At 43.9% G+C, this 122,899-nt stretch overlaps 4 protein-coding genes, 1 long non-coding RNA gene and 1 other non-coding gene across 6 annotated transcripts in view; 4 read left to right on the top strand and 2 right to left on the bottom strand.

Moving 5' to 3' along the window:
* Window positions 1-17,227: 17,227 nt before the first annotated feature.
* On the bottom strand, window positions 17,228-17,334 carry LOC125411604 (U6 spliceosomal RNA). The gene has a single exon (XR_007235365.3). It is a non-coding gene; the product is annotated as a U6 spliceosomal RNA (small nuclear RNA).
* Window positions 17,335-25,694: 8,360 nt separating this feature from the next.
* Stox1 (storkhead box 1) lies at window positions 25,695-55,999 on the top strand. The gene is made up of 4 exons (XM_085679703.2): window positions 25,695-26,350; window positions 46,593-46,742; window positions 48,385-50,692; window positions 55,526-55,999. The coding sequence occupies exons 2-4, from the start codon at window positions 46,613-46,615 to the stop codon at window positions 55,671-55,673; spliced, it is 2,586 nt and encodes an 861-aa protein (XP_085535829.2). The 5' UTR covers window positions 25,695-26,350; window positions 46,593-46,612; the 3' UTR covers window positions 55,674-55,999.
* Window positions 56,000-65,763: 9,764 nt separating this feature from the next.
* Window positions 65,764-92,359, top strand: Ddx50 (DExD-box helicase 50). Its single transcript, XM_048451630.3, has 15 exons — window positions 65,764-65,945; window positions 69,765-70,064; window positions 72,934-73,009; window positions 73,355-73,533; window positions 75,340-75,457; window positions 75,571-75,756; window positions 76,172-76,317; window positions 80,333-80,482; window positions 84,400-84,561; window positions 85,650-85,769; window positions 86,503-86,576; window positions 86,799-86,958; window positions 89,660-89,794; window positions 91,305-91,349; window positions 91,858-92,359. The coding sequence occupies exons 1-15, from the start codon at window positions 65,859-65,861 to the stop codon at window positions 92,134-92,136; spliced, it is 2,217 nt and encodes a 738-aa protein (XP_048307587.1). The 5' UTR covers window positions 65,764-65,858; the 3' UTR covers window positions 92,137-92,359.
* On the bottom strand, window positions 77,712-99,678 carry LOC146890828 (uncharacterized). The gene is made up of 2 exons (XR_015735474.1): window positions 99,440-99,678; window positions 77,712-82,294 (listed from the first exon to the last, which is right to left on the bottom strand). It is a non-coding gene; the product is annotated as an uncharacterized LOC146890828 (long non-coding RNA).
* A 93-nt stretch (window positions 99,679-99,771) lies between these two features.
* Ddx21 (DExD-box helicase 21) lies at window positions 99,772-117,622 on the top strand. The gene is made up of 15 exons (XM_048451629.3): window positions 99,772-99,941; window positions 102,334-102,753; window positions 103,830-103,905; window positions 104,148-104,326; window positions 105,401-105,518; window positions 106,367-106,552; window positions 107,788-107,933; window positions 108,628-108,777; window positions 109,193-109,354; window positions 110,308-110,427; window positions 111,341-111,414; window positions 112,714-112,873; window positions 113,539-113,673; window positions 114,678-114,722; window positions 115,166-117,622. The coding sequence occupies exons 1-15, from the start codon at window positions 99,855-99,857 to the stop codon at window positions 115,421-115,423; spliced, it is 2,316 nt and encodes a 771-aa protein (XP_048307586.3). The 5' UTR covers window positions 99,772-99,854; the 3' UTR covers window positions 115,424-117,622.
* A 3,426-nt stretch (window positions 117,623-121,048) lies between these two features.
* Kifbp (kinesin family binding protein) overlaps window positions 121,049-122,899 on the top strand; it is a 17,623-nt gene continuing 15,772 nt past the window's right edge. Inside the window, exon 1 of the mRNA XM_087898175.1 lies at window positions 121,049-121,523. Within this exon, the coding sequence (XP_087754301.1) occupies window positions 121,110-121,523 (414 nt within the window). The 5' untranslated portion in view covers window positions 121,049-121,109. The remainder of the gene's footprint in view (window positions 121,524-122,899) is intronic.

The following is a 122,899-nucleotide window of genomic DNA, read 5'->3' as shown; positions in this document are numbered from 1 at the left end:
GGATGTGGTGGCACATGCCTTTAGTCCCAGTACTCAGGAGGCAGAGGCAGGCAGATCTCTGAGTTTGAAGCCAGCCTGGTCTATAGAGTGAGTTCCAGGACAGCCAGGACTACACAGAGAAACCATGCCTCAAAAAACAAAACAAATACCCGAGTCTTGTAGGTTCCCCCAGGGGCCAGGAGAGGCCCAGATGGCCTGGAAGTGGAGTTAGAGCTGGTAGTGAAGCACCACGTGGGTGTGAGGACCTGAACCTGGATCCTCTGAAAGAGTGCTCTTAACCACTGGGCCTTTTTTCCTTGAGGTAAGAGTCTAATGCAGCCCAAGCTGGCCTCAAATTGTCTGTGTAGCCAGCGTTGCCTTGGACTGGTTTTCCTTCGTCTGCCTTACATGTCTTGTTTATGGGGGTTGCACCGAGGGCTTCGTGCACGCCAGTCAAGCGCTCTGCCAACCTAACTACAGCTTCAGCCTGGACAGGCACTATCTGATCTAGGGACAGATGCCCAGGGGTGGTGAGGGCTGTTTTTGTTTTGAATAGGATTGCTAATTACTATCTAACTGGAGATGCCAGAGTCACCAGTCATCAGCTTGGGCCGCCTGGGAGTCTCAGAGGCCAGTGGATAAGGGAGAAGGTGCTTTCCACCATAAGAAGTGAAGTTCCAGTCTATTCTACCCGTGGCAGCGTGGTCTTCCAGAAAGCCAGCCTGGGCCTCTGGGAACACAAAAGAGGAGCTTCTGGGGACAGAGAGCTGTAGGTCAATTTGACTCCTGCTGTCGCCTTGGGTCTTTCTGGAGGCTCATGCCCTCTTGCAGAAAGGCATGTGGGCACAAGGACTGTGGCTGATTGACAGCTCACATAGAAAATGCCGGGAGATGAGGGAAGGCCATCTTCATCAACTCAGCTGTGCTCCCAGAAGCCCTTCTAGTTTCTGGAGCTTGCGGGGAGGGGGGGGGGAGGTGCTCAAGTCCTCAAACACCTGGATGGTGGCCCATGTCTGTGATGTCGGTATTCGGGAATTGGAGGCAGGAGATCAGGAAGACCCTTCTCAGCTACATAGCAAGAGTTCATACCCAGCCTGGGCTGTGGAGAGCCTTGTCTCAAAGAACAAGCGCCACCAAGCTTGTTGGGCAGGGCATGGCTCTTGCTGTGCAAGCCTGGGGACTTGAATTTGATCCCTGACACCTGGGAGAGAACAGGTTCCACACTGTGCCTCTGACCTCCGCACCCGGCGCCACAGTGTGCCTCTGACCTCCGCACCCCGGCACCCACCCCGGCACAGTGATAATTAAATATGCAAAACCAAACAAATAAGCCAGAAGGCGAGCATCACAGGCCTGCGGTAAGGACAGACGTAAGTGCCCGGGCACAGCGGCACCGGAAGTTGCAGATTTTATGTTCCCCTCCAGTCGTGTGCAGTTTCTTTCCCACTTTGCTTAGAGACCTTATCCCCCCCCCCCCCACTAGAAAAGCCGAGGCAGGGACAGCAGAGTATTTTCCTGAAAGCAGGGACACTGACCCTTCAGCTTGACAACAGCCAACAGCTGCTTCTTTAGTGCCCTTAGGCCTCCAGTTTTTTTGTTTCGGGTTTTGTTGTTTGTTTTTCAGTAGCAGATGACATTAACTCCTGAAAGGAGACAGCTGGTTTGCTTGCCCAGCTGAGTGAGTCACCAGGTGGGTATGGGGTGGGGGCAGGCAGGGACATCACCTTTTGTTTGGGCGGCTCGGGTTGCTGCTCTGAGAAGCCACCTCCTGGGACAGACAGGGAAGGCGGGGCAAACCGTGGGATGCCACTTGTCCAAATGAGCCTCCTGGCTCTCTCCCTAAGCAAGGCTCAGCATCTCTGCTCTCTCTCTCTGTGACCTCGCACCTCTGTGACCCCCTCTGTGACCTCGCACTGAACCTGGAGCTCTCCAACTGGCTGGACTAACTGACCAGGGAAGCCCAGGATCCTTTCTCCCCACCCAGGGCTGAGATTACAGGGAACACACCCTCACACAGATACTCGACTGAACTCTGGCAGCCCCAGCATCTTCTCACATTTTTTTTTTTTAATTCTATGTGCATGAATCTCTGTGTGTATGTGTGTGTACCACTTGGTGCCTGTGGAAGTCAGAGGACAGCAACAGATCTCCTGGAACTCGGTTAGGATGGCTGTGAGCTATTACGTGGATGCTGGGAACGCAACCCCAGTCCTCGAACTACTCTAAACTGCCGAGCCATCTCTCCAGCTCTCCACCCCCACCCCACATGACTTTATTTATTTTGGTTTATTTGAGGCAGGATCTCTCTATGTAGTCCTGGCTCTCCTGGAACTGGCCTACATAAATCCTCCTGAATTCTGGGACCAAAGGCAGGTGTCACCACCCTGATGGCTTTTTTTTTTTTTTTTTTTTTTTTTTAAGACAGGATTTCTCTGTGTAACAGGAACTAGCTCTTGTAGACCAGGCTGGTCTCCAACTCACAGAGATCGGCCTGTCTCTGCCTCCCAAGTGCTGGGATTAGAGGCGTGTGCCACTACAGCCCGGTTTCTGATGGCTATTTTAAAATACAGTCTTCCTGAGGCTGAGGAGATGACTCAGTGAGTAAAGTGCTTGCCGCACAAGCTGGAGGACCCGATTTTGGATCCTCGTCGCACACATAAAAAGCCAGGTAGGCGTGTTGGTGCAGACCTGCAATCCCAACGCTGACAGGGCCTGGAGACGGGCAGGTTCCTTGAGTTTGTTCGCCAGTCAGCTTAGCAAAATCACTGAGAGACCCTGTCCTAAAAAAATAAAAGTGAAGAGTGATTGAGGAAGTCACCCAACGTTGACCTCTGACCTTGACACCCATATACACGTCCGTGCACACACACCTGACACACCTGCATATACATGTACCCATACAAACATTTCCAACGCACACACTTTAAAATAAACAGTCTTCATTAATTCATCGATAGACCTGATTATTCTGTTTTTTTTTTTTTTTTCCTTCCTTAGTGGTGAAGGTTGCCCTCAGCAAGCACTGGACCACATCCCCAGCTCGGTTTTAAAGCAATATGGGTGTGGGTTTGGGTGGGGTGTGTGTAGGCCAGAGGATAACCGGCAGGGTTCTTTCCTTCCACCATGCGGGTCCTAGGGATTGAACTCAGGCAAAGCCACAGGCACGCTTACCACTGAGCCCTCTTGGGGGTCCTCCCAGCTCTTACTTTTGAGACAGCCCTGTAGTGTGGCCTCGGCAGGTCTGCGGCAGCCTCCCGGTGAGCTGGGATTCCACGGGTGACTTCTGGGTTCTGGTGTTTTAATGCATCTTTCTCTAGGCTCGCGTGCCTCAAAAGAAGGGAAAGTGGGCCTGCTCACACAGGAGAAGGAAGCATAGCAGAGTGGGCGACCACATCCCAGGATCTCTGAGCACAGCCTTCCAGCTGAGCTGCATGGCCCTTGCCTGACAGGAGGGAGACCCTGAGCTTGATACCCGGGACTTCCAGATGAATTGAGCTAGGTGTACATGCTTATATATTCTCACTGGGGAGGCCAAGGCAGAACTGCTGTGAGTTCAAAACCAGCCTGAGACGTAGTGAATTGTAAGACCCTGTTCAGAAGCAAATTAAGGCATCCAAGTAAGATGACTCTCCTCTGTCTTCCCTGCGCTGGAGCCTGAAACCGAAGGATCAGGAATTCAAGGCCACCCTTCGGCCACTTGAGGAGTTGGAAGACAGTCTGAGCTGGTGAGACTTTGTCTCAAAATAAAAACGTGATTGGTTTAATTCCTGTCTTTTCCATTTTTATTTGGATTGACCAAATGTTTTCTTTTTGGTTTTTGGGAATTGAACTTGCTGGGCAAGAGCTAAGTCACTAAGCTACGTTCTTCCCTTTTATGATACCATTGTGCAGGGCTGCAGTTTCAAAATCTAAAACAGTTATGACAAAATGGTATTCTGGGGGCTGGATGTGCCGTTTAGCTGGGAAAGTGTGTAACATGGAGGGAGCCTTGGGTTTGGTCCTCCCTGATGTATTAACTGCATGTGGTGGAACAGGTGTGTAACCCCAGCATTTGGGAAGTCAGGAGAATCTCTGATGTCAGCTAGGGATATACAGTGAGTTCAAGGCCTGGGCTACATGAGATCTTCTCAGAAAACCGAAGAGGGAAAAAAAAATCAAATGGTTGGTGAGAAATATCCAGCTGTGGAGGAAGAACCCGACGTGACCACCCCTTTAGAGGTCTGAACCTCAGTGTTTTTTAGCTTGCCCTGCTTCCAGGTGGAGGTCTTCTTCAGCCGGGTTTTTTCTGACCTGGTGACTTGGAATGAACTGGGATGATTCTGTGGACGGAGGGTATGAGGTGACTCTTGCCTCATCTCTCTCCCTCCCAGGGAGCTTGTCATCCCTTCTCCTCCGGGGCATGCATGACAAAGACAGCTGCTCCCTGCTCTCAATGCCCTCCTTCCCACTCCGTCTACAGCCATGTTTTCCTGAGTTCATTTGCCAAGGGTTTGTTCTGCCTTGTACCTTTTTCTGCTCAGGGGCACCTGCAGGCTTCGCAGTGGGGTGTCTTGTGGGCCTGTTCTTGTCATCAGACTCCATGAACTGCATCCAGCATCTGGTAGCTAATGATCCCCAGCCGAATCCTGTGCTAATGGAGAATGTAAGTGTTGGGATGTTCACAGTTTGGTGGCATTCTCAGAGAGGAAGAAGGAAGCTGCTTGTCAAGACCGTTTGTCGTGTTCAGCTCATTTGACGTTCGTCTTTTATTTTGTGTGTCTGGGGGCTTTGCCTGCTTGCATGTCTGTGCACTGCCACCTGGGCAGCTGGGGGTGTCTGCAGAGCCCAGAAGAAGGGATCAGGTCTTCTGGGACTTTATAGACCACTGTGAGCCACCGAGTGGACACTGGGAATTAAACCAAGGTTTTCTGGACGAGCAGCCAGTGCTCTCAACTGCTGAACTATTTCTCAAACCCTGATACTATCTTTTTTGAAAATGTATTCATTTACAGGAGAAAATATGCAAATAAAGGAACTTGTGTGTTTTGAGCCAGGGTCTCATATCACCTGAAGTGGCCTGTAACTTACCATGGAGCCAGAACTGAAGCTGACCTTCGCTGATCCTCTTGCCTCTGCCTCCAAAGGGCTGGGACTACAGGCGTTTGCCACACTTGTAGAATGGATGGATCCTTTGTGTGGTCAAAGTCACCCTCTCATGACTCTACCATTTCCTTAGCAGTTTATTAAGAATCAGTGGAGGGCTGGGAGTGGGACTGCACGCCTTGATAAGTTCCAGGATAGCCAGTGTGTTGCAAGTAGATAGATATGTATAGTGGGTATAACAAAAGTTATATTTATTATACTGGGGGCCATCACACAAGGTTCACACTAAGTTCCTAACTATAGTTCTAAACAATCTCCTCAAGGCAACCCACCTGTGTGTCGTATCTTAACCAAAGGTCAAGTCCAGTCTCTAACAAGAGTCAGGATCCTGGGAGACTCTCCAGCCATAGGACAGATCAAGGAGACATCTCTCCAGATGTGCAGAGCCGAGCATTGCTTTAGTCTCTGCTTATATACTGTCCAGGGGTGTCATGGAGTTCTAGGACCGTGCCTGGTTATCTTGAGTGATGTGGCTGGGTTCTGGTTATCAGGTTTAGCCTTGAGTGTAGAGAGATGTTTGACTAAGCTATTTTTACATGTCTATAATGACATGTTTTACTATGCTCATTACATTTCATCCCCTGGGCCTCGAGGCATACACGGTGCTGATGGGAACCACATAGAAGAATCACTAATGGTTTTACAGCAATTTTCAAATTCAGGCCACAACAGGAAAAGGAGAAAGCATAGAATGAATATTTCAATCTCTAGCAAACAAATACATGCTGGAAAATAAATCTCAGACACTAAACCATACAATTATTAAAGCAAAGACACCAAAACAATGTCAAACACAGGATATTGCTGTGATCACCATTTTATATAGTATTTTCCAAAATTTATATTTTCTCTAGGTTTGGTATGCACCTAGCTGAAAACACATTCAGAAATAAAAGGTAATGCAGTCATTTTCAAACAAAAATGTTGTGAAGGGGGGCATGGCAGGGTTGGAGCGATAGGACTCTGAGCTAAGCATCGTCCTTGGTCAGGGTCAAGTAGCAGCAAGTGGGGCATGGCCATGGGTCAGGTTTCTTCGTTAAAAAACAACTAAGAGTCCAGTAAGTTTAAGCTTCCAGTGTTGCTTCTCAGTTTTGTGTATGCTAATATATGAAAAACCAGCCGGGCGGTGGTGGCGCACATCGTTAATCCCAGCACTCGAGAGGCAGGTGGATCTCTGAGTTCGAGGCCAACCTGGTCTACAGGGAGAGTTTTAGGACAGCCAGGGCTACACAGAGAAGCCTGTCATGAGAAAGCAAATGCAAAAAAGCAAACGATGGCTACAAAGCATCAGGACGTCAGGAGAGTCTCTGCAGGCGTCTGTCTTGGGTCTCAAATCGGCGTATACAGACCATCTCTTTCAGCAAAAAGGGCAATTATTTGATGGGCTAGAACCAAGAATCTGGAACACAACATTCCTGGCCTGAGGTATCATGGAGACCTTTCTCCAATCATGGTTTACACAGATGTGTCCGCAGGAACCGTGTGTAGCGGGTTTGTTCCTCTGGTGTGATAGTGGGGTCTGCTCGTTGTCACAGTTCCTCCTAAAACAAATTTACATGTCTGTAGCACAATTAATACAAACTCAGAGACAAATACTGGGGTTCAACTTGAAGGTCAGAAAAGAAAAACAGCCAGTCACTGGCTCTTACCTGTACCTCAGTATGAAGTGGTGATTCTATCTCCAGGAATCCTCAGAATGAGATGAGACTGAGAGCTGTCTCCTCCCTCTTGTATTCCTCTCTAGGGCTGGGATTAAAGGATGCATCACTACTGCATGGTTTCTATGGCAACCAGTGTGGCTACTGGAATAAAAGGTTGTGTGTCACCACTGCCTGGTCCGTAAGCTGATCAGTGCGGCTATTTTACTCTCTGATCTTCAGACAAGCTTCATTAAAATACCAATGAATATCACTACGCATGCCAAAAGGGTCAATATGATATATACGAAAAGCCAAAAGCTCTCCTTTTTCCAGTGAATAATTTCCATGTGGGGAAGCAAGTGTAGTCAAATCTAAATATTCTACCAGCCACATCGAATGAAGAACATTTTTGAAGGTTGCTGCTAACTTTATGGGTATAGGTAATAGTGTCTGCTTTGAGTGCAAATGGTAAATGTTGGACCCTGTCTATCTGTCCTCCCGGGGTCTTAATATTCCTAGTGGCCTCATAATCCATGGGCTGTTTCATGTTAAAGGAGAGAACAGTAGACATGGCATTAGTGACTTAGTTAGGATTTCTATTGCTGCGAGGAAACACCATGATCAAAAAGCAAGCTGGGACCAGGCGGCAGAGGCACATGCCTTTAATCCCAGCACTCAGGAGGCAGAGACAGATGGATCTCTGTGAGTTCGAGGCCAACATGGTCTCCAGAGTGAGATCCAGGACAAGCTCCAGAGAAACTCTGTCTCAAAAAACCAACCAACCAACCAACCAACCAACCAAACAAACAAACAAACAAAAAATCAAGTAGGCTGGGGAGGAAGGAGAGGGTTTATTTGTCTTACACTTCAGCATTGATATTTGTCAGAGCAGGATCCTGGAGGCAGGAGCTGATGCAGAGGCCACGAAGGGTTGCTGCTTACTGGTTTGCTCAGTCCACCTTCTTATAAAACCCAGGACTGCCAGCCCAGGATGGCCCCTCCCACCATGGGCTAGCCCCTCCACCACTGATCACCAATTGAGAAAATGCTTTACAGCTGGAGGCATTTCCTCAGCCGAGGCTCCTTCCTCTGCCAAAGTGACACCCAAACCCCCCAGCATACCTAGCACGTCATCTGCATGTTCACTATTGTTTAGGGTACGTGCGTTCAAATGCTAGGCCAGAGCTCGTGGACAGGTCTACCTCTCCTGAGAAGGGAGCCATAGCTCTGGTGGCAGGTGTAGAGCCAGACAACCAGGTTCTGCAGCATAAAAAGTGGGGTCCAAGGTGTCCAAGGTGATGTTTTAGATGCCAACTGGGAGGCTGAAGCCTTCAGGGAGCGTGCAGTAGACTCCATTGCCAAGGTCTGTGAGTTGGTTTGCAAAGACTGAAGGAGACAGCTCTGGTATTTGGAGCTCATTGGACAGAGGGTGGGTGGACACACAGGTGACATGTATCTTCCTGGGTCTGGGTTACTTCATCCATCTGCCTGCAAAGCACATGATTTCAGTTTTCTGGTTTGGTTTTGTTTTGTTTTTTCCAGCTGAGCAGTTGGCCTTAGTGTGAACGTACCACACTTTCATTATCCATTCCTCCGTCACGGGACACTTAGGTTGTTTCCATTTCGTAGTTATTATTGTGACTAGAGCGTCAGTGAACATGGCTGAGCAAGGATCTGTGGAGTATGCTGAGTCCTTTGGGCACATGACGAGGAGTGCTGTAGCTGGGTCGTATGGTAGATTTGTTTTTATCTTTTTGGGAAGTCTCCACTCTGATTTTCACAGAGCCCGCAGCAGTGTGCAGCCCATCAGCAGTTAAGAGGGTTCTCCTTTCCCCATGTCCTTTCCAGCACTCGTTGCCAGGTTGTCCCATCGATCTTTTCCGTTCTGACTGGGGTAAGGTGAAATCTCAGAGTTGCTCTGATTTGTGTCTGCTAATTGCTAGGGATGATAAAAAAAATTGAGACATTTCTTAGCCATTTTTTTTTTGAGAAATCTTTTCAGATCCCAGCCCCATTTTTGAAATGGGTCATTTGACTTTTCTGACTCTTGTTTTTTGAGTCTTTTATATATTCTGGATATTAATCCATTCTGGGAACTTCATCTCCACCCAGTTGATTGTTTCTTTAACTGTACAGAAGCTTTTTAGTTTTCTGAAGCCCCGTTTGTCAATTGTTGGCCCGTTAGTTCTTGGGCAAATGGAATCCTATTCAGGAGGTCCTCTCCTGTACCTACTTCGTGTGGGACACCGCCGATGGCTTCTTCCTGCAGTTTTGGTGTTTCTGGTTTAGGTCTTTGATTCGTTTGGAGGTAGTTTCTGCATGAACTGACCCTTCTGTGTGTGGACATCCAGCTTTCCCAGCACCAGTTATTGGGGGTGCTGTCTTTCCCGGGGAGTGTTTTCAGCATCTCTGTCCAGCACTAAGTGGCGGAAGTTATATGCATTACGTTCAGGTATTCAGTTGTGTTCCCTGGTCCACCTGTCTATTTTTGTGCCAATACCACATTGTTTTCATGGTTCTATAATATATCTCGGATCTGGAATTGCAGTCCCTTTAGGGTTTTGTTGTTTTTGCTTAGGTTCTTTTGGCTACCCGGGGCCTGTTGTAGTTCCTTATGAAGTTTTAGGATAGTTCTTTTTTTCTATTTCTATGGAGAATGAGGTGGGGATTGTATTGAATCTATAATAGCTGATAGTCATTTTCACATTAATTCTATTAATAATTAATGAGCATGGGATATCTTTATATTTAGTGTTTTTATCTCTTTCTTCACAGGTTTAAAGTTTTCACTGTAGAACTCCTTCACTCCCATTGTTAAATTTATTCTTAAATTTATTATTATTATTTTTTTGAGACAGGGTTTCTCTATGTGTTCTTGACTCTCCTGAAACTCCACCTGTAGATCAAGCTGGCCTTGAACTTGGAGATCTGCCTTCCCCTGCCTCCCGAGGGCTGGGATCAAAGGCATGCAACAGCCTGGCAGACATGTTTTCTTTGACATGTTTGCTATTGTGGAGCGGGGTGGCTATGAGCGCCTTCTCTGTATGTGCGTTCGTTGGTGTAAAGAACAGAAAAGGTCTTGATTTGTGCAAGTTGATTCTGTATCTTGCCACATTGATGAATTTCTCTATCATTTCTAGAGTTTTCTGGTAGAACTTTTGGGGTCTCTCTTTTTTTTTTATTTTATGTGCATTGGTGTTTTGCCTGCATAGATGTCTATGTGAGGGTGTCAAATCTTGAAATTATAGACAGTTGTGAGCTGCCATGTGGGTGCTGGGAATTGAACCCGGGTCTTCTGGAAGAACAGTCAATGCTCTTAACCACTGAGCCATCTCTCCAGCCCCCTTTTGGGGTCTCTTATGTTCAGTATCATGGCATCTGCAAATAGCGACAGTTTGACTTATTCTTTCCCTATTTGTCTCCCTTTAATCTCCATCTCTTGCCTTATTGCTCCAGTTAGTACTTCCAGCACGAGGCTGAAAAGGATGGGGCAGTTGGTATCCGTCCTGTCTTGTTCATCACTTCCGTCGTTTGGCTTCAAGCCTTTTTCCACGTAGGATGATGTTGCCTGTTGGCTTTTGTATGCAGCTTTTGTTACATCAAGGTATGTGCCCTAGCAGGTGATGAGCCTCCAAGTGGGTACTGAGAGTCGAACCTGGATCCTTCGCTCTTCACCACTGAGCTATTTTTAACTTTTTTAGTTGTATCATTTTTAAGGCATTATTCTTATTTCTATCTTTTTGCTTTCGCTTTTTTCTTTTCATGTATGAAGCTGTTTTTAGCAATTTAGAAACCAGTTTGTGAGGATACATTCCGTTTGTCAAAGAGAACTGAAATTGCAGGTAGCCCTGGAGCTGAGGTGTTGAAGCTCCCGCCTGCTGCTTGGGCTTTCTTTTTTAACTTTTAATTTTTAATTGCTTTTTGGGGAAGATAGGGTTTCTCTGTGTAACAGTCCTGGCTGTCCTGTGGAATTCATTTTGGTAGACCAGTCTGGCCTCGAACTCACAGAGACCCCTTGTGCTGTCTTTTTTTTTTTTTTTAAGATTTATTTGTTTTATGTTTGAGTACTCTTTATGCATGTACAACTTTATGTCGGAAGAGGGCATCAGATCGCACTATCCATGGTTGTGAGCGACTGTGCTGGAGCTAGGAACTGAACTCCAAACCTCTGGAAGAGCAGTCAGAACTGAGCCATCTTCCAGTTCTGCTTCTTCATGAAGCATCAGTCAGGTGTTTGGGGATTCTAGCCTTGCTGATATCAACTTTTGTAGAGGTAGATGACAAACTTCTTGTGTGTTCTACACAAGAACTCAGTTGAGGACAAGAGGTCCAGTCACAAGAAGCAAACCTCTGCCCAGCTGCTTCGGGAGAACGACCCATTCTCTTTCTTGCCCCTGTGACGCCTGGTGATGATCAGTTCAGGCCAGGAGTGAAGCTGGCACACAGCCTTCTCCCGTTCAGACTGAAGAGCTGCTAGCCATGGCATGTCATCAGTAGGATGACACCTGGGTATTTTGTGAACTGTTATCATCCAGATACCCCATTCTTTTTTTCTTTTTTTCTTCTTTTTCTTTCTTCCTTCCTTCCTTCCTTTCTTTCTTTTCTTTTCTTTCTTTTTGTTTTTTGTTTTACAAGACAGGGTTTCTTTGTAGCTTTGGAGCCTGCACTGGAACTCGCTCTGTAAATCAGCTGGCCTCGAACTCACAGAGATCCTCCTGCCACTGCCTCCTGAGTACTGGCATTAAAGGCGTGTGCCACCACCGTCCAGCCCGGATATCACCATTCTTGTCACCACCAACTGGATTTGTGACAGTAGCAAAGACCAGAGTTCCTTTTTCTTCTTCTTTTCAACTTTGGATTTTGCAGGTATTTCCTTTTGTATAAGGCCTTTCTGGAATATAGAGCAGATTAGGAGGACCTGCCAGTTTCTCTAATCAGGACAGGATTTCTCCTGCAATGGAGCATCCCCTTCTTGGGCTTTTTAACCTTAGGGTCACCTTTTTAGACTGCACTGGTGTCAGGAGCATCACTGCCAGTCTTTTTGGCTTTTTCCTCGGCTATCTTGCAAGACGGGAAAGAGTCTGATTTTTGTATATATGTTTTGGTTTTGTTTTGTTTTGTTTTGTTTTTCCGAGACAGGGTTTCTCAGTGTAGCTTTGAAGCCTGACCTGGAACTCGCCCTGTAGACCAGGCTAGTCTCCAGCTCACAGAGATTCATCTGCCATTCTGATTTTTTTAATGTAGGCACTTAGAGCTATCCATTTTCCTCACAGGATTGCTTCCGGTGTGTCCCAGAGGTTTCGTTGTGTTGTTCCAGGAAGCTGTTATTTTGCGGCAATTTCGCCTTTGACCCATTCATTGTTTACTAATGACTTGTTTAATCTCCATGAGTTTTCATATTTACTACAGTTTTTTTTTTACTGTCAATTTAAATTTTGTTGCATTATGGTCAGATAGGACACAAAAAGTGTTTTCAGGTGTTTTGAATTTGTAAGGATTTCTTTTGGAAAGGTTTCTGCATGCGCTGATGAGGGTGTGTATCCTTTAGTGTTTGCATAATCTGTTGATAGAGCTGTTAGGTCCATTCGAGCAATGATGTCCATTTAGCTCTGATGTTTTTCTGTTTAGTTTTGGCCCAAATGAACTATTGGAGAAAATGAGTTCCTGAAATCACCTGCTATTAATGGATTGATATTAATCTGGGTCTTTAATTCCAGTAATGAATTTTTATAAAAGTGGGCACCCTGGAGTTTGGCATATACATGTTTAGGAGAGTAATATCTTCTTGGTTATAACTCTTTGGTTGGAATGAAGTGCCCATCTTTATCTCCTCTGATTGGTTTTAACTGAAGTCTATTTCGTCAGACACTAGGCTAGCTTCCTGGTCCCATTCGATTGGAGTCCTTTTATTCTAAGGTGGTGTCTATCTTTAAAACTAAAATGTGTTGCCAGGTGGTGGTGGCACACACCTTTAATCCCAGCCCTTGGGAGACAGAGGCAGATGGATCTCTGTCTATGAGTTTGAGGCCAGTCTGTGCCTTTTGATTTGGTATCTGAGGCCATTGATATGGACATGTAAAGTTATTGCTGAATTGTGTGTGTTGTTGAAATGTGTGTGTTGTGGATTGTGCTATTGATTTTTGTTGTGTTGTGTTGACAGTGGTGTTTTGTGTTTTAGCAATTGTGGCTTTGTGTGTTTCTTTTCACAGTCTCTCTGCTGTGCTCAATCCTCTCTTCAACCCAGCCCAAAATAAAGCTTTCTGTATTTTTCTTAGGTTTGGTTGTTGGCTACACATTTTGTGTGTGTGTGTGTGTATGTGTGTGTGTGTGTGTGTGTGTGTGCGTGTATTTAAATGCTCTTTATGTCATAGGATCTTTTCCTTTCTCCTTCAATCATGGCGAACAGTTTTGCTGACTATATTATTTTATGTTGGTTGTCATATCTCTTAGGACTTGGAATGCTCCATGGTCCTTGTGGCTTTTATCCATGGTCTTCACTTTCAAAGTTCTGTTGAGAAATTCATGTCATTCTGATGGGTTTTCCTTTTTTCCCTTGTAGCTTTCAGTACCCTTTGTTAAGTGTTCTTAGTGTTTTACTGTGATATGCCCTGGGGATTTTCTTTTCTGGTCCCATCTATTCAATGTTCTGTGTACTTTTTGGTTTCTTTTGTTTTTTGAAACAGGGTCTCTACATTGACCTGACTGTTCTTGAACTCACTATGTAGACCAGGCTTTCCTTAAATTCACAAAGATTGGTCTGCCTCTGTCTCCTGAGGGCTGCTGGTGTTAAAGGTGTCTACCACCACACTCAGCCTTTATTTTTGTTTTTGTTTTTGGAGACGGGTTTCTCTGTGTAGCCCTGGCTGTCCTGGAACTTGCTTTGTAGACAGGCTGGCTTCAGACTCACAGAGATCCTCCTACCTCTGCCTCCCTAGTATTGGGATTAAAGTCACACACCACCGCTGCCCGGCCTCAAACTCAGCTCTTGCATGCTTCTTGTGGTTGCATGGGTGTGTCTGTCTTTAGCTTGGGTAAGTTTTCGTCTATGATCTTGTGGACAATCTGGTCTATGCTATTGACTTTGGATTCTTCTCCCTCATCTATACCTATAATTTGAAGGTTTGTTTTTCTTATGGTATTTCATATTACCTGTGTGTTCTTTTCCTGTTTTTTTGTTTTGTTTTGTTTTTAAAATTTGATATGTTCCTTGATTTTTCGGTCCAGATCTTCTGTTTTATTTTTGAGAACTAATATTCTGTCTTCTGCTTGGTCATGCTACTGGTGAGGCTTCCCTTCGTGGTTACTAGTTGGGCTTTTTCAATCCCATCCCTATTTTGGCTCAAGCCCTCATCAATGTTTCTGTTTTTTTATTGAATAACATTTTCAAGTTCTGGATTGCCTTTGTCACTTCCAACAGCCTATGTTTGTGGGCATTTTTCTGGGCATTTCGGGCATTTATTTTCTCTAGTTTTTTTTTTAAATGTGCATTGGTATATTACTTGCATGCATGTCTGTGTCAGATCCCCTAGAACTGGAGTTACAGACAGTTGACAGCAATAATGTGGAAGCTGGGAATTGAAAATTGAACCCAGGTCCTCTGGAAGAACAGTCAGTGCTCTTAACCACTTAGCCATCTCTCCAGCCCCTCATAATTGTTCTTTTCATTTCTGTATCCTGTAGTTCATCTAGGTAACTCTCACTGGCAAGCATTTGGACAGGACTGGTGAGTTTGGAGAGAAGCTGTCGACTCAGTCTTTCACATTGTTGGTGTTCCTGCAAGAAAGGCTGGGCACATGGACTGCCTTTGTTAGTTTTAAGTTTGTTATGGGTGGAGCAGGGGAGGGAAGAAGAGAAGATGTGGGGCTGGAGGTGGATCTAGAGGTGGATGGAATGCAGTCAGATGGGCAGAGGGACTGGTCTGGTGCACAGGACATGCTTCCTGGGGTGTGATAGCATGTGGGAGGGTCTTGTGATGACAGGTAGGTAGGCAGGATACAGGTCCAAGCCAGTGCTCTTAACCACGGAGGCCCCGCCCAGGACCTGCCGGATGCACCTCCAAACAGAACAGCGGTCTCTCTTAGCTTATACACAGGACAAAAACAGTTGCTTCTTCCCTTCCCCAAGGAGAGGGCTTAGAATACCAGATGGGAAGGCTCTGTATTCTTTCCCTTTGCAGTATAAATAATCTCTCTAGAGATCTCCCCTGGAGATGTCTCTGAGCCTCCTGTTCTCTGGCAGAATGAACACATGCCTTTCGGGTTCAGTGAATCACATGGGTTTCTCCCTCTCTGCCGTTGTAGCTGAGTTTTCCAAAGCTATAGGAACTCAAGTTTCCGGCTCGATGTTTTTAGAAAGGTCCAACCTTGCAGAAACACAAACTCCTCTGTCTGTAGCACACAATCGTATCCCTTGGGTTTTGCCACAGTTGACTGTACTATGTTTCCCACAATAAGCCTGCCACTCTGTTTTTTTTTGTTTTCTTTTGTTTTGAGACAGGGTCTCACTATGTAACTCTGAACTCCCTATAAAGACCAGACTGGCTTTGAAATTACAGAGATCTGCCTGCCTCTCACTATTGGCTGTTTTGTTCCAAGCTGATCAGCAGATGCTAGGACCTAATCCACTGTGGGTTTGTCTTAAATGGCACCTACCCAGTTAGTGCCTGCAAAACCCCAGGGGCAGGGTTGACATTAATGATACTCCCATGGTATCAACTTCATTCTCCAAGACTTCCAATTCTAGTTATTTGAGAAAATCTTATTACTAGATAGACCTACCTTAGAAGCCTGCTCTGGACAGTTTTATGTCAACTTGACACAACCTAAAGTCATCTGAGAGGAAGGAACCTCAACTGAGAAAATGTCTCCATAAGATCCAGCTGGAAGGCATTTTCATAATTAGTGATTGACGGGGGAGGGCCCAGCCCATTGTGGGTGGTGCCATCTCTAGACTGGTGGACCTGAGTTCTACAAGAAAGCAGGCTGAACCTGGCGGCAGTGGTGCACAGCTTTAATCCCAGCACTCAGGAGGCAGAGACAGGCAGATCTCTGTGAGTTCAAGGCCAGCCTGGTCCACTAGAGCCAGTTCCAGGACAGGCCCTAAAACTACAGAGAAACCCTGTCTTGAAAAACCAAAAACCTGAAAAACCCCCGCCCGCCTGCCTCGGGGAATTCCCACTGTAGCTATCGTCCAAACCAGGTCAAGCTGTTCCCAGGTCAGCATAATCGCCCTGAGGTCAGATGGGTCCCTGATGATGAGAAAACAGGATATCTGTAGTCAGATACCTGGAGGTCAGCCTTCGGCCGATAGGAAGACAAAAAGGGAGCAGGAAGCCCAGAGTGGACTGCCTTAACTTATTCCCATATATTCAGGAAGCCCAGAGTGGGCTGCCTTAACTTATTCCCATATATTCAGGAAGCCCAGAGTGGACTGCCTTAACTTATTCCCATGTATTCAAGATGAATAGACAACCCGTCCCTGACCTGACCCCATTGTCATCTGAAATAACCATTGAGAATGCATCTGCTTCTGTAAGCTCGCTTCTTGCTATATAACCAGCCCCGAATTTAGCCCCACAAGCTCAGCCACCTGAAAGCTACAGTGTCCACGGGCGCTCGTATAAACAAATAAAAATACCTCTTGCTTTAAATACCTCTTGCTTTTGCATCCAGTGCGGACTAGTCTTGGTTCTTGGGCGTTGTGGTCCCCGAGGGGAAAACACCCAAATCGGGTATCTTTCAAACCAAACAAAGAAACAAAAAAGCAGGCTGAGCAAGCCATAGGGAGCAAGCCAGTAAGCAGCACCCCTCCATGGCCTCTGCATCAGCTCCTGCCTCCAGGGTTCTGCCTTGTTTGAGTTCCTGTCCTGATTTCTTTGATAATGAACTGTGATATGGAAGTGTAAGCCAAACAAACCCTTCCCTCACCAAGTTGCTTTGGTCATGGTCTTTTATCACAGCAATAGAAACCCACAGTAGGACAGGAACCAAATTAGTTATTATATAAATAATGTGGTGGTGTGTGCCTTTAATCCCAGCACTTGGGAGGCAGAGGTAGGTGGATCTCTGCATTCCAGGATAACCTTGTCTACACAGTGAACTCCAAGACAGTTAGTGTAGCATATTTTCTTTAGGCCACAAACCAGTTCTCAGTTCATGACACAGAGACTTATTGTTATGAATGCTCAGACTTAGTTCATACTTAAATCCGCTAGCTCTCACAACTTATTTTAACTTGTTTCTCTTCATCTATATTTTGCCTCAAGGCTTTTTAACTTTCATTCTTTGTGTCCTACTTTGCGTCTATCTGGGTGGCCCCAGGCCTCTCCCTTTCTTTCTCCCTCTTTCTCTCCTCCCTTGTTCTCCCTTCTCTTCTCTGACTCCTAGATTCACCCTCCTATCTATTCTCTCCACCCGCCCCAACTATCGCTCTACTGCCCAGCTTTTGGCTGTTTGCCTTTTTTTTTTTTTTTAGTGGAATGCTTCTTGAATTTGTGTGTTGTCCTTACGCAGGGGCCATGCTAATCTTCTCGGTATCGTTCCAATTTTAGTTTATGTGCTGCCGAAGCGAGCACATGTTTGGCTTTTTATTAGACCAATCAGGTGCCTTAGGCAGGCAAGGTAAAACAGCTACACATCTTTACATAATTAAATGCAGCATGAACAAGTCTAACACATCTTTACATGGTACAGTAATATTCTGCAACATAAACAAATGCAACACATCTTCACATAATTAAAGTAACATTTAATTTAATATAATTAAAGTAGCTAAGGTTATATAGAAAGCTTGCCTCAAAACAAGTCTGTAGCTTCCCAAAATTACTGTGTTAACCTAGTTCAAGATATATACTCTTTATAGCTGGATGGCATGTTAATAACTCGAGCAGATTCTGCTATGACTTGCAAGGAAAAACCTAGGGCAAATTCTTCCGTGTAATGGGCTAGTGAATTGAAGCCAACCTCAGTGCCTTTTAGGCTAAGAAGTCACGAATGACAGGAACAAGGAACAGGGTTTTGTTGGTTGTATTTTTTTTCTTTCTAGTAGAATTTTTCTCACTATTGGAAGCTGCCCACAGAGCACACACCAAGCTACTTGGTCATTTGGGGTTTTCATAAGTGCTCTAGGGTTTCTGATTACTGTCTAGGTATCCAGGAGATCGCCTTTTAGTTCCCTTTGGCCAGAACATGCAATCTTATCAAGACGTTTCAGTAGGGAGATCATCTCTGGTGGGGCTGGGATTGCCACGAACATCAGCCATCACAGAAGTGGTGTAGTCACCTGGATTCTGAGGAGGACCCCACACCCCACAACCCTGCTGCTTCTGCTTGGCTCTGCTATGAGAAGAATTTTAAGCCAGGTGGTGGTGGTGGCACATGCCTTTAATCCCAGCACTTGGGAGGCAGGGGCAAGCAGATCTCTGTGAGTTCAAGACCAGCCTGGACTGCAGAGTGAGTTCCAGGGCAGCCCAGGCTACACTGAGAAACCCTGTCTCAAAACCCTTCCCCCTCCCCCCAAAAAGAATTTTAGGATTAGTCAGATATGAAGCAAAGTTGGACTTCTTAAATAAAGATACTAAGATTTAAGTGTATGCCTAGAGCTAAATACAGGATTCTGAGAACTTTGAAGTTGCCTTGCTCAGAGGATGTAATTTATAATTGGATCCAAAGATTAAGCAAAGTTTGAAAAATTAAGTTAAAAAAAATCCATGAGTTGTCTCCGGATTGGTGGTAGCTTGGTTGATAGAATGCTTGCCTAGCATGAATGAAGCCCTGAGTTCTTAATCCAGGTGAGGTGGTGCACATCTGTAATCCCAGCCCTGAGGAGGTAAAGACAGAGAGGATTAGGGGAGTTCAAGGTCATCCTTGGTTAAAGATAGAATTTGAGGGCAGCCTGGGCTATGTGAGACCCTATCTCAACAAAACAAACCTGAGAAATATTGAACAACAAATTTCTGCCATTTCTGAATGCCAGAGGCTGTTGACAGGTTCCAGAGAGAAGGCAAGCAGTAGGCAAAGAAGCGAGCCAGGCCATGGTGGCAGCCAGAGTCTTGCAGCCCGACCGACTGGCTGTCGGAGTGCATCTTGATTTATACAGAATTCAGTAAGCAGAGATAGATTTGTGTTGTTCCAAAACATAGATCGCTATCATTTTTGTTTTCAAACATGTGTTTGACTTTTTCTCCTTGCACATCTGGACTCATAAGTTTAGTCATCATTGATAAACAGAGTTATTTTTTACAGTCGTTTTTGCTCATCAACCCCATAACCTAATTTTTAAGAATCTAGAGGCATATGACAGCCTGTTCTCAGGCTGGTAGCTCTAGTGGCTTCAAGGACACTAGACAGAAAGAAAATCTCCAAGCCAGCCCAGGCAGTTTGCCATGTCCTGAGCAGTGTATTATTAACTCTTAAGGGTCAGAGCGCCCAAGAAAAGTCCTCAGGCAAAAGCTTCCACAGTTGTTATTCTGGCATAGCATACCGTGTTTATATTTTATATCTTTATAATCCTGGCATTCTGTTGTTCCTTGGTCCTATGGCAACACAGTGGCTCCACATAATGTTTTTAATAAAGGGAGGTCCTGACGCTTCAAGACACCTGCTTTTCTTTTGAGACAGGGTTCCTCTGTGTAACAGTCCTGATTGTCCTGGAACTTCCTTTGTAGACCAGATTGGCCTCAGATTGAGATCCGCCGGCCTCTGCCTCCTGAGTGCTGCGATTAAAGGCGTGCGCCACCACCACCCGGCTTCACCTCATTCTTTTCACATCTTTCCACACCATTCTTTGCCCATCAGTATAAGAACCTGAGTAGGGCAGCTACCTCTGCAGCTAATCTAACTCTGATGTTGTATGGACCACGTAATCTTGCCTGAGTGTGCAGTGGGAAAAGGCTTGTCATCTTGTTGACTTTTTGTTTTTGTTTGGGGGGGTTTCTTTTTTGTTGTTTGTTTGTGAGACAAGATATCTATGCAGCTTTGGAGTCTACTCTGGAACTCACTTTGTAGACCAGACTGGCCTTGAACTCAGACATCCACCTGCTTCTGCCTCCCAAACACTGGGATTCACACTGCCACCGCCCTGCTTCTTGTTGATTTTTTTTTTTTTACATTTACTTTGTTCTGATTATCTTGTTCCTGAGTAAGTGCAGGGGCAGAAGTTTTAAAACTATCTCATAACCTTGTAAAGAGATCTCTAGCTTCTTTATGTGTGTAAAGGAAGACCTTCAAATAGATAAGGATATCTCCCTAAAAGCGGGAGGGGTAGTGTGCTCAGGAATTTCCTGGGGAAGGTTAGAAGCAGTTCTCCTGGGAGAAGACATAAATGATTCATAAGAAATTTCCCATCAATCCTGAATCCCCAAATTGTACAAATAGAAGCCCCTCCATGCATGCCACATGTGGAGATCAGAAAGTGGTGTGGTGGCCATCCTGTGTCTTAGCTTCGCTGGATCTTTGTCACACAGGTTTGCTGACTTTATGACTTTTGCCCTTCCCGTCAGATATGGCTACACCAGTTGACAGCTTACCATAAGTAAAACTCACCCAACGCTCCTGCCCCAGACTCCTAAATGCTGGCGCCACACTGTGCCCATCTACTGCTCATCCTAAGGCATTTCCTTCTGTAAAGGGCGCTGTAGAGGATTCAGGAGTGAGGGAGGATTGCTGACACAGTCCAACTCTAAAGTCACATGGGTCTGGCTCTAAGCCAGCGAGAGCCCTCTTGGCTTGCCGTACTCTTGAGACACCTTGGGAAAGAGGAGCTCTGTCTCCATAGGCAATCTTCAAGTTTTGCTCATCAGGATGTATTTCAATAGCCAGAGAATCTGCTTTCAAAGTCTTTTTTTCTTTCTGAGACAAGGTCTGTCTTTATAACCCTGGCTGTTCTGGAGCTCACTGTGTAAACCGACCGGGCTGACTTTGAACACACAGAGATATGCCTACCTCTACCTCTCAAGTTCTGAGACTAAAGGCTTTCAAAGTCTTAAACTCAACATTGTTCTGTTTTTTGTTTTGGTATTACTTAATGTATGTCTATGTGAAGGTGTTGAGTCCCCCTGGAACTGGAGTTACAGACACTTGTGAGCTGCTATGCAGGTGCTGGGAATTGACCCTGGGTCTTCTGGAAGGGGAACCAGTGCTCTTAACTACTGAGCCTTCTCTCCAGCCCCCTGCTCTGTATTTTTAATTAGAAAAGGAATTTTTTCTGTGTATGAATATTTTGCCCGCATGTACGTCTGTGCAACACTTGTATGCCTGGTGCCCACAGAGGACAGAAGAGAATGTCAGTCAGATCTCTTGGAACTAGATTTAAATGCAGTTGTGAGCCACCATATGGGTGCCGGGCATTGAACCCCAGGTCCTCTGGAAGAACAGTCAGTGCTCTTTTGTTTTGTTTTGTTTTTCTTTTCTTTTTTTTTTCTTTTTCTTTTTTTATTTATTTATTGTGTATACAATATTCTGTCTGTGTGTATGCCTGAAGGCCAGAAGAGGGCACCAGACCCCATTACAGATGGTTGTGAGCCACCATGTGGTTGCTGGGACTTGAACTCAGGACCTTTGGAAGAGCAGGCAATGCTCTTAACCTCTGAGCCATCTCTCCAACCCCTTGTTTTGTTTTTCAAGACAGGGTTTCTCTGTGTAGCTTTGGAGCCTGTGCTAGCACTGGCTCTTGTAGACCAGGCTGGCCTTGAACTCACAGAGCCTGCCTCTGCTGGGATTAAAGTGCTGGGAATAAAGGCAATGGTGACCTCCCGCCCAGCTACAGCCAGTGCTCTCAACAGCAGATCCATCTCTTTCCATTCCACTCTCCATGTTTTTAAACTGTGCAGTAAAATATCCCTTTTTGGGGCCACTGACAACAGTCAATGACACAGATGTCTTCGAACACATCTGCCAACCCCACCACTGTTGTGCCGAAGTGACCTACGTTGCTCTGTAAAGTGGCAGCTTCCAGATACTTGGTGACTTTTTGGACACGCACAGCCCACTAGTGTAGGGTATTTCCCTAGTGCTATTAAAAGGAGTACAAGGGTTTTAGTCTCTTCATTTGCATGTTTTTTTGTGAATCAACTAATTCTCATGGGTAACATTTTCTCAGAAAGAGAGCGCCACTTCGTGTTAGGAATTGTCAGGGCAGAATAATGTTGAAAAATACTCTAAGTTAGACTTTTGCTACCCCTTCCCCACCCACGACGTCCAGTTCCCCACCCACGACCTAGTGATTGATGGAGGCACTGATGATAACAATTGCCTTCCTGCGGTGCACGAGAGAGGTGAGTGCTGGGAGCCACAGTAGCCTCAGACTACTGAGTGTCCTCTGGCAGGACCAGAAAAGGCACAGCTTGTCAAACCATACAAGCCAGAGAGACCAAACACAGAAAGGACGGCAACAGCAGTGACGCCTCCCGCGGAGGAGACCGCTTCCCGTCTTCCTCAGTCTACCCAAAGGCGGAGAGCAGCCACACTCTTGCCCATTCCCCCTTCCTTGCTTTGCAGCTTCTGTTAAAATTCCCACCAGGCTCCATCCTTCGTGGCCTTAATGGAAGACAGCCTTTCTGTGGGCGGCTGTCTCCCAGACAGGTTCCCAGCGTTCACTAGCCCCCATAATTGGCAGCTCCTCAGTGGGATGTCTTTCACCAGTCTCAGAGTCTGAGTTCTGCTCAATGAACAGGAAACCTTGCCTATGTTAGCTTTGCAGAGCTCAACCCCACACAGACAATCCATGCGCCCCGAAGAGCAGTTGAGGGAAACATTGTAAACCTAACACACACACACACACACACACACACACACACACACACACACACACACACACACTGTGGAAAAATCCTCTTGTACACTGTAAAGATTTGTAGCTCTTGCCGGGCAGTGGTGGCACATGCCTTTAATCCCAGCACTTGGGAGACAGAGGCAGGCAGATCTCTATGAGTTCGAGGCCAACCTGGTCTACAAGAGCTAGTTCCAGGACAGGCTCCAAAGCTACAGAGAAACTGTGTCTGGAAAAACAAACAAACAAACAAGATTTGTCACTCTAATTGGTTTAATAAGTATAGGCAAGGCTACTAAACTAAGGATGGCAGAAAGGAATAGGGCAGAGTCAGGAGTCACGTGTCAGATGCAGAGGGAGCAGAGGGAGCAGGAGATAAACGTGCCATGCTAATAAAGGTACCACCACATGGCCGAGAGTAAAAAAAGGAATATGGGTTAATTTAAAATTCAGAGTTAGCAAGTAACAAGCCTGGATGAGCATTTATAATTGACATAAGCCTTTGTGTGGAAGTCTCGGAAACGACTGCTGGGATTTGGGAACAGGAGGTCAAGACGAGCAGTGTCCCGTTCCACACACAGAGAAACCCTCCAGAGGTTTCTCCTTGCAGTAGAGGGGACTGCTGTCAACTTCTCATGCAAAGCTTGAGAGGAGGCTTCTAGGGCTCCTCTCACTTGTCAATCATACAACCGTTGAATTGCCCCCCCCGCCATGGACATCTAAGTTGAGCTCAGTAGCAAACCCAAGACCCTCTTTTCAGCAAAGTATACTGGGATCTGGAAGTTGCCCCCTTTTCATGCTCTCTTGCATATTGCCTTTCCTTGGCCAGAAATACCAAACTCTAAGCCAAATATATTCTGGAGTCTAAAGTCCCAGAATCCAGGCCCAACCTGCATGGGTAAGAAACCAGCAGTTTTCTCACTGCCGAAAGCTCCGGGCTCAAGAGGCGTCCTTGCCAAATCCAGGGCGGCAGCAAAAGCAAGGGCACCTCATAAAACTCTCGCAGCCACTGAAATGGTCCTCTCTGCTCTCCTGAATTAGAAACCCCTTCCTAGCCCTTGTGACAGGATGCCGAAATCGATGCTGTTGTGCCTTGTTACAATGCAGACACAGGGACACCGAGAAAAATGCAAAGCAATTGTAAAGTTCTTCCAGAGGGGTGTGTGGTACACCCTTTTGACTGTAGCACTGAAGACTGTGGATTCTAAACCCTGAAACCCTGTATGGGGGTCGGGAGGGGGGGTTGGGGAGGGGGAGAGACAGACGGATGGACAGATAGAGAGATCTGAACTTAATTCTTAGGGTGATACTATGAAGTTCTGCACAAAACCCCTAGCAGAAAAATTCAGCATTTAGAGGAATCAGGTCACAGCTGGGAGGGGTGGGGAAACTTTCCTCCTGGTTAATGAATGCGGAGGAGAGGACCGTGTCTGGGAGGAGACATAGGGCGACTCTTCACAACCCACTGCGTTCTGATGCTCGTGAGGGCTTCTCTGTATATTCTTCAGCTTCTCCGTTTGCCAGGTGATTTCTAATCTCCTTTCTGCACAGACTTGTCACTCAACAGAGCTATCAGTACAGGGGCATCCCCTACACTCCCCTGGGTCCCCTGTGGAAGGGACTGGCCGGCTTCTCTTGACATGGGGTGAGGTGTGGGGGAGGCTGTAACCAACCAGGGCAGAAGAGAAAACGAAGGAGCAGAGGGTAAAGTAGTGAGCCAGATACCTTCCCTGAGGGGCTTGGCATCTTGGCTCTGCAATCTTGTCCTTGCTCTAGCTGTGGCTACTAGTTAGCCTTGGTTCCCTCTCCACTGTGGGATAGAACAACACTCTTGTCATACAGGAAGCTGGCCTTGAAGGATTTCTGGGCCTCTTTGCCTCCCATCGAAAGAAAAACATATTGGGAGATGCAGAGGCCTGGCCAGCAGCCTTCCCAGTCCTCCTGCAGGGCCGTACTGATTCTGATGAGTACTGCTCAGGTCTCCTCAATAGCCCGCAGGCTTCGTCTCTTTTCTCATAAATCACTTGACAAAACCAGATCCCACCATTCTCCTCCCCTCTGTAACCTGGGTTTTTAACATCCTTTGTTCATTTTGATCGGAACATGCACCCAGGACGTTCTGGTTCTGAGACAAATTTCTTAGGGTTTGTGTAGTGATCATACTTGAGGAGACACTCCTGGCTCTGGGGTGACTGGGTCAAACCCAGAAAGAAAATTCTCCAGGACGGGTAGTCAGGTCCATGAGGAGGGATGGAGGAAATAGATTTTTTTTTCCTGATCACATGCAGGAGAAAGAGGTCACTGCTTTCAGTTCTAAAGGGAGGGAGGAAAAAAATCTTTGCTTTTTAGAGACAGTATGGTAAAGCCCTGCCTTCTCTCTCTAATCTTTTGGAATATAAACGTATCTCTGCAGAAGCCGCTTCTGCTTTGAAGGTGCTCAAGTCCTCGGGCTCTCTTCGCCTTCCCTTGAAATATAAATACATGTTTTGGGTTTGGAAATCTCACCAGAGACCCTCACTAGAGGTTGTAAAACAAGCTGAGCATCCACAACTCTTCAAAGACCAGTTTCTTACCCAATGTGCCGTGAACTGTCCTGTCGAAATCAGGGCGAGCCATGGCCCTGCGGTCATGCTGTTCTGGCTTGTCTCAGACAGCACTGCTGTGCCTGCCTTGGGCTGCCAGGCAAAGGCGTAGGAAGGGGTGGAAGCACCCAGACACAGGGTTGGTGGTGTAAGAGAGAGACTGTGTCTGTGAACCCTGGGGGAAGGGCTAGCTCATTACCAAGTACAGCAGGAAAGTCTTAGGTGCCACAATAGAAGAAAGAGGGGACTGAGAGGAGTAATGAGGCAGGAAGCAAGTGGACCTTTAAAAGATATTGAACCTCCCCTCTGGGGCAAAACTCAGCAAGAAAGGCAGGAAGAATGAATTTATTCTGGAGAGCAGTTACAGAGCTAGGTGTGAGCAAGGCCAGGGAAGTCTTGATGACTCCTGCCAGGAACCTCTGGATGCCCTTGGTCAGAGGTATAGTCATTTAAAGGGCTTGGTAGGCCAGCTCGTTGAGTCCTTTGTAAGGAAAAATCAAGGATAAGACTCCAAGAAGGATAAGAATAGAGTTCCCATCCTCAGAAGGGAAAGACTATAGATGAGTATAAAGTAAGACACAGAGAGAACAGGCTCCACCAGGAGCAGAAGCCAGGAGCAAACCCAGTGCCGGGACACGGGCGGATCAGGATTGAGCCAGTGACCAGGTTCAGAGTCAGCGATCTCCACCAGAACAGGTCCAACTCCAAGCCTGCAGGAGGAGATCCAGACCAAGATTTACAGAAACAGATAAAAGTAGGCCTGAGACAGCAAACTCCAAGGGAGCAGAGCAAAGCCCAGGAACACTGAGCTATCTCCAGGAACAGGAGTAGTCAACGGGGTAACTAGAACTGTGACACTGACTGTACCATGAGGAACAACCATCTCAGCTTTGGATTCGCTGGCACCTAGTAGATTATTCAGCAGGATCTCAGACAGCCCCAACCACACCTATCAGAGGAAAAGATGAGTAGAAAAGGTAAGATCACACGCTACACCACAAACAGCAACACAACACCAGTAAAACCTAAAGACCCTACAACAGCAATACCTGAACAACCAAATATGGATGAACCAGAAGAAAATGATTTAAAAAATAACCTCAAGAGAATGTTTGAAATTCTTAAAGGTGAAATGAGAAATTCCCTTAAAGAAGTGGAGTAGGCCAGCTTTCTCGTCAAGCAGTGTTTTTGAAGCGGCGACCTGGAGGGAGCAGGCTGAAGCGTGTTGAAGAAGCCGAGCAAGTGAGTGCCACTCTTCTCTGCTAAGGCGATTCCCTACATAGTCATGCAGGCCTTCGCCACTGATGGATTATTGAGAACAGCCATGCTGGGTTGGAGGGGAGGCTACTGCCTCCCAGGACTTAAGGTGTCAGCTAGGGAGGAGCACGTATCAGACTTCCCTCTCTTAAAGCACTCAGGCCATTGCTCCTGAGAATTTTCCAATTACATAAAGTAGCTAATATGAAAAAGAAGAAGATGGATAGCGCCTTTGGAAATTATAGATCTTACAAGGAATCACTGTTTACCCTCCCCAACAAGGAGACAGGGGAGACATTGCAGCGAACTGCCATTGAAGGCGGCAGCAAAATGTCAGGGCAAAATTCTGATGGAGTCAAGGAGGTATCTGGTCTAACCAACCAGGACCTTCAGGCTGTTCTAGACATGACATTCCCAGAAGAGGGTCTAACGCCTCAGACTCTCCTTGACAGGCTGAGGACACAGCATTGACTCATTTATAGAAATAAATAATTTTTAAATTAAAATTTTACTATTTGATGTGTGTGGCTATTTTGCCTGCATGCATGTCTGCCCACTGGCTGTGCACAGTGTTAACTGAGGGTCAAGAGAAGGTATCAGTGTTGTGTCCAGATTACAACCCCCAGAGAGGCCCAGACTGTAATAAACAAGGTTTATTTAGCATAATACAAACATGTTTGGAACTCATCTCAATCCCCAGTTGCAGTGAGGTGGAGAGGAGTTGAGCTCCCTCTGTGGAGTAAGCTTTTAAAGGTGTAGCTACAAAGAGGCCTTTTGAAGCTGCTTTGGCACGGGTGCAAGGTCTTTTGCTCACTCCCATCCTGTTAAGTCAGCTAATTCTTTGTTCTTAGAGCAAGGCCACCCTTTCCTGAGTCAGGCCATCTTTATCAGCCTGTACCAGGTGACTGGTTGGGCTGAGCTGAGTGTCCTCATACTTAGAATTTCCCGAGTGGGAGAGAGGAAGGACACTATCTTCCTGGGAAAACATTCTGCTAGGAATTTTTTCCCACTCCTTTGAGAATAAGGGGTGAGGGTCTTACAAACAGATCCGTTGAATTGATTTATAGAAGACTGTGAGTCAATACATGCTAGGAATCGAGCCGGGTCCTCTGTAAGAGCAGTCAGTACTTTTAACCACTGAGCCATCTCCAGGCCCAGTCTTTAAAGTTTTAATGTCTAGAAATAGTTCTCAATAGTGAGATTACATTCATGGGAATTGTTTCCGCAGAGTGACTTTAGTTAGTCAGTTGTTCTTTTTGTTTGTTTGTTTTTGTTTTTTTGTTTTGCTTTTGGATTGTTTTTGTTTTTGTTTTTGAGACAGGGTTTCTCTGTACAGCACTGGCTGTCCTGGAACTAGTTCTGTAGGTCAGGCTGACCTTGAACTCAGAGATCTGCCTGCCTCTGCCTCCCAAGTGCCACCATGTCCGGCTTGGCTTTTACTTTTAAAAGTTAGTATTTCAGAATCCAGAAGAGCAAGTAATCAGCTTGGCTGACAGTCTGGACAATGTGAGTGTGACCATTGATCCAAAACCCAGGGGTGCCTTCCACACTGAACCACCATGGTGCGGATACCAGGAAAAGTGGCCAACAGATAGAGCTGCCCCACAGAAGGGAGAGGGGACCTGGCACGGGTGGGCAGGGACAGGCCTCCTTGAATTTTTTATTGTCCCAAATGACCACATGGAGCCATCAAGGTACGCTCTGCCAGGCCTTTGGTGGACCTTGTGTGTAGAGTCTGGCGGAAGAGGCGGCATTATGTTTATCTCACGAAACCAAGTGCAGCCTCACCAGCTCCAGTCACCACAGGGCTCAGGCCAGTGCAGCAGAGGGTCTCTCCAGTGGGGACAACCTACTTCCAGGCAAACCATCCACAAAGACTTGGTGAGTCAGGGAAGATCCAAGCTCATTCAGGACCAAGGCAACTTCCTTTGACAAATGTCAAGGGTTACTCCTAAACTACAGGTGGAGTTACAGCTATTTGCCTCGATTTCCCAAGGCAGAACATTATCAGGGGCCTTGAGCATCAGTCTCAGCCCATCAGGGCTCCGAGCAGGCCGTCTGCAGCAAGGGGACATCTGACTAATAGGCTCTGACGGTAAATACATTAACTCAAGCACGTTACCTCTGCATGTTCTTTACTCTTTGGGCAAAGAAACAGTAAAGAGGTGATCTCTACCAGGTTTTTAGTTTTTACAAACAGTTTAAAAAATTCCATAGGCAAAAACAATGACAGCCACATGTGTTTATTTCAGAATCAGAAAAGAACAGGTCGAACCTGACAAAGCAGCACTCCAGGAAAAGGTGACACCACCCAGGAAGGGCCAGCATCCAGGGGGAAACACCTGACATTCCAAACCAGCTGGGTGTTGGTGGTGGTGCACATATTTGATCCCAGCACTCTGGAGGCAGAGGCAGGTGGATCTATCTCTGTGAGTTCGAGGCCAGCCTGGTCTATAAGAGCTAGTTCCAGGACAGGCTCAAAAGCTACAGAGAAACCCTGTCTCAAAAAAACAACAACAAAAAAGTCATTGAATTCTGGGCTCACTCACTTCCTTCACCCCAATCTCTGTTGTGATTATCGACTTTGGGGTGCCATACCTGTTTGTCAGGGGTGGACACGCTGTCTTTCTATCTTTTTGAAATTCTTGTGTGGTCAATTAGCAAAGGTAGTTGTGGGGGGTTGTCTTTATGAAAATTTGTTAGAGCAAAGAGTTAATGTTATTGCTTTAAGGTCCCATGGAAGGTCATTCCATTGCCGCTTACAGGAGGAAGTCACACTGCTGAGGTATTTTGGGAATGAATCCTATTTTGAAGGGAAGAAGAGTCATGGCTTCACAAGGTTTTTACAGAATTGACAGCGACTAGCCAAAGACATGTGTTCCCGAAGCTCTGCGAACAGGTCCCCACAAGTTGTACATTTGTGGGTCTGTCTAGGAATCTGTCCGCTGTGCATTTACCGTATAGTCTTGAGGACTTTCGACGATACATTGTCGTTCTAGAGACTCATTTCCCATGATTTCCACATGAGTAAGGAAAGCCCCTGCCAGGAGAGTGTCTCCTGTAAACTCTACAATTGTCATCAATACTTAAAACTTTCAATGCTAGTTGAAGGCACAACTTCTGTCTCTCATAGCATTTGTAGCTCAGCTTGGACATAGATAGCCTAGGACCTCTTCTGTGGACAGCCAACTATGTGGCATCCCTGCAAAGGAGCTAATGAAGTATCTGTAGTGATCTATCCTGTCCCTTTAAGAGACAAGCCCTGCCTACTACCTCACCTGTCTGCTGAGGCAGGCAGATCTTCCTGCTTGCAGCCTGAGTCTCTTCCTTTTCCATCTCTCCCCTGAAGAGGCAGCTTCTACTTCACTCCATTCTCCCCACTTCTCCCCTTCTCCTTCTCTGTCTCTCTGTCCCTCTGTTTCTCTCTGCTCTTCTCCCTTCTCCCCTTACCACTCTCCCCTACCCTTCCATAACCCACTAAATAAATATCCAACCTCACTCTGTATGTTATTCCTATCCATGTCTCTGTCTCTTGCCCACTGCGTGGCTCCCTGCTCGGAATCAGCCACTTTTGGAGACCTGTGACAGGGTCTCATGGCATGCCCATTTGTCTGTCTGTCCTTGTGGGACTAGCTGCCCTCTGTGGCCCACTGCAGCCACTTGGGGAACTGCACCTTCCCTGCCTGGGACTGGCAGCTCTGGGGACCCGCTGCCCACTGCCACCACTTGACCTGCAGTGTTTGTGCCGCTGCAGCCACTGGGGGATCCGCAGCACTTTTACTTAATCCATTACAGTTTTCTCTGATGTCAAGCCCTTGGCGCACACTGCTTACAGCAGAAATCACGAAGTGGCAACTCATGTTACTTGTCCTTGAGTGGGGAGATTTGAGTTAAACAAGAGTTTTGTTGGGGGATTTTAGAAATCTGGGAAAATGACTTGCACAAAGGGTAGATTTGCTTCCTATAAGAAGAGGCTTAGAGGTAGGTAAGCTGGCATAGGCACAGCTCAGCAAGGCTGTTCCAAACCTGGGCATTCCCACCTGCTCTCTGCTTTGCCTTCTTGAGTGGGTGGTTCTTTGACCTCCAATTTATTTCCTCCTGGCCATGAGAGAGCTGCATCTACCTGGACTCAGGTGGGAAGGTGTGAAAGTGCACACACCTGTAATTACAGCACTCAGGAGGCTGGGAGAGGGGACAGGAAGGTCAGGGGTTCAAGGCCATACAGGCCAAATGAGACCCTGTCTGAAAACAAAAATTCAAGCAGGAAGAAAAATATAAAGACTGTAAGAGTCTTTGAAAATCTCCTTGGCCTTCCACAGAAAATGAACGGCTATGGATTCATTCTGAGTTAAGAAAAATCAGGTTTGATCAAGGAAGACTACCTGAGAAATCTGATAGGAGTAAATGGTCCAAATGTCTGAGTTCTACATCCAGAACAGGCTCAAAACTGCTGCTTGAGATGATCAAGCCTCACAGGATACTCCTGATGATAATTCTAAATTTTCCTTAGGTCCCCATAAGATTATCAGTGCTCCCCAACCAACAGGAAGTAGCCTGGAAAACTATGCCCAAATTCCCCAAAAATGGACTGTGGATATTTTCCTTTGTTAAGAATGTTGGTTACAAGTTGTTATGGATATTGGTCAGAAGAAAGGCTAAACAAAGGATATTAGTTCAAAGTTCTTGTTCCTTAAAAAAAAGGGGGGGGGTGCTATAGGACAATGGTTTGTACACTGTCAATTATATTTTAATAAAATGCTGATTGGCCAGTAGCCAGACAGGAAGTAGAGGCAGGTCAATGAGAATGAAAGACTCCCGTGGGCGTCTTCCTTCGGGAGAGACCCCGTGCCCAAAGATCAGTCGAAAACACGCGGCCGGATGCAATCAGCAAGAGGTTTATTGAATACGCAGGTACCTGGGGCGACAGAGTCTCTCGGAAGACTTGCGCGCCGCAGGTTGGGGGTGAGGGGTTTTTATAGGAGAGCAAAAAGCGAGGTTTACAGAAGCAAGATGCAGGGTGGTAAATTCTTAACCTAAATAACAATGAGGGGACTACTCAGCGGTTTACTGTTCCTCCTATCCTGCCCCTTTTCCTGGCTGGCGACCAGATGTCTGATTGCACAGCCCCTGACTCGTGGCGAGCCCCGCTTTATACGTGACTCAGGCCTCGCAATCCTCTCTTTCTTTGTTTCTATGGCCAGTCCATAAATCTCCTGTCTCGCAGCCAGATAAGGCTGTCCTTGCTCTAACCTCAGGTATCTTTGCTCAGCATTCCGGAGGCCCTGAATTCCGGAGGCCTTTAATGAAGCTTGTTATCTGCTCAGCATTCCGGAGGTCCTGAACTCCGGAGGCCCTTAATTAAGCTTGTTATCTGCGAACCTTTGAAAAACGGTATAACTGTGGTTAAAACGAGTTGGGGTCCTTCAAGAACAGGAGAATTCTGGGAGGAAGGAAGTCCTAGTCTGCAGTTGTGACCCAGCCACAGAAGAAGTAAGATATGATTGCCTCGCTGAATAAGATACCGAGCCACGTGGCTAGCATAGACAAGAATAATGGACTAATATAAGTTATAAGAATTAATAAGCCTGAGCTAATGTACCAATCAGCTTATAACTAATGTAAAAAAAAGAAAAGAAAAGAAAATCTCCTTGGCCAAAGTCACGTCCCATGCTTGGCAGTTTTAAGTGGAGCTAGAGATGGAACATACATCTTTCCTGCCCCCAAACCACAGAACGACAGTGAATGGGGGCCTAGGAATGTATTGAATGGACCAATCAAATAAAATACTGAACTGCAGAAGTAGATCTCCTAAGGGAAGTACAGTTTGTCCAGCCTGACGTCTTTCCTTCCAGTTGGGAGGATCATTGTGCCTGGATCAGTGTTGAGTCAGAAGGCTATGGGAACCGGAAAAAGTCAGGGTGGATCAAGACTATCATTATGTGCCTAACTAATGGGCTGCAAGAAAAACAAATCTCAGGGCTCTAATGATGCTGTGGCTGATCAGGTGTGATGTCCTTAGTTTGGGAAGAAAAGGTAAAGATTCTAGTATTGATGAACTGACAATGTCAGTCTTATTCCAGCACTGTCAAATGTCTTGGGAGTGCCTCTGAGAAGCTACTGTTCCCTTGCTGAACAGTTGAGGTGAATCAGTAAAGAGGGCACCCAGTAAATTGTGCCTAAGTCCTAGGACCCTCCTGAAAACCACCAAGGAGCCACACTTTCAAATGCAAAAGCAAGGTTTCGTTTATTTAGTAGGGACTAGCACGGGTCCTCTGCCTCACAGTCTGGCCGAGCAGATGGAGGGAGAAGGACCCCATCTGTTTCTCTAAGGGAGAAAACATAAAGACAAAGCGCAAAACAGTCACAAGGTTACAGCCTCAAAATACAAAATTCCTTATCCTCTATCACAATTGGCTAAAGGTGAGGTAAAGCTTAGCTTTAGTTCCTGATAGGCTATTAGTATCTAAGGGGGATAGCAACAGCCCCCCTGGCTCTGACCTCCAGACAGCTGCTGACCCTTTGCTCGCAGAGGGTCTGTCCTGAGACTTATCTGATTGGCCCATTGTTATTCAACCGATAGGGGAAGTTAGGGCGTCAGCATCTTGTCAGCAGTTTTGTGTAGCTTGGGTTTTTCCCATAGCTAATACTTCCCCTAAAAGGAGCTAGCTACTCCCCCCCCCCCCCCCCCCCGCCCCGACTTTCCTCAGGGGTAGGGGTGAAGTTCGAAGTGCCACAAGGTCTCAGCATAAAAATGGCATCTTTTCCAGCCTTACAAAATGAAGGGAAGGATGTGAGGCCATGGCTGCTTAACACACACTGGGACTGTCTCTGCTTCCCCATGCTGCCATTAGTACCTAATTAATTAATTAATTAGTACCACAGGAATGTGGCTGACCCTTTTTTCATTCATGCCAGCCCTGCTTGGGCATCTCCAAATGTCTTGAGAAAGCATTTAGGTGGGAGGCTGTAGCTTTCACGTTGAGTTATAATTGCCTCTACCCCACTGCTCCTCACGACAACCAAAGCCCCTTGAGGGCAAGTACCATTTGACAACTGGTATATAATAGATACTCAATAAATGTCTGCTGGATAGGGAGTGGTGCAGCGCTTGGTGCTGCCCTGCAGTGGCGTTCAGATGTACACTTGTAAGTTAGCCTTAAAGGACAGCACAGAACATAGGGACCGGGCTGGGGAAAAGAGCCCGGGGTCATAAGCAGGCAGTGTGATTGAGGGAGGTAGTAGCTGTCCTTACCGTACAAAAGGAGAACGCGCTAAACCCTCCCTGCGAGGGAAAAATTGACTTGGACCACTGCTCCTTAGGAGCCAGGATCTGTTGAACCAAATCAGCCAGGCCATTCTCTAGAGAGCCCTTCAACCGTGTCGTTGAGACCCCAAGCAGCATCTTTTCTAACGTTCGGTGCTTGGGAGGGAGGGGTGCGCGCCCTGGTGCACGTGAGGAGGTCAGAGAACAACTTTGCGGGGTCAGTTCTCTGCTTTCACTTTTCCGTGAGTTTTCAGGGTGGGGAGCGACGAACTCATCAGATGCACTTGAACAGCAAGGGCCTTTCCCCACTGAGTCGTCTTTCTTGCCCAGGACTTTTTCTCTTAGCCTGGTGGGCATGGTAGTACACATCTTTATTCTCCGCACTTGGAAGGCAGAGGCAGGAGGATCTCTGCCAGTTTAGTCTACATAGTGAGTTCCAGGACATCCAGGACTACATAGAGACGCTCTCAAAAAAAATAAACACAAAAATTTAACTTTTTTCTTATTTTTTTTAGATTTATTTATTTATTATGTATACAACATTCCTTCCATGTATGCTTGCCTGCCAGAAGAGGGCCCCAGATCTCCTTATAGATGGCTGTGAGCCACCATGTGGTTGTTGGGAATTGAACTCAGGACCTCTGGAAGAGCTGTCAGTGCTCTTAACCTCTGAATCATCTCTCCAGCCCCAAAATTTAACTTTTTTAAAAACAAATTTTTGTTTAATTTTATTCTTATGTGCATTGGAACTGGCATTAGACAGTTATGAGCTGCTATGAGGGTGCTGGGAATTGAACCCGGGTCCTCTGGAAGAGTAGTCAGTGCTCTTAACCGCTGAGCTGTCTCTCTAACCCCTTAACCTTTATTTTTATTTGATGCATATGTGTATTTTGCCTGCTGCATAGCTCTGTACCATGTGTATGCAGTGCACTCAGATGCCAGAAGAGGACATCAGATCCCCTGAAACTTTAGTTACAAATGGTTGTGAGTGGCCATGTGGTCCTCTGTTCTTGATCTTTGCAAAGAATCAAAAAACAAAGGTCCTCTGGGAGAACAGCCAGTCCTGCTGAGCAGTTTGTAACTGCTGAGCCGTCTCTCCAGCCCCAAGGAACCCTTTCCCTTAGAGTGCTTCACGCAGTCAATGTTCTGGAAAGTGCTGGTCCATCTCAGTCCCACCCATACAAGCAGGGGCTAGCCCAGACAAGAGCTGTGGCCACTTAGAACCACACAGCAGACTCAGAGAGAACCCTCAAACTCTGGAGTGCTTTGACACCCCACCTTTCAGTGGGGCTCATGTTAAACGTGAGGACTAGGCAGATAGAAAAGACAGAATTTAATAAAAAGTTATATGGAAATTTTGTTTATTATTCAAGTAACTTGGCACTCAGTTGTCTTCCATAGTTACGTACAATGTTTTGTTTTGTTTTTTAGACAGGGTTTCTCTGTGAAACTCACTGTCCTGGAACTCACTCTGTAGACCAGGCTGACCTTGAACTCACAGAGATCTACCTGCCTCTGCCTCCTGAGTATTGGGGTTAAAGGCATGCACCACCACTGCCTGGTTAAGCTAACATTATTTTTTTTTTTAGTCTGTATTTTTATTTTTCAAATTACATGTATTTACTGTGTGTATATGTGTATATGTGTATATGTGGGGGTGTGCATGGACTACACATTGTGCATGTGAAGAGTCAGAGGACAGTTTGTTGCAATTGGTTCCCCCATGTGGCTCTGAGGGATCAGGCTAGGGTTGTCAGGCTTGGTGGCACACCCTTTCCCTTGCTGAGCCACCCTCCTGGCCCCAGTGTTAGTTTATGTCTATCATGATACACAGCAATGAGAACTGGGTTAAATGGGGCCTGCCCCGAGGCCTCTTGAGGGAAAAATCACCTCAAATTTGTCCCAGGTTTGCCTAGAACTTTTGGTGGGGAGGGAAATGTGGGAACCAGGGCAACTTATAATTTAAAGAGTATTATTATTCTTATTATATTATTATTATTATGTGCACCACTATCACCAATTGAGTTTTATTATTTTAATTATATACAAAATTCAGATGTGCCAGGAGGTGGTGGTGCTCACCTTTAATCCCAACATTCGGGAGGCAGACTCAGGTGGATTTCTGAGTTCAAGGCCAGCCTAGTCTATAGAGCTAGTTCCAGGACAGGCTCCAAAGCTACACAGAAAAACCCTCTCTCGAAAAACCAAATATATATATATATATATATATATATATATATATATATATATATATATATAATCAATTTAGATGTGTATGGGTGTTTTGCCTGCACATGTCTGTGTACCACTTGCACACCTGGTACCCTTAGAAGCCAGAAGGGGCATCTGACCTTCTGAAGATGGAGTGAGAGACGACTGAGCTGTCACATGGATGCCAGCAATTGAATCTGGGTCCTCTGGTGGTGTGGGACAACGGTCTGTATTCTGTCAATTATATTTTAAATAAACGCTGATTGGCCAGTAGCCAGGCAGGAAGTATAGGCAGGACAACCAGACAGGAAGTAGAGGTGGGTCAATGAGAACAGGAGAATTCTGGGAAGAGAAAAACTTTGTCCGCAGTCCTGACCCAGTCAGAGAAGAAGTAAGATGTGATTGCCTCGCTGAATAAGGTACTGAGCCACGAGGCTAGCATAGACAATAATGGGCTAATATAAGTTATAAGAGTTAATAAGAAGCCTGAGCTAATGAGCCAATCAGTTTATAACTAATGTAGACCTCTGTGTGATTTCTTTGGGACTTAACGACTATAGGAACCGGGCAGAACAGAAACCCTGACAACACTCTGGAAAAGCAGCCAACACTCTTACCTGTTCAGCCCTTTCTACAGCCCAAATTTATAGCTGTTCTCTTAGTTATTCGTTGCCCCTGTACCAGAGGTACTGGGGAGAATGATCCGCCAATGACACCCAGTCCCTGGAACCTGTGGATGCGTTGCTTTGCATGGCAGAAGGGACTTTACAGATATAATGGACTCTCCACTTGAGAGAGTCCTCTGTATTGCTGAGATGAGCCTGATCTAATAACTCCAAGTCTTAAAAACAAGAGAAATGTCAACGACTAATATTAGAAGAGACACCAGACTTTTAAAAGGAAATCAAAGAGAATGGAGGTGTTGGGAGCACTGTCATGGATGACAAATGGGGACAGCCCAGGCAGGCAAGTTGTTTTCTTTGAATTTCAGAGAAAGGCTCAGCTCAGATCGCTTCTGGTGATGTAGGGGAACTTCATCATCATTTTATAATCACAAAGCAAGGAATTCTGCCTAAAACCCAGACCTAAACTTACTCAACTGTCTAGGTAAGAGACCAGGTTGAAAGCCTGGCTGCTGTGGATAATACTTTTATATATTGCTTTTATATAATTTAAAGAGTTTCATATATTTTTATATATAAAATTTTATATTGCTTTTTTTTACACTGTAAAGATTTGTCACTCATATTAGTTCAATAAAATGCTGATTGGCCAGTTGCTTGGCAAGAAATATAGGTGGGGTGACCAGACTAAGAGAATTCTGGGAAGAAGAAAGGCAGAGATGCAGTCACCGGCCAGATGCAGAGGAAGAAAATGAGAATGCCTTACTGAGAAAAGGTACCAAGCCATGGGGCTAAACATGATAAGAATCATGGGTTAATTTAAGCTGTAAGAGCTAGTTAATAGTAAGCCTGAGCTAAGAGGCCAGAGACTTTATAATTAATATAAACCTCTGTGTGTTTCTTTGGGACTGAACAGCTGCAGGGCCAGGCAAGAGAGAAACTTCCCTCTACACATGGGCATGATAGCATACACCTATAATCCTAGGACTTGAGAGGTGACGACAGGAGGATCAGGAGTTCTAGGCCGGCCTTTGTTGTAGAATATTATTTTAAGATGTGTTACATTTGTTTCTGCTCTAGAACATTGGTTTAATGATATAAAGATGCATTGCTTTTGTTTATGCGGCATTTGTTTAACTCTGTGAAGCTGTGATTCTTTGCCTGTCTAACACACCTGATTAATAAAGGCTTGAATTGCTAATAGTGAGTCAGGAGAAAGAATAGGTGGAACTGGCAGGCAGAAAGGATAAATAGGAGAAATCTGGGAAAGAATGGGGAGCAAGAAAAGGAGGAGAGGAGAACCCTAGGGGCCAGTCACCCAGCCACCCAGCCACCCATGCAGAAAGAATGAAGGTAATGTGTACAGAAGTAAAAAAAAAAAAAAAAGGAAAATTTGCCTAGAGGCAAAAAGTAGTTTGGATAATTTAAGTTTAGAAAAGCTGGCAAGAAACAAGTCAAGCTAAGGCTGGGTATTCATAAGAAAATAAGACTCTGCGTGTGGTTTATTTGGGAGTTAGGTGGCAGATAACAAGAGAAGGAGTCAAAGAGTGAAAACAAGCCTTGGCTACAAGGCAGCCTTCATTAGACCTTGTCTCAAGTTTAAGGGGGAACCTAGAACATCAACACTGAGTATGGCTCTGAGAAATCAAAGCACTTGGACTTTCGATCTCTAGAATGTATGATGACAAATGTATTCCTTTTTGTTGTTTTGTTTTTTGTTTTGGTTTTTTGCTTTATGCTTTTTGTTTTTTGTTTTTTTGGTTTTTTTAGACAGGATTTCTCTGTGTTGCCCTGGCTCTCCTGGGACTCACTCTGTAGACCAGGCTGGCCTCAAACTCACAGATCCACCTGCCTCTGCTTCCTGGGATTAAAGGTGCACAACCACCTACAGGCTGATTATTTTTTAATTTTTTTGTTTGTTTGTTTTTCGAGACAGGGTTTCTCTGTAACTTTGAAGCCTGTCCTGGAACTAGCTCTTGTAGACCAGGCTGGCCTCGAACTCACAGTGATCCACCTGCCTCTACCTCCTGAGTGCTGGGATTAAAGGCGTGCGCCACCACCGCCTGACTATTTTTTAATTTTGTGTCTGAGTGCTCTATCTTCATGTATGCCTTTATGCCAGAAGAGGCATCAGATCCTACCATAGATGGTTGTGAGCCACCATGTGATTGCTGGGAATTGAACTCAGGACTTCTGGAAGAGCAACCAGTGCTCCGAACCACTGATCCATCTCTCCAGTACATGATAAATTTATTCTTAAAACCCCTAAATTTGTGGGGACTCTCATTCTGTCTCTGTCTCACTCTTGGGCTGCAACCCAAGGCCTTGTGAATGTTCTGCACACGGTCTGCCACTGAGTCCTTGGGCAGTGGCTTTTTTTTTTTTTTGATACAGTTCTGACTGTGTAATTCTGTCTGACCTTGAACTCTTGATTCTCCTGCCTTGCCTCCTTGAGTGCTTTAGCTCTCATACCAGGCTTTTTGGAACGTTTAAGAGCCAGCAGGTGCCAGCCTTGATAGCGCGGCTGTTAGCACGGCTGTCTGAGAGTCAGCTGGTTTGAGCCGCTAGTTCCTTCCCTCCCAGCAGAGACCTCACTGCGTCTCTCCTGAGAATGAGATGACCATAGCAGAGTGAAGCCAGAGCTCGAGACAGGTGGGGAGTCCCCCACCTGGGAAGCCCCCTGGGACTGGAATACAGCTCTCAGTTGGTAGAATGCTGGCTTAGCACGCGTGTCTGTGATCCTAACACTTGGGAGGCAGAGGCAGAAGGATCAGAAATTCCAGGTCATCCTTGGCTACATATTCAGACTGAAGCCAGCTGAGGGTATGTGGAAACCCTGCCCCACCCCCAGGTCCCCTACCTGAGACAGGACTGGCCTCAAACTCAGAGACCCACCTGCCTCTGCCTCCCGTGTGCTACCACTGCCTGACAGTCTCTTTCTTGGCTACACTACATTCCCAGTTAAGCTGTGCTTTCAGGGTGCTCTGTCAGAGCTGGCTGGCATCCCGTGGCTATGAGGGAACAGACTTAACACTTCTTTGAGTTTGATGTTGAACCAGTCCAGGTAGGACCAGTGAGGCACTTATGTATGAGTTAGAAAAATAGCCAAGGAGATGTCCACTGCGGATCCATCATGGAGCAAATCCACTGAGCGCACTCCTCCTAGGTCCCAGTGCGTTATTGAGTCTGTGTTTGAAGTACTTGGAGAGAAACTTTGCTGTGCTAGGCCCAGGCCTCCTCCAGCGTGCACCCAGAAAAGGGTGCTGGTGAATGAAGGCCGGTTCCACCTCCCTTCCCTTCTCCCACCCCTCCCCACCTCCTTCCATCCTACCCCCTATCCACTTCCTTAAATGGGGAAGGCCCTCCTTGGGGCATCAACAAAGTCCGGCATACCAAGTTGAGGCAGGACGAGGCCCCCTTCCCCTGTATCTAGGCTGAGCAAGGGGACTGCAGAAATTGCTCAGTGATTAGGAACACTGGCTGTTCTTCCAGAGGACCTGAGTTCAATTCCCAGCAAACACATGGAAGCTCACAACTGTCTGTAACTCCAGTTCCAGGAGATCTGCCATCATCACACAGACATGCATTCAGGCAAAACACCAATACATATAAAGATAGTTTTAAAAAAAAAAGGCTGAACAAGATATCCCACCGTAGGGAATAGGCTCCAAAAGGCCAGTTCATGCGCCCGGGTTAAGTCCTGGTCCCACTGCCAGGGGTCCCACAAATAGATCAAGTCACACAACTGTCCCCATATTCAGAGGGCCTAGTTCGGTCCCATGCAGGCTCCCCAGCTGTCAGTCCAGAGTCCATGAGCTCCCACAGTTTCTGTGGTTTTCCCCATCATGATCTTGACCCCCTGTACCCCCCACTCCCTGTTGCCCCATATGATCCCTCCTCCCTTCAGCTGAACTCCAGGAGCTCAGTTCAGTGCTTGTCTGTGGACACCGCATCTGCTTGCATCAGTTACTGGATGCAGCTTCTATGATGACAGGTAGTCACTAATATGACTATAGAGGCAGGCCATCTCTGTGATTGCTAGGAGTCTTAGCTGGCACCATCCTGTGGATCCCTGGGAATTTCCTTAGCACCATGTTTCTCTCTACCCTCATAATGGCTCCCTCTATCAAGATATCTCTTTCATTGCTCTCCTTCTTCATCCCTCTCCCAACTTGGCCATCTCAATCCCTCATGTTCCCATTGCCTCCCTTCTAGCCCCCCCCTCCCAGGAGATCTTAACTATTTCCCCTTTCTGGGGTCCTCCATGCCTGTCCCTCTTCCGGCCCACCTTTTTACCTAGCTTCTGAGGTCGTGAATTGCAACCTGGTTACTCTTTGATTCTTTGTATTGTTCTCTTTGTTTCTATCTTATTGATTTCAACCCTCAATTTATTTCCTGTCATCTATCCTGGGTGAGTTTGTTTCTTTTTGTTCTGAGCTTTCAGGTGTATTGTTAAGTTGCTAGTGTGAATTTTCTGCACGTTCTTTAAGTGGGCACTTAGTGCTATGAACTTTCCTCTTAGCACTGCTTTCATAGTGTCCCATAGGTTTGGGTATGTTGTGCGGTCATTTTCAATGGATTCTAGGAAGTCTATTTCTTCCTTGACCCAGTGGTGATTCAGTTGAGTATTGATCAAGTTCCATGAGTTTGCAGGCTTCCTGCAATTTGTGTTGAACTCTAACTTTAAGCCATAGTGATCTGATAAGATACAGGTGGTTATTCTAATTTTTTTTGTATCTGTTGAGGTTTGCTTTGTTACTGAGTATGTGGTCAATTTTAGAGAAGGTTCCATGAGGTGCTGAGAAGGTGGTATATTCTTTTGTATTTGGGTAAAATGTTCTGCAGAAGTTCATTTGAGTCATGACATCTATTACTTTATTTCTCTGTTAAGTTTCTGTCTGGCAGACCTGTTCAGTGGTGACACTGGGGTGTTGAAGTCTCCCATTATTAGTGTGTGGGCTTTGATGTGTGATTTAAGTTTTTGCTTTTGTTTTGTTATGAGATTTGGTCTCGTGTATCTCAGGCTTTCCTCAAACTTGCTATGGATCAGAGGATGACCTTGAACCTCAGATGCTGGGATTACAGGTATGCAATGCATCATGGCCTGTTTCCTGTGCTGCTGGGCGTGCCGGGCAAGGTACACCCCTAACCTCTGGTTGCTCTTTCTGTAACCATTAGGGAAAATCACCCCTACAGTGGATACTCCCATATTGGAGTATCTACTGTGCTGGGGAAGCAATTTCCCTCCATGACAGACACCCAGCCGCCTAGAGTATAGCCAGCTCACAAATCCTGGCAATTTGGTTATAGATATAAAGTGTCTGTGCTTTTTGCCCCCTACTCAGCTGAAAGGGAGACAGGGAGAGGGCTTGGCTCTGTGGGCTGAAAGCCTTGATCTTATTTCCATTCGGATTGATTTTTTTTTCCGAACCTATTTGACATTGTAACGCAGCAGACCTAATCATTTAAGGCAGTGGAGCTTTTTGTGCAAACGCCAGTATCTCTGATGAGAAGCCTGTTGTTACAAAGGCTGCTTGACTTTCTCTCTCTCTTTTTAAGGAGAAAGATGTGGCAGATGAAAGAGAAGCTTGAAATCAGGGTCTTCTTGGGTTACTCCGAGCCAAGCATCCTCTTTTATTAAGTCCGAGGGCATCTGCAGGCTGTTTGTTGTCTGTGCTTTGCCGTCATCCCTCAATCGCTCAGAAGAACCCTTTCCCACCGTGGGATTCAATACCAAGCCCCAAAGAGGTGGTCTCGGGTTTCCCGAATCTGGGTAATTAGCTGAGGTCCAGCGGCTCAGTTAGACAATCTGAAGGTCAATGATGCATGAGTTCTTGGCGGATTGCCTAGCGCCATGTCACCCAGAAGCACACCTGTGTGGGCTCAAAATATTCTCGAGGGAGGTTTGTGTTCTTAAACATGAAATATTAGGATTCGTGTTAATGCCATGGCAAATTCTTGCACGTATGAAAGAAAAAGGTTTGGATGTGAATGCTTCCCAAATTCCCTAGAACCCAGTCTTCTGTTTATTTGCTAGCATAATCTCATGAACCTCAAAAATCAAGTTGAAGCCAAGCAGTAGAGGCATAAGCCTTTACTCCTAGCACTTGGGAGGCAGAGGCAGGCGCCTCTCTGTGAGTTTGAGGCCAGCCTGGTCTACAAAGTGAACTCCAGGACAGCTAGGGATGTTACACAGAGAAATCCTGTCAAATTGAAATTCTCCAGTTTGAAACCTAACAAGCCGGGCATTGATGACTCTTTTGTATACTCCCAACTCTCCAGAGACAGAGACCGAAGGAATACTGCGAGTTTGGGGTTTCTCTTAAGGTCTTTGATTCATTTTAAGTTAATTAAAATTATTTATCTCTCTATTTTTAGTTTTTAGAGACAGGGATTTTCCTGTGTGGAACTCACTTTGTAGACCAGGCTGGCCTCGAACTCAGAGATTTTTTAAATTTACTTATTTAATATGAGAATTTTGCTTGCTTGTATATATGTACATCATGTGTATGCCAGACGAGGGTGTCAGAACCCGTGGGACTGGAATAACAGACGGTTGTGAGCCACCACGTGGATGCCGGGAATTTAACCCAGCTGGGTCCTCCTGAACCGCTACAAGCACTCTTAACTGCAGAGCTGGCTCTATAGCCCCTAGGTTTGTTGTTGTTGTTGTTGTTGTTGTTGTTGTTTTGTTGTTGGGTTACACGTGGTTGTGAGCCTCCCTCCATGTGGGTGCTGGGAGCTGGTCCTCTGGAAGTTCAGCCAGTGGTCTTAAGTACTGAGCCATCTCTCCAGCCCCTGAATCCTAGGGTCTTTCAACATGACTTTTGTGTTGACTGAGGTCATGGGGGTGTTGATGAGGATTGCATTAGTGCTTGTATTTTTCCTGATGGCTTCCCCTGAGGTTTATGGGGATAGGGACCGGGGTCTATGCCCTTCCATAAAGAGCCTCTGCTTTTCCTCTTTGGCGAGATCTTATCTTGCGTTAGATTGTTCTTATTTAGTTTTTTTGGAGATTTTGTGTGTGTGTGAATATTTTGCCTGAATGTATATGCATGTGCGCTCCGTGACTGCCTGAAGTCTGTGGAAGCCAGAAGGCAGGGGATCCCCTGGAACTGGAGTTACCGGTGGTTTCTGAGCCACCATATGAGTGCTGGGAATCGAACCTTGGTCTTTTCAAGAGTAACAAGGGCCACCACTCCAGCTGTTTGTCCTGGGTTGTTAAACTACTGCCACCCACAAGAGCAAGTCGTGCCCACACACAACGGGCCCGGAGTTTTCTAAGGCTTTCGGCACCAGGAGGCAAGGACTGATGGCCTTAGACTAAAGCAGTGGTTCTCAGCCTTCCTGATGCTGCACCCCTTTAATACAGTCCCTCATACTGTGGTGACCCCCAACCATACAAGTATTTTTGTTGCTACTTCAAAACTGTAATCTTGTTACTGTTATGAATCGTTGTGTAAGTAGTTGATATGCAGAATATCTGATATGCAAACCTTGTGAAAGGACCATTTGACCCCTGCCCAAGGGGTCTTGACTGGCAGGTTGATAACCGTTGGTCTAAAGCCATCCATCCCCCAGCAGACTGATTTGGTCCCTGACATCTAGTCACCATTTTTGTTTGTTTTTCTAAGACAGGGTTTCTCTGGGTTACCCTGGCTATCCTGGAACTCCCTCTGGAGACCAAGCTGACCTCCCACTCACAGAGATCCACCTGCCTCTCCTCCTCTTCAGTGCTGGGATAAAAAACATGTGTCACCACCGCCCGTCGTCTTGTCACCCTCTGAAGGTTGCCAGCTCAAAGGATCTGCCTTACTTGATGCTGTCAGTCTTGGCGGATGAAGAGCTGCCTCCTTTACTTGCTGGTTGGCATCCATCTACGTGAACGTGGAATCCATGCGCTTTGCCTTACAATTCCCCTCAAAGTGAGCTTTGGGATGTGATTATTTTAAAACTTGTTCTATGCTTTTTTTATAACAAAAATTAAAAGCAAATAAATCAACCAACCAGATTCCTTTGCAAGATGACAACAAGGGATTAAAAAAAAAATGATGCCACCACCAGGCGGTGGTGGGGCATGCATTTAATCTCAGCACTCAGGAGGCAGAGACAGGCTGATCTCTGTGAGTTCAAGGACAGCAGCCTGGTCTACAAAGTGAGTTCCAGGACTGCTAGAGCTGTTAAACAGAGAAACCCTGTCTTGAAAAACAAAAACAAACAAGCAAACAAAAAATGATAGTGGTTATACGCAGCTTTAATTCCAGCCCTTGGGAGGCAGAGGTAGGTAGATTTTTGTGAATTCTAGGTCAGCTTGATCTACATAGTGAGTTCCAGGCCAGTCAGTAATACAGTTGAGCCTCTGCCTTTAAAAACTTTAAAAAAAATGCTTTCCAGTCTGTCATTTATGTATCTATCTGTCTATCTGTCTGTCTGTCTGTCTATCTATCTATCCATGGAGTGTAGAAAGTGTATCAGACAAATGGCCTCATCTATATTGTTTTAACTTTGATATTTGTCTTTCAACCTAACTACTTTTTCCATTTCTGAGACACCCAGGAATGCTAACCTGTGTAAACAGAAGGGGTATTATGGTGACTGCTCTCTCGTCTACAGTCTCTCTTTAGCCCAATGCTTTGCAGGCTCGGGGGTGGAAGGTCCCAAACAGGCCTGTTCTTAAAGGCGCTGCTGTTTGGTTGCTCTTCAGGGGGAGTTTTCCTGGAACTGTGAAACCTGACTGAGCTGCAAGTGGGGTCCGTGCAGCTTCTGTACGGAGACTTCACGCTGCATTGCAGAAACCGAGAGAAAGCCGCAGTCATTGAAGCAGACCATTGCTATAGCTCGGAAGCCACCCTGGCATCCGACACAAAAGTTCCCAGGTTAGGGTTTGCTTCACTTTCCTGCACATAGAAAGCATGATTTATGCACCTGCGGCGTGTATCTTAGCAACAGCTGTGAAGGGAAAGTGCCGGCTTTGTGGGGGGGATCAAAAGGTTGGGTGCACGCGGTAGGAAGAGCGCCTGAGAGGAGAGTAGAGCAATTTAGAATGTTCTCTCTAGCTTGTTTCATATAGAGGCACATGGATTTTAAAGAGGAAAATACTGCTAGCTAGTGGTAGTTTTATTTCTGTAATTTTTTTTCATTTTTTTACTTTAGGAAAGGTCTCATGTGGGCAACCCTGATCTCAAACTCACAAATGTAGCTGAAGATGACCTTGAATTTACGATCCTTCTGCTTCTGTTCCCAACTTGTGGGATTATAGGGAGTAGAAGATTAGTTTATTCTTAGTCTGAGGTACCTCAAGATGAAAAGATGAATCTATGGCCTGCCCTGAGGAGATGAACATGCTAGGCAAGCGACCTACCACTGAGCTATTTCCACGTTTCTGAGATCCAGTCTCAAGTAGCCTAGCTGTGCTCAAGCTTACTTTGTAGTTAAGAGTGACCTTGAACTTCTGACTCTCCATCCTTCCCGTCCCAAGTGATAGGAGTATAAGCGAGTGCCACCAGGCTCTTTATGCCGTGCTGGGGATTGAACACAGCCAGGGTCTTTTCCTTGCGAGACAAGCTCTTTACAACTTGAGTTCCATCCCCAACCTATCATCAATGGTTATCTTTGGTGTAACAAACTTCACAGACATGAATAGGTCGCTCATTGGTCGATATTGTTTTTGTCAATTCTAGCGGCAAGCATGATCCATCTTCACCTGTGCTGCACATGATCCTGTGCTTTGTACCGCGGCTTCTCAGCTGCTCTGGAAGTATGCTTTAGCAGTGTGAACTGCTGGATAGCATGTTTGACCTCTGCAGCAGGCGTCACAGAGAGACCATGATGTAAACCTTTTTCTCTAATTAATTAATTTTTTGTTTTGTTTTTTTGAGACAGGGTTTTGCCTGGTTTAGAGCCTGTCCTGGAACTAGCTCTAGTAGACCAGGCTGGCCTCGAACTCAAGAGATCCACCTGCCTCTGCCTCCCGAGTGCTGGGATTAAAGGCATGCACCACCACCGCCCGGCTTGTTCTCTATTTTCTACCCTCGCACACGCTATGTTAGCAGAGTCTGTTCCATGCTCACTAATTCCGAATGGTTTATAGCAGATTTATCACCTCCGCTGTTTTTGACCTCCAATTCAGGTGACGTCTTCCCAGTGCAAATGAACCCCATAGCCCAGTGTCGGTTTGTGCCTTTGGCTGAAGTTCTTTGCTGCACTATAGCTGAGATGAACGCAGCTCAGGTGGCTGTAACACGGGAATCACTCTTGGAGCACTTGAGACATTACCCAGGTAACCAGCGTTCACCACCTGTATTCATTCCTATGTGCTGGGTTTCCATTTAAACAACTGTGACATAAGTAAAGGGTATGGCGTCCCTTTCCCCCTTTTCTGCAGACTCTCCTGTCAACACTGAGTCGCCAACCCAGTGGCACTGGGCGTGCAGTCTCAGCTGTTTGCTAGGCCGAGGTGGGACTGAAAGTTCAAGGCCAGCCTAGGCAGCTTAGTAAGACCCTGTCTCAATATAGAAAGTAAAAAGACGGCTGGGGATATAGTTTACTGATGGAACGTTAGCCGAGCATGCACAAAGCCCTGATCTCCATCACTGGTATAGGAAAAAAATAAAGGCTACTGTTAAGAAAAGCCCCACCTCGACATTTGTGTGTGTGTCACGTGCATGCCCCAGTACACATGTGGAGGTCAGAGGACGACTTGCAGAATGAGCCAGACCCTCTTTTCACCATGTGGGTCCTGGGACTTGAACCTAGGTCCTTGGGCTTAGCAGCAGATCCAGCCTAGCTTCAACATTTCATAAAGGTATTTCTTTTACATTATGTAAAAAAATATGGATTTTTTTCCATATTTACAAAAACATATGTATTTACATATTTAACATATAGTACATGTTAATCATTTCACCTCCCCTACCTCCCACCTTCCCAGGTCTGTTTCCCTAACTCATGCCTTCACGACCTGTATTTTAATGTCTTTTACCCTTTATGGTGTAAGTGAAGTCATTCTGGGCATTCTCCATTTAGCGCTCATGACACTTTTTAAAACTTTTCATGTATGTTCATCACGGAGGCTTTCTCAAGGTTTACTTTTATTTCTTTTTTTTTTTCAGTTCTGGGGATTGAACCCATGCCTGCTAGGCAATTGTTTTCCTACTGAATCTTCAGATTTTAAGTTGATTTATATCCAGTGGTATTCAAATTTTTGTTCTTTGTTTCTAACCCTTAGCCCAGCCACCTGCCTCTATGGGGACCAATTTACATAGTTTTTTGTACTTTGATCACACATTCTTTGAGTTGTTTTGTTTTGAGATAGTGTTTCACTGTAGCCCAGGCTGGCCTAGTTCTCAGTATAGAGCAGTGGGTGACCTTGGAATTGACATGATTCTCCTCTGTTAGCCTCCTGAGCACCGAGGTTACAGATAGGAGTTGCCATGTTCAGTTCTGATTTAGAAAACGTGTGTGTGTACACGTGCACATGCACGAGAGCACAGGCATGGGAGTGTCACAGGTGTGTGGAGGCCAGAGGACAGCTCGCTGCTTTGTCGGAGCGAGGATCAAACTCGGGTTGTCAGGCCTGCACACAGGCACTGCCTTCCACTGAGCTGTCTGACCTGCTGGCATTTCAACTGCATGGATTAGATACAATCAGCTCCAAGTTTGTTTTCTGGTTTTTGGTTTAATTAATTAATTAATTAATTAATTAATTAATTTGAGACAGGGTTTCTCTCTAGCTTTAGAGCCTAACCTGGAACTAGCTCTTGTAGACCAGGCTGGCCTCGAACTCAGAGATTCGCCTGCCTCTGCCTCCTGAGTACTGGGATTAAAGGCGTGCGCCACCACTGCCCAGTGAGCTCCAAGTTTGTTGAGCAGATATGTGGTCATTCTAAAATTCTGATTTCACTTGTTTGTTTGTTTTTTAGGTATTGCGGTTCCATCCCCAGACATTCTCCACAGCACACTGGGGACTCTAATTCAAGAGAGGAAGATTTACCACACTGGAGAGGGCTACTACATAGTTACACCGAACACTTACTTCGTCACAAAGACAGCCACGCAGGGAAATAAGAGAGTGCTCCTGTCAGACGAAGGCTGCTTGGAGCCCACGTCAGTGACCTATCTGGTGAGCGTGGACTGCGGTACAGAGCTGGCCCAGGAGGACGAGGCCCTTGTCGCCCACTGTCCGTCGTGTCAGTGTTTCCTTAATACAAGCATGCAGGACTCTAAGGACCCACTGTCTGAAGAACTGACTAGAAAAAACCAGGAAGGTCTTGAGAAACCCACACCTTTGTCTAAGAACCAGGTACTTGCCGCGTCTGAAGACGCCCACATCTGGATGAGCCCCAAGCCATTACCATTCACCAAAGACAAAGGCAAAAAATTTGGTTTTGGTTTCCTGTGGCGCAGCTTATCTAGGAGAGAGAAGCCCAAAACAGAGCACCGCAGTTTCTCTGCACAGTTCCCACCCGAAGAGTGGCCCGTCCGAGATGAAGGCAGCTCCAACAACATCCCCCGAGATGTGGAACATGCAATAATCAAAAGAATTAACCCCGTGCTGACTGTTGACAACTTAATCAGACACACAGTCCTAATGCAAAAATATGAAGAACAGAAAAAGTATAATAGCCAGGGGACTTCCACTGATGTACCACCGACCAGGCATAAGTGTTCTCCTAAAGAGGGAATCCAGAAAAGGCAGGGCTGGTTTGCCAAGCCTCACCGGCGGGGCTGTTCTCATAGGGGCAGACGCAAAGCCTGGAGCCAAGGGAACGAACTTGAGCCAGGACTAGAAAAGCACCCCAAGGTCTCTGAAGCCCAGCCTGCTACCAGAATGAAAGGTCCCAGTAAAGAAATTCAGCAGTTGCATGATGGGAGGCCAGCTATGTTAGGTGCCCACTTGATTTATAAAAAACAGATCAGTAATCCTTTTCAGGGCATGTGTCTCCGAGGGCACCCAGTATCCAAAGGACACAGTGTTCAGAAGAGCCATGGTCTGAAACCCAGTCCTGTCAGGCCAGAGAAAAAGCCTTTCCCGAGGGCGGGGTCTTCAGGTCCTTTGGGAGTCTTTGATGCTGGAGCCAAAGGGCCATTTGCAGAACAACGCTGTGTTAAACTGGAGACCGAAACCAGGCATATGATGAAGGCACCTGTCCATCCTGTCAGTGACTTCGGAAGTGGCTCAGTAGATTGGCCTTCATGTAGTGTTTTGCCACACCACCCCCGGTGCTGTTCCTTCCGGGAAAGCATGCTGAGAGGCGGCGTGTGTGACGGGGAAAGCAGGGTCATTCCTGAAATCTTAAGGAAAAGTTACTCTGACTGTGACATGTTCTTGGGAACCAAAGAAACGCATCAGGTCCTGCCTTCTTTGGACTCAACATCCTGTTTGTATCCATCAGTGGATAAGATGGTACACCAGTTCCAAACCCTGGGCCTCTTAGATTGCCCAGTTGGGGCAAACCATTTGAAGACACATGAAAGGCAAGATGGTGACTCCGCAGAACTAATGAGGAAGGCGTTTGTCCCAGGAGCCAAGATTGTCAATCTGGAAAATGAGGGGTTCTCCCATAGTGAGCAGGTCGAGGTAGCCTTGAACCAGAGCGACCCCGGGGTGGATGACGGGGCCTGCAGTTCACTGTACCTAGATGAGGACTTCTCTGAGACTGATGATGACTCTTGTCACACACTACCTGGACACACCTTTGTAGGTGGAGGCAGGCGGAATCCTCTGGGAAGACCAACGGTGAGAGGGAGATCTCTGACCGAATGGGATAGCACAGCTGGTAGGTTTGAGCCCCTGGCACTTGAAGGGCACTGGTATAAAGCTGGCTTGTTTGCGAATTCAGGGGACGGCTCAAACCCTGACCTCACTGATAGCCCTGGCCTAAACTCAGGGACTCCATTTGGTTTCGACTACGAAAGAGAGACCCCCGCTGCCTGTGTCCAGGCCCCAGCAGCAGCTTGTGGAGGGTTCCTTAAATGCTCTACGGCAAGGAAAACCAGTTGTGGGGCAGAGATCCTGCAAGATTCTCCTGCTGATGCAGGAGTGGATCCAACTGGCTGGAGACAGAGCCCTCCGAATCAGGAAACAGAAAAGCATGTCCCAGACAAATCGCAACTTTTGAACACCTTGCATGTGCCAGTGTTGACTCAGGAGCCGCAGCGGGAGCACAGTCGCCTCGAAGGGACAGAGAGTTACAGCACGACTGGAGACAGCGGGATCGATTCCCCAAGGTAAGGCCGCACAAGGGTGCTACATTAGCTGCTCCTGCGGGAGTTAAGAGAGTCAGTGTGGAGCTGCCTTCTGAGACTCCTGAACAAACCAGTATAACAGGGTCAACAGTCTTGGGGGATAATTGTGCCACCTTACAATCAGGTTGCATATGGTAGGACAGAGTTCACTCTTTGTTTTTTGAGAAAGGGTTTCTATCAGTAGCCTTGGTTGTCCTGGAACCCACTCTGTAGTTCAGGCTGGCCTTGAACTCACAGAGATCCCCCTGCCTCTGCCTCCCAAGTGCTGGGATTAAGGCCTTACTCCATCATCCCCTGGCCGGAGTTCACTTTTAAAAACTAGCATCTTTAGAATTTCAGACTGTATATTTTTATTTATTCTATGTGTATCAGTGTTTTGCCTGTGTGTGTATTTATTTGTACAAGCATCACGTGCATGCCTGGTGCCCACTGGGACCAGAGGGCATCAGATCCCCTGAAACTGGAGTGGTTTTGAGCCGTTATGTGAGTGTGGGGAACTGAACTCAGGTCCTCTGCAAGAGCAGCCAGTGCGCTTAACTGCTGAGCCATCTCTCCAGCCTCATACAAGGTGTTTATCATATTCACCCTCCCGCCCCCAGTTCCTCCCATATGTACCCTCTCCTCCCTACCCACCTAACTCAAGTTTTCTTCTTTTTCCCATCAGGTTAGTTTGTGTTGTCTAACTACTCTTGGGAGTAGGGCCTGACCTAGAGAGTGGTTGATCTACAGAGCTCACGTAATTAAAGAAATCAGACTCAATATATTGAGTTCCTTTTCAGTAGGAACAAAATTTTACTGGGAATTATTTCTAAAGGAAAGGAACCGCTAAAACCAAAGTACTTTCAGAACTCAGAGTTGGAGCTCTTCTCTTCTACTTCTGGATCTCTGAGTTAAGTAAAGGATGTGGCCACTTCTCACTTGTTTAAATAACAATTGTTCGTATCACAAATGTGATACGGATGGATGTGTTTGGGGTTGTAGCCCAGCGGGAAGCGTGCTTGCACGGCAAGCGCAAAGCCCTGGGTTTGATTCCAGCATAGATGGGGGATGTGTGGTAGCCTCCAGCATGTGAGAGGTGGAAACAGGAGTTCAAGATCATCCTTGGCTGCAAAACAGGTTCAAAGCCAGCCTGGGTTCAACCCCCCTCCCCACAAACATATACACACACAAAAACTAGGTATTAAAAAGTTTTAAATAACTCTGTGTGGGGGGCGGGGTAAGAGCTGATTCTCTCTTTCACTGTGCAGTTTCTGCGGACAGAACTCAGGTTATCACTATTGGCAACCATCTTCCCATCCTCCCCAAAGTAGTTTTTAAACTTTGTAAGGATCCTACTATTTTTATTTTTTACTTTTTCTTTGCTTTTTTGAGACAGGGTTTCTCTGTGTAGCCCTGGCTGTCCTGGAACTTGCTCTGTAGACCAGGCTGGCCGCAAACTCAAGAGATCTGCCTGCCTCTCCCTCATGAGTGCTGGGATTAAAAGCGTGAGCCACCACACTCAACACAAATACAAGTATTGTAACAAAATGCCGGGGACTGGAGAAACAGCACAGTGGCTAGTTAAGAGCACTGGCCGCTTTTCCGGAAGAACCCAGGTTCAATTCCCAGAACATACATGGTAGCTCACATCTGTTTACGGTTGTGTCCCCTGGGATCTGATGCCCTCCTTAGGAATGCAAATGAATTTGCAGACAAAACACCTGCAGACAGAGTCCATCTTTTAGCAAGAAGTCATTCACAGCCACATGCCCTTTTCCACCCAGGTTACCATGGATTTGTTGCAGCCGATACATTCACAGCTATCTTGGGAGTTTGTTTTGCTTTTTCAGATTTTTAAATTTTTCTTTGATCTTTTTGCATTTTGTTGTTTTGTTTTTGTTTGGTTTTTTGAGACAGGGTTTCTCTTGAATCAGTCTTGGCTGTTCTGAAACTCACTCTGTAGATCAGGCTGACCTCGAATGTCTCACAGAGATCTGCCTGCCTTTGCCTCTTGAGTGCTGGGATTAAATGTATGTGCCACCACCACCGGGCCAGATCTTTAATTTTTTTTTTTTAATTAGTATATATGTGTGTATGGTATTTGCTTGTGTGTGCAGATCCCTTTGGGATGCCAGAAGGTGGCTTTGGATCCCCTGGAGCTGGAATTACAGGCAACTGAGTCACCCAGCGAGAGCAAAACTTTAGTCGCCTGCCAGAGTTGGCATGAGCTCTTAACCACTGGGCCGGGTCTCCAGCCCTTGCTTTATATTTCTGAGACAAGGTCTTCGTATGCTGACCAGGGTGGCTTCCAATTTGTGAGCTTCCCGCATTACTCTCCCAAGTCTTTCTTTATTCTTCTGTTTTGCTTTAGTTTTGGGTGGGGCGCTGTTTAGATTTTTGAGAAGGTCTTCCTATGCACCCAGATGCGTGTAGCTCAGAGTATGATGGTACCATCATCACCTAGGAGACATGCTTGTGAGGGATTATCTAGATGAGGTTAATTTTGAGATGGGTTTTCCCATCTCGACTGTGGGCAGCACCGTCCCATGGGCTCCTGGACGGAATGAAAAGGAAGAAGTGAACTGAGCACCGCCGTTCCCAGTGTGGGCGCAGTGTTCAGCTGCCTGAGTGGGAGCCCGGCGGGCACCTGGCTGTCACACAGCTTTTTTGTTCTCACTCACTTATTTTACTCATTTGAGATGGGGTCTCACTGTGTAGCTCAGTCTGTCCTGGAACTCACTCTGCAGACCAGGCTGGTCTCGAACTCCTATCTGCCTTGCCTCTGCCTCCCAAGTACTGGGATTAAAGGCATGTGCCACCACTGCCCAGTTTAATTTCCTCTCTTTTTTTAATTAAGAAAAAAATGTATATGTATGGGTGCTTTGCCTGCATGTCTGAGCACCACAGGTGTGCCTGGTTTCCACAGAGGCCAGAGGAGAGCAGCAGATCCCTGAGTGGTTAGGAGCTGCCGTGTGGGTGCTGGGAATCAAACTCAGGTCCTCTGCAAGAAGAGCCAGTGGGTTTCTTTTTGTAAACTTAAATTGAGATTCACCTGCCTCTGCCTCCCGAGTACTGGGGTTAAATGAGTGCGCCACCACCACCACCCAGCTGGAGTCAGTGCTTTTAACAGTTGAACCATCTGTCCCATTAGTTCTCAACATGTGAGCAGAGATCACTTTGGGAGTCGAACGACCCTTTCACAAGACCATCAGAAAACATTACAGTTATGAAGTAGCAATGAAAATAATTTTATGGTTGGGGGGGTTCCCACACATGAGGAACTGCATTAAAGGGTCACAGCGTGGGAAAGGTTGAGAACCACTGATCTAACCAATCCCATAAAGAAGTTTTTACATATGTGTTTGTATGTGCATGCTCATCTGTGTATATATAGTGTTCATATAGAAGTAACAGGACTACTTTGGGGGAGCCACATTCTCTCCTTCCACCTTGAGGCACTCTTTTGTTTCTGCCCCTGCTCTGTCTGCTGACCAATTCTTCTGCCCTCGCTTCCCAGCTCACCCTAGGACTGCTGGCGTTACAGTCACGACCTGAGGGCTTTTGGTGGGGGGTGGGGTTCACGGCAGGGTTTCTCTGTGTTAACAGCCCTGGATCTTCTGGAACTCACTCTTAGACAAGGTTGGCCTAGAAGTCAGAGATCTGCTTCTGCCTCTGGAGTGCCGGGATTAAACGCTTGCTTGCTCCACCACCGGCTGGCTGAGAGCCTTGGGCTTTTTCATGTGGGTTTGGATATCAAACAAAGATCATTAGGCCTGCATGGCACACAGTTTTAAATGCTTAGCTGTCTTGATGGCTCCACTTCTTGCTGTTCTGTATTTTTCTAATTGTGTGCCTTGTGTGTGTGTGTGTGTGTGTGTGTGTGTGTGTGTATGTATGTGTGCATTGTGTGTGAGTGTGTGTGTGTATGTGTGCATTGTGTGTGAGTGTGAGTGCCCTCAAGAGACTAGAAGCCTGAGATCCACTGGAACCTAAGTGACAGGTACTCGTGGGCTGTCTCACATGGGTATTTGGAATTGAATTCAGGTCCTCTGCCAGAGCAGAGAGCCATTTTTTTAAAACTGATTATGATATGATTTTCTTAAGAGGCTTATAATCATTACCGATATTAAGAAGGAGAAGAAAAACAGCATTTGAACGTCAACTCTATGCTGTGATGCTCAGGATTAAGGTCAGATGGGACATAGTTGGAACCTTATTTGACGAGAACTACAAAGTTAACACAGACAAGCTGAACTGAAGAACGCACACCGATTCTTCCTGTCAAAGACGTGTAGGATTCAGAGTGATGGGGAACTAGAGAGTGCTTGCCTAGCATGCACGAGGCCCCGAGTTCAGCCCAAGCACAAAACAAAACTACTACTGAATTAATAGTGTAGCTGCGGGCACATCTTGACAGTAGGATACACTCTTAACAGATGTCCTGGAGCAAGACAAATGGGGCTAGATAAGGAAGGACATGGCTCATAGTCCCCAGAACCAGAACATTATCAATATGAAAAGTAAGAGTTGACTTTTCCTTCCTGTGACTTTCCAAAAGATAGATGTTATACCTGATATACTGATTCCACTAGGGAGCCAGATGTTTCCGGCTAGCAGGTACTAGGTTTGACATTTGATGCTAGGTTTGAGAACCGATGTTCGGAAAACACAAACTTCTTTGAAAGTACCTGTCAAATAACTAGGGTGTTATTGTGTGGCTTTTCACATGCAAAGAACGGGCTTGGTTTTGAAAGGCTACCATGAAATGACAGTGCTCTGAGTGGCATCCCAGGTCCCTTTGGAAGACAGTAATCCTGTCCCTTTTAATGTCTTTAGGACCCAGAGCCTGGCATCTAATAATTCAGCCGTTTTGGATGGATTTAAGAGAAGACAGAACTTTCTGCAGAACTATGATGGCATAAAGACGAGGCAAACACTCACATCCAGTTCCTTGCTCCAACTAACCCCAGTTATAAATGTCTAACTTAAAAAAAATGTTTTTCAGATGTGGTATCACGTTGTAGGTCAGGCTGGCCGGGATCTTGATGGGTAATCCCCCTCTCTCTGCTTCTGGAGTGCTGGGATTATAGGCATAAACCACCATGTCAGGATTAAGATTTTAACTGACTTTGAAGAACTCTTAGGAACCGGATATGTAAGGATCCTCTAAAGCTGAACATATGTGCTATTGTTAACCCCACCATATTGCATTCCAATTACTTTCTTCCTTTTTACCATTTTAAAGCAGTTTTCAGTGCCTTTTACTAGAAATGTTTGTGGTTTTCAATAAAAGAAACATGAAATCATTTATCACTTTCTAACTAAATGTCATTGACTTGAATTTTCCTTAATTGGTTTCTCTAATACGTATAGTGCCATTCTCATCAGCCTCAGGAATGTGGAATTCTCAGGTTAAGTGGATTTCACACAAAACCCAGAGAACAAAGGGCTGCCCAGATACTTGGAGATTAAAGCATTTCGGAAAGAACTGATACGATGTGTTGTCTATTTCCCAGAAAAATCCTTCCCTGGGTCATCGCTGCCCAGGGTATTGTTTCCAACCTGTCTGTAGGTAATCAAATGGCCCCAGATGGGATTGACTAAGGATATCTAGAACTCCTGTGTCCGTAGACCTGTGGCTCCCACAGCTCGGAGCCCGTGTGTGTAAAGACCACACGAAGAGCGGCCGTCTCGGAAAAGTACGCAACCCATTGCGTGTATGTGTTGCTTTAAGGGACGTTTCAGATGAGTTCTGGTGAATATTCATGACTGGTTTCATGGGGTCCTCAGACCATGGTCCAGACAGGTATGCTGTGTGCTGTGTCCTTTTAGGAAGTGACAGAACACCACAGCCAGAGTCCACATTGCCCAGGGCATCATGTTCATTCGGATCAAACTACAGAATAAGGACCATATGGACAGAGCCCTGCGGCTTCAGTCCCCCGGCTACCACATCTCCAAGAAAGGCTTCACTAAGTGAAATCAGATGAATATGAAGACGTGGTGGCTAAGAAGCAGCTCACCTGATGACTGTGTAGTCAAATATGCCCCAGTCATGGCTCCTGTACAAGAGGCAGACCTTGGGCTCACAAGGTCCTTCCACCATGCACTGAGCCTCCTACGCCATCAGTTTTTGGTTTTTTTGGTTTTTTTTTTTTTAGCTGTGTTTACTAATAATGTCACATTCATTCCAAAAAGGAAAACAAAATAAGACAAAAAAATTCCTCCCAGTGAAAAGTGGGCAGATGTCTAATATTTGTCTATAGTAGTAAGGCACTCTTTAATTTGTAGAGAACTTGCCATGTTTTCAAAGATTTAAAAGGCATTTTACAAAATGTGCTACCAAATTGGGTGTGTACAAGGATTGTGTTGGAAGGAGAACATGGTGAAAAGGGATGGATCAAGGACTTTTCCTCAACATTCTTAAAAAAGTGAAACTCAGATTCTGTGGTAAAAGCTGGTTATATAGTAACATATTTAATAGCAACGAAGTTATTTACTGATGGTGAGTTTGTTAATCCATGTATAGAGATTATAGTATGTCCTGGGGCGGGGATAGGATAGTTCTAAAATCAGCTTGTCTACTGGATTACAGCCAAGTGAATCGAAGAAACGAAGATGGAAAGAAATCTGAGGGCGGTGAGGATTGAAGCTCATACGGTGGAGTACTTGCCTGGCACTGGAGGGTCCTGGGTTCAAGCCCCAGCTCTGCATGAAGTGGAAGCTGGAGCCCTAGAAGTTCAAGGCCATAGGTTATCCTTTGCTATGCCAACTTTGAGGCCAGCCTGGGCTGCATGAGGTTCTGCCTCAAAAAGAAGGAAGGAAGGGAAAATGGTAGACCTATCAAGGGTTCTCCCAAGCCTTGGATGTGGACATTCCCACTGGTGCCTGCCATTACAACTCAACTCTCCCTTTTTCTTAGTGGTGCAAATGTTTTCTTTTTTCTTTTCTTTTCTTTTCTTTTTTTTTTTGGTGTTTTGGTTTTTTGAGACAGGGTTTCTCTGTAGTTTTGGAGCCTGTCATGGAACTAGCTTTTGTAGACCAGGCTGGTCTCGAACTTAGAGATCTGCCTGCTTCTGCCTCCTGAATGCTGGGATTAAAGGCGTGCACCACCACGGTCCAGTTTAAGAAATGTCTTCTTTAGTGCCATTAACACACACTAAGTAGATTTGTACAAAGTAATAAATATATTCCATTATCAATGTGTCTGGATGGTGCCCTGCCCTGTGATGGTAGATGAAAGGAGAGAAACTTGAGAATGGAACCACCCCAAACTCACCCTTAATGAGGTGTCATTGCATCAAGGAAATTTATTTGAAAAATTATTAAAGGTATCAAGAGAGTCTGTCACCAAGACTGAATTTCTTTCTTTTTTTAAAGAGTTATTTATTTATTATATATACAATGTTCTATCTGTCTGTATGCTTGCTGATCAGAAGAGGGCACCAAATTTCATTACAGATGGCTGTGAGCCACCATGTGGTTGCTGGGAATTGAACTCAGGACCTCTGGAAGAGCAGTTAGTGCTCTTAACCTCTGAGCCATCTCTCCAGTTCCCAAGACTGAATTTCTTAAGGGCCCATAAATCACCCCCAATTCCTGGAATTTCTTTAAGTGTTGATGTAGACTTCATCGACATCATTTGCTTTGGAGGTAAGATGTGTAAGTTGAGGCCAGATGTTAAAAGCTTTACAATTTTGACATTAAGTAGTTTATAGTATCAAATGCAATGGTAATGAAGAGGCTCCGTGGGAAAAGGCACTTGCTACCAAGCCTAACAACCTGAGTTCAACTCCTGGGATCTACACAGTGGAAGGACAGAACCGACTCCCAGATTTTGTCCTCTTACCACACACACACACTAGTAAATACAGTGTCAAATGTCTCGTTTTATATTCTCTTTATAGTAAAACACATTTTTAAAATTCAGCAAAGGTCCAGTGAAAGCTCAGTGGGTTAAGGCTCCTAAGCCCAACGACCTGAGTTAAATTCCCAGGACTCACACTGGAAGGAAGGAACCTGACTCTCCAACGCTGTCCTCTGACCTCTGTGCATAATGTCACCACAAATGTAATTTTTTTAAACCAATGAAGCTTTATTATTTATATGTTATTGTCTTTATTAATGATCGCAAGTGTATGACCTATTTTTAAGCTATGAATGGGTCATGGGGCACCTCACAGGGTTGTCCTGTCATCTCCATGAGCACACCCGTGTCAGGTGCACACAGACTTCCATCACATGAGCACACACATACACACACATACACACACACATGCATACTTTTAAAAACTCTTTAGATTTAGGTATATGAGTGTTTTACACACAATTATTGTGCTTACCACATGCATACCTGGTGTCCTTAGAGGTCAGAGGGGGGTGCCAGATCCTTTGGAACTGGAGTCACAGACAGCTGTGAGTCTACATGTGAGTGGCGGGAATTGGCCCCTGATATTCTGCAAGAACCCCTATGCTTTTCTGTTGTTTTGTTTTTGAGACAGGATTTCTCTATGTAACAGTCTTGGCCATACTGAAACTCACTCCGTAGACCAGGCTGGTCTTGAACTCAGAGCTCTCCTGGTCTCTGCCTCTCAAGTTCTGGGATTAAAGACATGAGCACCACCATCACTTCAAAAAAACAAGTACTCTTCTTAATAGTTAAGCCATCTTCTCTTCAGTCATCCCCTGACCCCGTCCCATGTTTCTCCCCCTTCGTCCCCTCCCCCCCCCGCACCTTCTTTTTTAATCAAATTATTGATAGTAGTTGAAATTATACTAGCTCAATAATAGATTCCCATGCCGGTGTGCTCTTAAATTACATGTGTATATTCTTAGGTTGCAAACCTATCACCGAATGCAATTTAGCAAACATGCTACTGGGACATGTCGGCTCTGTTATGGAAACAATGGGAAGAGCCTGCTGCTGCATTTGGAGGAGTTGAGGAGACAGGAAAAAGGAAAGAGGTTGTTGCCTACCAGGGGTGAGGACGCTATAAAGCAAGGAAGGGGACACACTGTTTCTCACAGGGCCTCACTTTCTGAAGCCTCATGGGCTTCTCAGCAGCTTCCAGGCAGTTCTTATGTGACTAGGTGATGGTGCCCTCTTCTGGGATAACTAATACTGACTCTGATGTCCTTGTTCCTACAGCCCAATTCAAAAAACAGGCAAAATCGGGCTGGAGAGAAAGCCCAATGACTAAAAACCTGTTTGGCTCATGCAGAGGACTGTAGAGTGGTTTCCAGGGAATCTGATGGCCTCTTCTGGCCTGCCCAGGCACTCACATACATATACCCATACACATGTATACATGTAATTAAAAATACATTTTCTTTAACTCACAAAACTATTTACTAACGAAATGGTGGAACTGGTCATAGTGGCACACACCCTTAATTCCAGCAGAGAAGGCAAGAGGCAGCACATAGGCGCTTTAATGCAAACTTAAGCTACATAGTGAGTTCAAGGCCAGCCTAGGCAACCTGAGACCCTGTCTCAAAAAGCCAAACAGTAGCAGCAGCAGCAGCAGCAGCAGCAGCAGCAGCAACAGTCATCGCCATTTAAGGGTGAGCACCTCTGTACCTAACTTCTACAGTGATGTTTGTTGCTTTTGCTAATCGAGTTTTCTGCATTATTGTCCTTACTTGGCTAACAGGGTTTGTTTTTTTTTTTTTTTGATATTTATTGAGCTCTACATTTTTCTCTGCTTCCCTCCCTGCCTCTCCCTTCCCCCCTTCAATCCTCCCTCAAGGTCCCTATGCTCCCAATTTACTCAGGAGATCTTGTCTTTTTATACTTTCTACTTGCCATGTAGATTAGATCTATGAAAGTATTAGTGTCCACATTGCTGTCTAAGTTCTCTGGGATTGTGGTTTGTAGGCTGACTTTCTTTGTTTTATGTTTAAAAACCACCTATGAGTGAGTACATGTGATAATTGCCTTTCTGTGTCTGGGTTACCTCACTCAAAATAATGTTTTCTAGCTCCATCCATTTTCCTGTAAAATTCAAGCTGCTATTTTTTTCTGCTGTGTAGTACTCCACTGTGTAAATGTACCACTTTTTTTTTTTATCCATTCTTCAATCGAGGGGCATTTAGGTTGTTTCCAGGTTCTGGCTATGACAAACAATGCTTATATGAACATAGCTGAGCACATGTCCTTGTGACACGATTGAGCATCCTTTGGATATATACCCAAAAGTGGTATTACTGGGTCTTGAGGAAGGTTGTTTCCTAACTTTCTGAGAAATCGTCACACTGACATCCACAGGGGTTGCACCAGCTTGCATTCCCACCAGCAATGCAGAAGTTTTTCTTTTTCCCCACAACCTCTCCAGCATGAGTTGTCATCAGTGTCTTTGATCTTGGCTATTCTTACAGGTGTTAAGATGGAATCTCAGAGTTGTTTTGATTTGCATCTCTCTGATGACTAAGAATGTTGAACATTTCCTTAAGTGTCTTTCAGCCATTTTAAATTCCTCTGTTGAGAGTTCTCTGTTCAGGTATGTACTCCATTTTTTTATTTGATTATGTGATCTTTTGGTGTCCAATTTCTTGAGTTCTTTGTATATTTTGGAGATCAGACCTCTGTCTGATGTGGGATTGGTGAAGATCTTTTCCCATTCTGTATGCTGCCATACAAGACAACATTTTGTCTTGTTGACAGTGTCTTTTGCTTTACAGAAGCTTTTCAGTTTCAGGAGGTCCCATTTATTGTTTTTCTCAGTGTCTGTGCTGCTGGGGTTATATTTAGGAAGTGGTTCTCTGTGCCAATGCGTTCAAGTGTACTTCCCTCTTTCTCTTCTATAAGGTTCATTGTGACTGGCTTTATGTTGAGGTCTTTGATCCATTTGGACTTGAGTTTTGTGCATGGTGATAGATATGGGTCTATTTTCATTTTTCTACATGTTGATAACCAGTTATGCCAGCACCACTTGTTAAATATGCTTTCTTTTTTCCATTTGATATTTTTTGTTTCTTTATCAAAGATCAAATGTTCGAAGATGTGTGGATTGATATCTGGGTCTTCTATTCGGTTCCATTAGTCCTCTGCCTGTTCTTATGCTAATCCCAGGCTGTTTTCAGTACTGTAGTTCTGTAGTAGAGTTTGAAGTCACGGATTGTGATGCCTCCAGAAGTTCTTTTATTGAACAGGATTGTTCTGGCTATCCTGGTTTTTTTTTTTTTTGTTTTTTTTTTTTGTTTTTTTTTTTGCTTTTCCAAATGAAGTTGAGTACCGTTCTTTCAAGGTCTTTGAAGAATTTTGCTGGGATTTTGATGGGCATAACAATTTTGAAAGGTAAATGGGCTAAGGCCATATGTGTAACATGAGGGCTGGCATGTTGGGGTTTCTGTCCTGCCCGGTACCCCACAACCGGCAAATCCCAAAGAAAATCACACACAGTCTACATTAGGTTATAAACTTGATTGGCCCTTAGCTCTGGCTATTTACTAGCTCTTATTATATTACCCCATTATCCTTATCTATGTTAGCCACACAGCTCAGTACCTTTTTCAGCTGGGCAGGTTACATGCTGCCTCTTCAGTGGTCTGGGCAGGAATGGCGGAGGGAGCTTCCTCCTCCCTAGCCTTCTCCTATTCTCATTGCCCTGCCTCTACTTCCTGTCTGGTTGACCCGCCTATACCTCCTGCCTGGCCAATCAGCGTTTTATTAAAATACATGACTGACAGAACACAGACAATTCTCCCGCACCACATATGCCCTCTTGCTTCTCATTCTCTACTTTTGCTTCTCCTTATCACTCTCTCAACAATCTCTGCCTCCACTGTCTCCATCAATTTATAACTGCCCGTTCACTTCTATATCATAATCTGAAGTGTTTTATTTCCTCGTGTGAGAAAAGTTTTACATCCACCTTCAAAATGCTAGATGTCGTTTGATAGGTCTTTACCTTCTTTATAACTATGGGCTAAAAAAATTAGTTTCGGAAATGACCAGAGCGACAAGCTTAGAAATAGTCCCTTGTTTTTAAATCCTAAAAGTCACAGTTTAATAAGCTAAGGCCAAGGGCAAGGGGATTTTTATAGAACCTTTGATAGAGAATAGCCAGAAAAGAACACAGAATTTATCCTTTCAGGTTATATCAATGCCTATTTTAGGATATTTGGAAAATAGGATCAGCAAGATGGTTCCATTGATAAAGGCATCTACCACTGAGGCTGACAGTCTGAGTTTGATTTCCAGGACACACATTGTAGAAAGAGAACTTCTACACACAAAATAAAATGCAAAGAAACTAAAGCTGGGCATTGTGGCACATGCTTTTCTTTAATCTCAGCACTGAGGAGGTAGAAGCAAGCAGATCTCTGTTTGAGGCTAGTTTGGTCCACTAGCAAGTTCCAGTGTTCTGCCTCCAATCCAGAAGAGGGCACCAGATCTCATTACAGACAGTTGTGAGCCATCATGTGGTTGCTGGGAATTGAACCCAGGTCCTCTGGAAGAGCAGGCAGTGCTCTTTACCGCTGAGCCATCTCTCCAACCCATTTATTGAATTTTAAAATTATAGTTCCCGTTCCCAGGTTTCCTAATTAAGCTAAGCTGATGGCTACTGAGTCTTCCACTCCTTGGGCAAGTTACTCATGTCTAGGCTTATACTATCTTTTTCCACCTGGCTAGATAGAGATCTGAGAGTTGATTCAGGGAGTTTAGGACTTCGGAAGCATTAGTTGACACAGATGGTGCAGGGAACAGGGGCATCCTTTCAACCCCAGATTAGACACCTGCTTTCACAGAGAGAGCCTTTCTTAAGCAGGGAAGAAAAACAGCAGTAAATGACCTAACAGGTATGAGGCAGAAAAAAGGAGCTCTGTGCTATAATGGGCTAGGATGTGGTGGTAAAGGAGATGGAGGACCAGAAAGAAGGGAAAGGAGCAGGGGTTTTTATCCCAGAGGAGCAAAGGTCAGCTTCTGGATGGAGAGGAGACAGACTTGGTCCAGAGGTAAATGGTGAGGTAAAGGGGACCCCCCCCCACCTCTGTGTTAAGGTGAGGTGTTTAATTTTAGTTGGGCATGTTAATTAGGTGAACCAAAGGGGGCTTTTGATTGTGGGATGTCAGTATTTGATAGTAGGCCTCAGCAGGAGGAAGTGGCCAATAAGGGACTAGACCTTGAGGCTAGCTTTAGGAATGTAATCTAACGGTTTTCAGCAAGGCAGAGGGGAATGGGGAGAAAGACAAGCCCTGTCAGAGCTACATGCTTGAGTGGCCTGTGTCCCTTCAGGAGGTCATTTTGGAAGAAGTCACTGAGGAGGGAGTAGAGATCTTAGGCTTTTCCTTTTCAGGCTTGCCATGAGAAGTTTTGGCCTGAGAATATAAAAAATAGGATCCCAAGAAGCTAAAATTTTCATCTGTCTGACCTTCAACCACAAGAAAGCAGCATCCGGTTTTGTTTTTTTCCTGAAGCTGAGGACTGAACCCAGGGCCTTGCACTTGCTAGGCAAGCGCTCTACCATTGGGCTAAATCCCCAATCCTGCATCTGTTTTCTTTATCCCCGTTTTTCGTGTGGCATTCTTCACCCTATCTAGGTTCCTATGTATACCATATTCTGTTGTAGGTCACAATGGCTGTCACTGTAGAACTGGGTGTGGGTGTGAGGCAACAGGCTAGATTCAGAAAAGTGATTTAGATTTATAAAGATTTAGACAAAGAGATCCTTATCTATCCCTCTAACCTTTGGAAAAAGCTTTTTTTTACCATCAATTCTTGAACACACCTGTTCACAGAACTGAATCCATAAAACTACATTCAAATAAACAATCCTGAACTTTAGGTCATTCCTTAATCACACGAAGTCCGGAAGCTATCACACAAACTTAATACTGTGAATATTGCGATCCCGGTTATTCACGTCCAGCTCCCAAACTCAGGACATGTAGCCATCTGTAGTTTCGCTAAGACTGTGTTTGGGCTCAGATTACAAGGCTGCTGCACTGGCCAGTAACACGTGGTTTGCAAGAATGCCCCTGCGTCTCAGTTCTGTGTCTTAGCTCCCCTCCGGAATGAAATAGCTGATCGAATGAATGAAGCGATCATCAAACGATAAAACAGGTTTAAGGTCTGGGCTTGTTCAGTTGATAGCCTGGCCTGAGAGGTACTGGGGATTGAAGCCAGTCTTTATGAACACACACAAAGATCAAGAAGTCTATTTGCTGCTATTAACTGATATCTTTTGTATAAGTTTGTAACTCAGAGGCAGTCAATCCTGATCAGTAAAATTAAACGTACTTATTACAAATAAGTCTGCCAGACACATTGGGTTTGCTTTCCTTAGGTTCCTTTGGGTTTTTTTTTTTCTATTCCTTCTGTTTCATAGGAGCAATTGCCTTCCCACTCCGAGAAACTATAGCAGAGACTGGTGTGCCCATCTTGGATACTGAGCAGATAGTTCTCTAGTCCCGCCGGAGCTACTGACTGGCTTTGGACAAATTCTCGGGTGGGTTCTGTCTCTTCTGTGGAGCCTGGGAACTATACTGAAGCCATAACCTAACGCCTGCTTGAGGGGCGGACGTCGTGTTGTCCGCCGTTCACCGCAGACCCATCCGACCCGGCAGACCCCCAGGCGGCCTCAACGACAATGCCCGTCCACCCGCCAGGCGGCGAGCCGTTAGCCGCTAACGCTCCACCCACTGCAGGGGGTGGGGCGGAGGGCTGCAGTTTCCGGCGGCGAATGGCTGGACGGCGCGTGGCGCTCTGGCCGGCCCCGGCGCGTGCTGGCCCACGGAGCTGATGCATGGCGCGTCAGCCCCTCTTCCCTACCGCCCGTGAGGGGGCTGCTCGGGCCCTGCAGGGCATGCCGGGAAGGGAGGTGTTCCCGGAGGGGGAGGGGGAGCCTTGGAATTCTTCGTGCTGCGCCGCCGGCGCAAGAGTCCTTCCCGGAGATTGGCCTGTGCTCTGGAGCCTCCTGTCACTTCAGAGGGTGGGCGGGCCTAGCGGGGCCTCTCGGCGTTTTCATTGGCTGAGGCAGGTTGCGGCTTTCTGGAGGCGTTTCCTCCCGGAGAGTTCGGGCTGCTTTGCTCCCGCGGTGCGGTGCGTGGCCCGGAAGTGACGCACGGCCCTGGCCGGCGGCCGCCCTGCCCCCGCTTCCTTTCACGCTGTCGGTGCCCGTAGGTGGTCGTGGCCACCGCACCCGGCGGGAGGTGGCGGCGGCCAGTAATGCCCGGGAAACTCCTCTGGGGGGACATCATGGAGCTCGAGGCACCCTTGGAAGAGTCCGAGAGCCAGAAGAAGGAGAGGCAAAAGGTGCGCTGCGGCTGGGCCGCGCCTCCCTCGGGCTGCGCTGGCCTGGGCGGGGAGGGGAGCGGTCCCTGAAGGGGACGACCTGTCAGTACTGGGTGCGAGCTTCCGAGGGAAGGCTTCCCCTCGCCGTGCTCGGCCCTCTGAGGCCCCGGGGACCATCCCCATCGCCACCCTCCCGGACCTAGGCTTCGGCCCGGCTTCCGTGACACTTCAGCCCGACGGTGGCCCTTGCGCCTGGATCTCTTCCCAAGAGATGGGCAGACTCGAGCTCCCACCGCCGCGGAATCTGCTCCTTTCCCCTTTCTTCGGCGGCGAGGTCCTTCATTTGGTTTGCCGGGGCCTTCGAAGAACATAATTAAGAAAGATGATGGCTTTGCCTATGTGTTGCTTCTCTGTCGCGGTGTCGTGTCTGTAGCAGTCTTGGGGAAAGCTACCTAGGTTTACAGTCCTCCATGATTGGGTAATCGAGGCTTAAGGAATAGTGGCACAACTAGGGTTACCAGGGTTTGGCTGTGATGGAGTTCGTGGGGGTTGTTTTGTGAATAGCCCTTACTGTCAGTATTTTCAATCCACAGGTATTTATTGAGTCTAATTTGTGCCTGACTCTTTGCTGTGTACCAAGGAGCTTAAGCTAATTAAATATGCAAAATGGTCCCTGCCCACCAGGAGCCTGTAGAGGAATTTTTAGAGGCTCTACCCCCACCTCCGTCCGAAAAAAGAAAAGGAAGAAAAAACAAAAATCAAAAAACCCGAAACAATAGAGGATCTTAAGGTGCTAAGAAAATGCACAGGTAAAATTTTTACTGGAGACATTTGACCTGGAAGAAAAAAAAAGAGTTGAGGAGGATAAAAGTGACTGTGGGAAAGATGAAATTTGATAAAATATTTATGCTGTAGCGTGCTAGGGATCAGGGAGTACCCTTAGGACTTCCACCAAGGTAAATTTTAAATTATAGCCAACCAGTCTTGCTTCCTTCTTCCTTTCTTTAATGCCATCTTCCTAATGGGCATTGAACTGCCATGCCTGACAAATGCCCAGCATTGAGCTATATTCCCAACCCCAGTTTTTCTGCTTTTGTAGAATGTACTAAATTTAGAAGTTACATCTTGTCACTTGTCACAGGGGTTTGAACTTGCCCACACCCATTGCCACATTTTCACGTGTCTAACCAGGTGTCATCGAATGTAGTAGAGTTGTTCTGCTGTCATGACCACCATCCGTCTCGTGAACCTTTTCATCTTCCCAAGCTGAAGCTCTTTGCCCCTTAAATAACCACTCCCAAGGTTTTGAATTTTACTACTGTAGGTACCTGGGGTAGATTATACATCTAATCTCCAAACGATCACTTTAATCTTAGTTCCTCTTGAAAGGATTATTTTCCCTTTCACACCTAAATCCTTTATCTGATGAGGTCTAGGTAATGTTTTTATTTTCCCAACCATACCAATGCACAATATTCTCATTTCCCTTCGAGGTCTTGCTCCACTGTTATCTTTGTGATTGATTTTTTTTAAAATGTGTTTCCTTGTAATGTTAGTTTTTTCTTAATGTATCCTGAATATCGCCCAAAGATTCTTGAGGAACGTAATGGTGTCTTTGTGTATCCTTACATTTCACTATATTCTTATATGTTTAAAGCTTTCCCATGGCATGTTCTCAAGCAATCTCATACTTGTTGATTGCCCTTCATGAAAGAGATTTGGAAATGGACTGGAATATGAACTAGCATAAATAGAACATTAGGACAGGTCTGGCAAAATGAAGATAATTTTGGGTTGGATATACTGAAATAGGGAATTCATGTTCTTAGAAAGTGAATGAAGGTAGAAAAGAGGCAGGAAGTGTGTGTTGAAGGCAAAAAACTTGAGTTTCTGCCCAGGATGAGGAAGAGGAAACCCTGAAGAAGGTTGAGAGCTAAGCGCTAAGACATACAGAGCAATGGAAACAGGAGACATTATCAGGCCCTGTGGCTCCAGTATAGGATAGTGGAGTTTTCAGCACTTTGGGGTGTTACGTTACAGGGTTTGGACTTCAAGGTGTCTCATTGACTTGCTCCATCTTCTCCCCAAAGTGCAGGGTCCTGGAGCAATCCAAAGCCCAGGACTGACTCTATAGGTAATCCTTCTTTTCTATAGGACTTATTACTTTAGGGAGCTGAGGACTAATGTAGTTAAATTAAAGATCAAATGATGTAGCACTTTTTCTAACAGCGTTTTCACGTATTAATCAGTTTTCTCAACTGTTTTATGGATGAGAAAATTTTATGCTAAAGCATTTAAATTGTATCAGTGGTGAAAGTTTGGTGCTTGTAGTTTTTAGTATAATGAAGTACTACTATCTAATCTTTTCTGAAGCAAGTGATTTGTTTATTTATTTACTTGACCAAGGAACTCTGAAGGACTAAATTTCCAAATCATCTTTTGTGGTCTGTAAATATTAAAAAAATATTAAAAAACTAAGAACAAACAAAAAAGCCTCCTCCAGTTTGGTATTTAAAGGAAAACAATTTTTTTCTTTTTTAATGTGTATGGATGTTTTGCCTGTGTGTATGTTTATGTACCACGTGCATGCGTGTCTTCTGAGGCCACAAGAGGCTGACATATCCCCTGGAGTTGCCCTGTGGGTGCTGGGAAGTGAACCCGAGTGCTTTGGAAGAGCAGCTAGTGCTCTTAACCACCCTCTAGTCTTGGTTTTGCATTTAAAAATTGAAGTTACAGAATTGTGCCTTGGTATTGCCTTTTTTGTTACTCTGTTAACTTAAACAGTCTTAATTTTCAGGGTTATAATCCTATTGAAGTATAACAACTGGTTTTATATAAATTACATTGTTTCATTTCTCTTTAATCTATCAGCGTTCAAGGAGAACTATATTTATATTAAGTCCAAAATACCTGTTCTATGCTTTTGGGAGGTGAAGGCAGGAAAATGTGGTGTTGAAGGCCACCCTGAGCTACAGGAGAACATGTCTCAAAGCAGAACACACTATTCAGGGAGGAAGCATGACGTGAAAAGAACATAGACTTTCAGGTCAGACAGGCTACATTCCATTCCGTCCACTTCCACCTGCAGAATCTTTGGCAAATATTTGACCTCTTAAATTCTGCTTCTTCATCTACAAACTGGCAAAAATAATACAGGTTCACCATCCCTTATCCAAAATCATTGGAGCTAGATATATTTTGAAATTACTGGAAATCATTAGAAGGGTTGGGGACCTGCAGCCTTAATATTAAATATGGATAGTCAGACTGAATGGGATCAATAAAGACTATAAGTAGCTTCACATTAGTTGTCAAATTTTGCCATCGAATGAATTCAGATCAGATAAGTTTTGTCTCCATATAAGTTACAAAAACACTTTCGGTTTTCAGAGCTTTATGGATTTCGGAATTTCGGATAAGGGATTATGGACCTGTACTTCCCTGATAGGGTTGTTATGAAGATTTAAACAAGATAAGCCGAAAACATTACACAATGATGGGTAGGTACTCAATAATTTTTTTTCCCTTTTAGAGATGTTAGTTTTTATTTACATCTTAATTTATAATTTTGAGACTTCATTCTTTTCCTGAGGAGGAACTATTTAACGTTCCTAAAAGTCTTAGGATGGGATTAGAAATGTTCTAGAGACCGAGTCTTGGAAAGGCAAGAGATGGCATGACAAATTGAAGCAGGTAAGATGCAGACTCTGCGTTACTAACCAGTCTGGATTTCTTGCAGGTAGAGTGTAACTGTAGGTTGAGCTTAGCCAATGGGGAGTCATACTTGAGCTTTAGAGTCCTAAAAGAAGAGCTTGGCACTGTTTCCTTCTTTGTCTACAGAGTGATAGAAGGAAGTCAAGGCACCATTATGAATCAGATGAGAAAACAGAAACAAGAGAAAATGGTGTTACAGATGACCTGGATGCTGATGCTCCCAAGCCCAAAAAAGCTAAAATAAGAGAGAAGCTAAATGGAGACACCGAAGAAGGACTTAGTAGACTTTCCGATGAATTCTCCCCATCTCATAAGTCAAGAAGAAAAGACGTACCAAACGGAGATGCTGATGTGTATGAGAAAAGGTCAAAGCGAGTGTCATCCTTTGAAAATTCTACTCATAAATCAAGTGATAAAGTGGAGGAGGTACACAATATTTGCATATAGTGTTGTCTTTAAAATGGAGGCCGACTCGATCTTTTGAGTTCATTAGAATTGATTCCATAGTATTTCCTGCTTAGTGTCTAATGTTCTTTGTTCTTTTTTTTTTCTGCTTGTTTGTTTTTTTGTTTTTTCAAGACGGGGTTTCCCAGTAGCTATGTATGGAGTGGGCTAGTCTTGAAGCTCACTCTGTAGGCCAGGCTGTCCTCGAACTCACAGAGTTCTGCCTGCCTCTGCCTCTCGACTGCTGAGATTAAAGGTGTGCACTGCCAGTGCCTGGTGTGTCTAATGTTCTTATTTGAACCAGAGAACCAGTATAACTGAAACCTGAGCCTTTTCCACTTTGGTCCTTGTTTCTTTCATTGTATTGTCTTTTATATATATTATAATTATATATTATACACATACACACATTTATTTAGTGTGTAGTTAAGTCACTTTTCCTTCTGGTGCATGGGTCTCAAGGATCAATCTCAGGTTGTTAAGCTCAGCAGCAGGTGCCTTTGACCTGAACCAACTTGCTGCTACCCTACTTCCTATGTTTTGTTTTCTTGAGACAGAGTTTCTCTGGATATTAGATTTGGGGAATTAGAGTAGACATGCTTAATATAGACTCTACTCCAAGACCTATTCTAGTTGTGTTTCTTCATTATTTTAAGATGGGGTCTTATATAGTAGTGCACACTAGTCTCAAACTTCGCAAGTAGCTGAGGATGATTTTGGACTCTGTCCTTTTGACTGCCTTCCAAGTGCTGAGATTACAGGTGTATACCACCATGTAGAGTTTTTTGGTTTTGGAAGCAGGGTCTCATTCAGTAACCCTGGCTTGTCTTGAGTTCAAGAGATTCACCTGCCTTTGCATCCTGTGTGCTGGGATTAAAGGTGTTGCACCATCATGCCCAGCTGTCTGCCATACATGGCCTTATAGCTATGATACTTAGGATAGTTACTTTCTTTTTAAAAGAAACCACCTCTTCTGAGTGGGTTTTTTGTATGTATATATGTGTTCTATGTACATGTCTGATGCCTACTGGAGCCATAAGGGGGTGTCAGATTTCCTGGAACCTGGAGTTAGAGATGGTTGTGAATTGCCACATGGGTGCTGGGCACTCAACCTGTGCCTCCTGGGTGCTGGTTTTAAAGGCATGCACTACAGTGTCTGGTCTCTCTTTGATAATAACTATTATAACCTTTAATCTGATAATAGCTAATAATTTAAGCCCTCTCCATCATTTCTTTATGCTGTGCTAGGGATGAAACCCTGGTATAGGCATTGAGATTAATTTATGTGAAACCCGAGGAGGATTATGGAAAGAGGTGAATCTTTGTATTGCTGTTCTTTATTTTTCTACTTGTTAATTTGTTATTTACCAAGAAGCACATATGTTAATTGACTACAAATCTGTTTTGCTAGTAGAATGTACAGATTGCTCCTGACTTTGTTGAAGTTTGCCTAATGCAATGTTAACTGTTGATTATTATTTTTTTTAATTTGTGTTTGTATGAGTCTAATGTTAACTGTTGATTATTATTTTTTTTATTTGTGTTTGTATGAGTCTATGTCACATGACTGTGAGTGTCCAGGGAAGCCAGAAGAGGGTGTTGGATCCCTTGGATGTTGGTGAACCACTTGACATGGGATATGGGAACTAAACTCTGGTCCTCTGCAAGAATAAAATTTGTTCTTAAGTGCTGAGCTGTATTTCAAGCCCTGGTTATTTTGTTCCTGTCAAATTAGATTTCAGGAATTCTACATTTAAAAATTTATGCTAAGGGTATGATTATGCTGTGTACAAAGTTATATGAATTAAGTATAATATTGGTCTTAGCAGAAAGTCTAAATAACCTACATGTCTAATAATGGTCAGTTAGTAAATAAAATATGCTGTGTGTGCAGTAGAACACAGACATTCCTACTGGCAGTGGTGGCACACACCTTTAATCCCAGGACTCAGGAAGCAGAGGCCAGCGAATTTTTGTGAGTTTGAGGCCAACCTGGTCTGTAGAGCTAGTTCCAGGACAGCCAAGACTACACAGAGAAACCCTATCTCTAAAAACAAACAACAAAATTCAAATTATACATATATATGTATATATATTTATATAAAAAGACTAATAATAGTGTGATCTGTATCAAATAGCTTCTCCTGGTTCTGCTATCATCTGAACAAGATTGTAGAGGCATATATCATATTCCATTAAACAAATGATGCATCGGAGAGTGTTTTTGTAGTTAAGAGTACATGCTGTTCTCCTAGAAGACACAATTTATTTTCAGTGCCCTCATTGGGCTGCTCACAACTCCCTCTTACTCCAGATCTCTAACTCTAGGGCACTTTTCTGGCTTCCTTGGGCACCTGCACACATGTGGTGCACACACAGACACATAAATTTAAACATAGTTTTTTAAAAGGATACAAAAGATTGAAAATGTTTTTGAAAATATTTTATGCGATTGGGCATGGTGGTGTGTCATTAATTCTAACACTTGGGAGGCAGAGGTAGATGTTTCTTGAGTTTGAGGCCACACTGGTCTACTTAGCAAGTTCTAGAGCTGCCAGGGTTATATAGTGAGATTCATATTCGTGTGTGTGTGTGTGTGTGTGTGTGTGTGTGTGTGTGAGTGTATGTGAAAAATAAGTATGCTTGCCATTTATGGAAATGTACAACTGTAATCCCAGTACTCTTTGAGGTGGATGCAATCAGAATTATGGCCGTCCTTTGCTGCATAGCATGTTTGAGACCAACCCAGTTAATATGAAGGACTATGTGGGAAGCCCCGTCTTTCACTCTAAAAATGAGTAAAAATCAATATAAATTTTATTAGTTAGAATGTTGGTTTCATTTTTGACAGACTCTAACACGTGAACAAAGGGAAGGAGCCTTCTCCAATTTTTCCATTTCTGAGGAGACTATAAAGCTTCTAAAAGGTACTGTGATTTTTCATGTCATTGAAAATCTGCTGCTAATTTTATAAAACTCTGATTCCTTTTCTGACCAAAAGAATTTAAAAAACAAATAGCCCTCTCTTTTTAATTGCAGTTATTTCTACATCATTCTTTTCATTATTCTGACTTGTTTTAACTGTAAGAGTTACCTGTATTTGTCAAACCAGACCATTTTATTCTAATTCCTGTTTGGGGTAGGAATAACTGTAACCATTACTAGATAGTGTGTCTTTAGGCAGTCATGGAGGAATACGGATTGTCATTTTCAAATGAATTAATTTTTTTCCTAATGCTAGTCACAAATTTTAATGAAATCTCATTTTACAGGTCGAGGGGTAACATATCTCTTTCCTATTCAAGTTAAAACCTTTGGTCCTGTATATGAAGGAAAAGATTTAATTGCTCAAGCCCGGACAGGAACAGGAAAGACATTCTCTTTTGCCATACCCTTGATTGAAAGGCTCCAAAGAAATCAAGAAACAATTAAAAAAAGCCGCTCACCAAAGGTAACGGTTATTAAGGGAGTAAAAGCTCTTAATGAAGAGGGTCAGAGGAAAAGCAATCTTTTGGTTTGGTTTTTTTGTTTTTGTTTTTCTTGGTGCTGGAATCAAACCCAGGGCCTTGTGCATGCTAAGCTCATGCTCTCCCACTGAGCTGTACCCTAAAACCTGAAACAATTATACCAGACCCAGAGTCAGTCTACACCTTCCCCATAGAGTCATTACCTGTTTTTCATAAAGTTAAATTTTGATTCCAAAAGTAAAAATTTGTTTTTTTTCACATAGAAAAAGTTCAAGTAAAGCTAAATTACATTAGTTAATGAACACAAATGTACTCTCTCTGGATGTATAGACATCTTCTATAAGTTTGTGTTACGAAGTCAGTTTACCTTATAGAAGTATTTTTATTTAGTATATTTAGTGACTTTCTCTTTTCATTCCCGACCTTTGCTTACAAATAATAAATTTTCCAATAAGGTATTCACTTGGTAATTCAGTAAATATTAAATATTATTTCACAGGTTGACTTTTTATGAAGAATATTATACCAATGAAATTGCTATTTTTGGGTTCTAGAGATATGACTTAATTTATTAACAGTAAAATCAATTAACAGAGGGAACTAGTAAAATTCTAGTCTAAAATTTGACATTTTTAGAACCTGTGTGCAGTTTAAGGTTTGTAACAGTGAAGAAGAAAAGTCATCATAATGATTTGAACAGGTATGTTTGTGCTTTCAAATACTCCTAATGTTACATTATAGAAGCAAATTCACATGTATATGGATGGAATGATATCATAATGGCTTAGGATCAGCTACCATGTCATATTTGCTGTAATGGTTTTACAAGATATGTTGTTTTTCTTCGTTGAAATTAGGGAAAGTTACAAGAAATGCAGATAGGAAACAGTTGCACCCTACCTTAGTCTGTCAGAAGGCTGTTCCTGATATCACAGCTCCACTACTTCAAGTAGAACCTTGGGCAAGAGTTATAACTTCATTGTCACTCAAGTTCGTGTCTATGAAATTGGGATCTTAATGCCACCTCATCTATTTTATGACTAGTCACAATCACTAATTCATACCAAGCTCAAGCACTGACTTTACTGTACTGGTTTCTTAAAGTGCAGCGAATACAGTGACTCACCTGATGGGAACTTTTGCTAGATAGTCGCGGATAATGTACATTGTCTGTCTGTCTATAGAGATCTGTATTCTAGGGGAGTAATATAAATTTGAAGGAGAAAGAATAAAGAGGGACAAGGAAATAATAAAAATGCTTGGGAACCTCATTTAAAAAGTCTCTTATATTTTATTTTTTTGTTTGTTTTTTGAGATAGGATCTCATGTAGCCCAGGCTGGCCTTGAGGTCACTATCTAGTTGAGGACAATCCTTTTGCCTCCCAAATGCTAGGATGGTAAGGGTACATTACCACACCTTTTTCATGTAAAGCTAAGGAGTGGACACTAGACTTTGTGCATGATAAACACACATTTTACCTGCTGAACTATTCCCAACCCTGGAAAATAACTTTTGAAATCTGATAAAATATGCTGTAGTAAATATAAGCTGTTCTTATTTTTGATATTTGTGTTCTCTGCTCTCATACCCCAGAACTGGGGATTAGATCACTAGTTCCTGCTAGATGATTGTTTTGCCACTAACAGTGTGCCCAGCTCTGTCTTTAAGTGCTTATGAAGTTAGTGTTGAGATTCTTACTCTAAATGCATCTTTACAGAAATGTTCTTTCAGGTTGAATTTACATCAGTCTTTAGAAAAGGTGTATTTTTTTTTTAAACTTCTTGTTCAGGTACTTGTTTTGGCTCCAACAAGGGAACTGGCAAATCAAGTAGCCAAAGATTTCAAAGATATAACTAGAAAACTCAGTGTGGCGTGTTTTTATGGTGGAACATCATATCAAAGCCAAAGTGAGTAAATATATATAATATAGTCTAAAGTTGTATTGATTTTAAGTCTAAAGAAATCATCTAAAACCATATATTTGGTTCTTAACATATTTATGGTGTTTTTCTCCTCACAGTTAACCACATTCGGAATGGTATTGACATCCTTGTTGGGACCCCAGGGCGTATCAAAGACCACCTGCAAAGTGGCCGTTTGGATCTCTCGAAGCTGCGCCATGTTGTGCTTGACGAAGTAGATCAAATGTTAGATTTAGGTTTCGCTGAACAAGTTGAAGATATTATTCATGAATCCTACAAAACTGGTATGTCCTAGTTGAAATAAGTATATTAGCAGCTGTTCTTTGATAAAAACTTATATTTTTTTTATTTCATAATTTTTATTACCCTGTCTCTTGGTAGTCTAACAAAATGAAAGTTATTTGGTATCATTTCCCTAAAGAAGCTATAAAAGCATGTTCTGCAATCATTCCATGTAGATTTACTAACTCATTCATTTCTTGGGTTCTTGTTCTTCTTAAATTCTTTTCTTCCTAGTTCAGTTTTCTTTTTGTTTCATTTTAAAAGTTTAATGGTTGCATTGAGGTTTGTATGTAAAAACTTGTCCCAAGTTTTTAATTTTTCCTTTTTTATTTTGTTTTGAAGTTTGGAGTGATTTTTAAAAGCTGGCTACATCATGGGACATTAAGAAAACATTTGAATTCTTTTTGTTTGTTTAAGATTCAGAAGATAATCCTCAGACCTTACTTTTTTCTGCAACTTGCCCACAGTGGGTATACAAAGTTGCCAAAAAATACATGAAATCCAGATATGAACAAGTTGACCTTGTTGGAAAAATGACTCAAAAAGCTGCAACCACTGTGGAAGTAAGTAGCTTTGCCAGCATGTAGATTTTAGCTTTTAATTGGTGTTTATATTTGAAAGTTGATGAAGCTAAACTCAAGCTTTAGGGACCTCTTGAAGCCTCACCTCTTTTCCTGCCCCTAGTAAGATACATAGTATTGCTGGGGACTGTAACTTCATATGTCAGGCTTTAAGTTCAGTTCCTAACTCTCAGAAAAAAAGATATATGTGTATTTCTGCAGTCTGAAACTTCAAGCAAGTAGGATAAGTAGGAGTGATGGGTGGGTGAACAAGGAAGCCCTAACTTAAAAGCAGCTGTCAAACCTGGCCAAAACTGTTACTGCTGTAGTGGCTGGGGTGATGGTCCATGTGCTGAGGAGACTGAGCCAGGAGTATCTCATTCTGTTGACGTCAGCAGAGTCAGCCTGAACTATAGTGTGGCAGCGTGAAGAGCTGTCCCCAAAAACAGTAACATATCCAAAAAATGAGAAAAGAAAGAAAACAATATGACAGAAGGCAGTTCTTATTAATGAGAAAGAGTATTTATTAGTGGGACCAGTGAGAATGTGGGTAAAGGTACCTTTGGGGAAGTCTGATGATCCGAGTTCCATCTCAGAGTCCAAATAGTCAAAGGAGAGAACTGACTTCTGCAAATTGTTCTCTGACCTCCACACATGCGCTATGGTATGCAAAGACAGACATGTAATAAATAAGGGTAATTAAAGCAAGATTTCTTTTTTTGGGGGGGTTTGTTTGTTGTTTGTTTTTTGAGACAGAATTTCTCTGTATAGCCCTAGCTGTCACTCTGTAGACCAGACTGGCCTTAAACTCAGACATCGGCCTGCCTATGTCTCCTGTGTGCTGGGTCTAAAGCTGTGTACCATCACAAAAGACAAAATATTTCAAAATGCTTTGTATAGAATCATATTATTTTAGGAGCTGGAGAGATGGCTCAGTGATTAAGAGTGCTGACTGCTTGCTCTTCCAGAGGACTCGGGTTCAATTCCCAGCACCCACATGGCAGCTCACAACTGTCTATAATTACAGTTCCAGGGGACCCAACAGTCATGGCAAAACATCTATACACATGAAAATTTAAAAAAAAATTTATACTATTTTAAATCAAAAATATGTAATGCTAAATGAATTCTTTAGTTATTTATAAACTGTAAACCCAAAGAAAAAATATTGACATGATTATTTCTTGAAAAGAGGACACATTAGCTGGGCGGTGGTGGCTCACGCCTTTAATCCCAGCACTCGGGAGGCAGAGGCAGGTGAATCTCTGAGTTTGAGACCAGCCTGGTCTAAAAGAGCTAGTTCCAGGACAGGCTCCAAAGCTACAGAGAAACCTTGTCTTGAAAAACCAAGAGAGAAAAGAAAAAGAAAAAGAACAGAAAAGAGGACACTGCAGTGCTAAGTGGTTAGAGGAAGCTTTATATATTAAAGACATTCTCAAATATCTACAGATACTGAATGGTATAACAAATATATACTTATTTTTAAGGCTTTTTAAAAATTCCTGTTTTTAGATTTTTCACTCCTACATTTGAAGTTCCAGCCATTATTTCATTTTCATGTGTCAAAGGCTGACCTCAGACTCATTTGTCGATGATAACCTTTAACTTCTGATCTTGCTACCTGGATCTCCCAAGTGTTAGGATTATAGGCAAGTGCTGCTACACTAGTTTTATTTCATGTTTATGAGTTTTTTGCCTGCATTTTTGGCATTGGATCTCCTGGAATTGGAATTAGTTGGTTGTGAGCTACCATGTGGATGCCCTCTTAACTGCTGAGATATTTTGCTGCTCCCAACTTTTTTTTTTTTTGAGAAAGGGTCTCACTGTGTAGCCTTGTTCTCATCTGAAACTTCCTTTGTTGACCAGGCTGGCCTTGAACTTGGGTTGTCTACCTCTTCCTTCCTAGTGCTGGGATTGAAGATATGTACCACCTCACCCAGCTGTTTGTTGAGTCAGTGTCTTGCTATGTAGCCCAGGCTGCTCCATATCTTGTCATCACAGTTCTTCTAGGTTTTGAAATTACCAGTGTGCTTTCATGCCTAACTCCCCTCCCTACCTTGTACTTTTTGTTTGAAAATAAAACAAAAATTTCCTGATTTATCTTAGTCTTCATTTTACTGCCATGTACCCCTGTTACTTCACATGTTGGTTAAATTGTGAGTTTGATCTGATTCAGGTTTTTTTCCTTTTTCTTTTTTGAGATAGATGAAGAAGATTTTGTTATAGGTGGTATAATTTTAGTTTTCTTTGTCCTTTTTGATTTTCTTTGCATGTAGTCTATAATTGTCATTTTACATTTATTTTTTAAGAATAATTTAAGCTGGGGTTGGTGGTGCTTGCCTTTAATTCCATTATTGGTGTGTGTATTGTGGGCATAGGCAGGCAGATCTCTGAGTAGCTCATTCTAGGCCAGCAGGGGCTAGTTAGTGAGACCTGTGAAAAACAAAGAAAGGGGATGAGGTTGGGGAGATGGCACAGAGTTCTTGGGTGATACACGCTCATGACACACAGATATACAAGCAAAGCATCCACATATATAACAAAAATAGGTAAATTGTAAAAATAAATAAAATTATATGTAGATAATAGGGCCAGTGAGCTGATCTAATGGGTAAAAGTGCTTGCAGCCAACCTGATGATGACCTGGATTTGATATGTGAGTCCTTGGACCTGCATTGTAAAAGAGAAGACTGACTCCCACAGGTTGTCTCTTTAGTTCTCTACATATACACCATAGCATGTGTTCATGTGCATACATGCTTATACTAAAAAACAAAAAGAAGAAAAGAAAGAAAGATAAACTGACTAACCAAAAAAAGACTTAAAATGTAGTATAACCTTTTCCAAACATTTTAATGTGTGAAATTTGTAAACATTTAGATAGTTTGGAAGACTTTTATAGTGGATACATTTATGTATATATGTACCCAGCTACTAGATCCTATTACTAATGTTTTATTTTATTTTTATATTTTAGTTTTGATTTTTTGGAGAGACTTGAAACTTGCTATGTAGCTAAGGATTGGTTGAACTCCTGATCTTTCTGCTTCCCACTCAAATTGCACCCTCCTCTTTATCTGTCTTCGAGGTTGGGTCTGCTATGTAATACCCTGGTGTGAACTCGGCAATCTGTCTCCTAAGTGCTGAGACAGCAGACAGGGAGACTGCACCACACCTGGCTTAATGCCTTATTTTGTTTATTACATATCTGCCCATTCCTATATCCATCTGGCTTTTATTTTATTTATTGTTTTTGGTGCTGGAGATTTAATGCAGGGCCCTGTCTCTTATCTAATTCAGTATCACCTAGTATTATATTCCTGACACATAACCACACTTCTATCTTCATCACCCCAAAATTCAACTTTGAAACTTTATGAATTATTCCCCATTCTGTCCTCCCCAGTAGACCCTGACAATAGTTAATCTTCTTTCTTTGTTAATATACCTGTTAATATAGTTCATATAAAAGTAATAATACAATAGGGTACATTTTTGTATCTGATCTAAAGCCAAATAATATTTATTTTCATCATCTCCCTTCCACCAGTAGGGATTGGCCCCAGAGCTTGTATATGTTAGTGAAATGTTCTACCATTCAGTTACATCCCTAGCCCTCCTGTTTGGGTTTCACTCTTAGACTAGGCTAGCCCTGAGATTACTGGTCAAGTATGTCTTACCAGTCCTGGCTAATGCAGTGCTGGGGATCTAATTCAGGACTTCATTTATGCTTGACAAACACTCTGCCAGCTGAGCTTATGTCCTCAGTATACTTTAAAAAATAATTTTTGAGGGTTGGAGAAATGGCTTAGCGGTTAAGAACATTGCCTGCTCTTCCAACGGTCTTGAGTTCAATTCCCAGCAACTGCATGGTGACTCACAACCATCTGTAATGAGGTCTGGTGCCCTCTTCTGGCCTGCAGGCATATACACAGACAGAATATTGTATACATAATAAATAAATATTTTTTAAAATAATTTTTGATGAAACCTATTTTGCATTTTTTTTTCCTTGAAGCATTTGGCTATCCAGTGCCATTGGTCTCAGAGACCAGCAGTTATTGGAGATGTCCTTCAGGTCTACAGTGGATCTGAAGGGAGGGCTATAATCTTCTGTGAGACCAAGAAGAATGTAACTGAAATGGCCATGAATCCACACATAAAGCAGGTAAGCTTTCTTTACACTCTTTCTAGATAATGGAGCTGTATCAGTATGCAAAAAAAAAAATGCACTCTTTGTGGACTAAACTTGATTATTCAAAACAGAAATTTGGGAAGATGATATAGTAAACTTTGTTGCCTATTAAATCATAATAGATTTGGTTGTTACCAAGCCAGGGCCTTATGCATGCTAGGTAAATAGTATACTACTGAGCCAGCCTCACCAAAGTTAAAAGTTATAGTATGGGGCTAGAAGATGCCACCATGGTTAAAAATACATAATGATCTTCCAAAGACCCAAGGCCGCTCTCAGCACCCAAACAGGCAGCTCACAACCACCTGTAATTCCAGCTCCAAGGGATCCCTCTTTGAGCACCAGTACTCACTTGCACATGCCTAAACACAGACACACAATACACATAAATGAAAGTAAAATAAATCTTAAAACCATAAAAAAAAGTGTTTTTGAGGTTTGTATGATATTAGGGAATTCTGTCAGTTTTCATTAGATTTTTTATTTATTTATTTTTGTTTTTGTTTTGTTTTGTTTTTTGTTTTTCGAGACAGGTTTTCTCTGTATGTCTTTGGCTGTTCTGGAACTAGCTCTTGAAGACCAGGCTGGCCTTAAACTCACCTCCGGAGTGCTGGGATTAAAAGCGTGCGTCACCACTGCCCGGCATCATTAGAAAATTTTTAACATGTTTTATATGTGTGTGTGCGTGCATACATGTATGCACAGATCCACAGAGACCAGAGGAGGACACCAAGCATCCTGCTCTGTCATTTTCTGCCTTAGTCACTTGAGACAGGGTCTCTCACTAAGGCTATCGCTAGACCAGCTGCTGGCATTTCTCCAGTGTTACTCCTGTCACCTGTCTTCACCACACGCCCCAGAACACTGGTGTTTACAGCTATGAACACAACAGTCATACCTAGTTTTTCACATTGGCTCTGGGGATTTGAACTCAGGCTTCTGCAGTGAGCCATCTCTCCATTCCTTTTTAAAGACATTTAAAATATGATTTAGAAAATATGGAAGTAGCTAGAATCAATTTTAGTTGGTAGGAATTTTGATTATTTAAATTGTGTTATAAGAAAGAATTATAAGCTTGGTGTGGTGAACATGCCAGGTTTCTGAATTCAAGTCCAATTCTTGTATTCTGAGCTCCACATGGATGCCATGGCATGTGCACTCTCTTCTACACAAAATGGATGAGTAACTATTAAAAAATGATTTAAGAAACAGAAAAGCAAGCAATCAACAGAAATGTTGTTGCCTAAGTATTTTATGTATACACACACAAATTAAACCCCTAAATAGTCATTCTGCATACAAACTAATAGTAACTTCTGACTAAGTAATGGCTGGAAAATTTCCCCAACATTTAGTAACACTTTACATTCAGAGGAGATGTACATGCTATCAAATACTCCTTTCTGATAAACAACTATAAGGAATGGCTGCTTGTTTCAAATAACCAGTAACTAGTGCTGTTGATGGAACAACAACAACAACAAAAAAGCGAACAATCCCAACTTGCCCATGCATAACTAACTTTTCATTGGAATGTAGTTTTTTTATATAATAGTATTTTTCTGCTCTTTATCTAGACAAGAATGCAAAGTAAGTCTTTTTAAGTAAAAAGCAATTACAGTTTGAGGACATGTCACACTTGCCTCTTTGGCCAGGACCATGCTTTTCATCTGATTCTTTCCTGTTCATGAGGAACATCCATCTTCACTGCTTTCTAGAATCCAGACCTGCAAAGCTGCTTGGTTGTCAGCATCATCTCTTTTCAGTCTGCTGTCATCACAGTCACTGTCAGATAAAGATTTTGTTTTTGGGGGCTGGAGAGAGATGGTTCAGGTGGCTCAGTGGTTACGGTCACTTCCTGCTCTTGAAGAATATATAACTTTTGTTTCTAGCACTCCTGGCAGCTCACAACTGTCTGTGACTCCCAGTTTCAGGTGATCTGACCATCTGATCCCTTGACTTCCAAAGGCACCAGGCATGTATGTACATGGTGTACACACATACATGCAGACATTTAGACATACACATAAAATAAATACTCTTTTTTGAGACAGGGTTTTTCTTTGCAGCCTTGGCTATCTTCAAACTCTTTCTGTTTAGCAGACTTGCCTTGAATTTATAGAGATCTGCCTGCCTCTGCCCCTGACTGCTGAGATTAAAGGTGTGCACCACCACTGCCCAGCAAAATACTTTTTACAAAGGTGTGTGAATGTTTAAGCCAGACATGTTGGTGCACTTGGGAGACAGAGGCAGGCAGATCTCTGAGTTTGAGAACAGCCTGGTCTACAGAGCTATTTCCAGGACAGCCAGGGCTACACAGAGAAACCATATTGAAAAAAAACCAAAATGAGTAGATCGAACAAAGAAATAAGGAAGAGGGAGGAAGAGAAGGTGTGTATGTGTTTGGTTGGGGGTTCCAGATTATTTCCTCCTTCCAAATGTAACTATGTTCATGATAGTATTTACCTTATAATCATTGACTTATTCCCACTCATTTCAGAAAAACGTTATTTCCAGTCCCAACTCTCATCTTTTCACTTTGTTTTAGCAGTAGTTTTGTTCAAATACTTGTAGTTTGTTTCCCAAGTTATATTTCTCACCCAGACTCCTTAGCCCAAATGTTTCTTTTTATATCAGTTTGATTTCTTTTTCAAACATTCTCTTTTTAAAGATTTATTCATTTATTATATATACAGTATTCTGCTTTCACGTATGCCTGCATGCCAGAAGTGGGCATCAGATCTCATTATAGATTCTCATGAGCCACCATGTGGTTGCTGGGAATTGAACCCTGGTCTTCTGGAAGAACAGCCGGTGCTCTAACCAGCCTATCAGTTGATTTCTTGATATTGTCCAGATCTCAACTTCAGTGACGCTTTCCCCTCAATATTATAGTCTCCTCTTGTTACTCTTATGTGTAATGGGATGTTTCTTGTCCCGACCGTTCAGTCCCAAATAACTGACTCAGAGGCTGAATGTAAATTATCAATGCTCAGCCAATAGCTTTGGCTTGTTACTAGCTGTCGCCACCACCACCCTGCCAAAGCTTACTTTTAATTAACCCAAACAAACAGAAAAGCTGAGCATTGATATTTGTAATCTCCCGCATTCAGGAAGCTAAAGCAGCAGGATATTGAGTTTGAGGCTAACTTGGGCGATATTTCAAGGTTGTCTATAAAACAAAAGGAATTAGAGAAACATGTTCAGTCCAACATGTAGCTCAGTGATTGAAATGTTTGTTCCTCCTAGGATGAACAAAGGATTCAATCCTTGACACTGTGGAAATATAATAGAATTTGAATAAACTATCTTTCAAACTATTACCAATTAATTACTTCTTAGAGGCTGATATTAAATAAGATTTACATTTTATGCAGTATAATTTCTGCAATGTTTTGGGTTTTAACTTTTTTACATTTATTTATGTATTTTAGTGTTTGAACACATGTACTCATGCCAATGTAAATGTGGAGGTCAGGGGACAACTTGTAGGATTCTGTTCTTTCCTTCTGTTTAAGAATCATAAATTGAAAAAAAAAAAAAAAAAAGAATCATAAGTTGGGGGCCTGGAGAGATGGCTCAGTGATTAAGATCACTGACTCCTCCAGAGGTCCGGAGTTCAATTCCCAGCAACCACATGGTGGCTCACAACCATCCACAATGAGATCTGGAGCCCTCTCCTGGCCTGTAGGCATACGTGCAGACAGAATACTGCATACATAATTAATAAATAAATAGATAGATAAATAAATAAATCATTTTTTAAAAAATTATGCATTGTTCTTAAATATAAAATTGAAAAGTAAAACAAGGGCACAGACTGAATGATGTTGGAATACCAAGTTATAGATATGAGATGTACACTTATTTTTTTGCTTTTTTTCTAATAGAATGCCCAGTGTTTGCATGGGGACATTGCACAGTCACAGAGAGAAATTACCTTGAAAGGCTTCAGAGAAGGTAGTTTTAAAGTTTTGGTGGCAACCAATGTGGCTGCCCGTGGCTTGGACATTCCTGAGGTTGACTTGGTGATTCAGAGTTCTCCTCCACAGGTAGGAAATGGGGTTTAATTTAAACAATCAGAATAGTTTTGTAAATGTTACTTTATTTATGAAGTGCTGCTTTTGATATGAAAAACATGTCTTTCATTTGTTGTTGATCTTAACCTCTGTTAAGATGGTATTACATTGATACCACCCTTATAAATAAGTGATTTTATTGTTTGCATCTGAAGATTAATCAACACAATCATACAAGGAGCCAGAAATGGTGGCACATAGTTACAGTCCAGTACTTGGGAGGCAGAGGCTGAAGGGTTACTGCATGTTCCAGGCCAGCCATTGGTACATACCGAATTCCTGCACAGAACCAAAGAACGATGGCAATAACATAAATATCTCATTAAGGAATTTTAAAAAGTTTCATATACAGAACTCTAGTGTATGCGGGTAAATAGCTGCTTTATAAATAGCTGCTTTTTAAAATTTAATCTTTTAAAATTAAAATATAATCACATCATTTCTACCTTCCCTTTTCTTCCCCCAATCCCTCCCAGATACGTCTATTGTGTTCTCAAATTCATAGCCTCTTTTTGTGCACACACACAAAGACATACTCCTAAATATATAAATAGAATCTTCTTGGTCCTTACGTTACTCTTGTGTATATGATTCCAAGACTGACCTCTTGGTATCAGATAACCAACTGGAGGGTTCTTCCCTGAGGAAGACTGTTTCTCTTCATGTTCCTTAGTTGCCTATAGTTTCTTGTCTAGGATTGGAGCCCTGTGAGATTTCCTCTCTTTTTGTCATGTCTGTTGAAGTTGTCCTTGTTCAGGTTTGGATTAATAGCTTTTAAAATCTCTTTTTATTCCAGAATTCTAGGATATAAATTACTCATGATGTTGTAAAGTACAGAAGAATTGAATGTATTTTTGCTTTTTTTGAGAAATGGTTCTCCAGGCAGAGCTGGAGCTCTTTTTAACACAAGGCTGACCTTGAACTTGATGCTCAGCAGCCTCCTAAGTACTGGGATTATAGGCCTGGACTACCATGCCTAATTCTGAGTACTGATTACAGATATGCATCATGGCTGGCTCACTTGTCAAGTTTATAAAATGAATTTTCTTTTTTCTTCTTAGGATGTTGAGTCCTATATCCATCGCTCTGGACGTACAGGTAGAGCTGGCCGGACGGGAATTTGTGTATGTTTTTATCAGCCAAGAGAAAGAGGACAGCTGAGATATGTGGAACAGAAAGCAGTGAGTAAAGTGAAATTGTCTCAACTGTCTTACCTAATGGTGCCATAGAAGAGAGTTTTTACGTTTGATCTTACAAATACACCTACCCAGTATTTCTCACCTTAAGCTACATTAGGATGTTAAATGTGTGGAGAGCTAAATTTGTATTAGTTTTAAGACTTTGTTTTATACAGTTTTTATTGTGAAGCCAGAAGACCTGACATACTCCTTTTTTCTTGGAATTTCTCCCTTGATACTAAAGTTGAAAGTGTGTTAATGGTTCCAGTATCATCTAAGCATTGTGAATTGGCAACTGACTCTCACTTGGCATTGCTGTTTTAGTTAGGTTCATAATACTATAGCCAGTTTCATTAAAAATGCATTTTGTATGGCCTGTATTTTCTTGTAGTCTCACATTTTACCTTTATGCTTATTTCCATATACTAATATATTTTATAAAATTAAAATGATAAGAAAAATGTTGACAGATTAAAATGACATCTTTTTCTCTTTTTGAATTGGCTTTGTTTTCCAAGTGAAATTCCATAATTTAACTAAGGGACAATTTTTTAACTTTTTTTGTTTGTTTTTTCTTTTTGGAATAGATGACTTGTTAGAAAAAGCAATTTTTTTTTTCATCTGCTAGGGCTTGGAAATCTTTAAGTCCAAGAAATGGAAATTCAACAAACTATATTAATTTAGAAATTAACTATGACGACTTCCTTTTTCTTTAATGTAATTCTTTCATTTTCAGGGAATTACTTTTAAACGTGTAGGTGTTCCTTCTACAATGGATTTAGTTAAATCTAAAAGCATGGATGCCATCAGGTATGCTTTCTGACCTTGCTGAGTAATTTCTCTTCTGTATTAGGCTGTTCATCTTTAAGCTCTCCTAGTTCAATATGAGAAAATTTTAGTCAAGGGTTTTGCCAGAAGACATTTAGTTACATTATTATATGAAAATGTTACTCTTTCTTTTCCAATGATGATCTTGCCTTTACTTTTTGCCCTGTATCTTGACCAAGAACATTTACTATTTTTAAACCATAGGTCTCTGGCCTCTGTTTCTTATGCTGCTGTTGATTTTTTCCGACCATCAGCTCAAAGACTGATAGAAGAGAAAGGGGCAGTGGATGCATTGGCTGCAGCATTAGCTCACATTTCTGGTGCATCAAGCTTTGAACCACGATCTTTGATCACCTCTGACAAGGTAGAAAAGTGTGGAAGTGTATATTTGGCTAGAGAAGGTTAAAACGGAGCTGTTGCAGTTATAGAGTACATTACTGAAATACTGCATTTGATTCCTTCAATAGATTAAGATTTCATTGCTGTTTTTTTTTTCTTTTTTCTCTCTAGAAAAATCTTTCTCATCTTGTATACACTCTTGCAATCCCAGAACTAGTACTAGTACAATCAACAACATTTACCATCCATCTTAATTCAACAACTGTTAATACTGTGTAACATATGCTTTATATTCATATGTACTTTTTTTCCTTTGGTAAACTGAAAGTTGAAACATGAAGACATCATTCCTAAATATTTCAACTTGTATCTTCTAAAAATAATGATATTCTACTTAATGACAGTATCACAGTCGAATCTGCTTACAAAGATGGTTCTGTATCAGTCTTCTGATATCTATAGTTAGATTTGCTTCTGCCCATACAAAACATAGCTCTCACTCCAAAAGGAGTATGAGATAGTTTTATTTTCAGCTATATGTGAGTTAGCATAAATTTGGATTTAAGTGACTGTGGAGGATGTGTGCCACCATGGAAGTGGTTACGTGTGCTTTCATAGTTGCAGAACAAAAAGTCATTAATTGGAGAATTTGCTACATACACTGATGAGGACATCAGGTAGGCAGGTAACAGCCAGGTGGGAAAAAAAAAATCTCTTTTACATCTTAAATGTTACTTGATAATATTCCTAGCTTTTGGTAGAAGCTATTGGTCTGCTAAGATTGTAAAGTTCTTTTGTTTTGTTTTACCTGACAATACCTAGAGGATCCCTAAAAACTCAATAGATGCTTTATAAAATAATATTTAGCCAGGAATTGTGGGCATGACTGGAATTTCAGTATCCAGGGGGCTGTTAGCACGGACTACATACACAGCTAAACTTGTCTCAAAACCAAACAAGCCAGAAGTGGTAGCTCATGTTTGTAATACCAGCACTCAGGAAGCAGACAGTAGACTGAATTTTGAGACTACCCTAGTGGACATAAAGGCTTTAGACCAGCCAGGGCTACATACTGAAAATCTGTCTAAAAAATAACCCCATGAATATTTGTGTGCCACTGGCTGGCCTAAAACTCACAGAGATTTCCTGTTTAGGCATGCACTAGCACACACCAACCTGGGTATTTTATTTCTGGAGACAAGGTCTTGCTATTTATCCCAGGTTTACCTTGAAGTCTCAACAATTCTCCTGCTTCAGTCTCTCAAATAAAAAACAATTTTAAAACTTACTTTTAAAAGAAAATGTTAAGATACTTCATAGATCATATACCACTAATTCTAGTTCCATAAAAGAATTCTTTGACCACAGAGGTGGCCACATTGCAATCACATTTGGGAAGCAGAGGTAGGAGAATGTTGCAAGTCTGAGGCCAACCTAACCAAGAATCTTTTAGTAGATAGATCATCTAGCTTTTAATTAAATATCTTGGCAACAATGTACAAATGGCTTGAAATTCCTCTTATGGAATGGACCATATTTGATGTCTTAATTTTTTTTTTAAATTTTATTTTATATCTAAGAGTCTTTACCTGAATGTTTGTATATGCACCGTGTGTATGCAGTGCTTTCAAAGCCAGAAGAGGGCAGCACATTTGGGACTGTGGTTACCACTGGCTGGTTATTAGCCACCTTCTGGGTACTAGGAATTGAACAGGGTCTTTTGGAAGAGCAGCCAGTGCTCTTAACCTCTGAAAATCTCTCCAGCCTGCAGCCATTGCTCCTGGTGTCTCTAACTCTGAAGTCTTTATCGTGAATGTCCCATAATGTGTGTCCTACAGAGTATTCTGCTTGCTGCCTGTGTGACTTCATTTTTTATCACTGTCTGGATTTCTCTGCCTGTCTGAATCCGTTTGACTTTACTTCTACATTAATTCACTCCTGCAAAGACTTTTAGGCTTACTCATCTTCTCAGCCCCTTCCCCTTAGGCTGTGTGGCTTCCTCCTTTATTTTGACCTCTGCTTAAATACCATCATACTGGAGAAATCATTGCTGATCACTGGTCCTCTCTTCACTTTTTTACATTCCCCAGTCCTGCTGTGTTATTCTTTATGATATGTATCAATGGTATTTTATGTCCTTTGTTACTATCTCCACTTTACCCCCACCACAAGAAAGCCATGTCTGTGAGAGAAAATATTTGTTTGTTATTAAATCTCTAGCCCTTGGCAAGGTCTAGGGAACATGATAGGAGGTAGTCATTAAGTATGTGCTAGGTAAAATATTTCTTGTGTTTCATGATGGTTCTTTTGCTGTCCAATGCCGCTTCATGGACTTTTTTTTTTTTTTTTTTTGTGGTTGTCCTCCAGAAATTTGGAGATTTTGATGTTTTCGTTTTTCACTGTTAAGTAACTGAATTTTAATGTTTCCTTATTCCTCACTACTTTTTCCCAACTCTTCCTGTGATGCTGTGGTCTAATCGTGTCTCGTAACACATAGAGCATAGCCTCTGTGTGGTCTGTAACAGCAGTGAACAGCACATGGTGCTTTCAGTGATGTGTGCAGCCTTCTAGTACTGTTTGAGAGAAGTGAGTTTTCAGTAGCCATGTTGCGTGTAGGCATACTGCATGGGATCTGCGTAGTTAAATCAGGAAGGATCATAGAGTTCAAACTTCATTGTCCTGCTGCTGAATTTTTCCCAAGATAATAGGACTTTTTATTTCTAAAGGGGTTTGTGACCATGACTCTGGAAAGCCCAGAAGAAATACAGGATGTCAACTGTGCTTGGAAAGAGCTTAACAGAAAGCTGAGTAGTACTGCTGTGTCTCAAGTCACCAGAATGTGCCTCCTAAAAGGAAATATGGTAGGTTTCTCTAGATAGGAAGCATTCTAGCCAGTTACTGATAATATTCACAAAAACTTCATAGATTTGGGATTAAATAATTGGTATCTTCCTTCAGAGTTGTAAGTCATTCAGCCTTGTTTGACTAATACCTTACTTTTTTGAGACAGGGTATTCCTGTGTAGCTAGCTCAGGCTGGCGTTGGACTCAGGGTCCTCCCTGGGATTGTAAGCAGATAACAGCACACCTGCCTAAGATTTAAGTGATCTAAGTCTCTGCAATGATTTATTTACTACGTGTAGTTGTGTGTGTTTGTTTTTAATTTCTGTGTCACAGTTGAACAGCTCTTAAAATTTAGAGAACATGGACTATTTTTGTTGTTGTCTGCTATTGGCTGCTAATGTGAGGGTCTTTTCTTTTGACAAAGACGGTATTTTATAGTAGCCCAGAAAAGCCTTGAACTCTTGCTCCTCTTCATTCTACTTTCCAAGGACTGAGGTTACAAGCATGTAACCTACTGTGAATTACTGTAAATTACTGTGAAGCTGTTTTGTTTGTTTTTGTTTTTTGATACAAGGTCTCTTTGCATAAGCCTTGGCTGTCCTGGAACTGACTATGTAGACCAGGCTGCTTCACAGACATCTACCTGCCTCTGCCTCCATATTGCACCACCACATTCAGTTTAAAGTTTAATCTTAGGAATTGACTTCTTTTAGTGTTTGAGAGAAAATAACTCAGATTGTTTATCTTACATTACTACATAGGTGAATCTCAGTGAGTTCTAGGCCAGCCTAGTCTTCAGAGCTAGTTCTAGGATAGCCAAGACTACACAAAGACCTTGTCTCAGCCGGGTAGTGGTGCACACACACCTTTAATCCCAGCGCTCAGGAAGCAGAGGCAGGTGGATCTCTGCTTTGGACACCACCTTGGTCTAAAGAGCTAGTTCAAGGACAGGCTCCAAAGCTATAGAGAAACCCTGTCTCAAAACAAACAAACAAACAAAAATCTTAAGTCTTTTGCAGTGGTAGAGTTTGACCCACTGACTTGCATGTGATAAGCAAGTACTATACCTCAGACCCGTGTTCCCAGCTTCTCACTAATGTTTTAAAGAACTTTATTAAAAGAACCATTTTATTTCTGTCTGTCTTTTTTCTTCAAGACAGGGTGTCTCTTGTGAAGTTCTGACTGTTCTGAAACTAGCAATCCACCAGCCTCTGCCTCTTAAGTGCTGGGATTAAAGGCTTATGCCACCACTGCCCAGCTAAAAGGACCATTTTCTAAGGGACATGGGACAATTATAGTATCTACAAAAAATATTCTAGGTACTTCAGAGTCTTATTAGTTATACTTGGTTCTATCTGAGATGAGAAACTATAGTAAGTACTACAGATCATCTGTGCTCTTGTGTCACCTGCTTTGATCTTGTAAACAGTCATGGGAAACATACTTTTTAAAAGCAAAATGCAACAAATATTAATTAGTAACAATTAACTCATCTATCTAAATAAAAATCTTTTTGTTTTTCTTTTAGGGTGTTTGCTTTGATGTTCCTACAAATGAGTCAGAAAGATTACAGGTATTCAAAAATTTTTATCTTTTAAATAACTGAGTATGTTTCTTTAAAAGATTATTTTGAAAAGCCAAAAAAAATTGTTTGAAATCTTAGAGTCATTTATCATGCCTAAATCAATTAAGAAAGTCCTTAAGCTAGGTGGTGATGGCACATGCCTTTAATCCAAGCACTTGGGAGGCAAAGACAGGCAAATATGAGTTTGGCACCAGCCTGGTCTATAGAGCAAGTTTCAGGACAGGCTTCAGAGCTACAGAGAAACCCTGTCTTGGGAAAAAAGAAAAGAAATATTGCCTGTCCCATAACTAATTTTTTAAAAATTTATTTATTACATTTATAACATTTTGCCTCCATGTATCCCTGTAGGTCAGAAGAGGGCACCAGATCTCATTATAGATGGCTATGAGACACTATGTGGTTGCGTGCTGGGATTAAAGATGTGCAGCACAGCTGCCCAGCTTTGTTTATGGGTTTTATTTTGCATTTCTGTTAATCCTGTATATTCCTTTAACAGGCAGAATGGCATGACTCAGACTGGATACTCTCAGTGCCAGCCAAATTACCTGAAATTGAAGAATATTATGATGGAAACACATCTTCCAATCCCAGACAGAGGGGCGGCTGGTCAGGTGGCAGGTCAGGCCGTTCAGGCCGATCTGGTGGTCGATCTGGTGGCCGATCAGGTAGACAGAGTCGACAGGGGAGTCGGTCAGGAAGTCGGCAAGATGGTAGAAGACGAAATGGGAACAGAAATCGCTCAAGAAGTGGGGGCCATAAGCGGAGTTTTGACTAAGTATTTGATAGTTAATCTTCCAGTGTGAGCTTGCCTATTTCTGTCTAATCATGTATATTATTCACCAAAAATTAGGTCATCATAGTTGAGGTATTTGTCTGTAATTTGCAAAGAAGTTGGTCGTATTTTTTTAAAAAGTATTTCACAAGAATGGTTTAAACAAATCTACTTATCCAGCTATACCTTTGAATTAAAAAAAAACCCTTTTATTGGTCTGTTTTCATTCTGTGTCCAGAATTTTCTCAGTGTAATCTTTTAAAATATCTTCTACAATGTGGTAATCTTTTGATTCAGGCATGGTTTCTCTGTGTAGCCCTGGCTATCCTGGAACTCACTCTGTAGACCTGGCTGGCCTAGAACTCAGATCTGCCTGCTTCTGCCTCCCGAGTGCTAGGATTAAAGGTATGTGCCACAAGGTGTGGTATATTAATGTTAGGTTATACATCTATGGGTCATGTGATAAGACAAAGCCTTTTCTACATTAAGGATTGTTAACTGTTTGTAGTGGGGAACTGCGGGCAGGCCTGTTTTTCACCTCCCCCGGCTCCCGCACGGCTAGCTTAGTCCCAGAAATAACAACACACAAATTGTATTCATTTAAGCACTGCCTGGCCCATTATCTCTAGAGAGTTAGTTACTGACTAACTCTCATATCTTGATATTAACCCATTTCTAATAATCTGTATAGCACCACGAGGTGTGGCTTACCGGGAAAGATTCAGCATGTCTGACCTGGTGGCTGGCTCCATGGTGTCTGCCTCACAGCCCTCTTCCCAGCATTCTGTTCTGTTTACTCCGCCTACCTAATTTTCTGTCCTATCAAAGGGCCAAGGCAGTCTCTTTATTGACCAATGAAAATAACACAATAGACAGATAACCCTCCTCCATCAACTGTTGACATGTCTGGTGAAATGTACTGGTTTAACTTAATACACAGATTTAGGTAGATAGGTATGAAAGCAATATACACTCCCTAATTTATCAATCATTTATTGAATGTCTGTATATCTATTCTGGCAGTCACGAGGGCACACATTTATAAATAGGGATAGTCATTAGTTTTATAAAACTCACTGTCCAGCAATCAGCCAGTTACAGACATGAATGAATAAAGACTAAAACTAAACCAGGTGTGGAATGCATAGGACTATGGTGTATCTATGCAATTTGAAGATCAGGAAGTCTTTTTACAAGAAAATCTGACACATCACTTGTATGTGTGTATATATAAACACATGTATAAAGAGAGAAAATAGTTTTGTGGATTTTTTTTTTAAAGTTTTTTTTGTAGCCTAGACTGGCCTCCACCACCAGCCAGATGACTTTAGAAAGGTGAGGGCTTGTAGGCAGAGAGAACAACATATACAGGAATCCAGAGAATAAGTCTGAAGACACACAATTTAGAGTGGTTTTCATAGGGGAGAAGGAAGAGAGAAGATTGAGTAGTTAAGAGTATCCAGTGTTGAAAGCCTTATCTTTGTTGTTAGGATGTTCCATTTTGACTGAGTACAATAGAAAGAACATTACAAAGGTTTTAAGGTCAGAAATGATTGGTTTTTAAAAAATTATTAATATTAGGGGTTTTTATTAGTATTTTGTGTATTTTGCTTGCATGTATATATCTGTGTACTATGGTTACGCTTGGTACTATCTGAGGTTAGAAGGTGGTATTGGATCTGATGTTTGTGAACTACCATGTAGGAGCTGGGAATTGAACCCAGGTTCTTTAAGAAAGAAAGAGAGAGAGAGAGAGAGAGAGAAAGAAAGAAAGAAAGAGTACTCTCAGTTGCTGAGCCATTTCAGTCCTGAGGAATAACGTCATTAGGTTTGTATTTCAGAAAGATTACTGGCTTCATGGAGATGTACACATTGGAGGACAGCTAGACTGTAGGCCAAGAGACCTCTGAAGATTCTATAGGAGGACTGGGGATGTAGCTGAGTAGTGGAGTACTTGGCTAGCTGGTAGGGAAAGGACTCAGTTCTTAACACTGAAAGAAAAAAAGTTGTAGGAGTAATTCAATATAGAGAGATGCTGGTGAGCCAAACTGATTAGTAATGTTTTATGTGATGAGAACCAATGCACTTGAGAATTATCCATCCAAAATCATAGCTAGAATACTACATAGTGGTATGAGGGTTATGTGTGTGTGTTTTGGTCCCCCCCCCCCCCCAAACAAGGTTTCTCTGTAGCCTTGGTGCCTGTCCTGGAACTAGCTCTTGTAGACCAGGTTGGCTTTGAACTCACAGAGATCCGCCTGCCTCTGCCCCCCCCCCCCCAGTGCTGGGATTAAAGGTGTGTACCACCACTGCCCGACTTAGTGGAGTGAAGGTTTAAGCCCCCCCAAAAGCCCAGTTTCTTAACTATTATCCAAAATTAGTGGCAGTGGATATTAAGAAATACGGGTAAGCTAGGTATGGTGGTACATGCTTTTAATCCTGGTACTCAGAAGCAGAGGCAAGTAGATTTCTGAGTTTGAGTCCAGCATGAGAGCTACATGGTGAGACCTTGTCTCAAGAAACAAGTAACACGATTTTAGGGGATAGAATTGTTGGGACAAATGTTAGTTGGACTAGAAGATGAGGGATACAAGGGAAGGATTTGTCATCAGGATACTGAGAAGTAAAGAGACATGGGAAGAAGTAGGGATATAATTCATGGTTACATATGTGTGTGTGTGGTATACATATATTTTTATATTTTTATTATTTATTTTGAAGACTGGGTCTCTACATATCCCTGGCTGTCCTGGAACTCACTATGTAGACCAGGCTGGCCTCAAACTTAAGAGATCTGCCCGCCTCTGCCTTCCAGTACTGGGATAAAGGTGACCATCACATCTGGCTATTAGGTATATTTTAATTTGAGTAGACCCCATGAGAGTCTTAAGAAGAGATAAACAGTGGGCAGTTGGGTTTACAGGTCTAAAGCATAAGGTTTCTTACAGAGACATAGGTTTGGGAATAATAAAGTTGTATTCCATATAAATGCAGTTATCCAAGGAAAGCATTGTAAAATTTGAGACTGAGGAAAAAACCAAGAGATACTTCTTGCATGAGGGGAAGGAGATCTCATTGACAACACTGAGGGCAGAAAGCTCACCAATAGCAGGCTTTCAAAGGAAATGAGGAAGCAAGTCCGAGCTCGTCAGTAAATTGACAAAAAGAACCATCACTGGAGTGGTGAGAGTAGAAGCACAGACAGTGGGCGTGGTGGCACATGCCTGTAACTCCAGTATGTCCTTCTAGAGTAAGAGACCGGATGGTTGGAGGTGCTCGTGGGATATATTTTAAGACTCAAATCACTCCAGGCGGTGGTGATTATCGCCTTTAATTCCAGCACTCAGGAGGCAGAGGCAGGTGGATCTCTGTGAGTTCGAGGCCAGCCTGGTCTACAGAGTGAATTTCAGAACAGGCTCCAAAGCTACACCGAAACCTTGTCTCAGAACAAAAAACCAAAAAGACTCAAGTCAGATATGCACCAAGACTGAAGAGCTCTTGATAGAAATTTGGCCATGGGTAGGAGAGAGTAAATCAAAGCTGTGAGTAGAACACAAGATGGCTAGGATTTTTGTGCACGAGGATGGTGGTCGGATATGTATCTGATTCATGCTGAAATAATATGAAGAGTCCAGAAAGGAGAAATTTAGCAAGATTCCTATAAAAACTCAAATGAATGAGGAGATCATGCACAGGCTAGAAATTTTAGCTTCGGGTGGCAGTGCCTTTCAATATTTTGTTAGGAATAAAACATGTATGCAAGTCTGTGGTTGCTGAGGTAAAAAGTCGAGGTTAGACATGCAGTGGTTAACATCAGAAGAATGAAGTGGTTTCCCTAGGCAACACAGCATTCTCATTCTGTGTGGGAATGGAGATGGGAGCAGGAGACTGACGATGGTGGCTTCTCTTAGAAATGAAAAGATTGGCCAAGCAGATTGGCAACATGATTAATGTCTGTGGCATCTAGACTGACGTGCAGATAGAAGTGACTACAATGTGGTGGGCCAGGGGACTGAAGGTCTGAGAGCTGGAGAGGTTTGCAATCTAAAGAGTAAAAGAGGGACTGGAGTGATGGCTTCAGTGGTTAAGGGAGCACATACTGGTCTTGCAAAAGACCCAAGTTCAATTCCCAGCACCCACATCAGGCAGCTCATAACTGCCTGTAACTCCAGCTTTGTAACTCCAGCTTTGGGTGACCCGAAACACGCACACACAGAGATCTAAAAAGAACGTGGATTAAAAATAGAGTAGGTAAGGAAGAGATTGGTGGGTCTCTGAGTTGGGAGCTAAACTGATCTATACATAACACGCCAGATCAGCCTACATAGTGAGACTGACTGAGTATAAAAAGTGGAGCAGAAATGGGTTGAGGAAACAGGCACATGGAATGAGGGAAGGAACCGCATGGGCATGGGCAAGCTGGAGGGGTGCCCTTCTCTCCAAGAGCTAGACTTCAGGTCAGCCAAGGAGGGAAAATGTGTCTGCTAGACTAAGCAGTCATGGGGGGATAGTGGGCTGCACTTACGTGATTATGAGCTCTAATTTCACACTCAAATCTCTACTACAGTGCCCGAGTACCAGTACATTCAGTCAGATGATACTATGTCCATGGTGTCCCAAGCAATGTTTTGGGTGAATGAGGAGTGCCTGGTTTCTGCCCTCAGAAGATCAGAATCTAGTGAAATAATAGGACATAAAAACCTAAATTAATGGCAGTGCCATGACTGGCAAGTTCAGAGAGTAAGAATACCCAGCCCAGAAATCCAGAGATAAACTGAGCTTCATTCAGCAGGTGTTAAACAGAAAAAGGGTGGTGGTAGGTGGTTTGTGACCAGTGAGTTAAGAGATGGCTCAGTTTAAGAGGAATACTGTGAAAAACTGAGTTCTGATCCCAGCACCCATGTCAAGTGGCTTACAACTATTGCCTTTACTTCCAGCCTCAAGACATCCAATGTCATCTTCTGGACTCCAAGGGCAAAGAGGGCATGTGCACAACCACACAGAGACCCATAAACATACACAACCATCAAAAAGGCTGGGAATGGCCATCTAGGCAAAAGCACATTATAGCTAAAGAAACTAACACTGTCTAAGTATTTATTGTCAGCTATGAGTAGCACCTATTGCTGTAATGTTTGCTGAGGAGAGCAGTGGTAAGTACAACGCTGGAGGGGTTTCTGAGCCTTGATCAGCCACTGAGGGGATTTGTGTGACAGACTGAGAGATAAGCTATAGGTAAATGCTAGCGAGGTGAATCTAAAGGATCTAGACACTAAAGATTGCCTTTCCTGTCATCAGGGATTCTAACAAAATTAAATAATTTCTATTTTAAAACGAAATATAGCCAGGTGTAGTGACAGACACCTGTAATCCCAGCACTTGGGAGGCAGAGGCAGGAAGTCTGATCTACAAAGTCAGTTCCAGGACAGCCAGGGCTGTTACACAGAGAAACCATGACTTGACAAACCAAACCAAGCCAGGCAGTGGTGGTGCATCCCTTTAATCTCAGTACTCAGGAGGCAGAGACAGGTGGATCTCTGTAAGTTCAAGGCCTGGTCTACAGAGCAAGTTCCAGGACAGGCTCCAAAGCTACAGAGGAACCCTGTCTCAAAACAAAAAACAAACCAAACAAAACCACCACAAAACAGCCACAGTGACGCACTAGGGAGGCAGAGACAGGTGGAGCTCTGTTGAGTGAGAGAGAGAGCTAGAGCTACATAGACCTTGTCCCCAGAAATAATCTTTTTAAAACATGATTTGTATGTACGTGTTTATGTGAACGCAGGCACATACATAGCAGGGCATATATGTGGAGGTCAGAGTACAACTTTGAGTGCTGGTCCTTGCTTCCACTCTCTTTGAGACAGGGTCTCTTTGTTCCTGTGTTCTACACTTCCCAAGCACCTTCCCATATACCCATTATCATGGCAGTGTGGTAGTGTCAATAATGTTAATATTTTATTTCCATTATATGAAAGTAAGAGACAAAAAATTATTTCGGGCTCTCTCTAAGCTTTCTCTTGTCCCTGCACTCTCTCTTCCCTTCCCCCAATTTTCCTCAACCGAATGCTCCGAATAAAGACGTGACCAGGGAAGGAAAAAAAAAATTATTTCGGGAACATTTTCCATTTCCAGCCTTCTGAGGTTTACCTCAAACCCAAAGTCCAAAGCAGCAAAGCTCAACATTTGAATCCAGAATTTCTACTACACTTTGATGTCTCCCCATTAATACTGCGATGGGCATTTTCTTAGGACCTGTGAGATGGTTTAGCTGGCAAAAGTGATTGCTATTTCATGATGCAATCCTGAAGAACTGGGTTCTATACTTAAAACCCATGTAAAGGTGGAAGAGATGCACTTTCTACTCTCATTTTTTCCAAACTACTAAGATAAATGTCTCCCAATTATTTGAAGATCTAAGAAGCTTAAAAACTTATCACCAGGGGCTGGAGAAATGGCTCAGAGGTTAAGAGTACTGACTGATCCTCCAAAGGTCCTGAGTTCAATTCCCTGTAACCACCTGTGAGATCTGATGTCCTCTTCTGGCTACAAGGAAACATGGCAGACAGAGCACTGTATACATAATAAATAAAATAACTCTTAACAAACAAACAAACAAAAAAAAACCACTGGTGTGGTGGTATAAATTCGTAATGCCAGCATAGGCAGATCAATGAGTTTAAGGCCAGTCAGGGATGTTGCAAGAGCAAAAACTAACATTCTCACAGATCATTCAATTTGCTACTTTCATCTTACTCAATGGAGGTTGTGAATCATACAACACAGGCATCACTGGGAACCCATTCCTAGCCTGAAGGCCCTATTAAGGCCTTCAAACATTTGTCCATCTCTTCCATCAGACTATATTCCTTGAAGACAGGCAAGTCTTGGGTATTGTGAATTCTAGCCCTGTTTCTCACATTTGACAGGAAGAATGCTCGGGAAGTTTGTTAGTGCACACATGAGTAAAAGACTATACTTTTCTGGAAAAAAATTGGGGGCGGGGTGGAGAGCTGTGGAGACAGGCTCTCACAGGACGTCTAGCTGGCCTTGAAGTACGCACACCAGGACAGACTCACATTTAGAGATTTGAGCCCCTCCCCCTTGCTCCTGAGTGCTGGGATTAACACCGTGCACACCTACACCCTGCCAATTCTGGTTCTTTTCAATTGTTCATATTGTACGGTGTGTAAATGGGTGTCTTGAGTGCCACGGCGCGCGCGTGTGTAAGAACAACTGTGCAGCCGGTTCTGGATTCCAGGGATCTTAAATTCAGGTCACGAGACCTGAGCTATATCGCTGGTACCTGAATTCTGGAGCTCACCAAGGCACCAGGGGTTGGCTGTCACCTCCATCAGTTTTCCACACAGGATTCAGGATACACATCGCAAGACTGCCGGTAAACCCAGATTTGATAAACGGAGGCAGCAGGCTTAGGCTTAGGTCGTCATCCAGTTCTAGCTGGCTAGACGTATTTATCTCACAGGGCCGGTGGGAATCCAGCTCTAGTTAAACGAGAATACCAAGAGTGCCTCCACGCTACACCCACCGACCCCATCCGTGGCTTTGCGTACCCAAGCCTTCGGGTGTTCGCTGCTTCCGCCGGATGCGCCCCGTACCGGAAGTGACGCACTAGGGCGGGCTGAGAGGCGGTGTGCGTTCTCTCTCTCCTTTGCACGCGGTGCAGGAAGCCGGTAGGCCTGAGTAGCTCGTGCTGAATAATGCCGGGAAAACTCCGCAGTGAGTCCAGGTTGGGATCAGACGCGGCCGAGGAGAGCATGGAGAAGCTGCCAAAGTCAAGCGACAAGGTGAGACTTGGGGCGCCGGACAGAGCCGGGCCCGGCAGGGAGCGCGTGGCGCTCGGCGGCGCTCAGCCGGCTGGCGCATCCCCGGCCACGCGTTACGGGCCAGGCTTAAGAGTACGGAAGGAGTTTGCTGTTCGCGTCACAGTGGGGACTGGAGTCCCAAACAGCGAGGCCTGAAACTGGGGCACAAGGACGGCATCTGCAGTGACACACGCATACGGGTCCCCCTTTAAAAAAAAAATCAGAAAGCGAGGTAATGCAGGTCTTTCTAGTATTTGTCGTTTAGATCTGCATGGAACTGGAGTTGGGCTAAGTGAACACCCTCTTGTAGAGGGGATCTGTGTGAGCAAGGTTAAATCGCCTTCGCTCTTATTCCTTGGATGAGATTTAACGTGACAGTCTCTAACGATCAAAGTAGAGACGTAGAAGGGAACGGAAGTTGTCCAAGATAGAACTCTTGTGTTGCTCGACTTGGTTGACGTTTTTGCTGTCCTGGGGGTTTTTAGGTAGGAGCCTTTTAAAGAAACAGCAGTGGATTTGGATAAGGTGGAAACCGCGTGGGTCAAAGCGTTCCGGGTTTGCATCCGCGTGTTTAGCTATGGCATGCCGAAGTCAGGAGGGAGGGACCTGCCTACTCGCTTAGGTTCCAAACTCTACCTCTGACTAATTTTCACATATGGTAGCACGTGTTGAAGGGGCGGGGAGATTATCTATATTCCATTATTTTTAAGTTGATTTTTGTGTTTTATCAGGTAGCAAACCTTGGGTCGGTCACATGTTGGCAGGTGCTATACCACTGAGCCTTAGCTCGGGCCCTTAGCCCAACGGTTCTCAACATGTGGATCGTGACTCCACTGTGGTGGAATATCAGATACCCCGCGTATCAGATAACTTGCTGTCCGATTCACTACAGTAGCAAAATCACAGTAATGAAGTAGCGATGAAAATCATTTTTGTTGGCGGGGTCACCACAATGTGAGGAACTGTGTACTAAAGGATGGCAGCATTAGGAAGTTTGAGAACCACTGGCGTGGCCGGCGATTTGCGAGTAGAGGGCAGGCCGGGGGCGGGGGTGGAATTTAGCGCACTTCGGTTTAGTTCCACGCTTCTCTGCTCTAGTAGGTGACTCCTAATTGGTACAAGTTTTCAATACATGTCTATATTTGTTTTAAGTATGAGAATGATAGATTAGATTTTATTAGTAGTTTTCTCTTCACATAGTTTCTTTATGTGAATTCATTTCATCCTTCGAAGAATAAATTTCATGAGTGTTTTTGCCATATAGGGATTTAGCAGGGAGGGAAAAGAAACCCACTTTTGATATATCTGAGGGCGTAACAATTTCTCTTGTAGTCACTTTGAACCGTGCTCAGTCACTGTTACTATGTGTGCCCGTGTGGATAGGTATGCCAGCTCCTGCGTGTGTGGAAACTAGAGGTCAGCCCTGTATGGGAGGTGTGTCTTCTAACACTTCCCAAGTTTCTCTCTGAGTCTGGACACCAGCCCCACCAGCTGGGGTGACAGGCGCATGCCCCTACACACCCATCTTACAAGGGTGCTAGAGTTTCCGTTCAATGCTTGACTAGCATTTTGCCCCCTGAACCGTTTCCCCAGCTCTTGGTCCCTTTTTGTAGGGTGTAGCTTAGAGCCTTGAGTATCCCTTAGAATCTTTGGGAAAATTCAGTTTTATATGATTGGCCACTATGAACTGAAGAGGTCTGGGGTCGGGAGCTCCTTTATGCCCCCATGCTATAATGACTGGTGTGTGTATGTGTGTGTGTGTGTGTGTGTGTGTGTGTGTGTGTGTGTGTGTGTGTGTATATATATATGTCTCCATCGTGCTAAGAAATGGAGTTAAAACAGATACTGTGGGGTTTTTTCTTAACTAATTTTCTTAAACCTTTTGAAATTATAATAGAATTACATTAAGCCAGGTGTAGTGGTGCGCACCTTTAATTCTAGCATTTGGGAAGCAGAGATAGGCAGATCTCTGTAAACTCAAGACCAGCCTGGTCTACAGAGTGAGTTCAAGGACAGCTAGTTCTCTGAGATCCTGTTTCTAAAAATTATAATATATAATTGCATGGTTTCCCCTTCTTTCTCCTCCATGTAGCCTTCACCTTGCTCGCTTCGAAACTCCTGATCTCCTTTTGAATTGTTTACATGTGCGTGCGCGCATACACACATACATTCCTAAATATTCTTCTCCATCGCCGTGCTACCTGTATGTATGATTTCTGGGCAGATTTTTTTTTTGTTTTTACTTTTACAGTGTTGAAATGCCTAGAGCTGTGTTCTTCATAACTATAAGTAACCCTGAAATAATCCAGAATTGGTGGATTTTACACAAGTATAGTGGGTTTGTTCAGTGCTGTCCTGTGTTTATTATTTCTAGAAAACTAAAAAAGAAAAGGCAAAATCCAAGACCGAAGAAGCAACAGACAGAACGGAAGAAACTGTTTCCTCCAAAGCCAAATCAGTTAAAAAGAAAGGGCCTGCTGAAGATGATGTGGATCCCCCTAAGCCCAAGAAGACCAAAAAGCAAGAGGAGGCACCTGAGGACGATGCTGCTTCTAAAAGCAAGACCTCCAAGAAGAAAAAGGAGCCCCTTGACAAGAAATCTGCTAAAACCAAAGAAATAAAAACTGAGGAACCTTCTGAGGAAGATGTAGATGTTCCTAAACCCAAGAAGATGAAGAAAGGGAAGGAAGCAAATGGAGACATTGGAGAGAAAAGCCCCAACCTGAAGAACGGATTCTCTCATCCCGAGTCGAGTGACGCTACTGGCGAAGACGTAAGCAGTGAGACAGAGAAGGTGAGGCTGACTTCCCTTTCATCGGGTCTTATTGTGTGTGCTTGGTTGTGTGTGTGCGGACAAGACTTGCACGAGCTCATTCTCCCTCCACCATGTGGGTCCTGGGGACTGAACTTGGCAGGCTTGGTGTTGAGCTCCTTGCCCGCTGCTGTCTCACCAGTTGGCAAAGTTGTAGAGTAGGTAGTTGTGTTCCATTGCTTCAGGGGACTAGATAATTGCTACACGTAATTGTAACGTTTTGAAATTGTTTGGGTACTGGATGTTGAACCCAAGGCCTTAAGCATGCATGCTATTTTAATAGGAAGTTTGATACGTCAGCACCTCATTGGGTGCATAGCAAGCTCTGGGGTAGCACTTTGCATCAGAGAGTTGATTTTGCCCTCCTTTAACACAAGGTTTCTCTGTAGCCCTGGCTGTCCCGGAGCTCACTCTGAAGACCAAGCTGGCATCAATCCTCCTGCCTCTGCCTCCTGAGTGTTGGGATTAAAGGTGTGCACATTAAGTGATGAGGTCTCATTGTGTATTCTGCCTCCTTGTGCCTCTCAAATGCTAGGAATAAAGGCACGCACCAGTCCTCTTTATCCTTACTAGGTATTAGGTTGAGACAGGGTCTTGTACGCGCTCCCAGCCTGGCCTTGAACTCGCTGTGCAGCACTCAGAGCCGAGGTGAGGGTGTGTTGAGGTGAAAGGAAACTTGCAGGGATTGGTTCTTTCTCCTTCTCAGGGTCTGAGATTGAACTCAGCTGACATGTCAGGCTTAGACAGCAAGGCCTTTTCCCCACTGAGTGATCTCACCAGCCCCCCCTTGATTGTTTTTAAACCGATGTGTTTAGGAGTGTTTTTTTTTGTGTGTGTGTTTTTAAGAACATTCAGTTTTTGTGGAGGGCTGGAGCAGGTACCATGGCATTTGGACAACTTGTGGAGTCAGTTTTCTGTCTGCCCAGTGGGTTCTGCTGATCAAATAGTCAGGCTTTGGAAGCCTCTGCCCCAGTCTGTATGAGAATAGACTCTTCACAGGGGCTTCCTCGTTCACTTGCTTGTGAGTTACTGATTTCTGTGGTCTTGTTCTTTGATAGGAAATACCCGTGGAACAGAAAGAAGGCGCTTTCTCTAATTTCCCCATATCTGAAGAGACTATCAAGCTTCTCAAAGGTAAGATTGCCTGGTGTCAGAATTTGAATTCACTCTCTTCATTGTGGTGAATGGGGACCAATTCTTCCGGTAGGCATCTCTGCCAGGTGGAGTGGACTGGTGTTTTGATTCAGTTATTAAATCAATATCTAGAAATGTGAGACTGGCTTGCTTTCTGTGATCTCTGTTCTCTTCCAGCTAAGGTCCCTAGCACTGAAAATAAAACACAATAATGCCTAGTCTCATGGTTGATTTGTTCACAGCTCGTGGGGTGAATTACCTGTTTCCTGTGCAAGCCAAGACATTCCACCATGTGTACAGTGGGAAAGACTTAATTGCCCAGGCACGAACGGGAACCGGGAAGACATTCTCCTTTGCCATTCCTTTGATTGAGAAGCTTCAGAGTGGACTACAAGAGAGGAAGAGAGGCCGTGCTCCTCAGGTAACTCTTAAGCTCATCCTAAACCCCAGATCAGCTCCTAGAAAACCCATGAGCCCAGTTTGCATATGCTAATTAGTATTGGGTTCCTCCAATGTCCTTGTGCTCTCTGACCATAGGCTGGGGTGAGTCTTTGAATTTTTAACTACCAACTCTGTATGTCTAGTACTGTAATCTGTCCTGGTTGTGATCACCCATGCTTACTAATGTTCTTATCCCCTTTAAAATGCTGGGTGTGCCTGGGACTCACAGACTTGATCCTGAAGTGTTTAGTTACTTTAGACATGGTCTCTATGTAGACTTGGCTGGCCTCGAGCTCGTGGCGATCTACCTGCCTCTTGGTTGCTGGGGTTGTAAAGTTGGGTAGTACCATGGCTTCTGGGTATAGTTTTTGCTGTTAATCTGGAATGAATTGAGTGAGTGGGCCCTGCCAATTGTAGTTTAAATCTAGGCTTGGCCTCCATCTGGCCCCTGGATTTTTGGTTTACTCTTCAATATCTCTCGAAGGTTGTTGAGAAATAAATCAGACTGATGCGTAGAAAGTACTTTATGGTGCATAAGGCGCCTGGGAAAACTGTCCCAGCTAAGGTTGGTGAAGCCCCTCCAGGCTGTTTTCCCCAACTCTAGTTCTTCTCCAGAGCAGCAAACATTTGAACACATTCTTCTAATTGGCTTGATCACGGACTCTCAGAATATTGCCTGGGGACTGTCTTAGTGGTCTTGTTTATGTAGCTTGTGATATCTATTGCAAAACATATGATAAATGTTTAGGGTATATGTCAAGATGAGAAGGATGAGGGAGCTGGAGAGATAGTAAAGAGTTAAAGGCACTGGCTGACTGCTCCTCCAGAGGACCCAGGTTCGGTTCCCAGCTCCCACTTGGTGGCTTACCTCGGATTGCAGAGGAACAAGCACCCTCTTCTAGCCTCCTTGGGCACTGAATGCACGTGGTACACAAAAATAGAAATAAATAAACCTTTTTAAAAAGTAGATGAGTAGGATGAGTCAACCTGTGAATTTTGGAGTGGTTGAGAAACTACTGTGCAGCACTCTGAAATTCTGTCTTTCCTCGCTCAGGTACTCGTTCTCGCACCTACAAGAGAATTAGCAAATCAAGTGAGCAAAGACTTCAGTGACATCACGAAAAAGCTCTCGGTGGCTTGCTTTTACGGTGGAACTCCCTATGGTGGTCAAAGTAAGTCAGTTTAAAAGCCAGACAGGGAAGTGTGCCAGCCATTGTTGTGGGTGCCTCCTCCACTTGAATTCTCTCTTTATCTCATTTCGGGGTTCTCTCTGGACTGTTTAAAAGATGACCAAGAGCAGGGTTCTGGGTGATTCAAGGTAAATCTTAGGGTGTTTATTTACCTAAAGACTGCAGCGTATCAGAATCCAGTGTGCCAGTTTTGCCTTTTTTACATGTGTGTTTCTTGCTGCAAGCAGACTTTTTCACAGGCATCAGCTAAGGCTGTAGTCCCTGCTTCCTACCTATTGCATTCTGGTCTGGACCTTGCGATCCAGACCAGGGTCTTGGATCTCTGAAAGGAGGATCAGGCATTGGCACGTGATGAGTATGGTTTCCATCCTCAGTGACCTTGGAAGGCCTGGGTTTAATTGATTCTTGACTGATCTCATAGTATTAGATATCCAAGTTGCTTAACTTTTCTATCTTTGAAGGTTGTATTAGATAATGTAAGGTGCCCAGTGTTTCTATGCCTCATTAGAGTGTGTGCCCTTCTGTGCTGTCTTATGCTCCTACACCCAGTTACTCTACAGAATGTTCCTCCTATTTCTTAGCTACGCATAGTAAGTGACACACTTGGGAAGGTTGAGGTAGGAAAGAGGGCTAGGCTCAAGAGTGTTTAGAACTACATATTAATACCGTTTCAACCCCCCACCAAAAAAAAAAAAAACCTTTTACTTGCAGCATGCTACTTTATAGCTGTCTAGTAAGAGTTGAGACTGAAAATGTATGTAAATGGATACCCCATGCTGGTAAAAGGAATTTTAAATCAAAGCAACTCTTTTTGCTGGAATCTTTTATAGTCGAGCGAATGCGGAGTGGGATTGATATCCTGGTTGGGACCCCAGGTCGTATTAAAGACCACCTGCAGAATGGAAAGCTGGATCTCACCAAACTTAAACATGTTGTCCTGGATGAAGTTGACCAGATGTTGGATATGGGTTTTGCTGATCAAGTAGAAGAAATTTTATGTGTGGCATACAAGAAAGGTAAGCCCAAATTTAGGGATTGATGGAAGGGTAGGGTCATGGTGAAATTGCCTTCCAGGAGATAAGTAAGGACACTTAACTCAAAGAAACTTAGAATATATATTATTTTTTTATTTAATTTTGTTTTTTTGAGACAGGGTTTCTCTGTAGCCCTTAATATCCTGGTACTTGCTCTTGTAGACCAGGCTGCCCTGTAGACCAGCAAAAACTCACTGAGATCCACCTGCCTCTACCTCACGAGTGCTGGCATTAAAGGTATGTACCACCTTGTGACTAAGATTTGGAATTTTTAAAGCCAGCGTTCTACAATTGGTAAAAGCTTGACAGAGTAAAAGAAAAAAACCCTTTTCTGCTAGCTCGATACACTGTTCTAACAACTTTCGGTGTATTCCTGGCGTGTGTACTAATTATAAAGCAGTGTTAACTATTCAAACCCTGCCAAGTGATTGGGCATGATTTATTCTTTCATCTGCCACTTTCTGCCTTCATTCATATAGAGGATTCTATTTACCATGGCTCTAAGCAGCTGTGGTTCTGCCTGACTGGGAACTGGTTGTGTCACACAGGTCTCCTTAAGTAGAGCTGCTGATGCAGTTGTGAAGTGCACTGAAATGCTTCCACCAGCTGAGAACAGCATGGTGCTCCTAAGTCAAGATGGCTTTGTCACTGGGGGGTGCTGAGGATGAAGCCTAAGGCCTTTGCACTGGATTCTATGTTCTTTTAGACTTACATATTATATATATATATATATAGTGTTCTGCATACATGTCTGCCTACACACTAGAAGAGGGCACCAGATCTCATTACAAATGGTTGTGAGCCACCATGTGGTTGCTGGGAAATGAACTCAGAGGCCAGTGCTCTTAACCTCTGAGCCATCTCACCAGCCTCAGATTCTGGATTCTTAAAATACAAAGCTATGAGTTTTGTTACTGGACTTCAGGATTGCTTGTCCAGTTGGCGGGCCTCTTTCATGGCACTCTGAGTGAGGGAAAGGACAAAGGCTAGAAAGCAAAATAGATTTCAAAATGCTTTGAGCATCCTTTCTGATGACAAATTATTTCAGTTTTTGTGTATTGGGAGTTTTCAGCATTTTTATTTTTGTGTCTTTGATGTGTGGCTGGCCACCGGTGGTTGGTCGTAATGGTGACGCGCCCTGGAGGTGCCAGGTGAGGGGAAGTACTGTGTATGCAGCCTTGTTTGGATTATTCACACTGACTTCTTTTTCCCCAAAGATTCTGAAGACAACCCCCAAACATTGCTTTTCTCTGCAACTTGCCCTCATTGGGTATTTAATGTTGCTAAGAAATACATGAAATCTACATACGAACAGGTGGACCTGATTGGTAAAAAGACTCAGAAAGCAGCCATAACTGTGGAGGTAAATGATTCATTTAGTTGCCGGAATTAGTATTAAATTGTCAGTCATTTTGTTTCCTGTCTGATGGTTCTAAGATTAGCAAATACAAGCTCTTTCCAGATAAATACTTAGTCCATATGAAGAGCCAAGTAAAGTGCATCTTTCTCTTTTATGTATGGTGTCTGTGCTTTCTGGATTTCACCATCTAGTAGCCTGATTTCAGAGTCACTTGAAACCTTGTGTTTGAATTAGATAAAGTAATTACTTTTAGAATTTAGCCACTAGAGAGCAGGACAGTCTGACACATCTTGAATCCGTTTCATCTTAGGCTCCGGTACCTAGATGAATTCATTTCACCCAAGGACAGGCCTGTACATATTGTATTTTAAGTGAATGAAGGGGCATAGTGCACACAATCATTTCTTGTCAGTTACTTGGTTTTCTGCAGGAGCCTGGGAGATAGCGTTTCCTGATTACATTAAAATGTAAAGAAGCCAGATGCTTTTTGGAGAAAGTCGAGAGGCCTGGGGCCGGCCATGCTGCTCTTTACTTTGCTTTATTTAGCTTCCTTCTTTTCTTCTAAGCAGTGGTGGCAGCAGACAGCCCTGTGAGGCCTGCATTTACTTCCTGTACCACGACATTAGATTTAAGAGTTGAGAAGGGAGTCGTGAGGTCCCAGCAAGGCTTTACTAAGTGTCGTTTCTTCTCTTAAAAGCACCTGGCGATTAAGTGCCACTGGAGTGAGAGGGCAGCGGTCATTGGGGATGTGATCCGAGTGTACAGTGGTCATCAGGGACGCACGATCATCTTCTGTGAAACCAAGAGAGAAGCCCAGGAACTGTCACAGAATTCGTGCATAAAGCAGGTCGGTCGGTCCTTATCATGCCTGAAAAGGCTGGGTCACCAGTCAGTCTTCATCTTAGACATATTTGCAGTTACCCGGTGACTTGCAGGTTGTGGTAGATTAGGGGAAGCTGCTGTGATGGTTGGGGTTTATGTCATCGATCAGTCCTGCCGTTTAGGTGCTGGTTCTCATGAAAGCTACACTCATGGTCTCTCTTGGTGGTTTCTCGGCCTCGGAGAGAGTGTGGTTGCAAACAGTTGATGTTGGGCTGAGGGCTGCAGGCAGTTGAAGGATTTTCCATGTAAAACATAGATGTTAAGGCATCTGTTTTTCACTCTAATGTTTGTGGAAGGAGTATCTCCAGACTGAGCCCTTGGACCTCGTGGAGGGTGGTGTGGTGGGTTCGTATTCTTAGGTTAGTTTATTTCTTTGCCAGGATGCCCAGTCGTTGCACGGCGACATTCCACAGAAGCAAAGGGAAATCACCCTGAAAGGTTTCCGAAATGGCAGTTTTGGAGTTTTGGTGGCAACCAATGTTGCTGCACGTGGATTAGACATCCCTGAGGTTGACTTGGTTGTCCAAAGCTGCCCACCAAAGGTAAGGCTTTTGTTTTGTTTTTGTTTTTTTCCTAAACAAGAATAAAACATTGCTTTTGGTTTTTGGGGTACTAAAAGTTACTTCCTTGACTTATTTGATTTTCCGTAAATTGGCTGTCGGTCATGGTAACATACACCTTTCATTCCAGTATTCTGTGTTTGAGGTTTAAGAGTTTCAGACCAACCATTTGCTACCTTGCCCGGCTGTTTATTTACTTTTGTAGTTTTTTATTATGTACTTTAGATCTTGAAGGCTTGCAGAAGAGAATTTAATAACCTGTCGGTTACTTGTTTTTATGTAGTGTCTTGCAGTGATAGGACTTAGGCGTGTGTCTTTATGTGTCTTTAGATGTCTGTCCCCATTTCTGATTTCCACCTTTCACCCTCAATCCTCACCTGCCCCCCTTCATATTAGTGTCTTCCAGCAGTCTCTCCACTTCTCAGGTAAAATCTTTTCTCATAGGGTCTTTCCTTTTCTGAAGTCTATTTAGTCAGTTTCGGTGGGTTTGTGGGTAGGTAGGTAGGCAGAATAGATAAGAGTTAGTCTCTGCATGTGAGAAGGAACATTCAATGTTTGTCTTCCAAGTCAGTTCTTTCCATTTTCCTGCAGATTTCATCATTGCATGTTTTGTAATATAGTGAAATTCATTGTGCCTTAAGGCATTTTCCTTAATCCATTCTCTGTTGAACATCTAGGCTGGTCCCATGTCTTTTTGTTGTGTATAGATATAGTCTAACTTGCTAACAAGTTTTTAAAAAGACTTAATGTATTGTTAAAATAAATTTTAATAATTCTACTGCAGCCACTTGAGGCTTGGCAATACACATGCCCTTGGAATGTTTGCACACAGGATAGGGAGCACTGTTTGAGAGGTTTTGAGGCTCGGTTTCATTCACTGACCTGTGCATGCTGCTTTATCTTGTTTTTATCTCTCACGTGCTTGGTTTCCATAGGATGTGGAGTCCTACATTCACCGCTCAGGGCGGACAGGCAGAGCTGGAAGGACAGGGGTTTGCATCTGCTTTTATCAGCACAAGGAAGAGTACCAGTTAGTGCAAGTGGAGCAGAAAGCGGTAAAGTGATTTTCTAACTTGAATTCGACACATGCTAAGTTCTGAAGGCCTTTAGGACCATGGCTGAAAGTGTCTTAGATACGGGTTTCCCACGATAGAAGGCTAATAACTTGCATTTGAAAGTAATGTTGCGTTTCTTACATTTGAAAGGTAATTCTTGGACAATAGTATGAACATGACAGAAATACTTGGGGTTAGAGTGTGGAGAAGGGATGGTGGGGAAGAGCATTAGAAGGATAGAGGGAACTGGAGTATGGTACATGGACCTACAACACTGAGGCAGGAGGATCACCATGAGTTTGGGACTAAATATTCTTATAGAATTGATAATATTTATGGATGATTCCTCCTCGAGGAAGACCTTAACTGCTCTCCCCTTGCATTGGGTGGGCTTCAGTTAGTGCCTGTTGCACAGAACAGAGTGGTAAGTCTGATATGAGCAGGAGCCCATTGCCTTCAGGGGTGAAGTGGTGTCCCTGGTGGGAGGTGGTGAGATGAGCTTTCACCCGTGGGATGCATTCTGTCCCCAAACCCATAGCCTCAGTCTACGGATGAGAGAAAAGGCATCAGACAGTCTCGCATTGAGGGTCAGCCTATAACATACCTCCTTAGAATTTTAAAAGTCCTAGAAACCAGAGACAGATAGGCACAGAGTAAAGTGGGTTATTTGGTAGACTTAAGAAATAAGTTACTTGGGCTGGCTGGAGAGATGGTTCAGCGGGTAAGAGCACTGCCTGCTCTTCCATAGATCTGGAGTTCAAATCCCAGCAATCACTCGGTAGCTCATAACCATCTATAATAGGATTTGGTGCCCTCCTCTGGTATGCAAGCAGAACACTGTATTACACAATAAATAAAAAACCAAAGAAATAACTTACTTAATCTCAGTAGATTGTGGTTTGTTTTCTTGTAGGGAATTAAATTTAAGCGGGTAGGTGTTCCTTCTGCAACAGAAATAATAAAGGCCTCCAGCAAAGATGCCATCAGGTGCGTTCTCTACCATCACCACAGTCTGTTTCAATCCTGCTTCTTGGACCTTTAAAAGTTTCTGTATTCTTTCCAAAGCATTAATATAACCAGTTGCTTTATACAAAACCGCCAACTTTATAGAATAAGCCTACTTGTTTCTTGTCATCCCTGCCTGTTTCTCAGGGGAGCTGCTATCCGTAGTTGGGTTTGTGTTGGACATTTTAAGGATGCTTCCCACTTTATGCCTGGTTAGTTGGGAGTGAGAGCTGATGAGTGCAGGGGTTGTTCAGCTGTTTCTCATGAAGGTTGTATTGGTAGTGGCATCACGGTGTAGGATCATCTGTAGGCTGAAAGATTTTCAGCAGATTACAATTTCTTGCTGTAGTCCTTGTGCATCATAGTCTGGAAGTAAGTAGGGTAAAAGTTGTGTGAGCTAAAATCTGTTCTGCATATGCTACTGCTGAACTCAGAGTGCAGCATGGTTACCGCTGTAGATGTGTGACATGCTCGTGTTACAACAGTCTTTCCCAAACAGCATTTTCAAGATTTTTCACAGCATATTTTCCTTTAAGTGCCCTAAGATGGGGCATTGTGGAGTACTGTCTAGTTCAGGAAGTACAGGGTTAGTGATGAAGAAGAGGCGGGTTCTAGTGTGTAAGAGGTGTCCTTTAGAGTGGTGGCTGCCAGCCCAGCCCACTCTTTATAGCATACAGATGCTGCTTTGATATTGCCAGACAGTGGCTGTCCTCCAGCAAATAACATCTCAAAAAACTGTGTTTTAAATCCAATATAGAGCATTTGTTAAGATTTTAGAATACAAGCAGCTATAGTTTTGTCTGGTTCTAAAAGTAACACATAAGTTCGACAGTGTTGCAGTGTGCGGGCTGGGCATGGTGGTGCACACCTGGAATCCGTCCTGGCAGGAGGATTAGAGTATGAGGCATTCTGCTCTATATAGCTGCTTCCAGACGGATGTCGTAAGACCCTGTCCCAAAGAGCACACAAAAGCAAACAAATGCGCTCTTGAACCTCGTTGCATCTCATACTGAGACAGTCTTCTGTCCCAAGAGAGCCTGGAAGTGTGGTAGAAGATGACCTTGTACTTCTGATCCTCCTGTCTCCACCTCCTAAGTGCCCAAGGCACACGGCAGCATCTCCGGTTTCTGCAGTACTAGGATTAAACCCAGGACTTGCCTTCATGCCAGTCTAGCTGCACCCCTAGTTGTGCCAATGTCCATTTGAAAGCTCATTTATTTTCAGTTATTGTAGTGTCGCCTGTATTAATTATTCTCTAACGAATTCATTCTCAAACCACAGGCTTTTGGATTCTGTGCCTCCCACCGCCATCAGCCACTTCAAGCAGTCAGCTGAAAAGCTAATTGAGGAGAAGGGAGCTGTAGAGGCCCTGGCAGCCGCGCTGGCCCACATTTCAGGGGCCACATCGGTCGACCAGCGCTCCTTGATCAACTCACAAGCGGTAAATTTTGGGTACTTTATAAAAATGGCATAAGCAAGACTAAGTCCATTTGAACTTTCTGATTGGCTTCACCTCTAGGAGGTGGGAAGGCACTGGCTGTGTTTAGCCATTTTCCTAATTAAAAACAAACTTAATTGGGCAAAACAGATAAATGTTTCCTAGGGATGGATTGGGAGGAGAAGGCCAATACATAAACGGCCTGCCGCCAAGCCTGATAAGCACAGGATCCACATAGTGGAAGGAGAGAGCATTTCTGCACCTGCTCTCTAGCTTCTACACACAAGCTCACAGGGAAACAAACGAATTAAAATGTTCTAAAACTGAGTGCAAACCCACTGTCCTAAATGTTGAAATGGTGAATTCTTTTGATACAGTGAAGTTTCCTGTTTTTCATGAAGTAATTGTAGACATAGACACATGTGGCGTAAGATGTACACAGATTCCCTGTGCTTCAACCAGTCCCCTCCAGTGCAGACACTTGAGAAAAGTAATGACTGGATACTGACATTGCTGCTCCCTGCCAGTCTACCTGCGCCCATTCTGTGTGGCTGAGTGGTACACTGTCAGGGAAAGCTTCCCCCAGAACCCTTCCCTCCTCAGAGCAAGTGTTGATGACACTGATTGGCTTTTCAAGGCTTAACTTTTATGCTCCTCTCTCCCCTAAGGGCTTTGTCACCATGATCCTACAGTGCTCGATTGAGATGCCCAACATTAGCTATGCTTGGAAAGAACTTAAGGAGCAGCTGGGCGAGGGCATTGACTCAAAAGTGAGGGGAATGGTCTTCCTCAAAGGAAAACTGGTGAGTGTGGGGCCACAGCTTAGTTTGGTGGTTAGCATGGTAACTAGGATGTGTCCTCTCCCGTGGTGTGGTTATCACTGTACCTTCCTTGGAAAATGACGATATAAAGGGCAGATCAGTATTATTGGGGAGCTAGTTTTGACTAAGGGATCCCCTGATGGTCACATACATGGATGTACATGGAAACCCAGAGCTCCAGTATTAGGTAGGAAATGCATGATCAGAGAAGCCACGAGCCTAAGCTGGGAGTCAACTTGTTTTGCTTACCAGCTCCACATTGCCACCCCTCCTACCCTTTACTGTGGGGATACCAAGCCCCCTGTGCCTTATTCTCCCTAGGGCCTGACCTTGGTTGCTTACTGTGCCCTCCCCTCCACAGTGCTCTTTAACTCTCAGTGCAGCTTCCCAGGCTTGGCATACAGTTCATTAGAGAAGTCCTTACCTGTCTGGCAGACTTCTTAGGCATAATATTCACCCTGGTGAATTTTCCCTCCCTCTGATTGCTTACAATGAAGGCCTTAATCCCTGTGACCTATCTGAATGCCCCATTGTTCCTGGAGTTGGCCTTGCATAGAGAAGTCCACGAATGTCAGGATCCTTTAGCACCTGTCTGACACCTATGCTGTGGCTGAGTAAATTTCTGGGTGGGGTGGAAAGTGTAACTCACACTGCCAGTACAGGAGCAGTTTGGTACTATGCTGTTGGTGGCTTCCACAACTGAAAAGGAAAGTGCTTATTATTAAAAAGATCATACCATATAAATTATGTACCTTTTCTCATGTTTTCACAGAAAACTGAATTATGAAAAAGTAGACATCAGCAATATAATTTTCTGCTTTTCATTGTGTCCTTAGCATGGTTTAACATTGCTATATCCTGGTCCCATTTGGAGCATTTCTTTACCTCCTGCTGCTCTTTTTAGGAGCATATGTTAGCCATATTCTGGTTGTCTAGCGTCAGTATCTGTGTGTTGGTTGGATTAACTCTTCTGCTTTGCTTTCTAGGGAGTTTGTTTTGATGTCCGCACTGAAGCAGTCACAGAAATACAGGTATTTTCTTTTTGTATTTAGTGTTTGTAGACCCAAATCCTACCATATTCATTCTGAAAGCCGAGTGAATGTGGGCCACAGAGAGCAGTCTCCCTGTTTTATTGTGACCTGTGGCTGGCCTGCCTTGCTCCTCCCTGAAGGTGGACCCAGTGTCTGCCCAACTGCTTTGTGCCCGTGCTTTCCTGCACATTTGCCTGTGCTGTGCTTCCTAGCACTGTGTGACGAGTGTGCTCAGAGCTACAGCACTGCAGCAGTGAAATTCCAGATGGAGAGTGAGGGCTGCCCCTCCGACAGCCTGTCCCCACACTGCTCCCACAGCTCTGGGGGCTCATACTTGGCACAGGCACCTGTTTAACAGCTTGTTCCTTGGAGACATGGCAACAGTTTTTCTTGTGGCTTTACCAAAATTCATAAAAATCATGGAGCAAACCTTGTACCTGCAGGAGAAGTGGCATGATTCAAGACGCTGGCAGCTCAGTGTGGCCACGGAGCAGCCGGAGCTGGAAGGACCCGTGGATGGCTATCGAGGTGGCAGGGGTCAGCGTGATGGCAACCGCGGTGCATTCAGAGGACAGCGGGGTGGAAGCAGGAACTTCAGGGGGCAGGGGCAGCGAGGAGGAAGTAGAAACTTCAGAGGACAGAGACCCGGAGGTGGCAACAAAGGCCAGAAGCGGAGTTTTAGTAAAGCGTTTGGTCAGTGAGTAGAGGCTAGAAGGAACTGTTCACACTGTGGACCCCAATGCCCTTCCCCCTGTCAGCCCCCAGTGCTTCCTTCCTTTTGATCATTTGCTCAGCCCCCGTTCCTTGTAGAGAGATGGGCTCTGGACTGTTTGATCTAACATCATGAGCTGTCTTCGTAGGAACCCAGTTCATCATTTTCCAACATAGTCTAATTTTACAAAGTAAAGCCGGCCGTGGATCTGTCTATCCTTATGTGTTGACTTTGCAGGTTCATCTTTGTGTGTGTGTGCGTGCGCACACTGGGGCCTAATCTCAAAGCCTCACGTGCTGAGTGTTCACACACCCTACAACTAAACTCCATCTCTACTCCCCAGAATATCTCTCAGTAACGTCCTCCAAAGAAAATCCCTAAGGGATGGCTGCCTCGGTCTCTGGATGACCACAAGTCAAGGATTTTTTTCCCCGTGATACTTGGCCTCCTGGCCTCTTGACAAACAATTGCTAGTGTCTGTATGTGTGTGCTGAGATTTGATACTGAACAATGCTTTTCAGTGCCTATCAGACTTAGCTGATTTGAACAGTATGTAGCAAGCTCTGGATGTGGAGGGTGGAATGCAGACAGTATAGATCTCTGCATAGTATCTCCACATACTCTTGTTTCTCAGCAGAAGGTGACGTGTGTTCCAGTGAATTCTCCCTAGTGTATATAGAAGTACATTTTCATAGGAGCCAGTGTCTTTAAAGTTAGGTTCCAAATGTCTGAAGTTTTTATTAAGTGCTTGTGCCCTTCTTTTAGAAGATTAATTTGCCAGGAACTAATTAAGGGAAGAGGGCTCAGTTGTTATTGCTGAAGAACTTTTCAGATCCCGGTAGTGGTAGCACATGCCTTTAATCCTGGTACTAGGGAGGCAGAGGCAGGTGGATCTCTGAGTTCAAGGCCAGCCTGGTCTACAGTGAGTTCCAGGACAGTCCCAAAGCTACATAGAGAAACCCTGTCTCAAAAACAAAACAAAACAAAAAATGTTTCCAAAAAGCCACAATAAAGGAATCTCTTCATCTTCACAAGTGAGGAAGCAGGAGGAAGCTTGCTTTAAATGGTGACCACTCTGAGTCATGACTCTTCAAGGGACTATATCTACTAGTGGGCAATCTGGGACTTTTAGGGGGCAGAATGGGACAGTTTTCTCAGTGGCCTGGATCTTAAGCCACAGCATAAGATCTGTTTCTGTTAGGCTGCTTCACTATTGAAAATTTATCACCATTTAGAGAATTCTCAAACAAGCTGTGCCATTTGAAGTTGTTGCTTTGAGGGAACTGAAGAACTCAGCACCCGGCCCAGCAATAACTGACCCAGTTCTCCGGTGTTCTTTCTTGGGGAACCCTCCCATCTAACACAGAAGCCCAAGTGGTGGGTCCTCTTGTCTTCCTGGAGATTCTCTACAGGGAATCTTAGGACAGACTCGGAAAGAAAACCAGAATCACATGCTCTGTCGTGTTTTCTCCAGCTGTTTAGATCAGCTGAGGTCTCCGGGCTCATCCTCTGATGTCAGTGTGAGCGGTGCCTCTTAACTGGCCTTAGGAAACTCCTGGCACACACGGCTCTGATAACCAGATCAGCTTCAGATTGTTTTTCACTCTGACCAGATGGTTCTTGTCCTCTTTCTATGCTTGGAATTCTTGTGGATTTTTTCTTTGTTGATAACTGTGGCTTATATAAGTTTTGGTTTTGCCCAACCACTGGGCATGCTTTAGTGAAACCTTTCACTATTAGGATAAGAATTTGTGCTGTAGCAAGCTAATGGCAGGACATGCTGGCCTTTCAGGATCCATCCTTTTGGATGATGGATTAGCCTGTGGAAAAATGATCTGCCGTAAATCAAACAGTGAAGGGAAAGATCTAGGAATCTCATTTACACACTGTAAGTAAAGCATGGCTCTGAACAAATGAAGATAGGTTTCGTCTGTATGCCAGAATCTAAACAATATTTATATGTATAATTTAGCTGTTGTTTGGTTTAAATGGGCTTATTGGAAAATGTTATCATTTTTACTATTTTCTACAGAGAAAATATTTTCCAGTTTCAGATAACTCTGGATTTTGAATTATACCTGTTTTTCTGTTCAGGCTGTCTGTGTATTGTACATAAACTGTTTTTACCTTCAGATGACTCACTGTATAAAGTACTGCAATATGCCGTAATAAAGATACTAATACTTTATAGTTCGCTTTCATGACTTTTGTTTTCTAAAATGAAAATAGCTTGACATTTTTATAACAATGGCTGCTAAGTATAAACTAGTAAGACTTGGTGCTAGTGTTGTAGCACAGTTGGTAGAGGCTTGCCTACCATGCATTGAGGAGGTGGAAACAGGAGGCGCAGGTTAGGTTAGCATTAGTTAAATTCTCGTAAAAATAAAGCAACCCTACATTAGCATTCCAGTAGGCAATTTTATACAAATTCATTTCTTGAAACGAGTCATATATTCAGTTTGTGAATTGCTTTCCTCCCCTCACATTCTGTTTACCTTTCTGTATATAAGAATCCGATATGGCCTCTTTGCCCTTGCCCTCTTGCTTTTAAGGGCTCTAGAGGTGGTTCAGTGGTTAAGAGCACTGGCTGCTCTTGGGGAGGTCCTGAGTTCAATTCCCAGCAACCACATGATTGCTCACAACTATTTGTAATGAGATCTGGCCTGTAGGCATACATGGAGACAATACTGTATACTTAATAAATTAATCTTTAAAAAAAATAGTATTACATTTATTTTAATAAACTTTGTTTTCAAGACAGGGACTCACTGTGTAGCTCTGGCTGTCCTGGAAACTATGTATGCCAGGTTGGCCTTGAATTCATGAATATTCATCTGCCTTTGCTTCTCATGCTGTAATGAATTTTATTTTAAAAAAGAAAAAGCTTGGCAAGGGCTGGAGAGATGGCTCAGAGGTTAAGAGCACTGCCTGCTCTTCCAAAGGTCCTGAGTTCAATTTCCAGCAACCATCTGTAATGAGATCTGGTGCCCTCTTCTGGCCTGCAAGCCTACATGCAGACAGTACTGAGAATACTGTATACATAATAGATAATTTTTTTTTTTTTTAAAAAAAGCTTGGCAAACAAAATCACACACCAAAATTAACCACAGTCTATGCAATTTAATAAACATCCAGCTAGAATTGGCATTGGAAATGGAAGTTGGGAAGTTTCATATTAAGTTTTACACTTTCGGTGTTAAATTTTATGTATTCATGCACCACTGCTGTATGACTAAACTAGCTGGTGAGGCGAGGTTGGGGAACCCACGAGAGACCAAAGTGCAGACACCACCAAAGTCCAACTTGGTGAACAAGGAAGTTTTTTTTTTTTTCTTGATTTTTGAGACAGGGTTTCTCTGTAGTTTTGGGTGCCTGTCCTGGAACTAGCTCTTGTAGACCAGGCTGGCCTCGAACTCACAGAGATCCTCCTGCCTCTGCCTCCCAAGTGCTGGGATTAAAGGCGTGCGCCACCACCGCCCGGCGAACAAGGAAGTTTTATTGGAGTACCTTACACAAAACCCACTGAAGCATGCGTTACGCGTGACCACTCAGAAAGCTCAGAACCTGGAGGACACTGCACAGCCTGCAAGCAGCTCAACAAATTGTAGAGTGTTTCTCCCCAGTGCCTCGGTTGTGAACCTCTTACAGGCATCTTGACTGACCTCAGTCCTTACAGCTTTTCTCCGTAGTCTGCAGCTCAGCTTCACTTAGTCTGAGAGGGACTCAGTCTTTATTGCTTACTCTGGCAGGAAGAACCTAGTGAATCCAATCAGTCTCAGGGACTTCCTGAAGTTTTTTATGTTATCTACCTTCCTGCTTAAGGAACTTGCCCTAAGGGTGGAGAGAAAACTTAAACAACCACTACCAAACCCAATATCTGACAACTAGAACTAGAGAAACTTGCCTCGTATTCTCTTCATAACCCAGGCAGTCTACATGAGACTTTACCTAACACAAAAGCTGGGATCTCAGACAAAAGCCAGTGATCCCTTGTGTATCTCAAGGTGCTTGACACAGCCAGTGCTTGATAGTTGAAATGTCTGCTCCGTTTGACGGGCTCACTTTGGAAGGTATGGGCATGAGAAGTCATGCAGGAATGAATGAAAACGGCAGGAGAGAAGCTCAGCAGTTAAGGCTTGCTCATTGGCTTTCCAGAGGACCCAGGTTTAATTCCCAGTACCCACATGACAGCCCACAACTGTCTGTGACTTCAGTTCCAGGGGACCTGACACCCTCACACAGACATACATTATGGAAAATAACACACATTAAAAAAATAGAGCAAGTGCATTTTATATTCATGACCTTCAATCAAAGGTTATTGAGGGCTGGTGAGATGAATCAGTGGTTGAAGAATCCTGTCGCTGAGCCTGATGACCTGAGTTTGAACTGCAGAACCCACCCACGTGGTGGAGGAGAACCCATTTCTGGAAGCCATGCATAGTAGGACACAAGCACATTGACACATGCACACAAATGAAATAACATTTCATTAACTAAACTTCATTAAACTTTTTCAAAAACTGTAAAAGATTACATCTTAAACTGAGTTTGGTGGAACACTAATCCTGGTACTTGGAAGGCAAAGGCAGGAAGATTACCATGAGCTCAAGGCAAGCCTGTGCTATGTTGGAACTTCCAGACCAACCAGGACTATAGAACAAGACCTTTTCTAATCCTAACCCTCTGGAGGCAGAGGCAGGCAGACCTCCAGGGCAGCTATAACTACATAGAGAGACCCTGTCTTTAAAAGTAAATAAAAATATAAGTTTTAATGAATAAGCCCCAACAGGGGCACACCCATACATCTCTGCACTTCAGATGCAGGGTGTGGTGCAGGTGAACAGGACGATGTTGAGTTTGAGGTTAGCCTGGGCAAAATAGTAGAAAAAAAATCTCAAAAATAAATGGTTGAAACGTTGTAGGAATTTATTGTTCGCTAACTTGAAGTAAGGTCTCGTGCCTGTGAAACCTAAAGGTGATTGCCATCATGCTTGGCACAGAGCCTTTATAAATTTTGTAGGGCGGTTGGAGGCGGAGTGAGATGACACAGTGGGTGAAGTTTGTTGAGGCTGCTAAGACTGAGGAGGACCTGATCCCTGAGAACCACACGGTGAAAGGAGAGTCAGACGGTGAGAGGAGACTCCTGAAAGTTGTCCTCTGACCTCTACATGCACTCCGTGGTACACGGTCCCTCCAGATATAATTAACGCAGTAATAGCCTAGTATACTAATATTGAACGATCCCTACCTACCTACTAAGCAATTAACTAGCTAAGTTAGCGATTAACAGTATCCTGAATTTTATTTAAGTTAGGGATTGAACCCCTGGTCTCATGCCCGGTAGGCAAGTGCCCTACCCCTAAGCCTTCTAATTCTGAACATTTTTATATAAACTACATCCATCTTTCGGGATGAAGCGCGAGGAGCCGCACCATACTGGGCGCAGTTGACGGCTCTGTCCTCCTCCCGGACAGCTCCGTTTCCCTGACGACGGCTGTTGTGGCGACCAACACGCCCTCCTATTGGCTGCTGCCTAGCGGCTCGCGCTCCCCTCCACCGATTTCATTGGTCGGCGCGCCACAGTAACGACGTGTCGTAAGTGAAGTGTCGCAACGCGGAGGCCTCCGGTGTCTGGTCCTCTGGCAGGGAGGTGGCCGGCTGCTCAGGCCGCGATGGCGGGCTACCCTGGGCCAGAGATCCGGGAAAAGTTCCAGGCGGCGCTGGCCCTGTCACGGGTGGAGCTGCACAAGAACCCGGAGAAGGAACCGTACAAATCTAAATACAGCGCGCGCGCGCTGTTGGAGGAGGTGCGCGCCCTGCTGGGCCCGGCGCCCGAGGACGACGACGAGCGGGCTGCCGATGACGGGCCGGGGGACCAGGCCCTGGGCGCGGCCGAGCCGCGGGACGCCGAGGGTCCGGGGGAGCAGCGGGCGCTGCGGCTCGCGGTGATCGAGTTCCACCTTGGCGTGAACCACATCGACACAGAGGAACTGTCTGCTGGAGAGGAGCATCTGGTCAGGTGCCTGTCGCTGCTGCGCCCCTTCCGCCTGTCGCTTGGCTGCGTGTCTCTCTACATCCAGGCGCAGGTGAGATGCCGAGGCGGAGCTCGCTCGGCGTCCAAAATGCCCCTCCTGGCTGGGGTTGTCTTAGTTGGTTCAGTCCCCAGTATCGCAGAACTCCGGGCCTGGAATCCCAGCACTTGGAAGGCTGCGGCAGGAGAATTGCTACGTGTTCTTGGCTAGCCTGGGCTACAGAATGAAGCTTAGTCTCTTTAATTTATCTACACCTACTCACCATCTGCCTGCGAACTCCCTCTGCGCTCTCGGCGCCCACTTCAGCCTCACTTGCTACCTTCTTTAGTCCTGGGCAGAACGTTAGAGGCTGTGCTTTTCCAACCCCTTGACCAGCCCAGTTTCATTCTATTAAGAAAAATCCAACTTGACGCAAATGGAATGAAAATGACAAGGAATGACAAGAATAATCCGATCTTGGTTCAAAATAAAATGTCCCCAATCTTCAAATCCACTCTTACCACATTGTTTTGTTGGGTCAGCAAGGAATTCCCACCTATTCCTCATAATGTGTCTCAAGATCTCCTTTTAGTAACTTTTTTGTTTGTGTTTACACAGGGCTTCATTTGTCCAATGCTGAACTTTATCTTCTTGTCTCCTTGAGTGCTAAAATCCTCCTTCCCTTTTTTCTTTCAGACAGGGTCTTGTTTTGGAGCCCAGGCTGGCCTTAACCCATGACCTTCCCACCTCAACCTACTTGCTGAGATTACAGGAATGGGCCACCATGACTGACTCTTGTTTTAGTAACGTTCCTTGGTCCAAACTGAACTCTCCTTCCAACTGTCATTGTTTGTAATACCACACTGTGAATTATGCGTATTGTTAATAAAAGGCTGATTGCCTGAGAGCCAGGCAGAAAGTGGGCAATCAGACTGAGGATGCTGGGGAGAAAGGACGGAGTCAGAGAGACGCTAACCAGCCATTCAGCTGCAGAGAAAGCAGGATGTGTAGAAATGAGGTAACAAGCCACGACCAACGTGGCAATACATAGATTAGTAGAAATGGGTTAATTTATATGTCTGCGCTAGTTAGTAATAGGCCTGACCTATTGGCCTCCACATGCATGCAGGCAAAATACCCTTAAGCATAAAATAAAATTAAAAAGAAATAATCAAATAGCATTGTTTGCCAATCTAATCCCTGTATACCTGAGAGCCCAGTTCAACAAAGCAAGAAACAGTAAATATGTTGTACTTGAGCTACACAGAGCCAAGGATGGTATCACACACCTTTAATCACAGCACGCAAGAAACTGAGGCAGGCAGACTTCTATGAGTTTCAGGCCAGTCTCCTCTATATAGAAGATTCAGAACAGGCAGGACTATATAGTGAGAACCTATATAAAGCAACAAGAAACCTAAAAAATGCATATACACATATACCTCATAAAT

This window comes from Myodes glareolus, chromosome 18 (assembly GCF_982192425.1).
Source record: "Myodes glareolus chromosome 18, mMyoGla1.1, whole genome shotgun sequence".
In the NCBI taxonomy this organism is placed as follows: Eukaryota; Metazoa; Chordata; class Mammalia; order Rodentia; family Cricetidae; genus Myodes; species Myodes glareolus.
The sequence above is the reverse complement of the archived record's forward strand: the minus strand, read 5'-3'. Positions and strand labels throughout refer to the sequence as shown.

Coding starts and splice junctions, on each gene's coding strand:
- Stox1 (XM_085679703.2), top strand. CDS start 46,613: ATGAACCCCATAGCCCAGTGTCGGTTTGTGCCTTTGGCTGAAGTTCTT. Junction 46,743..48,384: donor GCACTTGAGACATTACCCAG/GTAACCAGCGTT, acceptor TTTGTTTTTTAG/GTATTGCGGTTCCATCCCCA. Junction 50,693..55,525: donor AGCGGGATCGATTCCCCAAG/GTAAGGCCGCAC, acceptor TAATGTCTTTAG/GACCCAGAGCCTGGCATCTA.
- Ddx50 (XM_048451630.3), top strand. CDS start 65,859: ATGCCCGGGAAACTCCTCTGGGGGGACATCATGGAGCTCGAGGCACCC. Junction 73,010..73,354: donor GACTATAAAGCTTCTAAAAG/GTACTGTGATTT, acceptor CTCATTTTACAG/GTCGAGGGGTAACATATCTC. Junction 86,577..86,798: donor AAAAGCATGGATGCCATCAG/GTATGCTTTCTG, acceptor TTTAAACCATAG/GTCTCTGGCCTCTGTTTCTT.
- Ddx21 (XM_048451629.3), top strand. CDS start 99,855: ATGCCGGGAAAACTCCGCAGTGAGTCCAGGTTGGGATCAGACGCGGCC. Junction 103,906..104,147: donor GACTATCAAGCTTCTCAAAG/GTAAGATTGCCT, acceptor ATTTGTTCACAG/CTCGTGGGGTGAATTACCTG. Junction 109,355..110,307: donor TCCAAAGCTGCCCACCAAAG/GTAAGGCTTTTG, acceptor TGGTTTCCATAG/GATGTGGAGTCCTACATTCA.